The 142,269-nt window shown below is 32.7% G+C and overlaps 12 protein-coding genes across 24 annotated transcripts; 8 read left to right on the top strand and 4 right to left on the bottom strand.

Annotated features, from left to right (window-relative positions):
- LOC18612195 (transcription factor PIF4) lies at window positions 10,666–14,709 on the top strand. Of its 3 annotated transcripts, none has more exons than XM_007048847.2 (9): window positions 10,666–10,805; window positions 11,366–11,416; window positions 11,548–12,424; window positions 12,530–12,628; window positions 12,730–12,795; window positions 13,053–13,118; window positions 13,196–13,504; window positions 13,608–13,737; window positions 14,227–14,709. In XM_007048847.2, the coding sequence occupies exons 2-9, from the start codon at window positions 11,385–11,387 to the stop codon at window positions 14,229–14,231; spliced, it is 1,584 nt and encodes a 527-aa protein (XP_007048909.1). In that variant the 5' UTR covers window positions 10,666–10,805; window positions 11,366–11,384; the 3' UTR covers window positions 14,232–14,709. The 3 variants fall into 3 exon arrangements, with proteins under 3 accessions (XP_007048909.1, XP_017971808.1, XP_017971849.1); XM_018116319.1 differs by having other exon boundaries at window positions 11,366–11,455; XM_018116360.1 differs by having other exon boundaries at window positions 10,667–10,805; window positions 11,366–11,455; window positions 13,205–13,504.
- Window positions 41,544–46,766, top strand: LOC18612191 (probable polyamine oxidase 2). The gene is made up of 10 exons (XM_007048840.2): window positions 41,544–42,087; window positions 42,745–42,860; window positions 43,060–43,148; window positions 43,252–43,365; window positions 43,620–43,707; window positions 43,854–43,939; window positions 44,044–44,146; window positions 45,035–45,132; window positions 45,231–45,660; window positions 46,059–46,766. The coding sequence occupies exons 1-10, from the start codon at window positions 42,048–42,050 to the stop codon at window positions 46,365–46,367; spliced, it is 1,473 nt and encodes a 490-aa protein (XP_007048902.2). The 5' UTR covers window positions 41,544–42,047; the 3' UTR covers window positions 46,368–46,766.
- LOC18612190 (N-acetyl-D-glucosamine kinase) lies at window positions 48,117–55,879 on the top strand. The gene is made up of 7 exons (XM_018114029.1): window positions 48,117–48,792; window positions 49,410–49,557; window positions 49,996–50,187; window positions 51,706–51,834; window positions 53,554–53,723; window positions 54,556–54,686; window positions 55,391–55,879. The coding sequence occupies exons 1-7, from the start codon at window positions 48,582–48,584 to the stop codon at window positions 55,469–55,471; spliced, it is 1,062 nt and encodes a 353-aa protein (XP_017969518.1). The 5' UTR covers window positions 48,117–48,581; the 3' UTR covers window positions 55,472–55,879.
- Window positions 57,867–67,846, top strand: LOC18612189 (auxin response factor 6). Of its 2 annotated transcripts, none has more exons than XM_007048836.2 (14): window positions 57,867–58,450; window positions 58,562–58,674; window positions 59,012–59,110; window positions 59,195–59,251; window positions 59,334–59,492; window positions 59,608–59,692; window positions 61,082–61,172; window positions 61,581–61,745; window positions 61,828–61,950; window positions 62,119–62,194; window positions 62,327–62,474; window positions 62,589–63,775; window positions 64,171–64,361; window positions 67,263–67,846. In XM_007048836.2, exons 1-14 carry the CDS (start codon window positions 58,408–58,410, stop codon window positions 67,465–67,467), a joined length of 2,742 nt encoding a protein of 913 aa, XP_007048898.2. In that variant the 5' UTR covers window positions 57,867–58,407; the 3' UTR covers window positions 67,468–67,846. The 2 variants fall into 2 exon arrangements, with proteins under 2 accessions (XP_007048898.2, XP_017982694.1); XM_018127205.1 differs by having other exon boundaries at window positions 58,550–58,674.
- LOC18612188 (protein DETOXIFICATION 41) lies at window positions 69,033–71,594 on the top strand. The gene is made up of 8 exons (XM_007048834.2): window positions 69,033–69,496; window positions 69,602–70,146; window positions 70,271–70,357; window positions 70,437–70,493; window positions 70,585–70,823; window positions 70,919–71,037; window positions 71,128–71,214; window positions 71,282–71,594. The coding sequence occupies exons 1-8, from the start codon at window positions 69,050–69,052 to the stop codon at window positions 71,360–71,362; spliced, it is 1,662 nt and encodes a 553-aa protein (XP_007048896.2). The 5' UTR covers window positions 69,033–69,049; the 3' UTR covers window positions 71,363–71,594.
- Window positions 78,306–82,344, top strand: LOC18612186 (protein DETOXIFICATION 41). The gene is made up of 8 exons (XM_007048832.2): window positions 78,306–78,736; window positions 80,364–80,908; window positions 80,992–81,078; window positions 81,166–81,222; window positions 81,338–81,576; window positions 81,660–81,778; window positions 81,881–81,967; window positions 82,051–82,344. The coding sequence occupies exons 1-8, from the start codon at window positions 78,422–78,424 to the stop codon at window positions 82,120–82,122; spliced, it is 1,521 nt and encodes a 506-aa protein (XP_007048894.2). The 5' UTR covers window positions 78,306–78,421; the 3' UTR covers window positions 82,123–82,344.
- LOC18612185 (pentatricopeptide repeat-containing protein At3g59040) lies at window positions 82,469–89,303 on the bottom strand. The gene is made up of 7 exons (XM_007048831.2): window positions 89,054–89,303; window positions 88,648–88,936; window positions 87,591–87,881; window positions 87,087–87,335; window positions 85,461–85,585; window positions 84,312–84,410; window positions 82,469–83,328 (listed from the first exon to the last, which is right to left on the bottom strand). The coding sequence occupies exons 1-7, from the start codon at window positions 89,242–89,244 to the stop codon at window positions 82,824–82,826; spliced, it is 1,749 nt and encodes a 582-aa protein (XP_007048893.2). The 5' UTR covers window positions 89,245–89,303; the 3' UTR covers window positions 82,469–82,823.
- LOC18612184 (tetratricopeptide repeat protein 7A) lies at window positions 89,885–97,079 on the bottom strand. 3 transcript variants are annotated; one of them, XM_018114229.1, is made up of 7 exons: window positions 96,690–97,078; window positions 96,483–96,596; window positions 96,305–96,392; window positions 94,910–96,120; window positions 93,668–93,815; window positions 90,371–90,710; window positions 89,885–90,286 (listed from the first exon to the last, which is right to left on the bottom strand). In XM_018114229.1, exons 1-6 carry the CDS (start codon window positions 96,849–96,851, stop codon window positions 90,391–90,393), a joined length of 2,043 nt encoding a protein of 680 aa, XP_017969718.1. In that variant the 5' UTR covers window positions 96,852–97,078; the 3' UTR covers window positions 89,885–90,286; window positions 90,371–90,390. The 3 variants fall into 3 exon arrangements, with proteins under 3 accessions (XP_017969718.1, XP_017969717.1, XP_007048890.2); XM_018114228.1 differs by having other exon boundaries at window positions 89,885–90,239; window positions 96,305–96,596; window positions 96,690–97,079; XM_007048828.2 differs by having other exon boundaries at window positions 96,305–96,596.
- On the bottom strand, window positions 97,641–104,156 carry LOC18612183 (endoplasmic reticulum-Golgi intermediate compartment protein 3). Its single transcript, XM_007048826.2, has 12 exons — window positions 103,972–104,156; window positions 103,601–103,709; window positions 103,413–103,495; window positions 102,277–102,352; window positions 102,099–102,166; window positions 101,843–101,927; window positions 100,428–100,549; window positions 100,197–100,280; window positions 99,656–99,802; window positions 98,671–98,779; window positions 98,470–98,589; window positions 97,641–98,103 (listed from the first exon to the last, which is right to left on the bottom strand). Exons 2-12 carry the CDS (start codon window positions 103,686–103,688, stop codon window positions 98,030–98,032), a joined length of 1,056 nt encoding a protein of 351 aa, XP_007048888.1. The 5' UTR covers window positions 103,689–103,709; window positions 103,972–104,156; the 3' UTR covers window positions 97,641–98,029.
- LOC18612182 (membrane-associated progesterone-binding protein 4) lies at window positions 108,533–114,143 on the top strand. Its single transcript, XM_018115545.1, has 8 exons — window positions 108,533–108,722; window positions 108,848–108,924; window positions 109,026–109,097; window positions 109,978–110,015; window positions 111,002–111,045; window positions 111,529–111,575; window positions 112,579–112,753; window positions 113,749–114,143. Exons 1-8 carry the CDS (start codon window positions 108,630–108,632, stop codon window positions 113,914–113,916), a joined length of 714 nt encoding a protein of 237 aa, XP_017971034.1. The 5' UTR covers window positions 108,533–108,629; the 3' UTR covers window positions 113,917–114,143.
- LOC18612181 lies at window positions 115,951–127,069 on the top strand. Of its 5 annotated transcripts, XR_001929081.1 has the most exons (9): window positions 115,958–116,261; window positions 117,163–117,639; window positions 117,793–117,967; window positions 118,615–118,912; window positions 119,951–120,023; window positions 123,632–123,722; window positions 126,017–126,096; window positions 126,215–126,548; window positions 126,640–127,069. XR_001929081.1 is itself a non-coding variant. In XM_007048824.2 (8 exons), the coding sequence occupies exons 1-8, from the start codon at window positions 116,193–116,195 to the stop codon at window positions 126,217–126,219; spliced, it is 1,284 nt and encodes a 427-aa protein (XP_007048886.2). In that variant the 5' UTR covers window positions 115,953–116,192; the 3' UTR covers window positions 126,220–126,627. The 5 variants fall into 5 exon arrangements, 4 of the variants coding, with proteins under 4 accessions (XP_017981438.1, XP_007048886.2, XP_017981431.1 ...); XM_007048824.2 differs by lacking the exon at window positions 126,640–127,069 and having other exon boundaries at window positions 115,953–116,261; window positions 126,001–126,096; window positions 126,215–126,627; XM_018125942.1 differs by lacking the exon at window positions 126,640–127,069 and having other exon boundaries at window positions 115,957–116,261; window positions 117,796–117,967; window positions 126,215–126,627.
- Window positions 125,208–134,764, bottom strand: LOC18612180 (DEAD-box ATP-dependent RNA helicase 53). 4 transcript variants are annotated; one of them, XM_018125934.1, is made up of 8 exons: window positions 134,254–134,764; window positions 134,007–134,134; window positions 133,190–133,601; window positions 132,717–132,815; window positions 132,329–132,553; window positions 131,078–131,239; window positions 129,105–129,601; window positions 125,208–125,464 (listed from the first exon to the last, which is right to left on the bottom strand). In XM_018125934.1, exons 1-7 carry the CDS (start codon window positions 134,629–134,631, stop codon window positions 129,116–129,118), a joined length of 1,890 nt encoding a protein of 629 aa, XP_017981423.1. In that variant the 5' UTR covers window positions 134,632–134,764; the 3' UTR covers window positions 125,208–125,464; window positions 129,105–129,115. The 4 variants fall into 4 exon arrangements, with proteins under 4 accessions (XP_017981423.1, XP_007048883.2, XP_017981414.1 ...); XM_007048821.2 differs by lacking the exon at window positions 125,208–125,464 and adding an exon at window positions 127,193–127,532; XM_018125925.1 differs by lacking the exon at window positions 125,208–125,464 and adding an exon at window positions 128,446–128,792.

Raw genomic sequence — 142,269 nt, 5'->3', positions numbered from 1 at the left:
CATCAATGTATTATAGAATAATTTATTCTTATGAAGTTTGATAGTCAAATTTTTATAATTTCTTTTTGTTTTGTCATATATAAATTAAATTTTTTATCATAAAAAAAAAAAATAAAAATATATGAGATTATAAATTTATTTAAGAGATGATATCATATAAAAATTTACAATAAAAAAAACATAGAAGCATATTAAACTTATATTTTGATACATAAGAATAATTCTGAACATTAACATTACATTTCCAATAAAATACTTGTAAACTAAATATTACAATGTTATTTTTTTGACATTTTAATTAATACTTTCGTAATATATTAAATGCTACAACGTTGTTTTTTCAGCAATTACATTTTTTATAATCACATTTCTTATTATATGAATACATTATAAGACATCAAACGAGACCTTAACTTGAGGAGGAGATAATGGCATTGGAGAGAGAGGTAATACCTCGGAGTAGAACTAATATTGGGAAAGAAAGCGGAAGAGATAACACTTATATTAGACATGCAATTGATGAGAGCAATAGATGGTAATTTTATAAGCAATTAGACAATCAAACTGTGGAACATTTTAATATTTTTTATTTTATAATAAAAAGAAGTGATTATATTAAGTGTAATTGACGTGGCTAATAAGGACTGATGACAAGGCCATCCTATAGTAAATTGGTAATTCAATACTGTCAAAGGGAGTCGAGGCACCAAGGTGTTCAAACATTGGAAGGAAAGTTAAATTAAACAGACTAGTCAACCCCATACGAAGGCAAAATTCTTTACGACAGATGTTGATTTCATATAGCCCCACAGTTCTGTCGGCTGGTATCGTACCTTTCTGTAACAAACAGCAAGACATTAAGAAATGAAAAGTTCATATAATTATCTTAATAAATATAAAAAATCAATTTTAATTACTTTCAAACTCAATTCATTTATTTATTAAATTTTATAAATTAATCTAAACGGACTTTTAATCGAATTTTTTTACACTGTGTGAACGGCTTTATATAAAGTTTTGAGTGGCTTGTGAAATTAATTTAAATAAATTATATATATATATATATATCTAGTTTTTGCATATTCATATTAGATATTGGTTTTTATTATGTGATTGGAAGGAATCATTATAAATTTTTTTAGGATTCCAACAATGATCACACACCTTTATTCTGCATCCAACTTTATTCAATTTTAAGAAATGAAAGTTTTGGATGAACAATAAATCAATTGTCATGCAAAGAGGAATGAAAAGGAAAAGATATATATATATAAAAAAAAAAAAGGAAGAGTAAAATCGAAAGTCCACGTGATGAAATGGACAACACATGAGGAATGGCCCATATCCATCTCATCTATCCACTTATCACTTCGGCCTCATCTCCAATTAATTTCCATCGATTCTTGTTCGGAAATTGGAGCTTATTTGTTGTATACAGAGGATTAAATATGAAAACTATCCAGTAATTAAAGAGATTTAGATGGATCATAATTGAATTGAGGAATGGGGTGAATTTAATCCAAAATAACTTATCCCATGCAATTCAAGATATAAAAATTATATCAAATTCCATACATGGTGAGATTTCTAGGTAAAAATTAAAGATTTCAAAGAGATTTTTTTCTTTATCATTAAGATAAATAAACATTAACATATTGAAATGGTAACTATTGACATTTTTAATAGAATATTAATAAAAACAAAACTTTTGTTGTCTTTATTGAATTGGATTACAAATATGTTATTGCCTGCTAAATTAATTAAACATTAGCCTAAAACTAGAATTGTTAAAATGTTCTTTGAGTTCCATTGGAACTTAGTTCAAGTAGTAATGATGATGTGGAATTCGGATAGAATGTTAGATCGCATCACGTGTTGCTGAAAAAGAAAAGTAGAAAAATAGTTCCTCGATTAGTTATATTCCATGCATCTCTTTTACATGCGCATTTCAATATATATATATGTTTTATATCCAACTTTTATTCTTTGGTGTTATTTATATTTACTTTTTAAAATGTTATTTACTCTTTTTTATATTAAAAATTACTTATCAAACGTTAGCTATATAAAAGTTAACATTTTAAGTCAAGTATAAATATTCAATTTAAATAAAATTAAAACAAAATACATTATGTAATTTGTTCTTTTGGTACTAGTGAGTTAAAAAGGAAGAACTCTATGGAAGAATGAAGAGAATCCCAGAAAAGGAAGCAAAGTGGCAACTAAATTCTTATTCCGTTTAAGAAGCAGTTACACATATTTATACAAGGCTTCAGCTAATTGCCAAGAGAGAAAACAAAATTAAGAGAAAGCTTATTACAACAGAATAAATACTTGCCTATTTACAAACTAAACACAGGTAGATTGATACACTTGTAACTACCATATTCAACACTCCCCCTCAAGATGAGAATGATGAGCATGAACGTTCAAAATACTCATCTTGCTAAGTAAGAATTGAAATTGTCCTGGCAAGAGTGATTTAGTTAACAAGTCTGCCAGCTGATGAGAAGTTTGTATATAGCTTGGTTTGATAAGTCCTGAAATCACATTTTTTCTTACAAAATGGCAATCAACTTTTATATGCTTTGTTCTCTCATGAAAAACAAGATTTCTGCATATACTTAAAGCAGATTGATTATAGTAGTATAATTTCATTGCTTTTGAATGAACAACTCCAAAATCTGTCAACAAGAACAACAACCAAATAATTTCATTGCACGTTACAGACATTGATCTATACTTTGCTTCAGTAGAGCTTTTAGCTACAACACTCTGTTTCTTTAACTTCCAACTAATCAAAGAGTTACCAACGAATATAGCATAACCAGTCACTGATTTTCTTGTAAGTAAACAATCAACTCAATCACTATCATAATAGGCCCTCAATTTAAGTTGTGAAGAAGCAGACATTAGAATTCCCTGACCAGGAGAACCTTTCAAGTATCTAAGAATTCTGAAAGCAGCCTGTAAGTGTACATTCCCTGGTTTATCCATAAACTTTGCTAGAACTTGTACCCCATATACAATATCTGGCTTAGTAAAGGTCAAATATATTAATTTACCAATGAGTTGCCTATACATAGTACCATCAGCCAACAAATCATCTTTATCAGCAGCAGCTATCTTATGATTATATTCCATTAGGGTTGAAGCTAGCTTAGAACCTAACAAACCATGCTCATTAATAAGATCCAGTGCATATTTTCTCTGACACAATAGAATTCCTTTAAAAGATCTAGCTATCTCAATACTTAAGAAATACTTAGGTGAACCAAGAACCTTCAACTTGAATTTTGACTTCAAATATGGTTTCACTTCAGTTTCAACTTGTGCTACAGATCTAGCTACTAAAATATTATCTACATATACAAGCAAAGCTACAAATTCACCAATATCATACTTCTTTGTAAACAAAGAATAATCAGCTTTCGATTGCACAAATCCATACTGAATTAAAGTCTTTGTAAATTTGGTATTCCATTGTCTTGATGCTTGTTTAAGACCATATAATGATTTTTGGAGTTTACAAACAAATTTAGTTCCTGGTGGACACCCCCCCTGAATGACAAATCCCTGAGGCAGCTCCATATACACATTCTCAACAAGATCACCATTAAAAAAGGCATTATTGATATCCAATTGGGATAAAATCCAATTATGAATAGCAGCTAATGCAAGAAAAGCCTTTATGGTTGTTTGCTTAGCAACAGGGCTAAAAATGTCTTGATAATCAAACCTTCCCCTTTGGTTGTAGACTTTGGCTACCAACCTTGTCTTGAATTTGTCTATATTGCCGTCAGCAAGGAATTTTGTTTTGTACACCCACTTGCAACTAATGACTGGAAAATCAGAAGGAACAGCAACCACTTCCCAAGTTTTGTTCTCAACTAAAGCATTCAATTCATCTTGCATAGCATTTCTCCACTGAACATGATGTATAACTTGGGCATATGTAGTAGGCTCAAAAACAGAAGACAAGCTGGCAGTGAAAGCCTTGTCTGAAGGAGAAAGCTGACTAGTGGACAAGTAATTATTAATAGGATATGTTGTAACATTAAACGTCAATGAGGGTAAATCACAATGATAAAACTCTAGGTATTTAGGTAATGATCTAATGCGATTGCTTTTCCTAGGAATGAAAAAAGTTTTTGTTTATGATGGAATAGAATTTGGCTAAACATCAAATAGAGAAGAAGAATCTGAAGGAATAGGAGAAGAAAAATCTGATGGTGAAGTAATATTTGAAGGTGAAACAAGAAAATTTGGTTGAGCATTAGAATGAATAGATGTAGAAGGAAAAATTGAATCATCAAAAATATATGATGAAGGCAAAGGAGTAGAGGATGATGGACCCTTGTTACCTGAATGTTTGAAAGGAAAAATAGACTCATGAAACACAACATTCTTGGAAATTAAACACTCATGAGTTTCTAGATCATATAGCTTGTAACCTTTGACACCAAATGAATAACCAATGAAGATGCATGGTTTAGCTCTAGGATCGAATTTAGTTCTATTTCTTTGTAGAGTACTAGTAAAACATAAAGAACTAAAAACCTTGAAATGAGAATATGATGGAGATTTGTGATATAACATTTCAAAAGGAGTTTTGTTGTGAAGTAGTGGAGAAGGGATACGATTGATAATATGTGTGGCTGTAAGAACAGAGTCCCTCCAAAATTTAATAAGAAGAGAAGCTTGAAAAAGAAGAACCCTAGCAACATTCAATAAATGTTGATGTTTCATTTCAACAATGCCATTTTGCTGTCGAGTTTCCACACAAGACATATGATGCACACTTCCAATTTTTGGATAAAATTTCACTAATCCAAACTCTGGTGCATTATCTGTTCTTAAAACTTGGACTGGTGTATGGAATTGAGTGTTTATCATTAGACAAAATGTAGGGATTATGATACTAACATCAGACTTGACTCTTAATAAGTACAACCAAGTAAATCGAGAATAGTCATCAATAATTGTTAAAACGTAGTGATGTCCTGACAAAGATGGTGTACGATAAGGCCCCAATATATCTGCATGAATTAGTTCAAAGGGTTTTGTAGTAGACTGAGCATGCAAAAGAAAGGGCAATTTGTGTTGCTTAGCTAAAGGACAAATATTGCATTGAAAATCATATTTACATATCACATTTGAGCAGCACTTATGAATCTGTTTTATTCTCTATGGTGACATATGACCTAATCTATAGTGCCACATATCAAAATCTTGACTCAAAGAACTACAAACAAACTTCGAACAATCACCATGTACCAAACCTGACTTTATAGACTCTGTATTAGCAAACTAAACATTATGAATCCTAGATTTAGAAGAAACAGAAACAGAACCATTATGAACAGAAATCAATTTCAGGAACTATGCATTCAACTGTCTTTGTATGATATAAAGTCCAGCAATGACTCTAGCATGCCCAATCTGTCACGACCCGATACTCCCCTCGAGCCTGTGACAATCGCAGCGGTGTCCCGATCGACACTCATTACCAGAAATGTTAACTGAAACCCCGCAAAGCTTTAATATCAGTTTCTCATTTCTCTTGTGAGTAACCGTTGCCAAATATCATGTTCTAAAAGATTTTAAGCTATTTCTAATTTAAATCAATAAAAAAATAATTTTTGTCTCACAGGGGCATTTTGGTCATTTTTTCTCAAAAATTTCGAAACCAGCTTTAAATGTAGTATGCGGGTATAAAACACATAATTCATAATCAAAAATAAGTTTAAACATCTAAAACCTTCATTTAAAATGAAATTATGACTATTTGAATATAATAAAAATATTCAATAAAATATTCTATTTTCTTATAAAATAATATTTATAGAGTTACCGATAAATAATTTTTGTAGCGTAAAAGCTAAATAAATTCATACATATTGTAATACAGATAACTAAAGTATCAAATTTAATTTATAGTGACACGTGGGCCCACGAACGACCAAAAGTATCAAAAATGGTAAACATACAGTTTTTGAGGATGCAAGTCCAATTGTAGCCCTCAACAAAGTGAGCTAGCTACCGACTATCCTGAGCTTGAAATGGGTGGAAAGAAGGGTGGTGAGATTATATAATCCTAGTGAGTGAACAAATACCGTCTAAAATATTTAAAGCTGAGTAAATGGAAACAGATAAAATAGATTACCATAAAAATGGTTCTCAGCATTTCAAACTCATTTTAATAAGATAAAATAGATTCATTTCTCCAAAATAAACAATGAGGCTTATGATTTCCTGAAAAGTTTGGCTCGTGTCAAAATCATTATCATACTCAATTATTAGGGATACCTTGGCCGAGGGCTATCCCAACAGAGTCTGCCAAGGCTGTTAAAAGTCATGTATATATAAATCATGTTTTTATTTTGAAAACATAGTCGTTCCTTGGCGTTGGCTGAGTTCATCCTTACATGGTGGTTTAGCGTGAAGTGAACTCTAAAGTGTTAACCTCAGAAGTTATCCATCCGCGTCTCTCATACTGAGGTAAGAATATAATAGGGTTACCGTGCCCCTCTAATAGGCTGGTCCACGAAACCCGTCCACTGCAGCGATTAATTTATAACCCACTAATTCAATAAAATTCAACAGCATGACATGGCAATTATTTTATTTTACAGCCTCTCAAAGCAAATCAACAGTTCATACTTTTTCAGCACATTTATCAAATCAACCATTCATGCCAATATTATCATAAGCCATTCAATTCAAACCATGATTTATAACACAGCAATTAGTCTCCAATTACTCCATTTTCAAAACCATCATTCAATGTCAAAACAATTTTATAAAATCATTTTATTTAAACACATTTTGTTTATAAAACCTAAAAATTAACCATTTAACTCATTTTCCATGAAATCACAAAATCGGATAAAAATCACTTTAGATAATTAAGATGATAGTAAGGTTACTCACTATTTCGGGAGTCGAATTTTGAGTACTCCGATTCTTGATCCTCGGATACTATCTCTTTACTTTTGCCAGAATGCTCACCACCTAGACATAATGCACAATAAGCCATTTACTACATTTGTGCTAAATTGTTATAAAACCAATTCAGGCTCTATACTAATGCATGAAATGGGATGTAAATTATTCGGATTATTGTCCAAATACGGTGTTCTACACAAATTCAATTGTGTACCTAAATAAAATGGTATTGACCTAATTCGATCTAGCATCCGATTAATTGGCCAATACGTCCAATTCAACTCCAAATAATTCCATTTCTCTCCCAATACTTCAAATCACCAAACACAAGTCAAATAACATAAAATTTGGCAAAACCATCCTCACATTTCTTCTTGAGAATTTCAGCCATGGTGAATGCATTAACACTATGATTTTTCCTACTTGATTCTCACACCATAAATCACTAATTCCTAACCAAATCACTTGAAATAAAATCAAAATCATCATCAATATTCCACATGGAGAATTCGGCCAATGATGGGTGATGGGAGGAAGTAAATTTTTCTTGTTGGCTTTTCATACTACACATCACTAACTAACTAAAAACACTAAAATACATTGAAATCTAACCAAATCAAGCACCAAAACCTCCCTCTAAGTGTTCGGCCAGCATGGGATTCATCATGAAATCATGTGATTCAACCATGAAAAATAAGAAAAAATGCTTAAGAAAGAGAGATCTCAAGCTTAATTGAAAAATCTTATCTTTTTTTTCACTTGTTTCCTTGAATTTTCACACTTTTCCCTTGAATTTTTCCACCTAGGGTTTTGTTCTTCCTTTTCTTCCTTTGTTCTTGCTTTGGCCAGCCATAAGAATGAGAAATAGGCTGGTTTTGTGCTAATTTATGAGGAAAATAATAAAGAAATAAAAACTTGACACTTGTCACCTTACCATTGGGCCATTTTTAAATTCTTAACTATTAAGCTTTCTTTCTCCACCACATAAAATCCTTCAATTATCCATAATAATATTGGATAAAATCCATGTGCTGGACAAGTGTTGGGTGGTGTAAAATTACAATTTTACCCCTGGGTGGTAAAATGACTATTTTGCCCTTATACTCGAAAAAATACCGAAATTAAAATTTTTTACTTCTCAAACTCAAATTATGTTCTAAATAGTCAATCTTGATCAAAAACTTCTTCCAACATTCCAATTTTAACCTTGGGTGGCAAAATGACCATTTTACCCTTGGGTCATGAAAATTCCAATTTGACTCCAAATCGGTCTTTGAACTCCGAATCACCATTTTAAATTATTCTAGGATTTTAAAATTCTCAATTTCATCTTAAAATCTCTATTTGGACTAGTTTGAGACTTAATTCAACTTAATTGTACCATTTGGTACATTACCGTCCTTTAACGATTTTTGAGGTACCCAAGTAAGCAAACATACATTCTTATGTAGGAATGGCATAATAAACATATTGTAGAGTCGAGCTTGACACAATCACTGTCCATATAAGAAGATCCTGAATGAGACAATGATTGTCAGCAAAAAAAAAGCATTTGGTTTTATCTTTAGTAAATTTACTAACTGAAACTAAATTGAATCTGAATGAAGGAACCAGAAAAACACTTTCTGGTGTTAAGTTATGAGAAAGTTTAACTGATCCTAAATGTGTCACAACAGTTTTAGCTTTATTTGGTAGTTCAACAAACATATTATGAACAGGTCTAGAAAAATTGATATGATGTAAAGAACATGCAATGTGATCTGCAGCCCCAGTGTCTAAAATCCAGGTGTTACGATTCAATGCAGGCAATATATGTACAGTAGAATTTACTAAAGGATTAGGTGATGAAATTATACCTGTCAATGTAGAGTTTACAAGAGAAGGCTTATCTGAATGATTTTCCTTAGCACTTACTGTATCATTTTGTTCAGAGATCAATGTCATAAGCTTTTGAATCTGTGCTTTAGTTAAGGACAATTGTGAAATCGAATTGATAGCTATTTCATCATATTCATCTTTCTCAAACCAGTAACAACACTATTAACTGATGGACTTCCCTTCCTTATATTCCCTTTTGACTTTGTGAACTTAAAGTTCTCTGGGAATCTTATAATGCAATAGCATTTTTCTTTTGAATGTCCTTTCTTACCACAATGTGAGCATACCATATTAGTATTTTTCCTTTTTCCCTCCATTACAACAGTTGCCATAATTGAGTTTTCAACAGGGGATTGTAAAATCAAATATCTATGTTACTCTTCCCTGATCACTAAACTATAAGCTTGGTCAATACTAGGGAATGGTTTAAGCATCAAAATAGGTGATCTTAGACCTGAGAATGAGTCATTTAAACCATTCAAGAAATGAAATACCGCATCTTTATTCTGTTGATCTGCATACTTTTGATAGCAATTATTTTTGCAACCCCCTAAATCACATTGAGGCAAAAGCTTGAAGTTCTTTAACTCTTGCCAAACTGAATTCAGTTCCGTAACATAAGCATTCACTGAGCTTGTTCCTTGCAAGATATTTCTTAATTGAAATTGAAGGTTACAGATTCTGGTCTCGTCTGGCTGAGAAAACCTATTCTTCAATGTCTCCCAAATTTCTTTAATTGAGTCCATGTAAAGGACATTTGATACAATCTCAAGTGTCAATGACTCAAGCAACCAGGTAACTATTAAACTGTTGCATCTGGACCAATCTTCAAACAATGAATCTACCTCACTTGGTTCTTTGATCGTTCCATCAATAAATCCCCTCTTATTACGAATTGAGAGTGCAAGCAAGAAAGCTCGACTCCATGACATGTAATTGGCAACAGTAAGTTTAGGGTTTATTACTACTGATCCATGAAGATCAGAGTGATGGATGTAATATGGTGAGAGCGGATTTTCTACAAATGAAATATGAGATTTTGCAAATGAATCTGTCATTCTAAGGTTTGATTGAAAAAGAAAAAAACTAGTAGATGAATTAAAAATTGTGAGATAAAATGAAAGAACAGTAGATGAGCTAATCAAGAAGTTGAAGTATTCGATGATGTGAACCTCGATTCTAGCTTCGATCTGGCTCTGATACCATGTTTGTTTTGTACCAATAAGCTAGAAAGGAAGAACTTTATTGAAGAATGAAGAAAATTTCAAAAAAAGGAAGCAAACTGACAACTGAATTCTTATTCTGTTTAAGAAGCAGTTATACGTATTTATATAAGGTTTCAGCTAACTGTCAAGAAAGAAAAAAAATTAAAAGAAACCTTATGACAACAGAATAAATGCTTGCCTATTTACAAACTAAACACATGTGGATTGACACACGTGTAACTACCATATTCAACATAATTTAAGTTAATTTTTTTATTAAAAATTTATCAAATTAATTTTATTTTCGAAATTCATTATCACTAAACTCCATACGTGGCAGTTGGTGTGTTTCTTCCTGAAAACATCGTCCTTCCATCATTAGCCAATCAAAAACATTTCTTCATTTTCCTACGTGGCATTTCATCTGTGCCCTATCGGATCACGCACTCTACGGGCGTCAAGTTATAGATTTTGATTTTCCTACGAACTTTTCCGCACTAATCTGATCTGGCCCCACTGAAAAACCCAACCCCCTTGATCAGAGCCACGTGGATATTAATCCTGCCCTACTGTAACAAAATAATTGCATGGTGTTACAGCAGAATCTTTTCCCCTCTGAACTCTCTGTCCTTTCACTGTCTATTTCTACCCTTTCTCTTTCTATCTGAATTTTCTCGTTCATTTCCCAAACGAACTCAAACAGCCTCTGCTTTTCTCAGGAATCAGCCCTTTTTTTACCTTTGCTTACTGCTTTTGATTTCATCTCATTTCTGGGTTTGTTCTTTCTTTTCTTGAAGTTTCCTACTTTCTTTCCATTGCTGCTCAATTCTTTTTGCTTGTTAGCTTTTGCTCAAACTGCAAAAAAAAAAAAAAAAGAGAGAGGAATTATAGTTTTGTTTTTGGCTTCTGAGTTTTCTGCAGTTGTTTTCTTTTTTTGCCTAGTTTTTTAACATGGGTTTCTATATAAAGATATGTTCTTTTCTTTTTATATAATAATTGAAGCTCTTTTTCCTTCTCTTCTACTATAACTTTAAGTTGCCCCCCTGAGGAAAAGCATTGCCAACTACATTATGAATTAAATAGAATCTTAGTTGTTAGCTTGGTTAGAGTTTCACTAAAGCTTCATTCCTCTGTTTTTACTATTTTAGGACATGGAATAGAATGTTTCCATATAGTATACAAAATAATCAATTCAATATTGTTTTTTCTTTTTTATTTTTTTTCCATAGTCTATTACTACTTTATTTATTAACTAATAATTTATTTGTTGTCAGCTGGGAATTCATCTGCAGTTAAGTAAAATCTGAGCCTTTTTTTTTTTTATGGGCTTGCAGGGTATCTGTCAGCTTAGCCATGAACCACTGTATTCCTGATTGGAATTTTGAGTATGATCTCCCTATCCCCAATCACAAAAAACTCTTGGGGTCTGCATGAACACTTACTCTTAGTTTTTATTGAATATTTTGGGGTCTGTTGAAATTGTCTAATTTTTTTTATGCTTGGCCACATTTTGCAGCCAAGACAATGAGCTAGTAGAGCTATTATGGCAAAATGGACAGGTAGTTTTGCACAGCCAAACTCAAAGAAAACATGTGCAAGGACAAAAAAGAGAACAACCAACATTAAGAGGGGGTGCTACTTGCTTAACATATGGAAATTCAAGTCATCTAATTAATGATGATGAAACAACCTCATGGATCCAATACCCTCTTGAAGATTCCTTTGAAAAAGAGTTCTGTTCCAACTTTTTCTCTGAACTTCCATCATCTGATCCATTGGAAACTGATGATAGTAAGCCTAACAGACAGTTGGACCAGCATCAACCACAGTTTGTCAAGTCTAGTTCTGCCTCCCCTGCTCTCCATAATATGACTGTAAATTCCCAGCAACTTAATGTCAGTTCTGCAGTGCCAGAATTTCGTGGAAACCCGATGCCTCCTCCGAAATTTCAGTTTGATTCAGCCCAACTGAATAAAAGTTCAGAAGGTTTAAGCAAGGTTTGTAATTTTTCGCCCGGAGCAGAACATACAGGGGTGAATAGTAGTGGTGGCAATTTGATACAAAGAGAAGTTAAAGAGTGTTCGGGAATGACAGTTGGATCAAGCTACTGTGGCAGCAATCAAGTTAGAAACGATATTGACTTTAGCCGAGGATCAAGCAATGGTTTTGGAACTACAACTACTGGTTTATCTGCAGGGACTTCGAAAGATGATGCTCCAAAAGCAATTGTTCAAAATGAAACGGGAAAAACTGAGACTATTGAACCCACTGTTACTTCTTCTTCAGGTGGATCTGGAAGTAGTCTTGATAGAACATGCAAGCAATCAACTGGAGTCATCAGTAGCCATAAAAGGAAGCGCAGAGATGGGGAGGACTATGAGTGCCAAAGTGAGGTGAAACTTGCTTTCGCCATCTTCTACTTTTTTTTTTTTATTATTTTCCTTTTACTTTGAGATATTATTTAAGGTATATGAGCATGAATTGTCTATCTTGATCAGACTGCTGAACTTCAATCAGCTGCTGGAAATAAGCCAACGCAACGATCTGGGTCTTCTCGCCGGAGTCGAGCTGCTGAAGTGCATAATCTATCGGAGAGGGTGGGAATGGCATATACTCTAATAATTTTGAACTCTTTTACGTTTTGTGTTTACTTGCTCGTATCTGTTTGCTCATAAAATTGCTTGTAATATTTATGCAGAGACGGAGGGATAGGATCAATGAGAAGATGCGGGCGTTGCAAGAGCTCATACCTCACTGCAACAAGGTCATATACTGCGTCTAGGATATAGTTCTGTAAACTGTTTTTATTTTTTATCTTTTAAATATTAGTTTATTTATTGAGCTTTTTTTCTTCCCTCTACCTGAATTTTCATTGTTCCTGGAAGAGATACACATAATTTCATGCATTTAAACATAAAAAAGAACTAAAATGAGGATGCAATGAACTGATCAGAGTGAAGCAATGGTATATAACAGAATATATGACCTTTCAAGCTAATTGAATTAGTTTTAATGCTGCAGACCGACAAAGCATCTATGCTAGATGAGGCAATTGAATATATGAAGTCGCTTCAGTTACAGCTTCAGGTATGGATACTGTAGGATTATCACTTGAGTTGATCTTTCCATTTACTATCACCCGTGCCACTGACAATCTTATCTAGGTGTTTCAGGTAATGTGGATGGGAAGTGGGATGGCGCCAATGATGTTTCCAGGAATCCAACATTACATGTCCCGCATGGGAATAGGAATGGGTCCACCTCCATTGCCTTCCATTCACAATCCTTTGCATCTGTCTAGGGTGCCTGTAGTTGATCAGTCCATGTCTATGGCTCCTTCACAAAACCAAGCTGCAACCTGCCAAACCCAACAGTTGAATCAAGTTAATTACCAACATCCTATGCAAAATCCCACCTTTTCAGAGCAATATGCACGGTTTTTGGGCTTTCATCATATGCAAACTGCCTCTCAGGTATGCGCTGCATTGTTTTACATTCCCAACAGGAAAGTTTCTTTTCATGAATCTCATTTCATTGAAAAAATCACCTTAAAAGCATCCTGTTTTTCTCATGCAGCCAATGAATATGTTTGGATATGGTCCACAAACTACAGGGCAAAGTCCAGTGGTATCAGCCCCTAGCGGTAGTGGACCTTTCACCGGAGGAGCAGCTACAACCAATAACACTTCTCCTAGTGGCAAGATGGGTAAGTGTCTCAATTAGCCCTCCTTTAACATTTAGTAAATATGGATCGGATAGCTACCTGGGTTAGAGAAAAATCCTGAGGAATGAATTTTAAGAGAAATGTGGGAATAATTGTTCATGTTTGATGGTATCGTACGTCTTCCCATGTGGCATTTATGTCCTTGAGCTAACGTCAACTTCATCTGCTGCCATATCTAAGTCCCCAAATATTGAATGGTCGATTAAGAACCTTGTCTCGGGCCCAAAATATTGGGGCTTGGCCACACCGTTCTCTTTTATGTCTTTGTGCATGCACCACTTGGAAACATGTTTAAGTAAACACCCAATAAGAGAAAGACTTGTTTTTTTTTTCGAAGATTCAATAAGAGAAAGACTTGGAATGGTTCTTTTCCTGTCATCCACTAATTTCTTTTTCAAAACAATTAATCCCCCCACCAATAGATATATATATATAGCATTATTTTAATTTTCTCTCATTTGATGTTGATAGGTTAATTCATGAAGAGAAGGCAAGGGGGTCCATAACAACTTGATAGAAGCTGATACTGCTTACTATGCACAGCCCTTTCTTTCACAAACGGTTTCTATGCTTAAGGGTCCAGCGTCCATCATCAATACTAGAGGATATTAAGAGTCACATCTCCTATGCATATATCAGTTATAATCACTCGACCAGGCTTTGAATTAATTTGTTGTATGACCATTTCATTGAATGGTCATGAGACTTGATTTCGAGATGGAAAACAAACGCCAGTTGTGCTGCTACTTGCTGGGATTCTGGCAAATAAGACAGCTACCGCCGTTTCCTGATGTATTTATAGATAAATCCATATTCTTATTTGCTCGCTGTTTAGATGACGATGATGTAGCAAATCTTATATAAATTAACATGTTTCTGTGTTTTAAATTATAGCTGTTTGATTGTACGAAGGAATAAGCTCGATCTTGTAATGTTAATGTCTTTTTCGAAGAACTTTCGATCATACTTAAATAATCTTCTCTGTGTATACGAAACAAACCAAATAAATAATTAAGAAATCAACAAAAACTAAAATTAAACTCAAACAAAAAGAGATTCGAAGCTCCACTTTCAAGTTTACATAAAATAAAAGTAAACGCACGCATAACGTATAAATAAAATATTTTTTAGATAAGGTCTCAACGGTAATGTTAACCCTTTTTTATTTTTATAGAAATGTTAAAACATAGGTATCAAGTCATAAAAAAAATAACATATAAATATTAATCCCATGATAAATATATGTATTCCCTGTTTAAAGACTTCAATTCCAATTCCCTTTTTTTAATTATTTTTTTTTAAAAAAAAAAGGCATCAAAATTTAATGGCATCAAAATTGACATAACGAATAACTTGCATAATATTGTCCACTGGCTATGTATCTTGGGGTCGGCTGATGCATCTTTTCTCTCCTTTCGTCTTCCTTCCACCTCTTCTTGTGAAACTCAACATCATCTGGTTATGTACTTTGACATCCAAATGGGGCGGATCGAAAGTGCTCATCTCTTACAATTAATTTTATTTAAAAAATAATTAATTTTTATCCTGAATCGACTCATTAATTCGATTTATAACTTTATATGATTACCCTTTCATCAATTTTCATGCAAAATCTTAAATCGGTCATTGCTTTTTCTATTCGCTCTCAATTTACTTATTATTTAATTTTTAAAAAATTTTGAAACTCATTCTGATAATTAAAAAAGTTTCAAGCTCTTGCGGTTTATTCCATATACAAGAGAAAGTAAATGTGTTATCTTTGGTCCTTATCCATTACCTCCCCATTGTTAGGTTGACATGCTAGTTTTCTAGATTTCAATAGATATATATATGCCAATTCCATTTGCTTGTCTAAGTTTCTGACAACGTAGGGATTTCTGTGTTGCTTTATCTTTTTCTTTGGTCAATGCTGCAATAAGTTGAATGGTAAAGGTATCAACATCCCCATTATAACCTATACCCCAAAAAGAACAAAAAATAATAATAACAATAATAATAATTCCCCATTAAATCTACCCAACTGCTCAGGGATGCACCAAACTTACATATGGAGATGGCAAAACCCCAGCTGCTCCCATTCTACACCGATCCGCCCCCAACCCGGGGGAGTTGCGTTTTATGGTTGCCCCATCTCACTTATGCTACTATTTATTTTTTTATACTTATATATATATATATATATAGAGAGTTAAGTTTTTACTTNAAAGGTATCAACATCCCCATTATAACCTATACCCCAAAAAGAACAAAAAATAATAATAACAATAATAATAATTCCCCATTAAATCTACCCAACTGCTCAGGGATGCACCAAACTTACATATGGAGATGGCAAAACCCCAGCTGCTCCCATTCTACACCGATCCGCCCCCAACCCGGGGGAGTTGCGTTTTATGGTTGCCCCATCTCACTTATGCTACTATTTAATTTTTTTATATTATATATATATATATATATATAGAGAGAAGTTTTTTACTAATTAAATTTTAAATATTTATATTGAACTTGAAAAATTGAAACTTATAATTATGATTAGGATTACTGTTTTATTTTATAAATCTTTTCAAAATTATATTAAGTTTGGTGTATCAAAATTTGTGTTAGATACTTTTATTCCATTTAAGATTAATGATAGTTATATTATATTATATAAATTAATATGAAGGATTTGCAAAAAAAAATTATTAGTATTAATAATTAATAACATGAAAGCATATTAATTACATGATTTCTTTTGTTAACAATTTAATTGAAATGATTTTTATGAGAAAAAAAAGAATAATATTGACTATGCAAGTGAGGCTGATATGGATGTTAGAAATCTCGCTTATCCATGCTAAGGGTAACTCGAAGGCCCTCATTTATAAACCAACACTTTTGTTACATGGCAACTTGATTCAAGTTTATCTCAATTTAGTATCAGTCATGAAGATTTGAAATTAATAAAGATTTGAGTCTATTTTGATATTACAAAAATTTAGATCTGATCTAATGCCACTTATCACAAATTCATATTTCTAATATAAAAAATATGATTGATAAGTGGAAGAAGGTTGTTATTTATAAATTCAAGACATACTCTTTCTCTTATTGATATGAGATTCATGATGGACACGAGATCCTAATTATCTAAATAAAGTGAGGGCAAATGAGGCAATGCTCGCCCCATTATCATTCCTATTTATACATGCAATCCGTAAAATCAATGCTTTTTATATTAGGTGAGAAATTGTTGAGCTAGGAAGAATAACATTTTGCTTAAATTTTGTTGACCAGTGCCCTTAAGATGCTTTTGAATATTATTATAATATGTAATAATTTTTTTAATTCACTGAAATTCAAAATATTAACGGTCAACCATTGCATTTATTGAAAATATATAATAAATAATATTTTAATTAACTTTTACGAGGGACGATTCCTTGATCACCCTAACTATTTTGCTAAGCAAGAGAGGAGAGATGGAAATATATTAGTGGAAATTAATTTTTTTTATTAGTTGGAATAAAATAATTTATTACATCATTCTAGGTCAAGTAATGAAAATTAATTTGGAAGTATTGGATTGAATAATTGTAATTTTGTAATTAAAGGGATACCGTTTTCTCTCAAAAGAAATGGCTAATCTAAGGATAAAATATCTTAACCCCTTAAGTTTTAATTCAAATCACACAAAAGTTTATTAGTTTTCGAAATAAACATTAGTCCCAAGACTACAAACACCGTTAATAAAAATAATGAAAAATTAAAAATATTTTTTTTATTTTTTATTAATTTAAAAATTATTATTATATTTTTAAAAAATAAAAAAATAAAGAGCACAAATCAACTCTCCAAGAAAAAAGAGCATCAGCTGGTGCTCCCAAGGGAAGGGAGCACCAGATCGATGCTCTCCTTGGGGAACCCGATGCTCCCTTAGGGAGGCCTGATCGAGCTCCCTAAGTGGAGCTTTTTTTTTAATTAATAAAAAATAATAAAATTATATAATTATAATTATAAAAATTAATTAAAAATAAATTATCTTTTTATTTTTGTTACGTCAATAAATAGATAAAAATATTAATAATTGATGAACGGTTGGATCTACTTGTCCAACAAAAAAATATTATTTTGAGATAAAATATTTATTTTAAAAATTAATAAATTTATCTGTAATTTTGATCAAAACGTAAAAAAATTAAAATATTTTATCCTTAACCTAATTATTGTTAAAATTCTTTAGATAAAATTTAAAATTCAAATTTCCCATGAGCTGGGCTTTGGATAAAATGTTTTAAGTTTGTGATATTATTATATTGATAAAGAATTAATTTTATGTAATTTTAATTATAAAATATATTTAAAAATGATTAAAGTATAAATATAAAATATTTTTAATACATGTTAAGGTAAGTCGACGTTGAAGTTGAGCACTTAAAAGTGATGGCGATGTTTTTTGGAGTACAGCTGGCGTATGCTGTTCTGAGAGGACAAAGGGAGAAGGCGATTCTTTGCTATCAAGTTGGAAAGTGATGAAAGTAGACTACACCTTCCTTTCCTCGTTTTAAATGAGATCCCATCCCTTACAGGTAGGCAAACTAAACTTGTTTCTTACTTACTATTTATAAATATATATATATATATATATATATATATATATATACACATAAATATATTATTAAAATATGTAATTTATTAATTAATATATAATTTTTATATTTAAATAGTGAAATTCAAAATAAAAGAGATTTAAATCAAATTAATTTACCATTTTATTATAAGTTAGGTTCAAGTTTTATCATTATACTTTATTAATAGAATTTTCTCATTACATTTTTAATTTTCCATAATTTTTAATGTAAAATAACGAAATAATACATTATTGTGTAAACTATGTCTATGGACTTGACAATAAAAATTTTGATAAAGAAACGAAGTGCCAATGAAAAATTAATATAAAAAACAACATGCCCCATTATGTATATATATATATATTTTCAACATGAAATTCCATTTGTTTTTTCCAATCACAATCTTATACCCTAAAACACAATCTTCCTTTAACACAAAAAGATATTAAAAAAAACAAATTTTTTATTCAAATCAATATTTGAATGCAAACATACAAAACATAATCCTACTTTAATTGGCATAGAGTCTATTAGGCAGGGGTGCATGCATGGGGTTCCAACTAGGGGTGCATCATGCATACGAAAGGAGCATATTCCAAAGTTTGACAACATTAATTCATTATGACCAGCAAATATAAGGAGCAATCCAACAAGAATACAACCTATAAGCTGCAGTACAGACAAGGTAGGTGCATGATTCAACAAAAATATAATGTATTTTATAATCATTCTTTTTTCAAGTTGCCTTGATATATATATATATATTATAGACTGTCATGTTTCCAACTAGCCAGGAATAAACTAAACACCACGTAATCAACTAGCTCTCATCTCTGTGATCTCACTAGATTTTATTCCCCCTATACTCCATCTACTTGGACTGCAAAATGGTGTCACACCCTTATCTTCGTCACCATCAAAAACCACCAATCTCCTTGCTATTGCATTCTTCCTTAGCATCATCATCTCTTTCTTTTTCTTTTTTTACTTTTTTTTTGTGTGTACCTTTTTTAAATTTAGAAAAGAGAAGAATTAAATCTCATTCTTTTAAGTAAAGAAGACAAATGTCATTACAAAGATATAAAATTTCGAGTCATATACAGTACTTTTTTTTAATAAAAAAAAAAAGACATTCGTTAGATATATATCATTGAATTAAATATTCAAATAATATTTTTATTTTTAATTTTAATATTGGTCCGTATTGCTATGTAATGACTCAAACATGTTCAAGTCTCAAAAAGACTTTTATCCATGCTAGGTGGTATGGAAAGAGAGAGGAGTACTAAAGGTGGGGCATTGTGCATAAAGATCATCTAGGCATGTAAAGAGATAATTCATACAAAATAATTGTAGCCACCCAAAGATGGTGCATGGGGACGGCTTTCAATCGTCTCTGGTGTTGGGAGGTTAGGGAAAAGATTGATGCTAACGTGTCGGTCTCCAATTGCAAAGAAATTTCCTCTAATAATATCCACTGGCCAGGCATTTCTTGTGTCCACAAGTTGGCTACCCTTTATACCCCATTTGGAGTTACCCAAAAATATTACTTCGAGTTTGGTTATGAAACAAGGCTTTTTCTTCAATCATTGGCCTTGTTTCTTTCCCTAATCACGTGCATTGATTGATCGATCAGGCTGATATGATTCTCTATGTACTAAGTTTGATAGATAATATTTAATTATATTCACAGAGTTTCACTCCTTGTTTGTCTCTTCCATGTCCCAAAATCACACGATAAACTATAAGTAAATTACATAGTTGATCACTGATCGAGTATATGTGATATAAACAATTTTCTTTCATTTACATGGAAGTCGACCTGGCTAAAAACAAAATAACTTATAGATCAAGCCCAATGGGCCATAATATGCAAAACAAATAAAAAAAAAGGTTAAATCTATTTTTAGGGTGAGGGGGTTGGGGCCAGAGAGAAGGGGGCTCAAGTCTGTTTTGCAAATGATTATGGGCTTCGAGGTAAGGGAGAACACCCTCCTTGACTTGACTATCTGGAATTCAACAATAGTATTAGTAGATATTTCAGTACCAGCATCTGGTCGAAAGTCACCTCCACAACCAGACCAACTAGGATTACCAAAGGAAGCTCTATCAGTATTCAGTTTCACTCATGGTGTGTGAAGCAGCGGCTGCCATTTTAATAGCACAAGATGCAAGGAGATGGGAATATTTTTTTTCTTGAAGATTTCATTGGAACCTAAGGACATGGCAACAGCTTGAACATAAATGGGATTTGTATTAGCAGTTTTAGACTGAAACAATACTTGATTTCTACTCTTTCGTTGGGCTTGAAAAGAGTTGGTTTCCAGTTGTTAAGGAAAAGGGCAAGTTATCAAGTCAAGGGATTCCAACCAATATAAAGATTAAACCAGCAAGGCTTGAAAATAGAACAGATGGAATGTACAACAGCAGTATTTTCATGCTGCTGCTACATACAAAGGTTTGCACACGTCTAATTGAATAATCTTTCTATTGAAATGAAGAGTAGAGGTAGGTAATCTATCATGTGCTAATTTCATTTCAAGGTAGAAAAGGACTTTTGAGATTATGAGTTTGAAAATAAACCGAGGGTAGGTAGGTTTAACAGAGACATCTCTACTGTTACTAGGCCCCCAATCCCAAACATCTTTATCTATCACTGGTTAACTGAAGAGGAGCTGTCCTGATTTGGTCACACGTACAATCTGGAAATAAATAACTGGCGGGGGCAAGGTCCCATTTCATCAATTGGGGATCAATATGAATATAAGATCCTTTTAACTGTCGAATGTAACAGATGATGAGGAATATAGTCAGTATAAGCAGTAATAATTACTTCTAGGATATAAGATTCAAGCCACACCTTGTAACAGAATGAAGGTCCATGATGTATTTGAACCCCATAGACGGATGAGGTTCTTCAAGAATATGCAAACAGAGTTTCGAAAGCAAAGAATGATTAAAACAATGAAAGATCTTTTATCCCCTAACACACAAGCAAATTTTGGAATGATGCCAAAGGAAATCAGCCAGCCATTTCTTAACATTATCAACTGGCATTTTAAAAGTGAACATGTAATAAACTAGTATTATTGATTGCCAGACTGAATAGATGAGAGTGACTTTGGCTGCGTAAGTGAAAAGGGTGATCATGCCAATAATCTACTATCAATGACATCAAAAAAGATCTGTTTAGGGATTCTACCTAAAAGCTAAATATTTATCTTTAGCCCTACATGTGAACACTCATATGGCAAAGAGTCAATAAAAGCACGCTTCCTTTGTACGGGAGTAGTAGGAGAAAAAATAATAGAATAAAGGACCAATTCAAGTTAATCATCTCCCCTGATGCATGGTACGTGGTGATTAACTTTGAGAAATATAAAACTATCATCTGCAAAACGTAAGCAAGGAACAGATAGACCAGATTTAGAATCCCCAAAAGGTCAGAGTGAGCCACAAGCTATCCGAAAAGGTATAGAGCTTCAGAGCATAATATGAATAGGAATAGGGATAAAGGATCTCTCTGCCCAAATTCCTCTTAAGGCCATAAGAAAATATTAAAACCATTGTGTAGTCTCAATTACATCTATATTGTTAAGATAATAATACAAATCATTTAGTTAAAATTACTATACAATACTATTTTCTAGATAAATTATAATATTTAAATAAAAGAGATGACTTCTAGTTTTGATTAGTGTGTGCTCAAAGGAGACCAAAATCCAAAAGTGTACTGAAGCGAGGTAAGTTAAATTCAAGAGATATGATGTCCACTTTTAATGATCCAGTATCCAAGGTAGAGGTGATTGTTAGAGACATAAAGATATATTCAAAGAAGTCGATGTCAACATGAAAGAGTTGGAGTTCCTAGACGATGAGCTTCGTGAGGAGTTGCAGTCAACTCTCAATGAGATAGTGAATATGCTAAATCAACAAGATGGGACACTAGAAAAACTGATCAAGGTACCTTAGCAAGAGGTAATGAGACTCAGGGACGAACTCGTCGCACTGAAAACAATCATGGAGCAATCTATCAACTACTCAAATTCTAATTAAATAATAATATTATATAATAATTCTAATTCAATAATTGTATAATTATCTTTAACAAATGCCATGAGTCCATCTTAAACTCATGTAACATTCAACATTTTGATATTATTTTTACCTGCAATAGCTTTAACTTTGTCATAAAAAACAAACACATTGACATCACCCATTTTGAAAGCATTCAAAGTTCAGTCACGTGTCGTTGCATTCTTTAAACATGTCATTTGCACATATGCTTTCACTTTCGCACGTACAAGTAAAATCAGTATGAATTTTGGATCGGAATCGAACGGCCTACAACACGCAGTCGGTGACAGCTCACAAAAGGAAAACCTTTGGCTAAGGGACTGGTAAACTTTTTTTTACCAAAAAGATTTAAAAAAAAAAAAACATGTTGTCGTGGCATATTTTTCATTATGGGCAAAAAGGTAACTTTAGTTAAATCTATATATGCACACGTGGTAACTGACTTATTGACTTCCATAATGAAGGACGGTGATTGGATACATACAAATTAAAATTGCTTAGTTATAAAATGTCGCAATCAATTTCTCTTTTTTATCTCTTATATGTCCATGCGCTTTATTCCAATTTCAGTCCCGTTTACCCAACACACTAAACATATCATACATGTGCAGGTTTAGTTTAATTTTTTTTGTTTAGTTGGTCTCAACCAAACTTGATAATTTTGTATACAACATGTTAATACGATATGGATTTAAGTAGATTTAGATTTTATATTAATTGTATTTCATGTATATTAATTATGTCAACACAATTGATATACAAATAAAGTATGCCTTAATCGTGTCAAATTCGCTTAAACTGATTAGACTCCATTTAAGATACAAATTAGTTAATCGTGTCATCATATACCCACATAACTCGTGACTTGTTTATTTCTCATTTATTTAGTTGTGTTTCCGTGTTGTGTGGACAGGTTTAGTCCACTATTAAAACTTATTTATTTATTTATAGAAATATTAATATTTTTATGATAATTAAGATTTATAGATATTGAATTTTATTATATTTTATAAATAGTATAATACTTATAATTTTTAGTCATAAATTTAAAGATAGAATTATATTTTAATTATACATATTTTAGTTTAATTGTTTTAATCATATTAATCGTATCAATCATATTAATCGTGTAAATAAGTTATAAATCGTAAAAATTTGAATCACGTTAATCATGTAATATAAAATTTAACCTAACACATGTAATAAACGTGTTAGTTATGTAGTATTGTATTACACGTTTATTAAATGTATTCATATACAAATTTAAGATTCTGACACAATTAATTAATCGTGTCATGTTCGTGTTTATCCATATAATTGTTAATATTTTATATTTACATGACACGATTAAAATACGAAAACACGAATTACCAATCTAATCTCAATGAATATACTATGTAATATATATTGAAAGATTGTAACTTTTACTTCTAAAAGTAAGACATAATATCTAAAAAAAACTCTTAAATTATTCAAAAACTTCAAATAAGCCCTTATACATTTATTACGTTCAATCAAGTATATATACTTTTATTTTGAGCTAAATAAAATTTTATAATTTTATCTTAAGTCAAATAAGTATTTATGACTAATGATTGATTTAGTTAAAATATCATTTATTATTTTATGTCATGTGGTATTAATGTGGTATGTTAATATATAACAACTGATAATAATGTGACATGTTTTTTTTTTATACTTGGGAGAAGGGGGATTCGAACCATACTCTTTAAACAGAGAGATTATACACCAACTAATGAGACAAATGCTCGGGTGTAATGATATGACATGTTGATATGTCATAATTGATAATAACGTAACACGCTAATTTGGTATAATAACATAATCATACGGTATTTTTCAACCTTCACACCAACGTCATATACATATATGACAAGTGGTATTTTAAATAATGACAATTAGTCAATTATTAATTATAAGAACTTATTTGACTTTAAATAAAAATATAAAAACTTAATTAAACGTAATAAAATAATAAAATTTTACTTAAATTTTTTAAATAATTTAAAGATTTATTTGAATATTTTACTTAAAACTGACATCAAACAAATTCCATAAAAATTGACTACTAGTGCAACTATAATTTTACACGTATAGAGAAAATTACTGACTCTTAACTGTGGCACCATTTAGACCACTTTTTTAAAGTGAAAATGCCACACCTTAAAGTAAATTAACTTTTATGTAATACAAAAATGCCAAATCTTATAGGGTCTCATAAAATACTATATATTATTATTATAAGAGTTAAATTAAGGTCTTGTTTGAAATATTTTGGGGTTTTTTAATTAAAAAGTAAAACGATAAGTAATTGAAAGCTACTAGCACCACTATGAAAAGATAAAATGAAATTTTTACACATGAAAATTGAAGTCAGTTGGCCCATTTATTGATGATAAATAGGTAGAAGCACCGTGCGCATGTTATAAATTGATGGCTTGTCCACTTGTGGAGGTTGATGAACTATTTTCTCCCTTAGTTTTTAATGCCTCAAATTTTAATGGGAAAGTTTGGTGCATGACCACTCAACTGATAATTTATGTTGCACCAAACTTGCAAAGGCTTTAAGTGATATGGGCTCTTTGCTTTTTCCTTTTAATTTGTGATTTAGGCAAGACCCAAGTCATTGTTATATACCCTTTGAGCACATATTTTGCCTTAAAGCCACAAAAAATACGGCTTTATTATCCTTCTAGAAGTCGAACCAAAGGTTCATTCGGTGGGTTTGTAGTGTATCTCCTAATGAACGAGTAAGAAAAAGGGTACAGGAAATAAAGAAACCAAATGTTAGGTTTCGTTTATCGATAGTTATGGGTATACGAACACAGAATCACCTGAATTTGATCTCTCTCCACGCACCTTGTACAAACAGCTTGAAGGCCAAATCTTGTGTACACACCATAAATTAGTCAGCAGGAACAACAAAACCACATGTTCCACTGCCATGTACAGTTCATAACTCTTTGCCCATGGCAGCTCACAGGACCTGGATGGGCTCCTGCCGATAACAGCTACACTTCATTATCTCCAGTGAAAACCAGAAACATTTCCAGGGGAGGAACATAACGGTTCATGACCACCAGAACATCTGAGTGAATCACTTCTAATCACAAGAGAATGAGTATGGCAAAGAGTTATTTCAAGAACGGCTCATAACTGTTCCACTCGAAATAATCTCCCCCTGCGGAGAAATGAAAACAAAACCAAACCCAACCCCATTGAATTGATTCATCGCTGAAAAAAAGAAATAGATCATCCTTGAAGAAACATGCTAAAAAAAATGGCTTCTTGTAATTCTGAGACTGGAAGGTTTCTTCTCTGCTGCTTTCAGATCATCAAATGCCCCACCCATCCCTTCTCCTTTTTCTTCTTCTTCTCATCTCTATACCCATCGCCTCCGTCTCAAAAAGAATTCTCTTTCTGTATCACACTCGCCTCGTTTCTCCATCAAAGCTCATTCTTCTTCTTCCTCCACCACCATTCCTGAGCCTGGAGACATCAAGGTTGCATTTTTGTTGTCTTTTTCTTTTGTACTTTCTAATTTTTTTTTTGTTAAACAACTCAAATAGTCTTGTAATAATGCATTTTCGTCAATTTAACCTCTATATTTAAAATCTAATAATTTAATCCTCAATTTTGAGAATTAAAACAATATAATCTCATTTCTAATGCCGTCTAATTTTTTCGTTAAACGTGATGATGTTAATGTTGACCACGTCAACAAATTTATCATGTCTAAGATGACAAAATTAGATGATATTAAAAGAGGAATTAAATTATTATAATTTCAAAATTAAGAAATTAAATTGACTAAATTTTGAATATAGAGATTAAATTAACGAAAATGCATGTGTATAAAGACTATTTAAGTACTTTTGATCATTTTTTTGGTAGTTTAAATAAAGTTTTTTGGGTTTTTTTTCAAGTGCAACTAAATAGGATGAGATCTTATCAAAATTATTGAGCATTTTAGATTTTTACAAAAGATATTGTTTCTAAATAATAATTAATTTTTTTAAAAAAATGGTAGAAATATTTTTTTAAAAATAATTATTTCTTTTTATATTATAATGTAATTTTCTTATATGTTCATTTAAATCGATTACATATTTTTTAAAAATTATTTTATGGCACACTATTATTTTTATAATTATAAAAAATAAATAAAAGTGAAAAATGTGTAGCATAAAAATAATATACTTGATTAAACAATACATTAAAAATATTTACATTTAATACATGATGTACTTTAGATACGACACATGAAAATCATATTCATATTTAATTTAATTTTTATTTATAATTTTAAAGGATGATTTCCAAAAAAAAATTTAAAGGATGGGGATTTGAAACCATTCATGATAAGGAAGTATTTAAAAGCTGATTTCATCTTTTACTCTACATTTCATTCTATTAACCTTATATAAAAGTAAACTCTTGAAAGACTAAATTTGTTATATCAACAACAATATAAAAAACTTTATATTTTATTAACATTAATTACTAATTAATATATGAATGTTGTAAATGATTTTTATGGTATATTCATATATTAATGTAAAAATCAAAAGACAGAAAATAATGATAATAAGGTTTTGTAAGTAAATAATACAAACTTAGAGGGTCAAGGTTTAATGCCTCTTAGTTAGTACTTCCCTAATTGTAATCAACAAGATATGGAATCAACATCCTAAGTTTGTGGTGATTAAAAACTAAACGCACACATGAGACTTGCACACAGCTACTTTGTTATTGGAAATGGTTGCAAAGCATTGTTAATGGAGGATTATGATGAGATCAACATAATGGGAATGGAAGTCTTATGTGGACTCACTATATCGAATTATATTTTATTAAATAAATTGATTATCAAAGCTGATACAGATAAAAGGCATGGTTTTTTATGGAACGGAAGTTCTCATCACACCACTCTTTTGACTAAAAAATTAACATAAAGTTTATTTACTATTCCGCATAAACTCAACGTTATTCAAACATTACTCAACATGACTAAATGCATCTGTCACTTTTGTTGTGATAAATATTGTAAAAAGCTTTCAATGGCGTGTCATTTTCAAATTGTATAACGCTTTAAAAAAAAATTACTTAATATGGCTAAATGCGTCTGTCACTTTGGCTTTTATAAATACCGTAAAAAGTTTCAATGGTGTGTCATTTTAAAATGGTATAATATTTTAAAAATAAATTTTGAACTTTTTAGGAAAATTTAAATAAATTTTTATTTTTTTATTATGTTTTATCAAGTCTTTGCATTTTTTATTTTAAATCAAATAAGTTTTTATTAACTAAGGTTAACTAATTATCATTAATCAAAAGTTAGTTGTCTTTTTATGTTTATGTGACGTTGACATGGTATTGACGTGAAAGATAAAAAAATATCATGTGATCATGTCACATCATCATCCAATATAACATGTTAGCATATCGCGTCAATGTTACGTGATATAAAATGACAAATGACATGTTGATTAATAACAGTTAGTTAACTATTAATTACAAATGTTTATTTGACTAAAAATAAAAATGTAAAATGTTTGGTTGACTGCAACACAAAAATAAAAATTTATTTAAATTTTTCTAGATAGTTCAAGTTTAGGAGTATTATAACTTTTCTTTATTATTAGGATGGTGCCCGTAGCTACACTACAAAAAAGCTTATGGGAAATATAGATTATATTAGAATGAACTTCAATTTAGTATCTTCAAAAGAGTTTGTAGAGAAAGCTATATTATATTAGTTAACTACATAAATGTATGGTTTTTGCTGGTAGAAGAAAAGATAAACTGATATTAATTAAAGATAATTATTTACTTTAGTTTCAATCACTAAAAGTTGCTCCTAAATATATGGTTTTAAAACAATACTTAACCAACAAAAGATAATAATTCTATCAAACATCTAATATTTTTTTCCATTAAAAATATATTGTTTAAACAAAATGAATAACATTTGTGATTTGAAGGTTTTCATTTTTGTTAGATGATATATATCAACTTTCTAGATATAGGACTTGCACTTTGTTACATGTTAAGGGAATATAAACTATTACACAATTATCAGATATGTCTAACGATAGTGACAATTTGCTCTTCCTTTTACCATATACATTTGTTTCCATTTCTTTGGTTTTTGTTGTTTTACTATATTGTATTACTGAATTGCATGGTAGAGAAAAATATAAATTAGTATTAATTGAAGATAGTTATTTGCTCTGGTTTCAATTACCGGAAACTTGCACTCACATATATAGTTATAAAATAGTACTTATCCAAAGAAGACAATAATCCTATCAAAGATTATTAAATGTATAATTAAATATTAAGAAATGAGAGAATACATAACCTGTACTATTAGCAAATTAAGATAAATAGTTATAGAATATATGACAACACTATAATATAAAAATCTTATCAATATAAAATAGTTACTAATTTTTAGTAGTATCTGTTCTAAGCATTAAAAGTTAAAAATTATTGTTTTCAATTATTTTTTACTGAAATAAATAAAAGTAAAAAAAACCTTTTAAATGTAAAAAACAATGCAGTTTTGACATAAAGTGTATAAAAAAATTAATTCAATTGAGAATAACAGGTGTCAACCAATTGACCCAATCAGTTATCATACTTAAAACAGGACTATTTAAAGAAGATAATAATCCTATCAAAGATTGTTAGATGTATAATAAAATATTAAAAAATGAAAGAGTATATAATATATATTATTAGTAGATTAAGATAAACCATTGTAGAATATAGAACAACAATATAATGTAAAAATCCTATCAATATAAAATAGTTACTAATTTCTAGTAGTATCTATCATTTTTATATAAAATCAATGGCTAAAGGTTATTAGATTCAATTGATTTGTTTATTAAATGATGACTATGTGCTATGTATATTTAGAAAATGAGTAGACCTTGACTTTTTTATTTTGTTCGATGGATTGAATGGATATTTAGTGGAATTTAAACATTCATGTATAAAAGAGATATGTAAATACTATGGGTTCGGGCTCATGCATAATAAGATAATATAGATAAAAAATAACATTAAATTGTAATTGATAAATAATAAATGAATCTATCTACTAAACATTAGAAGTTAAAAATTATTATTTTCTAGTATTTTTTTCTGAATTAAATAAAAAAAAAACTCTTTAGATGTCAAACACAGAGTAGTTTTGACATAAGATATACAAAAAAAAAAATTAATTCAACTAAAAATGATAGATGTCAACTAATTGATCCAATCAGTTATCTTATTTTTATATATACTAGGATCATGCCCTTAGCTATACTACGAAAAAGATCACATGAAACATTGATTATGTTAGAGTTTATTTCAATTTGGTACCTTTAAAAGAGTTTGTAGAAAAAGTAAAATTGTATTTGTCAACTACATGAATGTCCGATTTTTACTGATAGAGGAAAAAATAAACTGATATTAATTGAAAATAATTATTTGCTCTAGTTTCAATTACCGGAAACTTGCACCTACATATATGATTATAAAACAGTAGAATATTAAGAAATGAGAGAGTATATAACATGTACTATTGACAGATTAAAATAAACAGTTGTACGATATAAGGCAATCGTATAATATAAAGATCCTATAAATATAAAATAGTTACTAATTTATAATAATATATGTTTTATATATAAAATGAATGGGTAAAGATTGTCAAATTTAGTTGATTTATTTGTTCAATGATGACTATGTGCTATGTATATTAAGAAATGAATAAACCTTCTTGACTTTTTTATTTTGTTCAATGAATTGGATGAATATTTATTGAAATTTAAACATTCATGTATAAAAGAGATGTTTAAATATTATGGATTCAGGTTCATGTAGAATAATAGGATATAAACAAAAAATAATATTAAATTACAATTGATAAATATTAAATGAATCTATATTCTAAATATTAAAAATTAAAAATCATTGTTTTCAAGTTTTTTTTTTACTGAAATAAATAAAAATAAAAAACCTTTCAAATGTAAAAAAACAACGCAACTTTGACATAAGGTGTAAAAAAAAATTAATTCAATTGAGAGTGACAATAAATTGACCCAATTAGTTATTCTATTTAAAATATAATTTATCTAAAAAAGACGATAATCCTATCAAAGATTATTAGATGTATAATAAACTATTAAGAAATGAGAAAGTATATAACTTATACTATTAACAGATTAAAATAAACAGTTATAGAATATAAGGTAATAGTATAATGTAAGGATCCTATCAATATAAAATAGTTAATAATTTCTAATATTAAATGAATGGCTAAAAGTTATCAAATTCAATTGATTTATTTATTCAATGATGACTGTGTGCAATGTATATTGAGAAATGAGTAGACCTTTTTGACTTTTTTATTTTGTTTAATGAATTGGATGGATGTTTATTAGAATTTAAACATTCATGTACAAAAAAGATGTTTATATACTATAGATTCAGGTTGATGCAGAATAAGAGAATATAGACAAAAAATAATATTAAATTGTAATTGATAAATATTAAATGAATCTATCTTATAAGCATTAAAAGTTAGAAATTATTGTTTTAAATATTTTTTACTAAAATAAATAAAAGTAAAAAACAATAAAAAAACCCTTCAAATGTCAAAAGCAATGTAGTTTTGACATAAGGTGTAAAAAAAATTAATTTAATTAAAAATGACAAATGTCAATTAATTGACCCAATCAATTATCCTACTTTTATATAATGAATTGGATGGATATTTATTGAAATTTAAACATTTAAGTATAAAAGAGATATCTATATACTATAGATTTAAGTTCATGCAGAATAAGAGAATATAGATAAAAAATAATATTAAATTATAATTGATAAATATTAAATGAATCTATCTTCTAAGTATTAAAAGTTAGAAATGATTAAGTTTGATAATTAAAAGAAGAAAAAAAGAATAAACTCTCTGGTGGCGGAGGACTCTTTGACGAAAAATGCAACGCCGTCCATACTGGATGACAGATCTCGAAAAAAGGTGCATTTGAGGGAGGAGGCTGTGGCGGATCTGGGGACAATGCCAAGAGTGGTTATGCACAATAACCCATCCTTCATGGATGTTTTGTTGAAATCGACGAAAGATACTCTGTTATTAGAGGGTGATCTGTTTTCTGATGAGGATATGGCGTTTGAACATGCCGATACTACCGGTGGTGAGGCTGAAAATGAGGATCAATCGGAGGATGACGGAGAGGATTTCTGGGAAGAAACCGTCGATGGATTCCTTGCGCTAGAGATCTCAGATAAAAAATATGAGAAGCTTATTAAACGCTAGAACAAATCTGTCATTAGACCTGACAATTTTGAACACGACATGTTAACAAGACACGAAAAGACACGGGTTAAACAGGTTTTGGGTTTAGTGTTAACATGTTTAGTGTCTGACACGACAAACACGTTTAAAACACATTTAAACACGTTTACTTAATCGTGTTATCGTGTTTAAACGTGTATACGTGACACATTTATTAACTTATTAAAAATTAAAAATTAAAAACTGTTTTAATCTTATATAAATAATTTTAAATAATTATTTTAATAAGTTTTTTTTAATTTTATAGAAGGTATAATGTAATTATACATGTTCAANATTTTGCATATGTGATTTATATTAAATTTCATTATATTTGATATTATTTTTTTTTGTTTTATTATAATTATTTTTATAATTATAGATTTTAAATTTAAATAATAAAATTATGTTTAATTGTAAATATTTTTATTTAATCGTGTTAAACGTGTTAATCATGTTAAACGTGTTATTAATCGTGTCGTGTCGTGTCGTATATTAACACGTTTAATAAATGTGTTAATCGTGTTGTGTCATGTTACACGTGTATTAAACGTGTACGTATACGTATACATGTTTCAAATTTAAGACACAAATGTTAAACGTGTCGTGTTCGTATTTAGTCTTAACGTGTTTCGTGTCTAATCATGTCTAATCGTGTCTGACACGTTTACGACACGTTAACATGAATTGCCAAGTCTATCTGTCATTGTTAGAATGCTGGAGAGACCAATCTCTTATAGGCTGTTGTGTGACAGGATTGCCTATATGTGGAACCCTAAAGGCAAATACTCGATTGTTGATTTGGATGATGATTGTTTCCTGGTTAAATTTGCAAAGGAAGGGGACTGCCTTAGGGCTCTCTTAGATGGTCCTTAGGTGATATAAGGAAGCTATCTGTTAATGCAACCATGGACACTGAACTATGTAAGAGGCGCATATGATTTCACTACTGTAGCGGCTTGGGTTAGATTCCCAAGGATGCTGCTTCATTTATACCATAAATCAGTGCTAAGAAGATTGGCAGCTCTCTTAGGTCGTCTATTGAAAATTAACTATAACACATGCTTGAAAAAGAGGGAAATTTTGCAAGGATTGTAGTGGAGTTGGATCTAACTAAACCATTGGTCCCATTTGTATACGTGAAAGGAAAAAGGCAGAAGGTGAAGTATGAAGGCCTGCCAAGGATTTGTTATGTTTGTGGACTATATGGGCATGTCTAAGAAGAATGCTTGAACAAAGAAAACTCTCGATCGGATAGTACAAATGAAAAGGAGAAAGGGGATGAACAGCATTAGGAGGATTCACCATATGGCCCTTGGAAGATAGTTAGCAAGAAAAAATGAGAGGATATGAGGGGAGAAGCAGAAAGCAAACAGTTACAGAAGCGAATAGTCAAGCTGGGGACGGGTCCAGGTTTACAATACTGAACCATGCGCCTAACGATGGGTGTTCAATGCAGGTGAATACCAAGGAGACTATGGTGGCTTCAATGCAGGTGAATACCAAGGAGATTGAAGTAATGATTGAAAATGGAAGGAAAATGCAGAATACTGTGAGGGGGGCCGATGCCAATGGAAAAATGGACAAGAGTTTTAGTAAAATTGCACCGATAGGTACTAGGGTGGAACAGCCAAAAAAAGCAACACTGGAGACAGAGGGCAATCAAAAAAGTGCAGTCGAGGCTGATAAATCTTTAATATGCTCTAAGGATACTGAGGGAGAAAATAAACAAACTGACCGAGAGGTTCAAGAGGGGATACTTGACCCACTGAAACACTCAGTAGTCTCACTAGGTGAAAAAACTGCTTTAAGAAATACTACTATAAGACTATCACCAACAAAAGGAGATGGATTGGGTGAAAGAGTCAAAGGAGTACGGATAGCAAAGAAGGAGGGGAAGCCACCTGACAGGACGGGTAGTGTTCGGCCACAGATTGTCTCGCTCAAAAAAAAGCCAAAAGCAAAAGGAGTGACAATCTCAACTCCCACAGCTATGCTAAGTAAATTGGTGACAGAAGAAACTATTGGGTCAACGCTGGGTGACATGACTGGTCAAAAAGAGAATAATAAAAAGATGTGTGGGGGTAACAATGAGAGTTCTTCGAACTCTTGATTCATCTTTTATATTTATTATATAATGGTTATGGGTCTAAAAGTCTTTATGTGGAATTGTCAAGGTGTAGGTAATAATGACTTTATGGCAGTAATGAAAGAATTGATGGTGTAATATAAGTTTTCAATCCTAGTGTTAGTGGAACCTCGTGTAAGTGGAGGTGTGGCAGATAGAATAATCAAGGGTCTAAGATTTGCTAGATCTCACAAGGTGGAAGCACTTAGTTTTGCTCGAGGGATTTAGGTTCTTTGGCATGAAGACATCCGAGTCTCAATGATTCGCAGCCATTTTCAATGTATCCATATGTCGATTGAGTACCTGGTTGGATCTATTTGGTTTCTGTCAACAGTGTATGGCAGTCCTAACAGAACAACTAGACGAGATCTATGGGAGGAACTATCTACTTTTACTAGTGGAGTTCAAAGACCGTGGATGATAATAGGTGATTTCAACACTTTTCTTTTTAGACATGAGAAGGCAGGAGGACCTCAGACAGGGAGTCACCCGTGTACCCAGTTTTAACGTTTCATCGATAACTTTGAGTTGTTGGATCTGGGTTATAAGGGATCAAAATTTACTTGGCAACGGGGATTGGTTGCAGAACGGATTGATAGGGCTGTTTGTAGTGTCAGATTGAGGCTACTGTTTCAGGAGGCAGTAGTGCATCATTTGCTTAGGGTGCAGTCTGACCATAGACCACTACTTGTAGTATTAGATGACCACCAAAATGGCCAATCACCATCTGTTTGCCACTTTTAATCAGCATGGTTAACTCATGAGGACTTTGGTAACTTTGTTCAGCAGGCATGGAATAATTCAAATAATTTAGCTGCAGATATCGTGAACTTTACTACAAAGGCTTGTTAGTGGAATAGGAAAGTGTTTAAGAATATTTTTCATAAAAAGAGAAGGTTATTGGCGCGACTGGGAGGAGTTGAAAAAGCTTTGGAACATCGGCAATCTTCATATCTTAGAAATCTGGAAAATAGTTTGTGAACAGAATACGTGAAGATTCTTAAAAAGGATATGGCATTTTGGATGTAGAAAGCAAAAACTGATTGGATTAAATTTGGGGATGCAAATACCAAGTATTTTCATGTTAGGGTAGCTCGTTGAAAAAATAAGCTTAAGATTGTAAGGTTGAAAGATGAACATGGGAATTGGTGCGATGATCAATCAACACTTAAACTACAAGCGGTTGCATTCTTTCAAAAATTATATTCAAAAGATAATGGGACATTGCCATCCTACTCCATCAGAGGTACCTTTCCTACAATTAGTGATGAGGATAAATTAAGACTAACGCAGCCAGTAGAAAGTAAAGAGGTTTATGATGCACTATTTGAAATGAAACCATTGAAAGCCCCCGGGTTAGATGGACTACCTGCTTTATTTTTTCAGTCTCAGTGGGGAACAATTGGTCAGAGCTTAGTCAAATATGTGTTAAATGTTATGGAGGGTGGGGATTTTGGTGACAACATGTTAGTTCACTTATTGTGTTAATTCCTAAAGTGTCTATTTCGGAGACTATTTCTCAGTTTAGTCCTATTAGTCTACTTCCGGTTGCTCTTAAAGTATTAATGAAAGTTATTGCTAACAGACTCAAACCTACGATGAATTATTTAGTGGCAGAACCACAGGCAAGTTTTATACCTGGGCGACAAATTACAGATAATATAATTGTAGCGCAAGAGGCTATGCATTCTTTTGAGAAAAAATAAGGACGTACTGGATGGATGATGGTGAAAATAGATTTGGAGAAAGCATATGATAGGCTTGACTGGGCTTTCATCCACGACACACTAATGGAGGCTAGAATTTCGGATAAAATTGTGAATCTTTTGACTCAAAATTGGCACTGGAGCAACACAAGGATTTTATGGACTGGGTCTTACTCGACAGCATTTCACCAACCGAGAGGGGTTAAACAGGGTGACCCGTTATCCCCTTACTTGTTTGTACTATGCATTGAAAGGCTGGCTTATGGGATCAATGCAACTATTGAAAATGGTTCATGAAAACCAGTGAAATTAAGTCCTAGGTGCCCACCACTTACTCATTTATTTTTTGCTGATGATCTAGTACTTTTTGCAAAGGCTTCGATTGAACAAATATAAGTGATAATTGAAGTTCTTGAGGAGTTTCGTGCATGCTCAAGACAAAAGGTGAATGTGGATAAGTTTTTATTTTATTGCTCAAAGAATGTGAGTCGAGACACTATCAACAATTTAATAAGTTGTTCTGGATTCCACTATTCCGATGACCTTGGCAAATATCTTGGAGTCCCACTATCGCCAGCTCGCAGAAGGACAAGCTTGTACAATTATTTGGTGGATAAAGTGCGTATGCGACTTAGTTCCTAGATAGCATCAACACTCTCACTTACAGGACGTCTCACACTCGTAAAGTCCGTATTTATGACTATTCCGAATTATATAATGCAAACAACGCCGTTACCTTTTAGCATTTGCCAGACAATTGAGCACTTGTGTAAAAACTTCTTATGGGGAAGTGATGAACACAGTCGAAAGGTGCATCTTATTAAGTGGGAAAAATTGTGTCGACCCAAAAATGAAGGTGACATGGGAATAAGAAGACTTAAACTTATGAATGAAGCTTTCCTCATGAAATTATTATGGCAACTTAGAAACAAACAAGAGGCACTTTGAGTTAGAATATTGACTGGTAAGTATGATATTCATATTGATCGAAAGCCAGAAAGTATTCAAAAAAGTGGAGCTTCTAGTCTATGGACTGCATTAAGTCGATTGTGGTTAGTATTTATGTCTGCTACTAGATGGGTAATTGGAGATGGTATGTCTGTAAATTTTTGGAAAGATAAATAGCTTAGTGATAAGACATTAGCTGATATAACTTGTAAAGTGGCAAATCCGGCATTAGACATGGTGGTGGTGAGGGATTTCTTGAATCCAAATGGCCATTAGGATTATGATAAACTGTCTTATTGCCTTCCGAATGAAGTGGTGCTTCAGGTGGTACAAACAATGCCTCCCACTATCACTATTGCTCAGGATATATCTTATTGGGGAGAGTCTGCATCGAGTCAATTTATGGTAGCTTCAACATATGATTACTTAAGGAAATTATCATCATCGGCAAAAGCCAAGCCAAGTGGAATATGGCAAGGAGCTTGGAAATGGCAAAGGTCACAAAGGGTTAGAACATTCCTTTTCCAATGTCTACATGGGAGACTCTTGACTAACAGAGAAAGACTGTGTCGACAGTTCACCACAGATTCGTTATGCCCACAGTGCAGGATGGAAGATGAAACTGTGACACATGTACTGCGAGACTGCACAGTGGTGATGTCTTTATGGGTAAGGATAATCCCACAACACGAGCAGAATGATTTTTTCACATTCCCTCTACGAGAATGATTGGTAAGCAATTTACAGAAACAACAGCTGATACTAAGTAACCCATGGTCCGTTGTATTCGGGTTGGCTTGTTGGTATCTGTGGAAATGGCGTAACAGTGTGGTTTTTGATGCTGCCTCTAATCCAACTAGAAAATGGATAAGTATGATCAAGAGTATGGCAACTACTACAATAGCAACAATAGCAGACTTTGATGGCATTCAGGTCGAGAGAAGAAAGAAGGAAGAAGTTCTAATTGGATGGAGAGCTCCACAAGTTGGTTGGGTGTGTCTAAATACTGATGGAGCATACAAGAGGTCAATAGAGGAAGCCTTTGCAGGGGGAGTTATACGTAATGCAGAAGGGGATTGGCAAGCTAGACTCGTGGCAAAGCTAGGTAAATGTTCTGCTTATAGAGCTAAATTATAGGGAGTACTTCATGGTCTCTGACTAGCGTGGGATTCTGGGTTCAAAAAAGTGCAAGTACAAGTTGACAACAAGATGGTTGTTCAGGCGGTATCAACTGATAAACTGCTACCTTGCGCTAATATTGATTTAATACGTGCGATCAAAGATGTTTTGTAAAAAGAGTGGGAGGTCAGTTTTATGAATACCTACCGTGAAGGGAATATGGTAGCAGATTACTTGGCTGGTTATGCTTTTGTTTTAGAAGAATCTTACGTTGTACTTGAACAAGCTCCCACTGGGGCAAGAAAACTCCTAATGTATGATATGTTGGGGGTTTGTCTTCCATGAATGATCCCAGTTCAATAAAAGAAAATAATTTTTTTCCTTAAAAAAAAGTTAAAAATTATTGTTTTTAAGTATTTTTTATTAAAATAAATAAAAGTAAAAAAAAATCCTTCAAATGTTAAAAATAACTTATTTTTGACATAAGGTGTAAAAAAAATAATTCAATAGAAAACGAAAAGTCAAAAAATAAAAAATAGTTCTAATTGAATGACACTTGTCATTAAATTGAAGACTCAATTGAAAAAAATTGAAAGAAATTAAAATATCTTATTTTTATATATATTATAAATTATAGATATGGCTAATGAAGAGACTTCTAGGTCTGGGTTTAACCTTATTCGATATTGTTTTTCCATTTTAAACTTAATTGATAAAATAATGTCTAATTGTCAGTATTAAGTCAAGCAAGTTGATGAACTAAGTTTTTGGTTAACATTATAGTTTTTATTCACTAATCAAATATTTCAATTTAAGTTTTTAATCAAATTCAATATTTACAATTGATTAATGATATTGAAAATATCCTTAATTCCAATTTGAATAACCATATCTTTTCAAATTTCAATTTTTTTTTGAAAATAATATCTTCTTTTCAGATGTTCCAATATTATATCATCTTTCTTTTTTTATTCAACATCTACAACGCTTAATTTTTCATAATCCATATTAATTAGTTTATCTTGAAACAAAAAATTAATATTGCTTGCTTAAATTAGCTTACCTTGAAAATCCAAATAACCAAAAACGCCGGAGGATATTATAGAACTATCTCAAGTTAAAATCTCACCGTGTCTGGGTAAAGGCCAACTTTACGCTAATTTTATTTGGTTTGTTTGTTTTTATTATTTTCTTACGTTAAAATATCACCCAAAGTTAAGTTGATTCTATCACCTTAGGTAAAAGTAATAAATTGGATTTTATCAAAAAAAAAAAAGGAAAATCAAAGAAAACAACCCAAAGTTTTTATGTCTTGAAATTTAATCACACCTAAAGCAATTTTAACTCAAAAGAACTCAACTTGAAAATCTTATAAAAAAAATTACTGAATAAATAAGTCAAATAAGAAATTAGTATATAATTAAACAAATTAAATATCAAATTGAACCAAACTCACATATAATAAAATTTAAATCTACAATTTGAAGATTTGGAGATTTTCTCTTTGCCATTAAGACAAAAGACTTATCAACTTGACAAGTGCTTCTTAATCAAACACACTTTTATCACAAGTAACGTGATGTAAGTGATGACTTTATCATTAACATATATTTTAATGACCTTTTGTTCAACACATGATACTTATGGTGGCATAACAAAGAATAAGTTGCTATATTATTGAACATATCGAGTTGAAGGTAATGATGAATTCAGAATTTTATATGACGGATAGTTAAAAAATAATTATAAAAATAATAATTATTATATAAATATATAATAATAATAAAATAACTAAAATTTAATGAGTGACGGTCATTATCGTGCCTTATTGGGCTCTGCCGTGATTGAAGGTATTGATTTTTGTAACATTTCTCATTTCCATTAATTTACATAGCTTTTACGCTCACCAATCTAATAGTTTTTATTGAAACAAAAAAGGTTTTTGCTAATGAATATTTTAATTTTCTGTTTAAGGTGAATATTAGGTAATATTTTCTCTCACTATATAAAACTTATCACATTAGTCTAAATATTATTTTAACGGTATAATATCTAAATATTTTTTTGAATTATTCAAGAAAATTTAAATAAGTAGTTATTTTTTTATTATATTCAATTAAACTCTTATACTTTTATTTAAGTCAAATAAACCCCCATAAGTGATAAGACTATGTCTAATGATTGATTATACGTTATTAGTCAAAATGTCATGTGATGATAATATGATATATTGATATAATCTGATGATACGATTATATGGTATTTTTCACCTTCTATGTCAATGTTATGTGGATATAAAATAATAAATGATATTTTGACTAATGTTAATTAGTCAATTATTAGGCATAAGGGGCTTATTTGACTTAAAATACAAAGACTTAATTGAATACAATAAAAAATAAAAAATTATTTAAATTTTTTGATAATTTAAAAGTTTTTTCAATTAATTTTAAAAATTATTTTTAAGGCATTGTGTCCTAATTTATGTTGCACCTAATATCACAAAAATTTATTGGATAAATTTAAGGATAAATGGGTGGCCTATTAATGTTTCTTATTATTTTCGAATTCATTTTTAAAAAATAGTATAATACTTTAAAAAGTTCTCAAATTATTTAAGAAAATTAAAATAAATTTTTATTTTTTATTATATTAAATCAAACTCTTTTATTTTTATTTTTAGTTAAATAAACTTTTATGATAAATAGTTAACTAAAAGTTATTAATTAAAATACTATTTATAATTTTTTTATATTATATAATATTAACATATCACATCATTATCATATAAAATAAAATAACAAATGATGTTTTAATCGATAATAATTAGTCAATAATTTTGTTCTTAAAAAAAATAATTAATCAATAAAAACTTATTTGATTTAAAATAAAAATATAAAAATATATCTAAATGTAATAAAAAAATAAAATTTTATTTTAAATTTTTTAATATTATATTTTAAATAATTAATAATTGCTCTGCAAAATACTTTTACGTCTCCATCTTGATGCAATGGTAACGTGGCTGAATGGGATTGCATGTCAGAAATTTTTGGGGAGAAATAGTGAGACCTAAACATAAGCCACCCAAAATTGAAAACGTAAACAACATGGGATGAGGCGATTCAATTTTTAAAAATTTTTGGGCCATTCCGTCATGTCGTCCTCAAGTCAAGATTTGATTCCCTTGATAAGCTATCCGTCATCCATCGTCATAATTAAAAATCAAAACGGTTAGGCGTTACCTGTCCTTTTTAATCGTACACGCCAGAGACAATATAGGTAAGTTTTTTAAGTTAAATTTTGTGAATTTTATTTTTATTAAAAATGATTAAATAGAAATCATAAAATATGATAAATTAATAACAATTTTTATTATATTTTAAATAAAATATCAAAATATATTTTTTATTAATTTTAAATATATTATATAATCTTTCCATTGATTAAATTTTTATTTGCTCGACTTTAATAAGAAAAATCTCGTGACTGAGTATGATGTAGTGAACTGTCCTTCAGTCTTAGCTCACACGTATAAATTCAGTTTCCTTTGTTCTTTTGTTCTCTTCCTTTTACCTTTGCCAGCAATAATATATCAGCATATGCTTATCCAATGCCAAAAACGCTCGTATCCCTCACCGCGGTTTAACTAACCCTCGCCTATTTGGTTCAACTAATTCCAACTTGGTAAAAAATATCCCCACGTGGCATCAAGATTGAGCGAGTACATCTTTATCTTTACCTTCAAGGGTGGAAACTCATAAACCTCTCGACCTCCTTGGCTGGCACGAGCAGCTCTATAAAGGTAGCCAACCCAGAAAGCCAGGACTCCGCAAAAGCCCAAAAAGCCCCTTCTCTCTCTAGAATTTTCTCTCACTTTCACCTCCAACAGAAAATCCTCAGATATTTTTTCTGATTTCCAATCGTACCCCACCTCAAAATCTCAATACTCCGGCGATTAAAGCCTTGGATCGATATCTCGATCTCGATCTCTTCAGTTCCGGTTCCTGGCCATTCGAGGATTAATAGAAAAAAAAAACACGAAGAAGAAGAGGGATAGAATCGGAAAAAGAAAGGAATTCGCATGAGCTGGTTGGGAAACCTGGGTTTTTCTTCTTTGTGTTCTCTGAATTCTTCCAACCATTTCATAACGTGCCTTTTAATTTTTATTCTTCATTACTCTCCTCAATTACCTCCTTCACTGTTTAAATTCGAGAAAAAACCCACTGAACCTTTATTATTGTTTAATAGTAATTCTAATCATAATCCTCTCTTCAATCTTAATCCCAATTCCAATCCTGATCTTAGTTCCGAATTATCGTTAACCCATGGAGCCTACAGACAAGAGTAGTCGCCAATTGCGCAGAGGTTGGTTTATTCTTCTTTCTCGTCGTTTCTATTGTCGGTGTTTTTTTTTTTTAATTTTTAATTCTTTTTTTTGTTTAATTTTACTAAGATGCAGCGTATCTGACACCGCAACTCAGTGTGACAACATGCAATTATTTTAATATATATAAAATGACTGATTGTTTAAATTTATATGAAATTATTTAATTTGGTGTCATAAGCTGGAGCTCTAAAATATTAACATACGAAAGGATGATCCAAATTAGTGAGAAAAGTTCATGCATCGTTTGTTTTTTAATAAATATTTTTACTATTTGGAGTGTTTGACCACTGTGTTTGTGGTATAAACTGTTGTAAAGTGGAAATGAATAAGAATGACTTGGGAGAATTAAAAGGTGGCGTTAGTGAGCCACGTAAGCAAGGCGTGGAACAGAAAAGAACAAAAGGATGATGTGTTGTGGGTATGCGCTCACGCTGATGAAATAAAGGATTTCATTCTTTTATTTGTTTTTTATTTTGTGTACTTAATTTTCATGATATTGGCAGTTTCAATTGAGTTAGCAAGTTAAAAAGCTGTAGACTGACATTCCTCTTAATTCTTATTATAATATAATAGTAGTAATGTTTTAGTATTTCTTTTTGTTTTTTGCTTAAATTTTTTGGTTACTGTTTTCCAAGGTCTTTGCTACTCAAATGGGGCGAGGAGGCAAGCAAGGTCACCATCTGTGATCGTGATTGGTGCTGGAATGGCGGGAATTGCGGCTGCACATGCTCTCCGTGAGGCCTCAATTCAGGTAACAAAAACCTTTAACTTAGTTAACTTTCTTTCGTCCAATAAATCATGTTGGTCCTCTCGTCAAGATTCAAACCCGATACTTCTGACTTGACAAAATATCATGTTCTAAGCATTAGCTGTCCCTTTGGAGATGGAAGCTTTTGTCTTTTAACATTTTATCTTAAAATTTAATAGAGTTTGTTTGTTTGTGTTTTTAGGTTATGGTGTTAGAATCCCGGGATAGAATTGGTGGTCGAGTTCACACCGATTACTCCTTTGGTTTTCCAGTTGACCTTGGTGCATCATGGTACAGTTTCTGCCTTTTTCATTCTTTTTATATATATTTAAGTCCTGTTCAGTTGTGTAAGTTAATTTTGCCTCTAACACTTTCCCAAAAATATATGCTTCAGGTTGCATGGAGTTTCCAAAGAAAATCCTTTGGCACCATTGATCAGTAGGCTTGGACTCCCCCTTTACCGGACTAGTGGTGATAACTCTGTGTTGTATGACCATGACTTGGAGAGGTGAGCAGCAGTTATTCAAACACCTAGACTTTGATTTTATATGTTTGTCAGAGCATGTTGAATGCTGCTTTTTCCCTTTTTTGTTCTATATGTTGGAACTTTTCATCTGTGATATAGGAAAAAATGGTTTCGCCTTATATGGCACAAAAAAATTTATTTCCTAAAAGGATGGTCTTGTTTCCTTTATGACATTGTATATTTCCTCACACTGTAAATGTTTGTTTTGGTGATAATGTGTTTTATTTTCTTTGCAGCTATGCACTCTTTGATATGGATGGACGCCAAGTTCCACAGGAGTTGGTCACCAAGGTTGGAGAAGCATTTGAGTGCATTTTGAAAGAGGCAAGTGTTGTCTATTTATTGGTTAATGTCTCTCTGGTGCTAACATTATTGTGCATTAGACCTCAGAACTAGAATGCTTTTTTTCTTTGAACTGTTTTCTGTCCCAATCTGATTTGCTGTGTCTTTTTCTGTTGCGTGATTTGCAGACAGATAAAGTGAGACTAGAGCACAGTGACGACATGTCTATAAGTCGTGCTTTCTCAATTGTTTTTGAAAGAAGACCAGAATTAAGGTCTAATCAAATGTGACTCTGTTATTCCATGCATCTTTTTCTTCATCTTCCATTTTATGACTTTGAAAATGTGACTTTTCAAAATTTGCTTTGTTAATCTACAGGTTGGATGGGATTGCACATAAGGTACTCCAGTGGTACTTATGCCGAATGGAAGGTTGGTTTGCTGCAGATGCTGATACTATCTCACTTAAAAGCTGGGATCAGGCAGGTTTTCATATATAGAAATTTGAGGTTTTATTTGAATTGTTTGAGTTTTGTGGTTCATTAACTTAGTCTTCTTAATAAATTCATTCAATATAAGCACCAAAAATTATATATATTGGGGATGTGTTTTCTTGGGCAGACAATAGAAACTGAAATGTGGAATGGAGGTCTAGAATGTTATTGGACTGTTGAACATTTTAAGGGTTTGATATCTTCGTACTCTATGAATAAAAATCTTTCAATTAAAATTAGAGCTTGGTCCTAGTTCCTAAGCTGCTGGTTCGACCAACACGAAATTTTCTCAGACTCTCTATCAAATGAGTTGGACTTTTATCCAACACAGTAACATACCTTCTTCACTCTTTAAAAATTTGTGTAAAATCCATTTTTCTCTCTTCTCCTAAATCTTTTGCATTTAATATAAAAATAAAGAAATAAACTACCAAACAAATATTTGTATATCCTGTCTATACAAATTGTCCCATTTGGGCTACTGAAAGTCCAATGTGACTGTCCCTGCTAGATGATGTTGGGAAGGCATATAGGAATATAGGATCTTTTGGTCTTGTTTTTTTTCAGGCATCATTTGTAAAATTATGTAGCAAATGGTCTTCAAAAATTCAGGTCCTAGTAGGATACAAAAAAAAAATAGTACAAATTAATTTAAGAATGGCTATTTGAGGCATTCAACTTATGATTTCATTTTGCCAAATTATCATATCATGTTCTAACCTTTGCTTAGAATCTCCTTTAAAGTTGCTTGATTGTGATGCTTCTCAGCTACTTTCTTTGGCTTCTTTTTGTTGTTTCGCTTCACTTAACGTATGCACTCACACTTTTCTTCTTCTTGTCTTACAATTTTCTGTTTCTATTGTCTTCTATATACAGGAAGAGCTGTTACCTGGCGGTCACGGGCTAATGGTCAGGGGCTATCTTCCTGTCATTAACACTCTTGCCAAAGGTCTTGACATCCGTTTGAGTCACAGGTAATTTCGTTTGAAAATTAGTTCACCAATTTGTATGTCCTGTAGCATGGATTTGACTTTATCAGCTAATGTCTATTGTTGTAATTTTTTGCCCTTAGGGTTACAAAAATAGTGAGGCGTTACAATGGAGTGAAGGTTACTGTGGAAGATGGAACTACATTTGCAGCTGATGCTGTTATTGTTGCTGTTCCTCTAGGGGTACTAAAATCCAAGATAATCAATTTTGAACCAAAGCTTCCAGAGTGGAAGGAAGCAGCTATTGATGACCTCGGAGTGGGGATTGAGAACAAAATAATATTGCACTTTGACAAGGTCTTTTGGCCAAATGTGGAGTTTTTGGGAGTTGTTGCTGAGACAACTTATGATTGCAGCTACTTTCTAAACCTTCACAAGGCCACAGGTCATTCTGTCCTCGTGTATATGCCTGCTGGGCAGCTGGCCAGAGACATTGAGAAAATGTCTGATGAAGCTGCTGCGAATTTTGCATTTATGCAACTGAGGAAGATCCTTCCAGAGGCTTCTGCCCCGGTAAGCCAAAATTTTCAAGATATGTTTTGTTCTATATTTTGGAGGATGCTCCTGCCTAAAAACTGACATATGGGACTCTTGAGCATTTATAAACCGTGTTTGTCTGTGTCAGTTCCCTGCACCAACAGTTATAGATGTTTTATTAAGTTGAAGAACTTTTACATCATGATAAGACTAAGTTTTGTTATAAACTTTCACAAATAGTCTGTTGGTTTTTTCTCTTAAGCATATATTCATGTGGAATTATAATCAAATATCTAATAAATTCAAGTATGATATAGTCAAATTTCAATTTTGTGTTTAACGCTAATGTCTGTATCTAAAGCTACAGATCATGTTATTCAGATTCTGCACTTCACCCAGTCCTAAGTAAATTTGCTTGTTTCTTGAACCCACAGATTCAGTATCTTGTTTCTCGATGGGGCACAGACATCGATACACTTGGCTCCTATAGCTATGATGCAGTAGGCAAGGCCCATGATCTGTATGAGAGGTTAAGGATTCCAGTGGATAACCTATTCTTTGCAGGGGAGGCAACAAGTATGAGCTACCCAGGGTCTATTCACGGTGCATTTTCAACCGGATTGAAGGCTGCTGAGGACTGTAGGATGCGTGTACTGGAGCGATATGGAGAGTTGGACTTGTTCCAGCCAGTCATGGGCGAGGAAGCATCATTGTCTGTCCCGCTTTTAATCTCCCGTATGTAACTTTCTTGCTCCCCGTGCCTTGGTGTATTCCCAAAGTATGTATTTGTAGATATGTTGACATGGGATTTGACTAGCGCATTATTCCCAATTTCATTGACGTAGCTGGGGAACTTGTGGAAACACCACTTTTTCTCTTGTGAATATCAAGAGCATTGGTTGATGTGTATAGTCAGACACCGTGTGGCATAGCTAGACGTATTTGTATCCAGACAAGGAATAGTATGGTAATGTAGTCAGTCTAGTGTTGAATGAAGAATGTGTAGTAGAGGCGCACGGGGGTGCCTTTTGTGAGAGTGAAGTATGTGTTCAGAATGCATGTTATTAGTTGAGGTGCATCCACTACATCAGACAAACTGGTGACATAATAAGTCTGGTAAATAAAGAAACAATTTCTACCTATGCTTCTTTCTGTGTGCGTCTCTTATGGGTGTGTATGACACCTCGGCTGTGAAGTTGGGTAATTAGGAGAAGGTGAGAAATCCTAACTGAAGCATTCATTATCCATTTTATCACGTGTAGCAATAGTTCAAAACAAACAGCAGATAAGATTGGATGATATTCATCTAGTCTTGTATAAAATCTTTATCTTTTGGATAAGTACCTTGTTTTGTATTTGAAGCAAAACAAGATTTGGAGCAAGTGCCGTGCAACAAGACAAAAGGTGCCCATAAAGACGGACACTTCTTTTCTTATTTTCCTCAAAGAATGTTTTATTTCCTTTCTTTTGGGCTTTCACTTATATTGTGTCACTAATGTTTAGTATTCATGTCTTATATATATACACATGCCTTTCATTCTTTTGATTAGTTTAGATTTTAGAGTGACAAAAAATAGTATGTGTCGTCTAGAGTTGTATAAATTTAGGGTATTAATAATTATACGGATAAACATAATAAGAATAAAAATGAACGCAATATGATTAGTTGAATACGTTCACTAATCTCGTACTAGGACACAACATGGTTAAAACTTATACTACATATGTTGAGATAAATTTTATATGATACAGTGTGATTAACACAATTCAATTTAATACACGATTAAATTAAAATATTTATAATTAAAATATAATTTTATTAATTCCAAATTAAAATAAATAAATATAAACAAATAAATATATCACCTAATATAATAGAGTTCAATATAAATAACATCTATAAAATCTATTATTATAATGATAAAATAGTTAAACTTAAACAACAAATTAATAAACATGTCCACTTATATGGATTTACAAGATTAATTATATTATTTTAAACGTGTTTAAGATATTGATATGAATTGATTGTGTTTTAATTTTGTAATAAAAAAAGAGATTCATTCATTCGGCTCTATTCATGTGATTTAACAATTAAAAAAAGATGATGATAAGTCAATCTCAATACAACGACAAGTTAAAGATTAGATAATTCAAACAAAAGGGTTGGATCGAGTGCAAGCAAAGAAAAAGCGGGCTTATCATGAAAGGATGGCTTTTTAAAGAGTCATGTGTTATAATTATAAATAGAGTGAATAGGTATGTCTAACGGGTAATTTAATTATTATAGGTGTAAGCATAATTTTGTAGTTTAATTATGTTAAAATTTTTTACCTTAATTATTCTTAACACGTCAGAAAATATATACGAAAAATAATTCATTAAAAAAATTTGAAGTAAAAGATTTTTATTTTGGGTCCTTGAAAGCTGGGACCCGTTTAGGATCCGACCTACGAGGAGTAGAGATAAATATATACGGTACACTCGATCAGGTTTGATGGAACCGTCCTAGTCCTACCCTCGGTCCTGCCCAGTCCACCAAGGCAAAGCAGGCGGGCAGGCGATCCAAGGCCAAGCCTCCATTTTTGTTGGTCAACCAGTCCCCGAGTTTGAAAAATGACAGATGGAGGCACGGAGCCGAAGTTTAGGAATCCAATGATCGAATCATCGAACTACTAGCGTTTGGCATATTAGCCGTCCGAATCAAGTCGGACATTATTCTTCTCTCACTTCTATTTATTTTTATTTTTATTTCCCTATTTTTCAAATCTTGGCCAAACCCAACCCCCGTTTATTAGTTTGATCAAATAAATCGTCACTCTTCGCTCTCCATTTGGCTCTTCCACTAGTGTCTAAACCCCTTTCTTTCTCCTCCTTCCGTCTTCTCGCTTGTTTGAAAATCCCACCAATTTTTTTTTTGACTATTACCGATAAGAATCGTCAAAAGTTTTTCTGCAATGAAGAGATATAGGAACGGGGAAATCTGGGACTTCGAGCACGAGGTGGCGGTGGCGAGTAACAGGCAGGTGATTTTGGGATTGGACGGCGGAACCACTTCCACTGTCTGCATTTGTATGCCAATTATGCCTTTCTCCGACACCCTTCCCGACCCTCTTCCCGTTCTCGCACGTGCCGTCGCCGGCTGCTCCAACCATAACAGTGTCGGCGGTAATTTCTCTCACTCGCATTTTTCTTTTACCGTGGGGCCCCGTTCTTTCATTTGTTATTGCAAATTAGCATTTGGGAGGGTTTAATTCAGTAGTTTTAGGAGGCACTAGAGTGATCAGAAGGGAGTGTGGACAGCCGAAGTAATGTGGAAGACAGGCTTGATTTTGGTTGTTGCTTTCGCTACTTGCATTTTGACTTTTGGAAAGCAAAAGGCAAAACATGTTAATGGATATTAAAGTTTTGTGAGAAAAGAAATGCATGGTTTTGCTTTTATACGAAATACTTGTGTGTGAATATGTGTAACATTCCAGCTATCTATTCATTCTCAATCATATGTGATTTTGCGTTTTACTATTAGCTTTTGCTCTCTTTTAGCAATTTGGCAAAAGCAACAATTTGACACAATTAGAAGAGCCTGAATTGGCAAGCCTATTTTTTTGTAATATTTTATTGCAATTACACATTTTGTACATGATATACTGGATAAGATACAAACAGCTCAAACTGCCTTGTTTTTGTTATTTGTTTGTTCTTTCCTTCTAATTTTTTGGCCAGAAAATATCACATACTGTTAGTTTTTTCCAATGTTGTGGTTATCAATTTTCTGTATTTTGCAGAAACTGCTGCCAGAGAAACATTGGAGCAAGTTATGGCAGATGCTCTTTCAAAGTCTGGTTCAAATCGATCTGCAGTTCGAGCTGTTTGTTTAGCTGTATCTGGTGTTAACCATCCGACAGACGAGCAAAGAATATTAACCTGGCTTAGGTTTGCTCTACATCTTGCAGTTTGATTATATCAGTTGATTTAAGACTGCCATCGTGTTTGAAGCTGCTAGAATTAATGTGAAACCTGTTATCGCTAACTTGGAATATATAAACTAAAATTGTCTTTATATTCTGGGAGAATCAGAGTGCATTTTGAATGAAATGGAAATTCTGATGTTTTATAAGAATCAACAGATGTTTAGGAAAATCCATGTAATTCACCTTGCATGTGCAATATGTGACATTTTTTGTTAATAAAGAAAAAATTTCTTGCATGAGTGTTTGACAAATGCATTGTGTGTATCAATGTTCTCCTGAAATAGTCAAATTTTGTTATGACAATTCATATAACCCTTTGCTTCTCTTTTTACCTGAAGTTAGTTCATTATACAAATATGTAATTAATAGTCATCTATGAATCTGCCTATGAATTGTATAGAGACATATTTCCCAGCCATGTAAAGCTATATGTACGAAATGATGCTGTGGCAGCTTTGGCTAGTGGGACAATGGGTAAGCTCCATGGTTGTGTACTAATTGCTGGTACAGGAACCATTGCATATGGATTCACAGAAGATGGCAGAGAAGCTCGAGCAGCTGGCGCAGGACCTGTCCTAGGTGATTGGGGAAGGTGCATGATTGTGACTTTGTTTTTATTTTTAGCTTCCTTTTTTTGTTGTTTAATTTTGCTCTAATATTCAATTTCAGACATAAGAGTTTCTACACTGTTGGACTTATTAATTCTAATGATGTTTAGTGGACACAAAGCTTAAGGGTTAAGGAATTTCTGGGAACTTAAATTTGGAGCTCAAAATTTTGAGTCTAAACTTCTTTTCTAGGATATCTCTAGGATTTGAATACAAAATTCTAAATGGGTTCAAGTTCATTATTTTGATGCCTTACAATTTGTATTTAAATTGAGATCGGCACTTTAACTTTATTGAAATCAACATAATTATTTTAGACTTTTGATCAAAAGAAAATTCTGTTCTTTCAAAACAATTCTGCACTATCATTTCCTACAAAAATTTGAAAAGCATTTATCCTAAGTGAATCAATTTTACTTAGAACCAAATGATACTAACCCAAAAACAAACTTGGCTTATCAGACACCACACTTCATCAAACACCACAAAAAATTCTGATGCAATACGTACTTGACTTTTATATACCAATTTTCAAAGTGAATTTTGCTTGGGGTTTTGACAACCAACTTGGCCCATATTCACGGTTAAACATCACATATACAAGACCTGACAATTGCGTTCAATCTTTTTGAGTTTTCATAAAGATTCTGTGGTTCTGCTCTTCTGAAATCCTACAGACAGCTGCTACAAATACAGTTTTCGTGACACTAGTAATTACACAGTCATGGCAGCAATTATGACATTATACTAGCTATGCTTCAATTGGATTGTTGAATTTGTTTAGAACAACAAATTGAATTGTTTGGATAATTTGGGAAGGCAACAAAACTTTTCTGGAAATTTATCTTGAACTATAGACTGGATAGAACCCCTTTATGGTTTGTAACTTTCTTTTCTCTTTGCTGCAAGCTTGCATTCTTTTATTCAGTTTTGGTGGCATCTACTTTTACAGGAGAGCAGTTGTACCTTACAAGGATTAGATTAGCATTATCTTTTTTTGCTTAAATTGGCTATTATTTTTAGAGCTGTCTAGGTCTGGTGCAACCTTTTTTTAACTCATTTACAGCAGACTTCAAGGATTCTATAGGGATATTAGTATCTCCTTTATTGTCTGCCATAGCTCTATGAAGCTATCAGTTCTTTGAGATGTTAATAAAGTTAGAAATAAGTGTAGAAATTGAAAACTTACGGGTGTAGAATGGTGAAGATAAGTGTATAAAGACATAAAGAAGCAAAAGTGCTAGCTAATACAAGTTATCTCTAGAAAGTTTGTTTTGACACTTAATTAGTAAAGCCTCTTTTAGTCTTTTTTTCTTTTTATTAACTTCTATAATTCTAATAGCTTGAAGGGATGATGAGCTGCATCGTTAATTACATGAACTTTTACTGGTCCTATTTATTATCAATTGATGGATACTTTTGCTATTTGCTTTTTCTTTTTGCCTCTGCGATGACCTGTTATAAGTGTAGTTTTCTTGATGTTCTGATTTATTTATATGCAGTGGATATGGAATAGCCGCACTGGCACTAACTGCTGTAATTAGGGCTCATGATGGTCGAGGTCCACATACCATGCTTGAATCTACCATTTTGCAGACACTTGGTCTTTCTTCTGCAGATGAACTAATTGGGTATTTATCTAATTTTGGTCTTGATATCTCTTTATTGCAACTATTTTTAAAAAGATAAATCAAATCGTTGATCAATCAAATATGGCGGAAAAATGTGAATGAATGTGCAATTAAGAAAGTTTTCATATTTGTGGTCCTTTGTCATCTATGGATTGATGCTTTAATTTATGGCTTATAATTGCCTCCTAGAATTCTTTGCAGTTTGTGTTGTCAATTAAAGGATATGAATAAATCACAAAATTAGTCCACTGAGAACTCATATTCATTTGCACAAATTGCACTAGTCATTTTGTGCCCTTTTAGGGTAGGTTGAATTTTCATCCATAACCTTTTAACTTTTACATTATACTTCATGACCTTTCATAAGTGTGTCACTATAATCCATTCATTAGTCAAGCAATAAGAAGTCAACAAATCATGTAAGCAAAATGAGGCATGCCATATACCAAATGTGGGGCTGGAAAAAACAAGGTAAATTGCACTTATCATCTGTAACCTTTCTATAGAATTTCACTTTCATCTAAAACAATTTAATTAAGCCTGACCTTTTAAAATGGTTCAATGTGATTAATCTTTTGTATTGCCATAAAAAAATGGACAGAACCTCTCATGCAAATGTATAAATAAGTATTAATGAAGCAACCACATTATAACTCTTTTTGTTTTTCCTTTTCTTTTCTTTTTTTCCCTTTTTCTTATTGCCCCTTATTCTCTTTTCTTGCTCCTTTCTCACATGTCTCGTATATTCCTTTCCAGTATCAGAAACCTGAACTGCAAACCCCTCTCTACTTTTCCTTATATTCACACCAGTTACCATGTTGCCCAACTAGGCTTTCTGCTGGCACCAGCACAATTCTTGATTTTCCTTTGTATATCCTCTTTTCCTCTTTTCTATTTCCACCAAATTTATTTTCTTGCTTTATCTCTCTAAGCTCAAATAGCTTTTAACATAAATCTCAAAATTTTTTTCCAGAATTTATCAATTCATTTGTCTTATAAACTCATATTTTTTTTCATGATAGACTAGTTATAGACTTTATTGGGCACATGAGTTAAATTCTGGATTTACTATTTTTTTGAACCTTTGTTTTCTAGATTACCTGCCACAGGTGTAATCTTAGCTGTTGCTTCCATAGCCACTTCCATACAATTTCTAATGGCAGTCAGTCAGATGGATGATACTGAACCACGCACAAGTGGTTACAGTGTTATGTTGCAATTGAAAAACTGATGGATGATTATGAAACTGCAAGAAAAGTCATGGATGACGAGTGGTATTTGCCTTATATGTCTATCCTCTCTTGCTGCATGGCATGCCACTTGTTGCTTATAGGGTCATTTTCGTCAACTTTTTAGTTGCTAATAATAGAAGGATGATATGAACAAGATTATAAAAGGTCATGAGATACTACATTTCAATTAAATGGTCATGGATGAAATGAAACTAAATTTAAAAGGTCTCAGATGATGGATGCAATATGTCCTATTAATTTTTGTACACAGGTGTTTGTTTTAATTTTTTTTTTGAACTAAATTATCATGTAGGAAGTTTATTTTCTCTTCTCTCACTGTTTCTGAAACTTCTCAGAAGTGGTTTGGTAGTGTCACTAAGTTGGTAACATCAACTAAAGTATGTGGGATAGATTGATATAATCATAGTTTCATGGTTTAGTTATAATAAAATGTTGAACTCCATTTGTTTTTCTCTTATTGATTTAGGTGGACCTATGCAGATCCATCATGGGCTCGCATTGCAGCACTGGTTCCGGTTGTTGTCTCTTGTGCAGAGGCTGGTGATGAAGTTGCGAATAAGATCTTGAAAGAGGCAGTTCAAGAGTTGGCTTTGAGTGTAAAAGCTGTTGTTCAGAGACTTGGCTTGTGTGGTGAAGGTAGGGCGTATCAAGCCAAATCTGAAATAAAAGGAGAATTCTTTTGTTTGGTTGAATTATTCCTATATACAAAAGCAAAACATTCTTTGTAGTGTCAGATAGTGCAGTATTGACTAAATTTAACACAAAGATATTTGATTCTTGTAGAAATTCTGAATATATGGAGAACATAGGTTTTATTTGTTATATCTTTCAGACATAATAAGTTTAGAATTGACTTTGTAGGCCTAGATGGATATCATGCTGGTGATTTTGAACATAAACGAGGGTCTATTTACCCCCGCCCTCCCCCCCCCAGCGCATGGGTCTTTAAATATATTATTTTTTAGGTTGTAAGGGCAATTCTCCTGTGCACATCTTGTGTTTACAAGTGCTGCATTTGGTTAGTATTTGCTTTATTTGGATTATAAGCTTGTAATGACCATTTCCCTTATTGTTAGGTCCTAATCTTTTGCATGCTCATTTTAACACTGCTAAGCATTTTCTTATTACCATGGGTCATTCATGTAGCTGTTGAATCTTAATGTTTTTTGCTAAACTCATGTGATCCCAAGTCATAACAAGTAATTTTCTATAGTATTATTTTCTCCCTTCATTTCTCTGCCATAAATTATTTGATTATTTGAAAGCTTTATACAACTGTGCAGTCTTCTTATTGTTACTAGTATTGTGATCATCAGTTCGGTAACGACTATGTGTTCTTTCAAAATAGCATATTATGTACTTTTGAAGTAATAATGTATAACTTGGAAATCTGTCCCTTGATAGCTCTGCCATCGGTTGATTAGAATATGCCAGCTAAGTTTCCATTTTTATGCATCAATCCTTGCAGATGAAAAAAATTCATTTCCTCTTGTTATGGTTGGCGGTGTTCTTGAAGCGAACCAGAGGTGGGACATAGGAAGAGAAGTTATGGACTTTATCTCCAAGGACTACCCCGGGGCCCTTCCAATTAGGCCAAAGGTAATAATAGTTAAGTCTAGTCCAAGTGGCCGGTACAAGTATTATCCACATTATTGTGTTTGATGTGCAGTCATCATTTTTTTGGCTGCTCTACTGACAAAAGTTGTCACATGTTCTTGCTATGAACATTAGCAGAGTGGAAATTAAATGGAGATGCAAAATGCCAAAACTGCTGTTTAGGAATAAATAACAGAGTTAATATCAGACCTGCAAAACATACAAGAAGATGAGATAAATGAATGGCAATATGTTCCTGCTCAAGTGGGCCTGTTGGCTGGCCTGCACCATCAGACTAGTACTTTTGTCTGATAATTAATTGTCATGGCAAGTACAGAATCATTTGTTATGCCTTGACATGGTTTTGGGATGGGGCAGGTTTAAGCTGAGCCTGCCTGCATGTAGCTTTTCATCCTGCAGATATGGATTATACACTATTACTCTGCCAATTAAATATCTCACAAGACAGTTAAATTCTTTCTTCGAGTCATTGCTCTATCCAAATTAAATGTCTTAGAAGAATGACTGTGAAACTTGTAGGTGACAGACTGGCAGATGGTAGTTCTTTAGTGCAAGGGATGGGTAGGATGGAGGTCCTCCTGGCCTAACACTGTCCAGTTGCCATCACTAGCATGCTTTATGCAAATGCTAAATGTGTTGTTTTACGTATATCACTACTTTTGGCTGTTTTCTTGCATGAATTTCAGGTGGAGCCTGCGGTTGGAGCAGCATTGCTAGCTTGGAACGATCTCATGAAAGAATGTCTTCAGGAAGCGTATCGAAGCTGATCATTCATAAATCATGATTCAGAATTCAATTGTACAGCAGAAGGATAAACTAAAAGGGAAAGAAGCAGCTTGAAATGAAAACTATAAGGCGGTATAGTATTAGGCATTGTACGATTCCAGTATCTGTGAGCCTATGTCTTACAGTAGATTTCGTTGTTGATTTCAGAATTCTGATAGCTACCTGTGGAACAGCTGTTGCATGTCAAGGTGTAAACAATTTAAATAGAAAATTATGAAGGAGCAGTGGCATTCCTGTACTGCAATGGCTAATATACAGCCAATAATTTATCTTCTTAGGTATTTCTTTTAGGGGGTGATGCTTTTAGAGGTGGTCTTTTGAATAGCAAAACAAGAGCAATAACCAAAAATGGGAATCTCAATTGGATGCAATGCAACTGCTATTTGTCAGTCTCATCTCTAACCTCATTTAAAATATGTGATTTGCAGCTGCAAAGTACTCAGTACCTGAATGAGCTGCAGCAGGAACAGATTAATCATGCATTTCCCTCAGCAAGGATATCAATGTGCCTTTACCAACTATGTTCTGCTTTTCATTAACTGCTTTGCTGTGTACTACAATCCTCATTGAGTTTCTATACTAGCCCACCATCACTTCACTTCTGAAGCTGCTAGGTTAACTTAGATATCCTACTGTTTCTTAGTTAATGCATGTTCCTTTTGAAAAAGACAAATGCTTCACCATAGTATCTAACTCTATATGTTTTAACCACCGGCAGTTGAACCGGTAAAGGGACAGTATTGGTCTTTTCGGATTTAATTGGTTGATCCAACCTGTAAAAAACGGTGCGACAATTTTTTTTTCCCCCCTGTTTGACCTTACTTTTCAGGACACCCGGTTCAGAACATACTTCGAATCTGATTGGTGAAATGACCGGTTCACAGACAGAGTCAAACCAATCGGTTTAGTAGGATTGCGAAGCTTTAATCAAAGCTAGCGTGGATGCATCCTGCATGACTTTTGAACTAAAGGACCGTGGACCATGGACCATGCCATTTGGTCTGAAAAAGTGTGGACAGATACAAATGCATAATAGGTAATTTTGATCAACTTCAAGGGCTAAATTTTTTTGTACCTATTGGAACTCCATTTGGCCTCCGTCTCATCTGACCATTTTAGCATTTCCAATTCCATTGAAGATAAAGTAGGAACGAAAGGGTCAAGCCAATGGGTAACAATGCTGCCTAAAGAAAAAGGAAAAAAAAAAAAGGGAAAAACATATAAAATCCCCTAAGATTAAATTAAAAAGTATACTCTTCCCGTTGCATTTCAACTCTTTTTATTAGGTTATATTTAATTAAATATTTTATATTTATATTTTTAATTTAATAAATTTTTATAATTAATTATCATTACTTATATATTTTTTTCAAATGTAATTTTTATTGAATAAGCAAGGAATTGGAAGTTCCCTAAAGAGCTATACAAAACAAGGGCCTAACTTTTGGGGTGCCAGGACAAGAACCAACCATCATAATATATCAAAACCAGAACAACCTCCGCACACATAAAAAGCAAAGGCCAAATCATAAACCTTAAAATAAATTATTACTCATCATTTTGTGTCCCGTCATGATCATGTGGTATGTTAATTTGTCATGATAAGTAATGACATAACATGTTTTAGATGATATGATAACATGATTATGTGATATTTTTATTTTTTACATTAAAATCACGTTAACGTTACGTAAATTAAATTAAATTAAAGATAAATTTGATTAAAAATGTAATAAAAAATAAAATAAATATTACAATTAAAATAAAAATAATAATGATCAATTTGTTTCTTCAACCACTAAATCTCGTACGGACATCTGATTGTGATTACAAAACACGATGAGATGTAATTTAGAATTTGCCCTAATTAAATTGGGTTAGAAGTAAAAATAAAAGAGGAGAGTAGTGTAAAGTGGTTGGGTCGGGTCGGACTCATGTTTTGTTTTTCGGTCAGAAGAGAAGGGGCCCCATTTAGCGTTGGGCTGGTGTCCCAAACGGGCGCCCAACAACCAGAGAGAGTGCTTGAAGATACGAAAATGGAGATTTATTTTTCTTTTTCTTTTTTTTTTTAGGGGGGAGGGGGGGTTGCATGGGACTGTAGGGCCCACGTTGATTGATGAGGTCAAGATAAACATCAAAGGGCCAAGGGTAATAGTGAGGTAAGAGTTTAAAAACGTCAAAGTCCTTCGTTCGCATCCCCAAATTTCTCTTCTTTTATTTTTTCATTCTTACAGTAGTAATAATAATGATGAGTAAGAATAAGACTGACTTTCACCCTGGATAACAAAATAAAAAATAAAAAATAAAAAAAATAAATGACAATTGTATTAATTGATTGCGGATTTCATTGCTCTCTCTCTCTCTCTCTCTTTCCAGCTGCTCTCAAGTCCTTGATTTCTCTCTCTCTCTCTCAAAAAAAAAAAAGAAAAAAGAAAACTCCTAAAACCAATAAAAAGTGTCATTTTCTAGCTTTCTAACTCAACTGAGCAGCTCCAGTAATCAGACGAAAGGGACACTTGCGGGGGCTGAGTTAGAGTTGGGGAAAGCTTTGAAATTTGGAGATCTGGTGAAGAAGATATCTAGGGTTTAGCTTGGGGGAGTTTGGATTTTTTTTAAATGTGAACAGAAGCTAGGAGCAAGAAGCATGATCTGAGCTTCATGAGGCCCTGCTGAGTAAGGGTAGTTAGCTTTTTTGGATGTTGATTTTAACTTAAGTTGAGAAGCTTCTGGTGGAGAAAGGGGGGGTGGGGGGTGGGTTTTTCTCTTCTTTTTCTTTTAGCTATGGCTTTTGTAGGAAACCTGAATGTGCTTCTATAAGAGGGGTACTTGTAATTGCTATTTCAACCACTACTTCTTTTTTTTGTTTGGTTTTCTATTGAGAAAAAATACCCTCTTTTTTTTTTTTGAGATTTGAAGAATGAGACTCTCTTCATCAGGGTTTAATCAGCAAACTCAGGAAGGTAAGTATTTTTGGCTTTCTTTTTATTTTTTTTAAGTATTTCCTTTAAGTATACAATTGCATAATCTTGTAAATTTGTGAAATTATGAAGTTGTGAAAGATTTTTGTACAGGGGAGAAGAAATGTTTGAATTCTGAACTTTGGCATGCATGTGCGGGTCCTCTGGTGTCCCTGCCGCCTGTTGGAAGCCGGGTTGTTTACTTTCCCCAAGGTCACAGTGAACAGGTAAGTATGCCTGCATCGTTTCTCATGCTTTCTTTCGAATTTGATTCTATTTTTTAATTTGTGCTCACGAAAATAGTTCACCAGCAGAAGTTTCAAGGATGATATAGTATTTTAAGATGCTATGTAAGGATGTACATTAGTTGTTCATTGATATGTAAGAATGGAACCTAAACCAGCCATTTCGGTTTTGCTGAATTTCATTCTTCAAGTCTAGTTGTTAACGCAGGATTTGCTGATTGCTCATCTGAACTAACAAACAAGAGCACTCTATAAGGGACTGTGTATTTTGTTTCTAATGTTTCAGCATGCTGTCCGTGGTTTATGATTCAATTTGCAGGTTGCTGCTTCGACCAACAAGGAAGTAGATGCTCACATACCAAACTATCCGAGCTTACCCCCACAGCTTCTCTGTCAGCTTCACAATGTTACTATGCATGTAAGTTGAATGCTGCATACGTTACTTTCTGCTTATGGAACTTTAGTTGGTTGCTTATCAAGGTGTTTGTTCTTTCACGTACAGGCAGATGTAGAAACAGATGAAGTGTATGCTCAAATGACCTTGCAGCCACTGAGTCCGGTATGGGAACTTGCCCTTGTATGAAGATTAGTGCTTGCTAGACATGTCATTTTTACTTCTTGACTTGAAAGCATTCTTGTAGCAAGAGCAAAAGGACGTGTACCTACTGCCTGCAGAACTGGGTAATCCCAGCAAACAGCCAACCAACTATTTTTGTAAAACACTGACAGCAAGTGACACAAGCACTCATGGAGGATTTTCTGTTCCTCGCCGCGCCGCTGAAAAAGTCTTTCCTCCTCTTGTATGTTTTTAGTCAATTACAAGCAATTCAATTTACTAGCTTCTGGTTTTAATTGAATTAGTCTCACTCATTATCTCTTTTATTAATTCTTTTAAGATTTTTATTGTATCTTCAGGATTTCTCCCAGCAGCCTCCAGCTCAAGAGTTGATTGCGAGGGATCTTCATGACAATGAGTGGAAATTTAGACATATCTTTCGAGGTGAGTGATTAAACTAACTTTGTCCAAAATTGTTTTCCAGCTTAATCTTTTAAAGAATTTTCAAATTATCATGATTTCATTGTTTTATTTGTCATCACACTTTATTTATTTTTGTACTCAGTTTATATCCAGTTTATTAACTTTTTGAAGAAATTGTTGGTTTAGTTTTAACGGTACTGTAACGTTTCTTAAACCCTTGGGTGTTTCGTATGGTTATTTCTAAAAGTTTGTAAATCCAATTTACAAAGCATAATTGAGATGATGACCCAGGAAATATCTTTGTTATATTGTTTTTCTGCATCAGTTATTACTCTAGTTAAATTGTGGCTGAGGATCTCTGGGACTGAGATCTAAATTCATTTTTTTAGATTGATTAATATGCGAATCTTTCAAAGTGAAGTTAGTTATTTGTGATAATTAGAAAAAGTACCGGAACAGGAAATGTCTAATAAGATATTAAGATTAATGTGTTCTTGTTGTTTACTCCCTGTGTTGGATGTATGCTATTTTTTGAATTTTGCCTCAACAGCATATCCATTTGATTAGTAAGTGTTTGTTGTTTCTCACCTTGGAATGTTCAGAGTTTCTAGGTTATCTCGTGCAGTACTGAACTTTTGGTTGATGTTGGTGTTATTTCATTGTGAAATGTGATGACCTTCTCAAGAGCTTTTGTCATTTTGTGAAATATATGCTTCAGATTGTAGACGTGTTATGTCTGATAAACTTGAAAATAACAAATGTTTCTGGCAATTTGCAAAAGTTGATTTGGCTTTAAGCCCTTCATGTTGTGGCTTTTGAGTGCTTAAGTCCTTTTCCTTTCTCAAGAAATGTAAGGGCATTGTGAAGATTAATCAGCTGTCTATGATTGTTGAAAACAGTTAATGAAATGGTTAAGTCTTGGCTAATGATGGTCATCTAGTAGTAATTCTGTAAGATTAAGGTTTGAAGACTTCCTGGGAATATTTTCGGTATGCATGATTTATTTGAGGGGATCAAATGTTGTATGGAACAAGAATGATGCATTAATGGAGTAATTTGTCCCCTTCACCTCTTAATTTTGGACAAATCATTTTCAGATGGATATTACTGTCATTCTGCTATTTCATTAGGCTATTTGGGTGTTGGATTCAACTGAAGCTTTACCTCATTTTTTATCATGCATTGCCAGTTAAAGAATCAGCACATTTTTTAGTAGTTCCTGTAGGAATATGTTCAGATTTACTCTTGTGCGTGAAGGGTAGCATTTACTGTGGGACATTGGGAGCTGTTTTTGGTGAATCAATTTACATTTTGAGGGAGATATATGCTTTTTTATTCGATGAAAAGGCTTTGAATTACAATGGGTGAAATTCCAACTTCCACTCAATTTGTCTCTGTTCTCATATGCAGGCCAGCCAAAGAGGCATCTTCTTACAACTGGATGGAGTGTTTTTGTTAGCGCAAAGAGACTTGTTGCTGGTGATTCAGTCCTTTTTATTTGGTAAATAACTTTTCCTGTCATCCAAATATATAATTTATAAATATTTCATTTTACAAGTACCTTTGCTGAGTGATTGGCAGGAGAAGTAGTAATAGCTGACATATCCCTGACAGGACTTGAAACAATCTAGTGCAATAATTCTGCTAAGATAGTTTGGCAGCAAAAAATTTTCTGAATGCATCTTCTATAATAAAGTATTATTTTCTATTTCTCATCTCTAAAGTGACATGCCTAGTGGTATGTATCCTCTTTTGTGCACCATTTACACGGTGCACGGTTATTAGTGCAGCTTACTGCTTTTTCTCTCCATACTACTAATCAATAAGCTTGCTTTCAGCTATAATCTTTCTGGGTTTTTTTTTTTTTTAAATTTAAATTTTTATTTTCTTATCTGCTATCTTCTACCAGGAATGAAAAGAATCAATTGTTGTTGGGTATCCGGAGAGCAAGTCGCCCTCAGACTGTTATGCCATCTTCTGTTTTATCAAGTGATAGCATGCACATTGGTCTTCTTGCTGCAGCAGCTCATGCGGCTGCAACAAATAGCCGTTTTACTATATTTTATAACCCAAGGTTAACTACCTAATCTAATAGTGGAAAAGACTGATGCTGTTACAACATAAGATCTTGTTCATTTAAAGTAGCTTGATTGCAGGGCTAGTCCTTCAGAGTTTGTCATTCCTCTTGCCAAATATGTTAAAGCTGTCTACCACACTCGGGTTTCTGTTGGCATGCGGTTTCGAATGCTGTTTGAGACAGAAGAGTCAAGTGTCCGCCGGTGGGTCTTCATACTCTTAAATATTTTGCAATTCTGTGGTGTTTTCTTGCACAACAATTATTTGTTATTTTCCTCAAGTTAATTCTTCTATCTTTATCAGTCAATGTGACTGTAGTATCATTGGCAAATGTAAGTGGCTGATTAGTAACTTGAGTGTCTTTGTATCAGATATATGGGTACAATAACTGGCATTAGTGACTTAGATCCTGTTCGCTGGCCAAATTCACATTGGCGCTCTGTTAAGGTTTGTTTGAAGTTTCCATGTATGAGTGTGAATTGAGTTGCCAAAGCTATATTCTTTTTTATTTGTGTTTTTGGCTTAAATATACAATGTGTTCGTTATTATCTGACATAAATCTTACCTTATTAATCTCAGGTTGGCTGGGATGAATCCACTGCAGGGGAGAGGCAGCCAAGAGTGTCCTTGTGGGAAATTGAACCATTAACAACCTTCCCTATGTATCCATCAGCCTTCCCCTTGCGACTGAAGCGACCATGGCCATCTGCACTACCCTCCTTCCATGGTATGCTAGAATCTTCGCTAAGAATGGTTGAAATTACGCATATATCTTCTCGACTACACCTAAAGTTAGGGGTTTTCCTTATCTATACTGAATCAATTTATTTTGCATTACCAGCTTTCAAAGATGGTGATATGAGCATCAATTCCCAATTGATGTGGCTCCAAGGTGGGGTTGGAGATCAAGGAATTCAGTCTTTAAACTTCCAAGGATTTGGAGTTGCACCCTGGATACAGCCAAGGCATGATACTTCTTCACTACCGGGTGTACAACCTTATCTTTACCAAGCAATGGGAGCTGCAGCATTTCAGGACATGAGGACAGTTGATTCATCCAAAATAGGTTCTCAGTCTCTCTTGCAATTCCAGCAACCCCAGAACACATCCAATGGGACTCCTGCTCTTATTCAGAGGCAGATGTTACAGCAGTCACAAACACAAAATGCCTTCCTTCAGAGTTTCCAGGAGAATCAGACCGCTGCACAAGTTCAGCTTCTGCAGCAGCTGCAGCGTCCCCATTTGTACAATGATCAGCGACAACAGCAACAGCAGCAGCATCAGCATCAGCCGCAACATCACCAACAGCAACAGTCTCAACAAACACAGCAACTGCCGCAGTTGTCTGTTCCACAGCAGATTTCTAATGTGGTATCTGCTTTTCCTTCTACATCAGCCAGCCAGGCCCAGTCCTCATCTTTGCCAGTTGTTGCTTCACAATGCCAGCAGCAGACGTTTCCGGACTCCATTGGCAATTCTATAGCCACATCTGATGTTTCTTCTATGCAAAGCATCTTAGGTTCATTATCCCAGAATGGAGCTTCCCATTTACTCAATTTGAATGGTTCAAACCCTGTTATCTCTTCTTCTACTTTGTTGTCCAAGCCAGTAGCTGTTGAACCGCAGCTTTCATCTGGAGCAGCTAACTGTGTACTGCCCCAGGTTGAACAGTTGGGAACTGCACGGTCAAATGTATCTGAACTTTCTAACTTATTACCTCCGTTTCCTGGAAGGGAGTATTCTGCTTACCATGGTTCAACTGATCCACAAAACAATCTTCTGTTTGGGGTTAGCATTGATTCCTCATCTCTTATGCTGCAGCATGGGATGACAAACCTGAAAAATATTGGGAATGAAAATGATTCATTGTCTCTGCCATATGCTGCTTCAAATTTCACTAGTGCTTCGGGCACAGATTTTCCACTTAATTCAGACATGACTACCTCAAGTTGTGTGGATGAATCAGGTTACTTGCAGTCTTCTGAAAATGTGGACCAAGTAAACCCTACAACCGGAACCTTTGTGAAGGTAATCTTTGCAAATGTATCTTTGCTTTTCTTTAAATGGGTGAATATATGGGATTTGTCTTGTTGCGAGCAAAGCTTGATCATGTGGATCACTGCTAATGGATCTCTGATATAATGCCCAACAGACAACAGTGGGTATGAGTTTTTCAATTGTAGCTCTTTCTTCAGTGATACAAGCTTCTTGGAGAATGCCATTGCTAATCAAGAAACAACCAGTCCTTTTTTGTATTTTGGCTGACAAAGTCAATTCGTTAATTTTTAGTCTCTTAAACTCTCATACTGTTGTGTTTAGATGTGGTACCTTTGTATTTATTTCAAAAACTAATTACAGGATTATGCCTAGTTTCTCATGTGGCTTGCAATTGACATGGTTTTTGACCTTCTGCTTGTTGACAGGTTCACAAGTCGGGGTCTTTTGGGCGCTCATTGGATATTTCCAAGTTCAGCAGCTATGATGAGCTGCGCTGTGAGCTCGCTCGAATGTTTGGCCTTGAAGGCCAATTAGAGGACCCTCAGAGATCAGGCTGGCAGCTTGTATTTGTTGACAGGGAGAATGATATTCTTCTCCTTGGTGATGACCCTTGGCAGTAAGTTCCAAACCGTGCTTTATTTATTTTATAAATGATCTATGACTGTCTAAATGGTATTTACTTTCAAATCTTTCGGTTGTTACACAATTTTATAAGTTTTGCACCAAATTTACTTATCCATCCACTGATTCATAAATTTTGTTATTAGTCATCCTGGAATCTTTTGAATCTATCCTTCAAGATGGTATTCCAAGCTTTAGAACCTTTCATGCATTTAAATTTTAAAGTATGTTTCCTCAAACATTCTTTTCCTTGATGTTAGCTCTCATTTATTTGCTTATTGTCTTTTAATTTCATTTTTTTAGTGCTGATTCTCCCTACATACTTGTGTTGAAAATTTGCGCATATCAAGCTACTGTAATACTGATTAGGTTTCCTGCGCTGTAGGATCTTTAAAATTATCCAAATCTCAGATAGTTGGAGATTTAGTGTTCTGAGATTGAACTAAGGAATAGGATTCTAGCAAATGATTGAATTTTGGGGCTTTGAAGTTTCTGTTACTAAAGGTGCAGTCATAAGTGTCAGAATTGATACATACCAAAAATAGTGAGAAAAAAATCATTAAAGAAATAAAATGAAAAAAAAAAAAAACCCTAAGCAGTCATGAGGTAAGCAACCAGTTGTGCAAGCTTAAAACTGCTGTGAAAGGCTGTAACAGTATTTATTTTATTGACAGAGATGATGAGGATGTATAGATTTTCATTACTATCAGCTGCTTAAGTTAGGTTTTTGATACCAAGCCAAACTTTTTAACTTGGGCTATTGAAACCAATATTTAAGCCCTTGCAAATCACATCCTACTGAAAATAAAATTTGCTATTTCCTTAAATATACAGAAAATCAAAACTTGATTCTACCCTCTTTATAAGCTCCAATCAGTAAATTTAATGAAGATCATAATATTCACATATTTTGGTATTTAATCTTCTCTTGACATATGCTTGCTGTCTGCATCATGAGACTATGCTGAGAATTAAGGAGTTGGTTTGGATCGAATTCTTGTTGTGGTTTGGGAGTATCTAGGTGATGTAGCAATGGTTGCTAGACTAATTTGTCTCAAAAGATTTAAAGATCCAATACTTGGTGAAAGTCTTCTAGATTTCATTTCTAAGAATGGAAAACATTTAAATTGCATTTTTACCATGGTATTAATCTACAAGTGACTGACATTTTAGAAGAGAGGGACTTAGCTTACCACGAGAAGGGTTGGGACCATAATTCTAAAACAATGCAGTTTTATGTCCAGAAAGTTGAGTATTTACAAGAAGAGTAGAAGTATTGGAAGTGATACTGGAATGTGGTTTTTACTATGGTTTAGAAGTAATTGTGTGGAGGCATCAATCAAAGGTAAATTAAAAAAGGATTTTGATTCTTTGGTTGTGTGATTCAGGGTTAAGGATGCTCCAATGCAAAAAAGTGATATAAATTGAGGATCAAACAGTCCGTCAGGGAAAAAAATGATCAAAAAGGGTAGAGGACCATAGAGTGCTGTAGGAATATTACATATCATATTGGCTTAAGTGGAATTGAATAGAAAGAGATTTGTTGGTAATGTGCGGTTTAGAATTGAAGTATTTGTTGATGCAAAACAGTATCAAACATTTGCAAGGATTAAAGAGGGGTAAAGGTTGATTTAACGGCATGTTTGGTTTGTGGAATGGAATAGAGGGAGAATGGATAACCATTTTTTGGGAATAGAATAAGGTAAGAAAAGACTAGAATGGTTATTATGTAGTTTGGTTTATGGTATGGAATTGTCATTCTGATATTATCCCAATATTTGGTTGGCAAGAATGGCTTTGAAATAGCATAGGAATAAGTGATAAGAGGACAAAAACACCTTTTATTATAATTTAATAGTATTTTGCCAAAATACAAAAAAGGAATGGAAAAGAAAAGGTTTTAGAAAAAATAAATCGATCAAGTGAGAAGGGGTGACAGGAAGAGAGAAAGGGGGTTTCGACGGTGTCAGTCGGTGTAGGACAACAGTATTGGTAGCTAGGGTTTGCTTAGAGAGGAGTGAGGCAGGTGAGAGAGAGAGAGAGAGGAGGAGGAGGAAAAATAAGGGGTTTTAAGGTTAGGGTTAGAGTTTAGTATTGATATGCTAGAAATTTTGCAAATTGGTCAAGGTTATTTTTGTCCAAAAAGATTTATTGAGCTATTCATTAATGCATTAAATAGCTTATACCAAGGGGGTCGGGAATGATGATTCATGGACTTTAACAGATAGTGGGTCTCATGGAATGGCCATTCTTTAGTGCAAAAATGAACCAAACATTGGAATGACCATCTCATCAAAAATAGCACTGGAATGGAATTGGCCATTCCAGTGAACTAAACATGACGTAAGAGGTTAAAGTTATGATTGAATTCATACAATTTTATAGTCTTGATTGAAATAAAGAAATGAGGTATATAACCAAGCTAAAATGCTTTGGATTTATGATTTAGTTGATTGTGGGTTCCATCACTAGAATAGTGTGACATTATAGTTTAATTTATGTTTCAGGCATTATTAGCATTGAGGAACCTGGATTTTCAGTTTCTTTATGATGCTGACCACATCTATAGATCTTCTAAATTTTTTCTTTTCCCATTTAATTATTTCCCTGGTAGCACATGGTATGTTAATCCGTCCAACTTCGCATAGCTTAGCTCTTGAGTTAAAGTAGAAAGATAAGTTCAGCGATGATTGTAATAGATGTCTCTTTATGCAAATTTATGTTTATGTAGTTTACTCCTGCCGTGATGTTTGCCAAAGCATCAGAAGAAAAATTAAAATCTTCAACACTCTCTCATCAGAGTTGTGCAATGGCAGTGAACTGATGGACTGCTCAAGAGTTGGTTTTAGTGGATTAATTTTTTTTTCTTTGTTGTTGCATGTTTTTTGATTATCAGGGAATTTGTGAACAATGTATGGTATATCAAGATACTATCTCCACATGAAGTGCAACAAATGGGGAAAGAAGGCCTGACTCCTGCCACTTCTGTCCCAAGCCAAAGGCTTACCCATAGCAGCAACCACTGTGATGACTACATGAGCAGACAGGACTTGAGGAGTTCTGGTAATGGACTTGCCTCTATGGGGTCTCTTGAATACTAAAGGAAAATGCTCCTGAAGTTGGGGAATTGAAATGGAAGTTGCACTGATGAATGTTGTAGCTGTTTTATGGCACTGTTTATGTACGCATGGATTGTTAGAATTCTTTGGAACTTTTACCTTTTTTTTTTTTTGTTTGTGGTAATTGAAATGTATCGCCTGGTTAAGTTGATATTAAAGCTTGTGTGTCGGAATACTGCTGTAAATTATAATAGGAAATATTTCTAACTCTTACGTTATAGTCCTTTAGAGCACAAGGATCTATTAGGATAATCCCATTACGTTATCAGCAATTTGTTGGCTGCCCTGTAATTTATATCATCTACTGTTTTTAAAACGTTAGTTCATAAATGAACGACTTATCTGAACGTAGACTTATCTATATTTTACACGTCCTAACTATATTTTTGGATAGATAATAATCTGACTCTCCAATTATTCACAGGAAATAAAGCTCAGTGAACTTGCTTTGTACTATTTTCTTATCATTTGTGTGCAGTCATTCTGTCCTAATGCTTTTGAACAAAATAGCATGTTACCATTTTGGGTATTTTGAGCATAACTCTTTCTAGACTCCCCAAACCTCCATTTTTATAGACTCAAGCCATGATGTATTCACATTTTTATGAACAATGAAATGATCTCTAACATGAATTTCGATCAACATAAGAATGAAGTGCCTTCACTCACACCTAATGGATCCCTAAATTCAAGTGAAGTTTGGAGTAGACAGATGAAATTACAAGGACCAAAAATGGACACCAATAGAAGTAATGGCCGGCTCAACATGAACTTCACTTTTGATTTCTGACAGCCTTTTCTCCAATTTTTCCTTATTGGGTGTTTAATTAAAGAAAGAAAGCTAATTTAGATCACTTTACACTGTCACGTGGCAAACATCTTTGCAAAATGAATTAGAAGAGTAGGTCAATAGCTCATTAGCTAAGGTTGAAGTGTAATTTACGCTATGATTCAATTCCAAATTTTCTTCCAAGGTTTATTTTAGTACAATATTACTTGACGATATATTATTTAGCATTTTGTTGGAGAAATGACATGATAGTGGGTTATTGGGTCAACCATCACAGACTTTTCTTGCCGAGAAAAACATGACATACGGCTCATCAGCAATATTTCCCGAAAATGAAAGCAAAGGCTCAGACTAGGGTTGTCAAATGTACAGAACGATCCCAATGTTAGGCAAATGCATTCATCCTATAAATATAGTTACAGACCAAAAACAGCTTAACCCTTTTCCTTTTTGTCTTTTTCTCTGCTACCCATTCAACGGTATTGAAATTTGGTGGGCATACATCACCTAACTAGGCATTTAATGTAGCAACAGTCAACTTGGATAATCTCCAAAACCCACAACAAAGAATTGAAAACTGTATTGAAAGTTTTATACTTTAAATGTTTAATTTACTAGTTCATACTTGACAGTTTTAGTTTATAACTAAAGAGTCTTTGACCATACCTGCCCTTCCACCGCAACTAAATTAGGTGACACTTTTGTTAGTTTCATCTGCTATTCTCTTCCAAACGATCCAAAAGAATAGTAGTTAACTACTTCAATTTCAATGCCATGATTCTCATCTTCTTCTCCCACACCATACAACTAGTTAAATATGTTGGCTTTTACTGGCATGATTTCATAGCGTCAAACCTAAAATACCATCTCTTACTAGATTCTTCACTTAATTGCTGTGGCCTGACAATGGGTTCCGCTGCTCCTGAGTATCAGCCATTGCTACTGGGTCTCGACTCCCATGCTCGGATACCCGATTTGTCATCCGTTGCAATCGAAGAGTTTTTGCAACACAGGCCGGTAGCTCTGCGATGGTGGCCAAGGCTTGTGGCATGGGAGTCCAGGCTTCTTTGGCTTCTATCTGGGGCTTCTATAGTTGTTTCCATATTCAATTACATGCTCAGCTTTGTTACCTTGATGTTCACTGGACATCTGGGTGCTTTAGAGCTTGCTGGTGCTTCTATTGCTAGTGTTGGTATTCAAGGTCTTGCCTATGGGATCATGGTATTCTCTTCTTAACCCTGTTTTTTTCTTTGTTCTGTTCAGTTAGTTGCATGAGTACCTGGTTAATGTTTTTTTCCTTTTCCTTTTGGGTCCCCCAAAATACAGTTGGGTATGGCCAGTGCAGTGCAAACTGTATGTGGACAGGCCTATGGGGCTAAGCAATACTCAGCAATGGGAATCATTTGCCAAAGAGCAATAATCTTGCACTTGGGAGCGGCGGTCCTTCTAACATTTCTGTATTGGTTCTCTGGTGATGTACTCCGGGCAATAGGCCAAACTGAAAGCATAGCTCAGCAAGGCCAAGTGTTTGCTCGAGGTTTGATCCCTCAAATTTATGCATTTGCCATTAGTTGCCCAATTCAGAGGTACTTGCAAGCACAGAATATTGTGAACCCCTTGGCATATATGTCCGTTGGGGTATTCCTGGTCCACATTCTTCTGACGTGGGTTGTTGTCTATGTCTTGGGGTATGGCCTATTGGGAGCCGCTCTGACTCTCAGCCTCTCTTGGTGGTTTCTTGTTATTGTAAATGGGCTTTACATTGTTCTGAGCCCGTCTTGCAAGGAAACTTGGACTGGCTTATCCTTGAGAGCCTTCACAGGAATTTGGCCTTATTTCAAGCTCACTGTTGCTTCTGCTGTTATGCTCTGGTATGCGTCTGATTATTGTAGCTTACAACTACAATACACATTGTACTTTTTCTTTTGTCACTGCTCACTAGTTTGGGAATATCCTACATTTTTCTTTGTCTGATGTTGGCTTATAATAATGTAGTTTGGAGATATGGTACAACCAAGGGTTGGTGCTTATATCGGGGCTCCTTACTAATCCAACAATCTCACTTGACTCCATTTCAATTTGGTAAGTGAATGCCCCTCTTCTCTCACTTGCAATTTTGCTTCCTTTATGTGAGCAAATCCTAATTTGGTTCAATCTTCAGCATGAATTACTTGAACTGGGACATGCAATTTATGCTCGGCCTCAGCGCAGCTGCCAGGTTAGCAAACCAATCGAAGCTCTGAATTAGATAATTCAATACTTTGTTTTTTTTCTGTCACTGAATATCGTTGTAAATTGGCCTTTGGCAGTGTTCGAGTCAGTAATGAGCTAGGGGCAGGTCATCCAAGGGTAGCAAAATTTTCAGTTTTTGTGGTGAATGGCACAAGCATCCTTATCAGCATAGTTTTCAGTGCAATTGTTTTGATATTCCGGGTTGGATTGAGCAAAGCATTTACAAGTGACTCTGAGGTTATAGAGGCAGTTTCAGACTTGACTCCACTGCTTGCCATCTCTGTTTTCCTAAATGGCATTCAGCCAATCCTCTCAGGTAATCATTCCAGAACGAAACCAACAAATTATGTATGACCCAAAGTTTTGGTCATCTTCTTGTTTATAATGTTCTACTCTGTTTTGGAATTTCAGGGGTGGCAATAGGGAGTGGATGGCAAGCAATTGTGGCTTATGTAAACCTGGCCACTTACTACATAATTGGTCTCCCCATCGGATGTGTCCTCGGCTTCAAAACAAGTTTAGGAGTAGCAGTAAGTTTATTCACTGCCCATTTCTCCCCAAGTCTCTTATCAATTTTCCCTGCTAATGGTATATTGAATGTGCACTTTGACACTGTTCAGGGAATCTGGTGGGGGATGATTATTGGAGTTCTTTTACAAACAGCAACTCTCATTATTCTCACTGCCAGAACCAATTGGAGCCAGGAGGTAATAATCTAATCTATGATGTATTTCATTTTTAAGTGCCCAAATAATAACTTTAATGGTTTTGCAGGTTGAAAAGGCTGCTGACCGCTTGAAGACTTCTGCTAGGGAGGATACGGAAGACTCGGTGACAGGGGTACCAGGAGTATGAGCCCACATTAATATATTTCTCTGTTTTCCAAACACCCTCTTCTTACAATTTTGAATATGTATTCTTGTAATTTTGGGTTAAGTCAATACCTTGAGCAGGTTCTCTTTCTCTTTTTCTTTCTATTTTCCCCTTTGATTTACCTAAGATCACCTCATCTGAATCAAATGTTATATCAATCATAAGATCCCAATAAATTGAAAAACCAAGGCAGGCTTTCTTAGGTTGTCGCCAATTTGATGGTAATTCTTTTCGTTGGATGATTCATTAAAAGTGCAAAATGAGCAACAATTTGCCCTCTCTAACACTGGCTTTTGTTTAAAGCTTAAGTCCATATTATACCCACTAAATTTGTTTCTGCCCCAATATGATAATATGACAATAGGATATTTGTCAAACTAAAATATCTTTCTTGGGCTTCGAAAGCCAGAGGCTTGCTATCATTGGGTAGATATGTCAAAATGGGCCTGGCTTATTGGCCTGGCTCATTTGTTATTAAAAATGGGGTAGATTGGGTTTAAAAATTTAGGTCATATTAGAATCGGACATAAACAGGTCAGCCTATTTGATTAGTGGGCTGTCCTGAGTTGAGGCGGGTCAACCTTGTGGAACCAAAAAAAATAATTTTAGTTAATTTAATAATTATATATATTTAGCTATATAAAATTAATAATTTAGTTACCAATGGTATTGCTGATTTTATATATTTTAATATCTTTAATATTTACTTATCAAATTAATAATTTTAGTTAAGATTGAAACTCACTATCTCTTTTTCTTTTATGGCAATGAAGATTAAATGATAAATTAATAATGATTCAAATCTTGAGACATCATTGTTGTCCAAATAAGATTCAAATGTTTTGTTTGAGGATGAAGATTGAGGAGGACATAAATGGTTCTTGAAGTTTCTATTTATTTGATTATATATTTATGTTTATGAGATAGTAGTTTGAGTTAAAGATTGAAACTTCGTTTATGTTTGAGGTAATTTATTTGCTTATTTATATTTGGTGTAATTTATTTGTTTGTAACATGTTTTTATTATTCAATTTATGGATTAAATTATTGAACAATTTTATTGAAATGAAGCTTGTTAGGTAGAATAGTAAAAATGAATTTTTTTTTTGTAAAAAAAGAAGCGGGTTGGCCCAACCTGACCCATGGGTTGGCAAGAGATGGGCCAGGTTGGAGTTTTTATAGCCTATGTAAAAAATGAGTTGGTCCAACCCAACTCATATTTTTCAAGGCAAAAAGACATGTCCAGTCCCTATATTCTTCAATTTTATTCAATTTAATATCTATACTCAAAATCGAAACAATTTAGTCTCTTGATTTTGAAAATTTCGTCAATTTAGTCCCTCCCTCTAAGGACATCCAATTTTTTCGTTAAAAGACGACGTCAGTTATGATGTCAGAGCTGACGTATCACATTTTGATGATGTGGCAATGTCATGTGGCACTTACATGTTGATGTGTCAGTGATGACATGGCACTGACATGCTGACGTGTTAGTACCACGTGGCAGATAAAAAAATTTCAAAAAAAAAATTATGCCATGTCATAGGGACTAAATTGAACAAAAATATATAGTATATAGACTAAATTGAACAAAATTGAGATGTTGAGAGACTAAATTGAAAAAAATATTTGAAAAATGATATATAGATTTAGCAAATATTAGTACAAATATTTACAGTTATATTTAACTTCATCAACTATAACTTGTATCATCGTTAACTCTATATATCAGTTCTTCATTTTTTTAAAAGAAAAAACTAAATTAACACATTTTGCTAATTTGACTCTAACTCAAGTTAAAAACCAAGTTAAATAAATTTCAAATTTTTATACTATTATAATAGAAGAAAAAATAATTTATTTAGTCATTTTGTATTATTTTATTTTAACATAATACAAGTTATTCATTTAAATTTGACTTCAGGTATGAAATTTTTTCAAAATTTTTTTTATAAAAAGAGAATTCACTCTTAATTTTTGTAAAAAAGATAAATTAATTTAGATGTTCTAAAATCAAATAATCAAGTAAGAAAATATTTATTTATATTTTTTAACACCATAAATCTTTTACACTTAAATATTTGGCTTATTAATAAGTATAGAAATAATCTACTTAAAGATTTGTATTTTTCAAATATGTTTTTCAATTTAGTCTCTTAACATCTTAATTTTGTTCAATTTAGTCCCTATGCTATATATTTTTGTTCAATTTAGTCCTTATGACGTAGTAAAATTTTTTTTTATTTACCACGTGGCACTGACATGTCAACGTGTCACTGCCATGTCAACATGTCATTGCCACATCATCACTGACACGTCAGCATGTAAGTGCCACACGGCATCACCACGTCATCACCCAATGCCACATGGCATTGCCACATCATCATTCGATGCCACGTGGCATTGCCACATCATCAAAATGTAATACATCAACGCTGACATCATCCTTTAACGGAAAAATTGGATGCCGTTGGGGAGATGGACTAAATTGATAAAATTTTCAAAATCAAGGGACTAAATTGTTTCGATTTTGAGTACAAGGACTAAATTGAACAAAATTAAAGAGTACTATGACTAGATAGGTCTTTTTAGAATTTTATTTTATTAATAAAATTTTTGTAGATCCAAAATATTAATTTAAATTTAAATTTATATTAAAATTATTGTGGTATTTGAATTTAAATAAAATCGTTTTATAAGAAATTTTAAGTAAATTTAAATGAATGATAAGTTTGGGTTAGAGTTGAATAATTTCAGAAGAAAGTGTATTTGTAAATTGTGAAAGTTGTAATTAAATCAGTATATTTTGCTAATTTGAGTAAATTTAAATAAAAAGTAAATTGGGTAAGAGTTGAATAACTTCAAAAGAATGTATATTTGTAAATTGTGAAAGTTGTAACTAAATCAACATATTTAGTCATTTTATATTATTCGATTTTAACATAATGTAAGTTATTCATCTAAATTTGACTGTAGGTATGAAATTTTTTCAAAATTTTTTTTATAGAAGGAGAATTTAAACTTAATTTTTGTAAAAAAGATAAATTAATTTACATATTTTAGAATCAAATAATCAAGTAAGAAAATATTTTTATATATTTTTTAACACTTAAATATTTAGCTTATTAATAAGCATATCAATAATCTACTTAAAGATTTTGTACTTTTTAAATATTTTTCTCAATTTAGTCCCTCAACATCTCAATTTTGTTTAATTTAGTCCTTACGACGTGACAGAATTTTTTTAATCTGTTATGTAGCATTGACATGTCAGCATGTCAGTGCCATGTTAGCATGGGAATGTCACGTCAACACTAACATGTCAGCATGTAAGTGCCACATCAGCATTGAAACATCATCGTTTAGTGCCACGTGACATTATCAAGTCATCACCCAATGCCACGTGACATTGCTATGTCATCAAAATGTGACACGTCATCGCTGATGTCATCTTTTAACGAAAAAATTGAATATTGTTAAGGAAATGGACTAAATTGATGAAATTCTCAAAATAAAAAGACTAAATTGCTTCGATTTTGAGTATAGAGACTAAATTGAATAAAATTGAAAAGTACAAGAATTGGACAAGTCTTTTTACCATTTTTGCAGCCCACGAGGGTTTGGGCCAAGCTAGGCAAAGTCAACCCATATTGACACATCTATCAATGGGTAAAGAGTTTACTGGGTTTTAAAGTTTTGTTTCAAAAAGAAATACTAACTTAAATGAAATCTAGATATTCTTCCGGCCAATGAAGATGTTCAAAATTAAAATGATCAAAATATCCAATAAGTCTTTGTATTCATGCATTTTATTCAATTTAGTTTTTATAATCAAAATCGAAGTAATCTAGTCTTTTAATTTTAGAAATTGCTTTAATTTAGTCATTTTCCCTAATAACATCCTATTTTGCTATTAAAGGAGATGGCATCAACGTTGACATAACATTAATACGATGACGTGTCAATACCATTTGACATCGACATGATGACATGATAGTGCTACGTGGTACTAGTATGATTTCATGACAATGTTGACGTGGAACTGACATGTGGCCAATGTTGACATGTCAGTGCCACGTGACAATGCTAACGAGATAGATCAAGAAAAAAGATTTTTCCAAAAAAAAATATGTGTCATATTATAGGGAATAAATTGAATAAAATTAAGGTGCTAAGGGATTAAATTAAAAAAATATTTAAAAAATATAAATATTTAAGTAGATGATATATAAACTTATTAATAAGCTAAATGTTTAAGTGTAAACGATTTATGATGTTAAAAAACATATATAAATATTCTTTTACTTCATTATTTGATTCCAGAATATGTACATTAATTTATCTTTTTTGCAAAAATTAAGTTTGAATTCATCTTCTATAAAAAAAATTTCGAAAAAAATTTTTCATATATAAAGCCAGATTTTGATGAATAACTTACATTATGTTAGAATAAAATAATATAAAAAGGTTAAATAAATTATTTTTTTCTTCTATAAATAATAGTATAAAAATGTGAAATTTATATTCTAAATTTGACTTCGTTTTTAATTTGAGTTGAACGCAAATTAAAAAAATGTTGATTTAGTTACAATTTTTACAATTTACAAATACCCATTCTTTTGGAATTATTCAACCCTTACCCAATTTACCTTTTATTTAAATTTATTTAAAATTTCTTATGTAATGATTTTATTTAAATTCAAAAATTACATTTAAATTATGCTAAATTTAAATTTAAATTATTAATTTGAATCTACAAATAAATTGTAAATACAAAATGAAATAGTACAAATATTTACAATTATATTTAACTCGATCAGCCATCTTTAATCCAGAACATTCCAGCCTAAAAAATATGACCTGAAATATTAAACAAAATAAAAACATAAAAAACAAACCAAAATTGAAGGGGTGGAGTAGTTCAGATTTGATGGGTGTAATAAAAGGTTTGTTATACCCAAATTAAGAAAGTCAGAATAAGAAATTATTTTTATAATCATTGTTAACTCCATATCTCCCTTTTTCATTTAAAAAAAAAACCAAAAACAATGAGACTCAAATACTCACAAACGTTCTCATCAAAGAGCTGTTTAGCCCTTAAATTAAAGAATTTAAGAAAAAAAATCCAAATCAAAATCCAAAAACGTAAATCTGTTGTTATTACCCGAATTTCGTAACAAGTAATTGATGAATTAAATTTTTAACGAGAAAAACAAAGAACGAAGAAGAAAATTGAGAAATGGTCAAGGAGAAGAGTGGCTATTACTATTTATAATTGTGAAAACAAAACCTTAATTCTAAACATTTTTAGGATTTGTGTAAATTCCGATACTGTCACTAAGTATATATCCAAGAGGATCAAGATAAAATATTGGAATTTTTTTTATAAAAAGGGAATTCAATATTAATTTTTGAAAAATAGATAAATTAATGTACTTATTATAGAATAAAATGATCGAGCCAAAAAAAATATATATTTCTTAACACCATAAATCTTTTACATTTAAACATTTGATTTATTAATAAATATATGTATCATCTACTTAAATATTTATATTTTTATTTCTTTTATTTATTTCCTCAACACTTTAATTTTGTTCAATTTAATCTTTATGACTTGACAAAGATTTTTTTTGAAAAGTTTTTTTCTTGATCTACCACGTCAGCATTGTCATGTCATCATATTAGTGTCACGTGATACTACCATGTCAAATGTCATTAAAAAAATGATTAAATTGAAAAATTTTTAAAATTAAGAGATTAAATTATTTTGATTTTGAATATAGGGATTAATTTGAACAAAATGCATGAATATAGAGATTTGATGAATATTTTGACCGTATTAAAATAAGCCATCGATAATATCAGCAACTTGTTCACGTTATCTCCTAAAGCATCTTGATCTCCCGTGAAGCATCTCCTTCAGTTCGATTAAATATTGTGGGAGTAAAATCTATATCGGTACATACAATTCTAGCTAAACTTTGAAGCCTTGTTGGCTGCAGCAACTTTTCTCCTAGAACAAATTGTAAAAACCAGAGGAGAAAGGAAGGGAGAGGGAGATGTCCCTGTTCACTTTCCAGGTAGGCTCAAAAAATTTAATGTAATCCTTCACGCCAACAATATTAATGGACTATGTGGCCAAACCAATGAAGAACACCCTTGTGAAAAAGAAGTGCATATGTTATATATATATATATATTACAGGTTAGATGACGCTATGCGGCTATGCTGGTGTATTGTTTGGTGTTGGGGGACAATGTTTTCAAGTCAAGTACGTTTAATAATCTTTTTCTGCCCTTCGTTGTTTGCCCCAGTTGTTTGGTTTGCTTTTCTGGTTCTGTTTCACGTCTTTTTCTGTCCTTTTGCTTCTGTTGTTGTGTCGCATTGTTCTTTGATGGAACCCTCCACTTTTTTTATCTCAATAAAGCTGCTATCAAAAACAAATGGTTGGGCAGCTAAGATTGTAGATTTCATTTTGTAAGATTGTGGACCAAAACATAACTTTTAGAACATGGGCGACTAAAAATCAAAATAAAAAAAATTTTGATGACCCATTTTGGCAATTTACCTATATATGGGACACACTTCTCCTCCTACACACTATTGGAACAGAAAGCTGGCGGCCATGGGTACTCTTCAGGCTCTAAACTAGCCCTTGAAAACTCCAAAGTCAGTAAGTCACTCTACCATAAGCAATTGGCATTACGTAAAAGCCTAATTACATGCAATAATAGTTTTCTTTTGTTGACAAGATAATAAATGGAAGGTCAATAAATTTCAACATTATTTTTCCGGATACGTTTCGTAATATCTACCCCTCTTAAAAATCAACGGGTAGTTGAACACGGGGACCAATTTCATGGTTGCACCCAATTATTTTTTCCGGATTATTAACACCGCAAATATAAGTTAAGAAATGTTCCTCAAGGAAACCATAAGTACTGGATACGATGACATTCTAGATATCAGCTTCTACCATCGGAAAAAGAAAATTAATCGTACCAGACAGACTGACTGTACATATCATAAGCGGAAAACATGAGCACAGGGGAGCAGCAACCCCTGCTAGTATGGAGGAATAATGTTTATGATTTGCCTTCGGATGCAATCGAAGAGGTTTTGGAGAAAAGAGAAGCAGTGGGAGTGGGAGTGGGAGTGGGATGGTGGGCGAGGCTGGTTGCATGGGAGTCAAGGCTCCTTTGGGTGCTGTCTGGCGCATCCATAATTGTCTCAGTATTCAATTACTTGTTGAGCTTCGTCACCTTGATGGTCACCGGTCATCTTGGCGCATTGGAGCTGGCGGGAGCCTCCATAGCCAGCGTGGGAATTCAGGGTCTTGCTTATGGGATTATGGTATGTTTTTTTTTTTTTATTAACTTTATTGAGGGATAATATAGTATAAACTTTTCAAGCACTAGGGATAATATACATAATTTAGGTCAAATTCTTTTGTCTCACCTGATTTCACATCAATTGGTTTATGTAGTGATGAATATTAAATTTTATCTTTGGATTTGTTCAATAAATTTGTCACTATGGTAGGATAAATAATTTATGGTAAAATGCCTTGACTCTATTTAAGTTTTAATAATAATTTTAAGCGAGTCTATTAGTATTAATACATGACGTTAACGAGCAAACCTGAAATGTTTTAAATACCTTTCTTCTTTCTCTACTCTTTTCTTTTCTTTTAGTTCAGTCGACAACGTTCCCTTACGTCGGCTAGCTACTCCGCGATCTAGCATTCTTGTGACGTCGACAAGTGCCAGTTTGGGTTGGAAGGGCGTGATCTGGCATTCCCATGACTAGATCTGGCTAGTTAGCACCTGCTAGATCTAATGTTCCTGCGATCGGATTTAGCCAGAGAACATTCGTTCAATGCTTGCCGTGTTATCCTCTGTCGTCGCTACTGGATTTAGCTAGGGAAAGCCAAATTCGACATTCTTGCGATCGGATTTAGCCTAGGAACGTCTGATCGACGCTTGCCATGTCATCCTTCGTTGTTGCTATGTGGAAAAATTTAGTGAGAGAAGAGAGAGAATGCTTGGTTAGAGAGAGAAAAAAAATTGTAAAAATAAAAAAATTATATTTTATATATTAATAATTTTTAAAATTAATAAAAATAAAATTATTTTAAAAATATTATCACGTCATTAATAAAAATATTAACAGTTGATTAATGATACAATTTATGTGTTTAATAAAAGATATTTTTTTAAATAAATTATCGAAATTTATGTAAAATTACGATCAAAACTAAAAAAAGTGAAGATATTTTACCCAATAATTTAAGATAAAAGTGAAAAGACGTTGGGAAAGTTTGAAATACTTTTGCTCCCTCTGGTCCTACCGTAACTAACCTAACCTCTCAAAGGGGAAAGTGATCATTGCAACCAAAAGCCAACATACTTGAAATAAGAATTTAGAATCCTCATCTCGTTTCAAATGAACGGAATTTCGTCCTATTAGTTTTTTAAAGATTTCTTTAAAATAATAAATATTACTTTAATATTACATTTATTGAAATATTAAATATATATATATATATATGTTATTTTAATTTTTACAACTTTTAGTTTTAAGGATGCAATAATTGCAAAATAGAAAACAAAAGATATGCTTGTGTGCACTATGTTACGAGGTTAATTATATATCAATTATAAATGTTTTCTTATATTATGAATTATAACGATGAATTAAAGAATTTAGTTAGAGTGGCTGATAATTAAATGGTGTGAACCCAAAACTCTGATTGTTTATGTGAATATAGATACTAAAATATAGTTTATAAAATTATGATTAGTAAATTATTTGAGTGATCAAATTAAATTTATATTTTTTTAATTTCATTAATGTAAAATATTGTACTAAAAAACCTTTTTTTTAGTGACTTAATTAGACATAAAAGTCAACTAAATTTTTCTTGTTTGCATTTAATTTCATTAATATTTTTAACTTTTTTATATTATCTTAAAAACAGTTGGGCATGGCCAGCGCGGTGCAAACTGTGTGCGGCCAAGCTTACGGGGCTAAGAAATACGCAGCCATGGGCATCATTTGCCAAAGAGCAATCGTTTTGCACATAGGAGCCGCAGTCCTCCTCACATTTCTGTACTGGTATTCCGGTGCAGTCCTTAAAGCAATAGGCCAATCTGAAAGCATAGCCGAGCAGGGCCAAGTCTTTGCCCGTGGTTTGATCCCTCAACTTTACGCATTTGCTTTAAGCTGCCCCATGCAGAGGTTCCTGCAAGCTCAGAACATAGTTAATCCCCTTGCATTTATGTCTGTCGGGGTATTGCTCTTGCACATTCTTCTTACATGGCTTGCGATCGATGTATTGGAGTACGGCATTATTGCAGCAGCTCTGACTCTCAGTCTCTCCTGGTGGTTTCTTGTCATTGCCACCGGGCTCTACATTGTTCTAAGTCCTTCTTGCAAAGAGACTTGGACCGGTTTATCCATGAAGGCTTTTAAAGGAGTTTGGCCTTATTGCAAGCTCACCGCTGCTTCTGCTGTTATGCTTTGGTATGTCTTCAGAACCCGAATGGTCATAATCTAGCTTCATTTATCAATCATTAGTGTCAACCTTGTAGCAATTGGCAATGCAGTTTGGAGATATGGTACAACCAAGGACTGGTGCTCATATCTGGTCTTCTCCCTAACCCTACAATCTCACTAGACGCCATTTCCATTTGGTATGTTAACGCCTGCTGCCTCTTCCCATAAATACCTGGTCGACTTTCATGTACAAGTCCTAATAGTTAAAGCCATGCGTTTTTCAGCATGAATTACTGGAACTGCGACATCAACTTCGTCTTAGGCCTTAGTGCAGCAGCCAGGTTAGTTAAGCAAGTTGTGGATAAAATGTTCATTTTGGCATTGCAGATATAGCTGCATATTTGATCTGCCATTTGTGATTAATTAATGGTTATTGGGCAATACTGGACTTGACAGTGTTCGTGTGAGCAATGAGCTAGGAGCAGGTCATCCAAGGCTCACCAAATTTTCAGTTATAGTGGTGAATGCAACCAGCATTTCCATCAGTGTGGTTTTCACTGCAATTATTTTGATATTTCGAGTTGGTTTAAGTCGAGCTTTCACAAGCGATGCTGAGGTCATAAAAGCAGTGTCCAATTTGACTCCACTGCTTGCCATCTCCGTTTTCTTGAATGGCGTTCAGCCTATACTCTCAGGTATGTTTCTCCGAAAAAACTAGCAAGAGACCAACCACAACCAGCCACCAGGCTGAACCCCTCCTTTGTCTTGGGAATTTCAGGAGTGGCCATTGGGAGTGGATGGCAACATATTGTGGCTTATGTCAACCTGACCACATACTACATTATTGGTCTTCCAATTGGATGCATTCTTGGCTTCAAAACTAGTTTAGGAGTGGCAGTAAGTGGTTCTTCAATCTCTGTTCTCAGATTATTACTTGATTTTTTTTAACAAAAAAAATTGAAATAAATATTTGAGTTGTCTTTTAACACTGTTGTTTAGGGTATATGGTGGGGGATGATTATTGGGGTTCTTCTACAAACATCAACTCTAATCATTCTCACAGCCAGAACAAACTGGAACACAGAGGTAATTAATTTCATTTTTAATCAATAGTGGATTTAGGGATCTTATGAGTTAGTTAGGTGTTTCTATACCTAATTATTTTGTAGGTTGAAAAAGCTGCCGACCGCTTGGAGAAATCTGCCAATGAGGAGACATTACAATTGGTAACAGCTGTATAAGAACATGAACAACCCTTGAAGCATCTTATCGAGATAGGCTTGTAAGGGCAGGAGTGAAGCGTCTTCAGAATTTGGTGGCTTGGGTTTGAGTCTAAATCGGTTTTGGATTTAACAATCCTTCGATCAAGTTGCCAACTTAGGAGTTCTTAGGTTTATGTTGGGCTATCATTTTGTTGAAGTTCGTACTTAAACTTTTCATTAATAAAGCATCTTTTCCCTAAACTCTGGCCCTCTTTCCCTTTCAACTTTTGCATTTATTTAGAGAAAGCTCGTTTACTAGGGAATGTAAAAGTTGGTGGATTGGCTCCAGTTTGAAGACTCAAAAGCTCGTAACATTTATAAAAAATAAGCACAAAACCATCAATTTACTATCTTCTATATCAAGTAGAGATCAAGAAGTACCGGTGTAAGTTCACCGCGGTCGATCACAAGATGATCCAGCCTTTTTTCTACAAAGACCTGGTCTTACATATAACAAGAAAAGAGTTAGCTTGAAAGCCATTAATACTAGAGATGCAATCAAATAATTATAACATGGCAAGTAACTATGTGTAACAGCTCTAGCGTCCAGCGAAGCTCAACCTAATTTAACTCAGTGATATATTTTCATGGCTGAGGAAAACCCAGCCAGGAGACAAAATTCCAGGCTTTACAAATCAACTGAGTATGCAAGTATGTACAAATTGCTTTTCTCGTGATAACTATAGCTGACCCAGTTTTTCACAAGATTTGGCCTCTTCTATATCACCGTAATCTTCTTCATTGAGAAACCTAGAAAATCCATTAACCTTTGCCTCCATACACCCTACAAGTTGGTTGGCCTCTTTCTGTTCATCTGCAGTTTTGGCTAAAGATAAAAGAATGTTTTTTGCTTTCCTGTCAGGTGGAACACCAGAAGATGCCATTTCTTTATACCAAATAACAGCACTACCAAAGTCCCTGTTCTTCCCATACGCATCCATGAGAGTCGTGAAGATGGTTTGATTTGCTATGATACCATTTAACTGCATTTCTTCGTATGTCTCCATCATCTTTTCAAGATTATTTACCTTGGCATATCCTTTCATCAACGTCCCATATGTGACAACATTTGGTTGAAGCCCATCTTGTTTCAGTCTTTTGAAGAAATTTTCAGCACCCTCCAAATTGGAAGCATTGACATAAGCCAATAACATAGTTGTATAAGAGCAGATATCAGGGGTGTATCTGCAAAGAAGTACAAAGTAAAAGTTAATGTAGCTGTTTGGATGTTGCATCAATTGTACATGTTAGTGCTTGATAAGGATAAAAGGCTAACCACCTTAAAACTCAGTGGTCCTAATAGACAATCAGGAGGAGTAAAATTACATCCATTAAAAGTTTTATTGGATATTATTCTACTTTTGTAGAAAATAAAAGTTTCAAATGTGATGGGTATTGCTTTGCTAAAAATTGGGTGAGAAAAATACAGTGAACATCAATAGCAAGACAAACTAAAAGCAAAGAAAATTAGAAAAGGATAGCAGATATGGTGGCTTCCATGGACAGCAGAAATCAAAGAAATATGGCTTAATCTGATTGAAGGTGAATACAAGCCAAATCTTTTTCCACTCAATTTTAAAGAAAAATAATATTTACAAAAACCATGGATTTTGAGGAACAACATTTAAGGCAGAATCACATGAGAAAAACATATGAATAACCAGATACCAATTATAATCTTTCTTTACAACATATTAGGGCTTAGATAGACTTCGAAGACTTGGATGGCAGAGGTGATTTGCACTTAGAAGAATAATAATGTAATTGAAATCAAATTGAGTTGTAGCAACTCTTTCATACATACAATAGAGAACAATAGAAATTATGTGGGCCCGGTTCCAACCATTACTTTTTAGTGTATTACTTTCCAATACGCCTTCAAGAACTACATAATCAGAAGAAAGTTACAAATACCCCCATCCCCACGCCCTGTGACCCAAAAAAAAAAAGAACAATGGGTTGAGTATGTGGCTGCCAATTATGTCAATTTTGAAATATAATCAAATTTCATTCCTAAAGATAGGTGCACAGCTAAAACTAACTTTTTTAAGTACAAGATAGAGCTTCAATGGAATGAACTAAAATAAGAACACCAAACATAGGAAACAGAAACCATGCATTTGGAAATGTCCTTATAGCAGCTTGACTTTCAGATTAGAATACTTTACCCGTCTCTTCTCATGCTTTTGAACACAGTCCGAGCTTGCTCCACCATTCCCGAAATTGCAAATGCATCAAGCAAAATATTATAAGATTTATGGGTAGGCCTGGAAAAGAGACAGAATGGGATAGCACTGAGACCTCCAAAAAAATGGTTGGGTATCAACTTTGACAGAAAGAATATATAGCTGTTAAATGGCTAGCCACAAACTTGAAAGTCAATTAGTAAATGAAAATGCAACTCTAAATTAAACCCCAAAAATGAAGTTGATGGTTAGAAAGAATATATAGCTGTTAAATGGCTAGCCACAAACTTAACAGTCAATTAGTGAATGAAAACCAGAAAACTGAAATCCCTAAATTAAACCAGAAAAAGAAGTTAATGGTTAGTCACATGCTAATCGCATGATGAAGTTGGCATTATTCACCGCTACATCAACTATATCTTGTCCACTCTCCTCGTATTGGTATTGCATCTATATTCATGAAGATGCACAGGAAATAACATTGGATATGAATCGGTATTATTCTTCATGCATACGAAGAATGATCACACATTCTTCTATTCTGGCTAAAGCTGGTATAAGAAAGAATACAAGATCACCTGGGCACACTGGTAAGACATTGCCCTAGATTTAAGTCACTAAATAAGACATGTTCGTTTGCCTCACTTCTAATTATGACTTCAATCATCAAAGTCAATTTAACCAGTCCTATGAACTATTCCTAACGCCAAAAACCATTATTACTTGAATAAATCTAAGATACAAACCACTACTTTGCATCAACCTTTTAGGGTATTAAAATGTTTTTTTGTGCAAATTGACATGGCCAGGTGTAAGGGGGAGTTGCACCATAGACCTTTAACCTTCTAATGGAGTGTTAACAACCAAATTAATGAAGGTCATCTATTAAGAGGCCAAACTGTTCTGACTGGACTTATAATTTTAAATATAGAAATATGAGGTGCCAAATATGAAAATTAGTGAATGTCTTTGCTGAATTCAGCTCCTGTTCTATTTTTCAAGTGAGCATGGCTGTTGAGAACCATCAACTCTACATTAGAAGCAAGCAAAAAACTCAACCTACTGACTACATCAGTTTAATATCAAAGCACAGTGGGATCTAACTTGGTTATACAAGTTGAACTTGCACACCTGATTCCAGCATCCAGCATCTCCTCGAAAACAGCCAAAGCTTCCTCTTCCCTCCTAGCTTTTCCATAAGCATTAATGAGCAAGGCATAACTCACGACATCAGGCCGAAGACCAGCTCTTTGCATCTAAAATACCATTTTTATTTTGCAGTGTTACAAATTTATCATCAACGAGAAAGAACAAAAAACTCAAAAGATCAGACACTGGTATAAGGACATGAAGCACTTTGTGTCTATTTTCTTGCAGCAAAATTATGGTATCCACCATTTCAAACTTTTGTTGGATTTTGGTATTACCTAAGTACAATAAACCATACGATACAGGATAACTGAGGTGTTTTCAAATTAAGATGCATGGGACTATTTCAGCACACATACATAACAGATATGCCCATACTTACATATAGTAAAAAAAATGTGATTACCTACACGGGCATTTTGCAAGTGCTACACATTTTTGAAAGGTCAACATGAATATCCATGGATGTCAAAACCAACAAATTGATAAAGCTATCAGAAATATGGATATATACAATAGATGTATAAATGAAGGAAAAAGAACATTAATATCACTCTGAAAATCAAACGGTTTATGCTGCATCTTCTAGTACTAAAACATAACATAAAATTATAAGTTTAGCTGTTGACAACATTTTTGCAGCGGATATTGCAACAACTCCAAAAAGTTTAAAAAAGACTAACGCAAAATTTACCCACTTCACCGGTTAAGTCCATTTTTGAAGCAGACATTTCAAGATCATAACATGCTGATTAAGAACTTTACCAACTAGACCTTTATAATCTAAAAGAAAATTGCAGTTACAACCTCAGAATTTGGAAATCCAGCGAAGACCCACAAGATCACATATGTGTCGGATTTTCCTTCCCTCAAATAAATAGAACCACCAGAACACCAATTTCCAACAATCTTTTCAACAGAAACATACCCAGAAGGAGGTCTTGATTAAGGATTTCACACTCAATATAGAGAGCTAAGGATGACTCCAACACAGATTTTGCTTTAAATAATTTTTTATTGCAAAATTTGCTTAATTTGTGTGATGGCTTTCATTTGTTTATGTGCAATTCAGTCTTTAGTTTCTTAAGCTACAAATTTTAACTAAAGTACAAGGAAGTATTACCATAGGACCACTGATTAAACATAATTTATCAACCAAGATGATCAAAATAAGATCTATATGCTATCCTCAATTGAGACCACTACTAAATACATCATCCTCATGCTGTTATAAATGGAATATCAAGGATATGGTGCCCAAAGCAGGATGATATTAAAATTTGAGAATATACAGGATCATATAGTAAAATGAATGGAACTTTATGATATTAGCATCAGCTAAATGATAGAAAACAACATTATCTCTCGGTATGTTAAAAAAATTTACATGAGCAGAATAACGTATCAAAACGAAATACTGGACATCATATAACCTTAGACAATTCAACAATCATTCCAAAGTTCCTCTTTGAATGGTGGGCTGAAGAAAAATTGGTGCAACTCATGATTTCCATAAAATATTCTTGAAAAAAGAAAAGTATAACCACATCCACATGCTATAATACATAGAGACATGAAATGTAGTCAGATAAGGCACAAAAATTCTACCTGATCATATATCTTTGAAACTTCCTTGTAATTAGTTTCAAATGTCATAAGACTATTGTAAGTGACTGTGGATTGCTTAACTCCTCGTTCAGCCATCAGGGCAAATAGTTTACGCGCCTTCTCGTAACTCCCAGCCTTCTTATACATATAAATCATCATGTGGAACATTTTTTGGTCCGGCTTCAAAGGTGATTTTTCCTTATCCAAAACTGTCTCAAAAACTTCTTCGGCTTCCTTAAATTTCTTTCCCTAACAAGATATTGAAAGATGGGTGCTCAGATAAAAGCAGGAAAGACAAAAAAAATAATGAAAACAAGAAGGCCAACAGCAACCAAACAATTTGAAATATGCCTTAGTTAACATAGTCTACTTTTCTGGAAACCAAAAAAGGATGCTCTGCCTATAGCATATTGTGGATAATTATTTAATAGATCTATATAAATTAATTTCGTAAAGCAAGAAAAAGTTTTAAAGAAGATAGGAAAGGGTTTTTGAGGAAACTACCTCAACTAGTATTTTAAGTATTATTTGATATGTCAGAGCAGAAGGTTCAGGGCCTGAAGACTGCATCCTTCTAAAGATAGCTTCAGCATTATTGTATCGACCTCCTCTTCCATATGCTTCCATAAGAGCAGTATGTGAGACAACACTTGGTGCATAACCCTTTTTATTCATAAAACTCATAATTCTCTCAGCCTTGTTGAAGTCCCCTTGCTTTCCATATGCTGTTATAAGCATTATGAAATCCATTTCACTGAAGTCCCACCAGCTCTGTGCTCGAAGCCACTCAAGAATCTATAGGATAAAAAAGATTAGCACATAATGAGCAATTAGAACATAAAAATCACACAGTTTCACATTTACGTAATTTATAATTCAAAAGATCTGGTCTACTTCAAAATAAAATGAACAAAAAAAAAGTCCTTTTTTTTTACAAACTAGGAACATATAATTGCCCGCAAGAAACTCAAAGCTCAAGTCATTTTCCAAAGTAGGCGGTTGCATTTCCGTCTGATAGTAAGTCTATCTGTATTTTATCCCTGCTCTTTTCCCCCTTCACTCTTTGTGTGTTTGTTTCTAAATTGATCAAAAGAACGGCAAGAACAAAGTAACTGGTACCAAGGGCAAAGCCGTGAAGTTTTGCCAAAAATAAACTGAGACACTGTTGCACCAAATTCATTCCTGGATGCATTTAATTATGCCTTCTATTTTGGCTATAGTACTTTTTACCTTTTCACGAAATAAAATAGTTTGCTTTTGCACTATAATGACAACACCATCATACTGGCGCCTAGTTAGATTTCTTAGATTTAGGGGGAGTTATGCGTTGAAATTTTATCAGCAATCAACAAAAAACCCAATTAAGTCTCCTGAAATTCAAAAGTTCTTCTTTTATGTTGTATTTGATCAATATCAGTCAGAAGCATATGTTGGGCAGATTGTTAAAACTCACTCAAGACCTAGAGCATATTTATTGGCAAAGGAAACATTGTACATAGGTAAAGTTAAAAAAGTTAAATCATATAAGGCTCATAACATACACATATTTAATGAAAGATACCTCACTAACATATTGCCATTTTTTCATCTGCTTAAATCTAACCAAGGTGCCTAAAACCAAGTCTCTAGGAAGAGATTGTTCATTAGTCCGTTGGCGTCTAAGTACTGTAGAAGCAGAACCTGTGTCCTCGATATCCTTCATCAGTCTCCTCCAGCTCTTCTGATTAGCTTCATCAGCTGCATCTTTGAAATGTTCCACTTTCTTCCTCTTCCTCAAAAATTTTCTTGGAGCCAACATTCCCATTGAGATTACCCCAACTAAAGGATTATTACCGTCTGCTTTCAGTAACCTGAAAAAAAAAATATACAAACCACCAAAATTCAACCCAATGAAAAAAGGCATTCAAAATATAGAATCTTGAGTAAAAGAAAAGAAATGGGTAGTGATAAAAAGGAGAGAAAAGGACCTTGGGGATTGTCCAACTTTGAGAATTGCATGTTTAGTTGAGAAGTAAAGCTTTGGGGGAAGTGGGTTTCCCACAAGAGTTGTAGAAAAGGTAAGGCGAGAATTGTTGGCCTTCACAGAGGGCAGTGGCGACCGTCTGGATATGTTTTGGTGAAGCCCGTAGCCAATCGAAGCAGAAGGAGATGTCTCCATTTCTCCTTCTCAGTTCTAAGTTCTAAACGAGGATAGAAATAGATACGTTCTTAGCACAGTAAACGAATATAAACATGGTTAGATATTTTATGTAAGGAAACATGAAAAATATCCACGCCCCTTTTTAAAAATATTTTTTAATTACTATTAATTTATTTCTTTTAGTACTTAAAATGGGGAAAATCCAAATTAAGAAATCCAAGTGCAGGATTATTACTATAAAAAATTCATTTTTTAGTATTCACAAAATAAAATAATTTTTTTAATGCATAGAGAGATTGAAGACCTTAATTTAATATAAAATTAAAATTTGATTGATTAAGTATGATAATGTTACCGTTTTTAATGTATTCATATGAACTATATAAAAAACTCAACAATTTATATATCCAAACATTTGATTTAATTAACTTTTAATTTAAATTTTTTATCTTAAAAAAATAAAACAATTTATCACTCAATCATTTAACTCAATAAAAATATATATTTATCTTATTCAAAAAAATTAAGTTTAAATTCCCTTTTTTCTGAAAACATGAAAACTAAAATTACTATTTTGCCATCATAGAGAGCTTGCCGCTTTGGTAACCATTGTATCTTATATGTAATGATTAGTTTTACAATGAACAAAAAAAAAAGGATAGACAAATGAAACAATCAGTTTTTTTTCTCCTCTTTATCTTTAATTACAGCAAATCTGTAAAATAAAGATCAAAGCAATATGCAGTTGATACAGAAGCAAGATTAAGCAAAAGAATAAAATTTACTTGTAAAACAGCAAGAGGCAGGCTAAGCAAGAAACACATAAGAGACCTTAGGAGAGCCCCTTTACTACTTTTCCTACAAATGAACCAAATTATCAGGAGTTTGCTCTCTTTTTTGATCTTATTTTCCTTCCCAATATTCCAGTCCCATTTCACTTGATCCTTTCTTTATGGTAGCAAGGAAGCAACAGAATGCAAAAGTGCCAAAGGCACATATTCCCAGAGCCATCCCTGTACTCAGGGTAAGGTGATGATTAAAGTTACATTTACAGATTTGGCTGCAAAAAAGTTTGAGAAAATGAACACCAAAATAAATAAGAAACGATGAATATTATGAAATAGAGAATTTTATAACCTAATACCTGAAATACTTGGGTGCCTGTTAAAGGAGAGATCTAAAGCTTTCAACAGGATCCGACTCTTCAAGTATATAGGCGGCCTGGAGGGATTCTATGGCTTCAGTAAGGCGCCCATCATCCTTCTGTATCATACCTAAGTAATACCAAGCCTTATGGTTGGTAGGTTCAATCCTCAATGCATCTGAGAGTAAGGTTCTTGCCACAGGCACTGAGTTCGAGCCCATCTTGGACAACATTGCACTAATCAGTACTTTGCAAGGTGCATAAGATGGTTCTAGCAAAATAGCATTAATATAAGCAGACATTGCTTCTTGGATTTCTCCACGTTCTTGACACATAACGCCTGGAATATTCATTAAAGAAACAATTATTACCAAGATAATTATCTGGAATGAACCCCATTTTGCTCTCCATAACTATCACCACAAAAACATTAATGCTCCTTTTTTTTAGAAGAAACCAATTCATAAACTACATATGCACCAATTCTGTTCTGAAAGACACTGGCATTGCGTCTCGCCTGGGTAAGCCACTCAAAATTGTAATTCTTCATAATAATTCAAGAAATTTGCAACCAAGTAGACAATTTCAATCAATGCTATTCCAATAATGAATCTCTGAAATGTTTTCTAAATGGACTTTCACCATTCAATGTTATGTGCTTAATCAGATCTCTGCAAAAACCTTTAAGAACTATCTGAGTGACAATACTATGTAGCCCCAGGAAAAAATCTTATTTACAAGAGTTGATAGATTGAAAGAATGATCAGATCAGAGTAAAACTAAGTTTCAAATATGATTTCTGCAATTTTCGACAAGATGGCTTGAGAGTTAAACTACCATAACAAAGAAAGAAACAATGAGAAAAAAAAAAAAGAAATAAAGATATCTAAGATTTTATTTTGTAAAAAAAATAAATAAATAATCCCTTCTACTTTGATCACAGCACAAATGCTAAGGCTCTATTACACTCGGTCTCTAAGCAACTAAATTGATTGACTTCTAACAAACCACAAACTATGACACTTAACCTGATCCAGCTATATACCAAATAAATTCTAAAACATTATAAAATGTTATTATAGAAAATCAAATCAAGGGCCATAAAACAAATAATTACCCAAACATAATGCAAAAGCAAACTAAACAGTCCTAATCTCTTTCTTAAATTCTTTAGTTAGTCAACAAAGTTTTGTCAATCCCAAAGATAATTAGACTGAAACTAAGTAGGAGAAGAATACATTCCATTGATGGGATAATCATGATAATGTGAATATTTTGAGACTCAAAGTTAGAAAACCCATTATATTGTTTTGCAAAACAACAAAATAGAACAAGTTGCTGGAATGTTAGCCTAACTCCTTGCTTAAAATCAAAAAATCTTCAAAATGGAAACATAATCTCCTCCTCCAATGCAGCAAAAGAAGAAAAGGGAGGAAAACAAAAGAATACCATATCAGTGACAACTATATGAGATGGTTCTTGAGAAGGTGAAAGTCCAGAGTTTGCAAGAGCATAAAACTGGTTGATCCAAGAATTACAGTTTTTAGTCAAAAACCATTCAAGATCCAGTTCAGTTCATCAGATACCATAGTTTGCAAGCATATAAAACTGGTTGATCCAAGAATTACAGTTTTTAGTCAAAAACCGTTCAAGATGCAGTTCAGTTCATCAGATATAAAAAGCAAATAGTCCATCTAAACATGTGATGTATTTTTTCTTCATCTGAAAGGATTTCTGTGTAAGACAGCTCATTCTATCTTGATATAAAAACCTAATCACATGCCTTTTCAGAACAAATGCCTTAGGAAGGTTGCCTTGCATAAGAGGTGCTAGAACTAGCATGTAGTTTAAGTTTGTTCTCAGGTTTCCTTTAAGCAAGGAGGAGCATCAAAATGGACAGTTTTCAACGGCAATATTTTCTTCTTTAATTTATTGGCGGAGATGAGAATGTTAAATTGGGTATGTAAGCATACAAGGAAGATAGGATCAACAATGAATGCATAAGGAAAAGGTGGAGATCACAAACATTGAGGACAAATCAAAAAGCCTTTGGACATTAAAAAAAAAAGACCAGCAAATGCCCCCATGAGAAGATGTGATTTAATGAAGGATATTCATGTCAAGAGAAGGAGAGGAGAACCAAAGAGAACATGGATGAAAGCCATAAAACAAGTATCTCATGTTTAATGGGTTTACTGAGGATAACATCTTAGCCTAAGCCCAGCTCATGGACAGGTCTAGTAATGTGACAAGCATAACATAGCCAAACAAGCAGAATAGGTATTGGATTTATTGAAAAGTTCATCTGCATAGACTGGACTTCTAGTACTTGCAATCCAATTAGGACTTACCCAAAGGCTCAGACTCCAAACAAACAACTAAAAGGATTAAATGCTAAACAGTTTTTAGACCTAAAATAAAGGCTCACAACAATAAAAGACTCGAAATAAGGCCAAAGATTATTGTTCCACCATTCTAGAAAAGCTGGAGAGCTACTGAAAGTTCTATTGGGTTGTTACTTTTACTACTTACATTTTGCTTTTATATGCAAAAAGGCAAATATGCTCTTTACAAAAACAAATTCATACTTTTGAAGAATTAAAAATATTGTTTTCATGGATACCAAAACCCATGATTCAAAGAGGAGCAATTATGTTTGAATTTCTTTTGTTTTTAGTCATTTGCTCATTTTAAATCATAAATGTAGTTTTCCTTTTCTTATTTGCTCATAGCAACTTCTTAGGAAGCAAAGAGCATATAGAAGAAAACAATCAAATGGAACTTAAAACATAGATCAAATGCTTAGGATTTAATAGGGTTATTTTAGCTGGTCTATGTTCTAAACAAGACCAACATTAGGTAAAGACATCAGTTTCCAATATTCTAGGATCTAAATCTGGATTTTTTTTTTNTTTTTTTTTTTTTTTTTTTTGTTACATCTCTGTCATCTTGTCAAGTGAAGTTTTCTCCCTACCAGATCACAAGGAAAATGTTTTAAATGTTTGGTGAACATGTCCAATTAAAGTCTTGAAAGTGGCTGTAGGTTTTATGCTCTTTATATCTTAAGTATTCTGAACCTTTTGGTCTATGCATCAGAGTTGAAGGTGTTATGCAATTTACCTAATCTATTAGTCCTTCAGCTCATAAGCTAGTCCATGAGAACTGCTAATTTGATTCAAATATACAGTTGTTCCCATAAATAGACAACCAACTTCATTAAAAGATTATAAGCTTTTCAAGTAGAAAGTAGAAAGGTAAAAAGTAGGATCGTTCAGTAAATAAGGTTTCAAATCTTGCCTTCTGTCTGAAGTAGTTTGGCGGAATACTGCTTCATCTCTCTGGCTTTTCTCAGACATATTTCTACATCCTTCCAGTGTGAAAGACTAGAGTACAGATTTGCGAGACCATGCCAAACTTCAAATTCATTTACTTTATCATCCCCAATCTATCAGTAAAAACAAAAACCTAAAGATTAGTGCAGAAACAATAACAACCAGAACACTGAACATTTACCATACTCAACCCAGCTCAACTAAGCCTTAATCCTGGGCTTGGCCTAACCCAAAATTTCGTTATAAAGGAGGGAAAAGAAAAAGAAAAGACAAGTCAAAGAAACAAATAATAGCAAGACAACACAAACAGTAAAAAGTTAGGAGTACAACAAAGATGGCAAAACAGCAATGTCATCAAAATTCCAATATGAAGCATTTTAAACAACAACAAACTAAGTCTTTTCCCACTACATGGGTTGGCCAGATGGATCCTACTATGCAATTGTCTCTGTTTGGATCTATATCCTTCACAAGATCTGTAAAAGCAAGGGACTTTCTGGTAGTTTCCAGCAATGTCTTCTTTGGTCTTCACTCCCTCTTTTGGCAGGCATCGTTAATTAAGTCAGAACTCACAACTTCTGCATGAGTATTTGTAGGCCTCTGTCTCAAATAGCCAAACCATACTAAATCATCCTCATTTGCAGGCTTGCTATACATACAATGCATTATAATTTTAAAATTTAAGAACCCCATCATCATCCCTCATATACCACACATAATTGCCTGATTTATATAAAAGAGGCAATGAAATTATAGCATCTGCTCTAGAAAAAGCCTCTTCAAAGGGCATTTTTCTCATGAGGAAATTATGTAAACTCAATTTCACTATTATTTGAAGAGTGAACTTTACAATGAACAACTTGATACAAACTCCTAATGTTTGAAACTCAAAACCAACTACAGTTTTAATTGGTGACACAATCAAAGTACATTGATGTCAGACCCAGCATATTTTTTATTCAATAAGCATAGTGTTTCACCAGTTTAAGCAACCAAAAGTGATTTACTGAGCTAAATTTCTATGTAAAATAGTGCAATGTAACAACCTATGCCTATTGTATTCTACTTGTGCTAATTAATTTGGTAAAATATTGCATTAGGGACAATTAAAAGTGGCAAGAAACAACCTTAACAACATTCATAAGAAATATTATTATGAAAAACCTTTTTATTTGTTAAAACAAATAAAGAAGATTCTGAATTGAACCTGAGAATCAATTCTCATAGGACCAAATGATTTTCTTTGGGCCTGAACCAATGCAAGGAGGTAACGATAAGTTTCAATAGCATCCATGGGTCGTGATTGGGAGATCTCCAGTTTTGCTTTCAGCCTGAGCAGTGGTCCTTGCTCCCATTTAGCAGTCTCATCCAAAGCAGCATCAGTGACTACCGCAGCCTCTGAGAATCGATGTTGAGCAGACAAAACTAGAGCAAGCAATCTCCAACCTTTTAATACGGAGCCACCTGTTACATCAATGTACTTCTTTGCATAATGCAAAGCAGCATTCAAATTCCGCTGCTCTGCATGTTGAACTCCCAGCTCAAATATTATATCAGCATTGTCCTGCTCAAAAAAAATTGCTGCATCTAAAAATAGTAGTGCTTCAGACTGAAGATGAGACCTTTCAGTGTCTTTGAAAGCAATTTTAGCTAGCTGTCTCAAACAAAGACCTAACATACGAAAACCAACACCCTTCAGATGTCCATCCACCCCTTGGGCATTATTGATTGCCCTCTGTGCATATCCTACTCCGTCAGCTGCAAGATGGGAATCCTCACTACAGATCTTGGCAGCCAACAACAATGCTGTGAGATCATCAGGTCGCTCATGTTTATGCAGAGACTTTCTTAGTAGATTCAAGGCATACTTATTCTGTCCTGCAGCACTGCAACAAAGAGCTAAGGTATTCCAACGGTCAATACGCTGAACTACTCCAGGCTTGAGCTCTTCTAGCTGCTTAGATAAAACAGGAGTTTGGCTGCATAGAGAGAGTGCATATGTTAAGTGATCCATAACAGATGGATCCCACTGTATTATACCCTGATGAATTTTTTGCACAAGAACCATCAAAAGCAGAATAGCCTCTTCCAAATTATTTTTTGGTACATAAGCACCATCAACTTGAGCACCTAAACTAGGAGGACCAGCCTCCAACCCACTATACAAGAGAAAAACTGCAAATGCTTTCTGAATCCGTGCACAACAATCATTTTCTAAGTTCCATAGATGGAGAAGTCCACGCCTATAAGCAGACATTGCTTCTTGATAATTACCAGCCTGCTTCCAAAGCTCTGGAAGCAGCTCAACGGCTTGACTAACTGTCTCCTGCAATCGATTCTCAACTTGCACACCAGGTATGCCTTGAGGAAATATCCTTCCCACGGCATCAAGCACATTTGTACAATCCTGAGCAGCCTCTACAAAACCAGTAAAAACAACCTTCAACTTTCTTTTTCTGGTATAAAAGGGAAGACAGGTAGCTCTCTTCTCGTCTAAGATTCAAACAGAACTCCAAAATTAAAACTTCAACGCAACAGAATGCAAAAAAAAAAAAAAAAAAACCCGATAAAAAGAAGGTGAAATGTGAATCTTTCTCAATACCAGTAAATCTTCCAAGCTTTTGAAGGGACTTGGCCTTCAAGTAAACACCTTCAAGAACGAGGCTGGCAGCGTGTTGCGAAACGGCAGTCTGCGAATCACGATTAGCACGGCCTTTTTTATGAGAGGAGATGGAAGAAGAATAAGAAGAAAAAGAAGAGGAATTAGAATTCTCATTAACAGAAGGTTGCAGCCGTTGGATTGCAGCTTGCAGATCAATCCCATCAAAAACCCGAAGTGCCCCTTCTACATTTCCTCTTTGATACTCTAATCTTCCCAAAAGAGCCCTCGCTTCCTTCAAGAAAATCAAATTCTTCCAATTTCAGATCACCGGAAAAAAAAAAAGGAGGAAAAAGATATATTGGCAGCTTGGAAAAACACAACAAACCTCAAAGTTAAGGGACAAGCCTTCGCGTAAAGAAGATTCAGCTTCATGGATATTGCCTTCGTCCAGTTTGGCTTCAACGTCTGTTGTTCTCATGCAAACCCCATTGGCACAAAGCTCTCGGACCGTTGCAAGTTCTTGGCTTTGGCTATCGTCCTCAGCCATTGTAAGATTTTAGATTCTGTATATGGATCGGCGGCCTTTTAGCTTAGTTTTTTTTGTTCGTACATTTGTTTAAACAATGCTGTTTAAGGATCTGCAGAAGAAGGAAAGTCAAATGTTTTTGGATTGGAGGGGACGAAGGATTCGGATCCGTTTGCGGTCCAAGGCCAGTCAGTCCCACTGCCTCTGCCTGCCTGCGTGCCCCTTTCTTTTTTAAATCACGCCTGTAAGTCCGCCGAGGAACCAAAAATTATGTCAGAAACTAAGTTAAGTAATGAGATTCTTATTTCAAAAAATAAATATTTTGATTTTACTCTTATTACAAATATATTAGAGATGAATTTTTTTTTTTTCTCTTTGAAAAGATAAATGATATGATTTTAAACTATTTAACGTGTTATTTATTTTCTTTTTAAAGAAACACGTTTAAAATAAATTCAGAATTTTCAAATATTTAATTTAATGATAAATATATATTTTTTATTTAAATCTTATTTAAATTTTGTAAAAACTTTCGGATGAATTTCTTTTCTCTTTTGAACTATTTAAATCGTTATTTATTTATTTTTTTAACAGAAAGACTGTTTAAATTATGTTCAAAATATCTTAAAAAACAAGTGTAAATTACGTTCATAATATCAAATTATTTAATCTAATAATAAATATATGTATTTTTTATTTAAAAAGTGGTTTATGAGAGTGAATTATATCCTTTTTTTTTTTTCCATGTGTGAGAAAATAATAAATTTTATGCATAAATATCAGACCATAACACGCAGGGCAAACAACGGCTTTGAAAAACTCTCAGAAGGGAGTGTTTTGGTAGAGACTAAAAAAGAGTTAATCCAACAGAAATAATCAATATTCTGGCTCCCATAACTATCATATTCTATATCTATTCCAAGCCCTAAGTTGCCCAGAGCACCAATAAAACTAGCCTTACAAAAAATGAAACAACTTAGGACATCCGAAAAGACCAAGGAACAACAAAAGATGACTGCATGGAATAATTTTAGGATGCCACAGAATATGGGGTTTGTATTATATATTCTTTTAATCCTCACTTTCTGCATTCTAAGGTCAGGCTATGCTTCTGAAGCCAAGTGATTTTCACAATTTCAGAATCCCATTGAGATGCACGCGTGAGTCGATGCGGTTCTTCTACTTGCACTCCAAAAGCTCTACCGTAATACACCTTTATGGCTTGGTTTAGTCAGCCCTTCAATAAGCCTAAACATCCAACGATCTAGCATTCCTGTTTTAATATGACACAAAAATACCGTTTATTAACCATAATAACATCAAGGAGAAAGCATATGCAAATGGCAAAAATGTTCTAAGTTTTAACCGCTAAAGGTGTCAATAGTTTTCCACATAAAGTTCTAAGCCTTTCAAATAAAGCAACCTAAAAATGTGGCAAAAAAGAGAGGTTTTAACCTGTTGTTAAAGGTACTCAAAGGTCCAAATCACAGCCAAACCCATATTTGAACTTATATAAAGTACTAAATAACAGCCAAACACCACATGATAATCAATTTTGACCACCTAGATTCTGCAATTGTCCTAATTTGCAAACTTTAAATAACTTGGATCATTTACAGAGTGAGTATAGATCACAAACCTGTTAAGGCAAATGTTCCACCCAATACTGCACAAAGTCGAGTGATGAAATGGAGAAAGCTTCGGCGCTCTTCTTTTATTGTCACAGTGATTGGTGACAGATCATACAAAAAGTAAACAGCTGAATGGAGGGGTAAAATATTTAGTAACCACTAACCAAAGAAAAGAGAGATATGTTTACAAAGTCACACTTCCAACCAACCTGGCCATGTCCTATCAAATTCATGCATAGGGGAAAAATATTCTGAGACGGAGAATTGATTTGTTGGCAAAACTTCCTTTGAGATATATCTGTACTCAGTAGGGACAATCTGCAACACAGTAAAAAGAACACTTGGATGAGAGATTTCAAGTTTAAAACAACTATTTTCTCAAGGAATGGAAGAAGAGAAAGATAAAAGGGCAAACTGATGTTCCATCTCTACTATAGAAGTACTATCAGTGAATGTGCTGAAATGCAACATGAAACAGCTTGTTACTATTTTATGGAACTCCATGCAGTTCTAAAACTAACAACATATTTAATAGGGGAGAACAATTGTAAACATATTCTGTGAAACTACACTGTTAAAAGGGTCAAGAGTGGAGCATAGAGGTAGAGAAGCAGAATGTACCTAGAGAGGAGGACCTGGCAATGCTTATAGGATGTTGCAAAAGAATAGAAAGGATAGGTATGAAAAAATGTAGAAGCGTCACCTTTTACGTGAAGGATAAAAACAACCACAACGCAACAAGGTATTCTTAGTGCTCAGGAGAAATATTTTGGACCAATCAAAAAGCTTTATATTGTGTCTCTTCTCAACCAATCATGGAACATTGTCACCCCATAATAGATGATACACAGTTCAGATGATTACGCACAAGATAACCACTACAATTTTGCGCTCAAGCATTAAAAGAGAGAGAGATCACTAAGGGAGGTTTTAACTCTACTTTATAAACCTAGTGAGCAATAGCTACTATGCACAATTTGACCACTTACTAGATCCTGAAGTTCATCAACCAAAAGACAATTACCCGATCAATTAATGCAGAAAACAAGGATCATCAATTTGCACACTATAGTTGTAGAATTGTTGCAAAATGGACAGTTCTATGAGATATTTGCAAAATGTCTGTTCTTTAAAGAGGCTGAGGGATAGTGCCATAAATCTTTGGCCAATCAAGGGTATGATCGAAATTCAAACCTTTATGTAATACTTGAATGTTCCACTTGTGTCATGCAGAATCCGCACTGTACCATCAAGTGGGTTGTGAAGTCCTGGATACTTTGGCCCAAATGATAAATCATGAATCATATGACTTACATTGACATGTGTTGCTCCTCCAAAGATCTGTCAGCAAAGAAAAAAGGACTTCCACTTAATTAGCACATGACAAAGAGAAAGCCCTGTGAAAAAGAAACTAAATATGGCAGTATTCTAGAAATCCTCATCACTCTTAAGTGCCAAGAAACTAATAGAGAAAACTTTGTAGATAAATCTAGCACACTCTTTCAAACTAGATTCAGAAGTTTAAATCCCTCACTCTAATATAATGCTTCAAAACATTCAGTTAAGAGCGAATTGGCAAAAATGACCAGTCATGCACTTCACTAATCAATCAAACCCGAAAAACAAGAACCTTTACAACGAGCTAGCATTACTCACACGAAAACATAAACAAGACAAAGGTGAATACATGCATAATTTAGGATATGACATGAAACTAGATTGCTAAGTTACTAACCATTTGAGCAACATAAATGTTTAACCCATGAACTGAAATGTGGAAGTTTCCAGCCACCCTTTGAACATCTAATACCCCATAAACCTGCAGAAAATGTTACATTAATAGATTAATTGTCCTTTATATTCTTTCCATTATAATCCTTTGATGGCCCAAAAAAAAGAAACTAATCAATTAGATAAAAAAGGTTTTTAAAGTTAATAATTAAGGAAATCTCTAGAGGACAAATACCCGGCATCCTTCTCCGTTAGCCAATGCTTGCTTCACCTTCTTGATCATATTTTCAGCTTCTTGATCAAAGCCGAGTGCATGAAGCTTTTTATCAGAATCATCATGATGTTCCTTCTCATCATCTGGTCATATTCATTACAAAAAATTAGTTATTTGAATAACTAACTTATGCCTTGGAGAAACATCACATGAACAACATTTCTGTCTTTCTTTTTATATATATAACACATGAACTATCAATGAACTAAACGGAGTTATGACAAATCAATATCCATAAATATACGCTGTAATGTATCCTAACAGAAAACGAGAAAAATCCCTAATATAACTAAATAAAATCTGCTGAGCAATTAGGTCATTTCTACAAAAGGTAATGATAAAAAAATCTAAACCTTGAAAAAGTGGCTTAAGCACAAAGTCACAAATATTGCTTAATAATTCAACAAACATGCTTTTACTTTATTTTTAAAGTGACTTGCATCATTTAGGAGTTCAGCATGGTTCTTTTAGCATTTAATGCCATCTTTACATGGTGGTTTTTAATTTATAGATTCAAATCTTCCATGTTTGACCACAAGGGCTTCTCAATAACAGCAAAAACAAGAGAAGAAACAAAGTGACATGTGGGTGAAAATGAGAAGAGTGACAGCTGAAACATTAGATCTTTTGCACCACTCAAATTTTAGCTAATTAATAAGCCTAGGGACCTATACATTGAACCCAACCCAATCACCAGAAGGAAACATCCCCCTTGTCAGCTAAAGAAATTAGACTCTATCAAAAACTAGCCCAACTCCTCTCTCCATCTTAAATTCTCAATGCAGGATACCATGACCTATATGCTTATTACAGATACTTTACTACTTAAGCATGTATCATTACTTCCCCCTTTTTCCATCTTTTACGATTCCCAACTTCTTGGACTTACTCTAAGACGTGTGATATTAGTAGAGGGCAGCACTAGATGGAGACTTGGTAAAGACGGATTTTTTTTTTTAGGAAAAAACTTTTTATATGTATTTAATGAAGAACAATATTCAAGAGAAGGAGAGTTCTTGGTACAACAGTTTGGAGATGAAAGCCCAAGTTCCAAGGTAGCTTTTTTTTGCATGAAACATCTTGAAGATGAGATCTGACCATTTCTAATCTCCAATGAAGAGAAAAATTCATACGAATCTAACCCCTTGGTGCATTTATTGTTTTGTCTCCACTTATCTCCCCCAACCCCCCCAAAAAAGGGAAAAAGGAAAAGCAAAGTATCGACTATCATCAACATGACGCAAATGATGTTGCCTCCTCGATAAATATAACAATGTCCTGATAACTTAACCATATATTGTTAAAATGGATGGAGCTCCCAAAAGGATAAATTAAATTAAAACCATGAGGTATATGTCAAACACCAAAGATAATACCGTGCTTGTGAGCTGCATGCTCCTTTTCCACAAGGTCAGACAAATATTCAGTGCCAACGATTTGACCAAGACTGTTCAGGCGAAGCTGCAAGAAGTCTAACATGGTTAGCCAGATAACAAATAAGAAAATCTAACCATAAATCCCACATTCATCTCTAAAGGAAAGAAGGGGCTTCATAAGAAGAATATTGCATTCATTAGTACACAACGATGATTAAGATAATAAAGGCTTGCTGAGAAGACAAAATTGTCTTACTTTCCATATGTTAGTATCAAGATCCACTTCATGCTTGCCTGACATGTCAATGGCATCTACACTTAAGACTGCAAAAATAATATGATAGATCAAAGACCAACAGTTAATATTCCAAAAAAGAGATAAAATCAGAATCTACAAATAAAAAGAATAGTTTCATAAAAAAAGCAGTACCAACCATCACAAGGTAATGAAGGAAATGTCATATTAATGTGAATTGGAAGTGTTTCTCCACGTTTCAAGTCTACAGACATCTGCAAATACCTATCCAGTTAGATCATCTCAACTACGACTTAATCTCAAACTACTAATGACACCACATCACTCGTTACAGAATTCCCTAATAGCATTAATTCAGATAGAAAAGTTGGACTCGAAACCACTTTGTTTTGAGAACATATGTTGCTTGGGTGCTCTTATTAATAGAGAAGAGGTTTTAGAAAGCTGTCTTTGCCCTTGAGGTGAGCTAGGCTTGTGAAAATATGGGATTTTGAAGTTGAAAGTTGCAGAACAGCAGAAGAATTCAAGGTTTATATTTAAAAAAACATCTTTGAATAAATGGTGGTTGAATGACAAGGATTAGCTAAAATATTATTAAACAATATTCGTATGCAAAAGATGTTGGGATGGTTGTAAAGTAACTTTAGTCTGACTAGCATTTGGCAGATCAGTAGTTTAAGTAGTTTAACGGAAGATACAAATGTAATTGCAGAGATATGAGAAGACAGCAGTCAAAGCATTTAGAATATTATTAAATAAAAAAGAAAGCAAAGCATTAAAACATTCATTATCTTGAAGAACACTGGAACTCCTACACAAAAGATTACCCAACAAACTAGCAGATAACTAAGATGCCAATAAGTAGATAAGGAGAAAGCAGGAAGTGCCAAAGAGAGGAGAAACAAAATTCCATCCATATACACAATGCGCACACAACTCATATATTAGAAACCACCAAATCACTAGAGCTAAAATTACACAAGAGCAAGGTGTGTTCTGTGGTTGCATCATTTATGTCCCCCAAAGCTTTGCTTATCATTCTATTTTCCAGCTGGCATATGAGCACATTTAGGCCAGTGGATAAGTTTGTTTAAAACTTGTCTCTTGCACAAGAAGCCTCTATGGAAGCCTCCGGAAAGAAACATAATCTTAGGAGACAAAACCTAAAGATTTTAATTCGAGTTTGTTCTATAAAATGTTAAGAAATTCCATAACAAGAAGCAGCAACACAATGACAATGCCATCAGTCCAACCCAATAATTCAGACAAAAAAATAGGTAACAGTGATATCAAAAGCTACAAAAAAATGCAAACCTGATGAACAGTATATGTAGTAAGATAATACGTAAGCTCATGAAAGAACAGCGCAGCCATTATCACTAAACCAACGATCGAGACTACAAAACAGAGTTTTGCAAAAAAAAAAGAGAATCAGTAATGATTAAAATCAACATGTGGCATCATTTATAGTTAAACAGAAATTAAAAATGGCAGTAATTCACCTAATGCCCCTGATTGCGTCTTCTGCAACAAATGTTCCTCCGCACGAGGAAAGGCATCCAGGCTTTTTAATGCTTGCTTCACGCCCATCTTCCTTTCTATCTAACCTCTCTGCCGAAACAAAAAAAAAAGTAAATGAATAATCAGAAACCCTAAATACTAACTTAATTGGTTTTAAATCAATTTTGGCTAATCTAACCTAACAGAGATCAAACCGAAAAATGAAAAATTAGGCTCTGTTAAGACATAAAATCAATTCAGGAACGAGGGAAATTGAATTTGTTGTTAAAGATCAATGAAGTAAGAGTAAGGTCTCGTTCGTAGCAATAAGAATTCAAATAGAAGAAATATAGGAATAGGAAAAGGCATGTACCTGATCAGGAGATTGTGAAGGAGAGGGGTTTTCTGTTCGCCGTTTCTGGTAGCAGCTTTGATATGTTCGTTTGGAGATGAGATGGATTTCCGTTTGCAGTCAACACCGACGGCACCAGCCACCTGGCTCTTTTTTCTATTATTCTTCCTTCTACACTCTGGTAATAACCGGTCTCTTTCTCTTGTTTCTTTTCACACGTCAACATTATCAAAACTTGCTAGTGTAACTATTTTATATTATTATTATTATTATTATTATTATTTATATTAGTACACTTGCTTTACATGAGTATTATTTTTTATTTATTTATTTTTAAATATAATTATATATAGATATAAGTATTTTAAATTGTAAATTTTGAAACATAAATAATTTACATTTTATAATAATTACATTATAAGTTATTTAACAATATTAAGATAATTACTTTTTAATAAAAGTCGTTCAATGCAATTAGAATTCTTATTTCTTGGTAAGATAAATTTTATTAATATTTATAATAAAAAATAATTTTAATGAAAGTCATTCAATACAATTAGAGTTTTTATTTACAATTTAATAAAATTTATGATATAAGATATTTACAATGGCAATTAAAAATATTATGATTAAGAATATCTATTTTCATTAATCATAAAATTTTTCAGTGTTCGTAGTTTTGTATATATTTTAGATTATACATAACCTTCATACGTTAAAAATCTTTAAACAACCAAAGAAAATTTAAATATATTAATTATTTTTAATATATTTGATTAAATTTTTATATTTTTATTTTAGAAGTTAATTTATGTAATTGATCCTTATATTTTACAAAAGTATAGATTTAATCCATATATAATAATTTATATAAATCGAGTCATTGTACTTTATCTATTTGATAATTTTAGTATTTAACTCTAATATTGTTAAATTTAACTATTAAATATACTGGTGTGGTAATTTAACTAAATTGATATGACATTGTCAATTGACGTGATGTTAATTTTGTGTTGACGTGGATGATTACGCTGATGTGACAAAATGCTTACCTGGCCTATCCTTTTGGCCTTTCCCCTTTCTTTTCAACTTTGCATTTGTGTTCTGGGGCTTCAGGTAATGCAGACGCCATTTTGGCTAAGCTAGAGGACAATTCAAAGGATCCACACTCTCACAAAAACTCCATGTCTCAAAAACTTCTTTCTTAAAAGCACCCAAAAAGCTTCTCTTTTTCTTTTTTTAGGTTTTTTTCAAACGAAAGAGATTTTCTCCTTATTTGAGTAAAAATTGTTCTCATTTAATTACTCCTACTCGAAAGGCAGCTATGAAAATCCCTTGTTAATGACACCCATTGAGGGAAAGATGGGTTAGCCCCAAAAAACTAGTAATTAGACCTGTTAACACTGCTAAGGTTCAGAGTTCAACTTCATCTTTTGAAAGGTGGGCTAGGGAGTATTCATTTATCAAATATGGGCTTCCAATGATTTCATTAACTGTGTTTGGGGCAATCGGTTAGTTTTGGTCCTTGGATTTATATTAATTGCCTAATTGTAAATAGATTTTGGGAACTACTTCTGATTTGGGAGTTAATATATCAATAATGAAAACAAAAAATGATACTTTTTTTGTTGTTGATTAGATCTGAAAGCTTTATTAGTATTTGTTGTATAACAATATTAAACTCTATTATAAGATGATTGATAGGGAAATATGCTTCCTTTTGCACCTTTTGTTTTCAGATCAGTTTTGGATGGCTAGGAAGGTTTTCACATTTAAGCAATGGTGTTCGTTCCAAAGGTAGCATTTGTTCTTAACTTGTAAAGTTAGTTAAAAATTTCAGAGTCATCATATGGTTGGAATTATAACATGTTTCATTTTAGGAACGGAGATGGAGACTTCTCAAAAAAACCCTACATTTGCACCTAGCATAAGACAAATATTATTCGATTTTACATTCTGTTTAGAATATTGGCTCAATGTAAAAGTAGGAATATCTGTTTTACTTGTACACGTAAAATGGATCTCTTTACTTTAAATATTTTTTTGAAACTTTCTTATGCTCATGTAATTTGAAGACACGATTTAGGGCTCCCTCCTTTGTACTTTACATTTCATAATTAATAAAATTTTAGCATAGTAGTTGGCCCTGCGTGATTTTCCAACAAAAAAAAAAAAGATATCTATCTTGGAAAGGTTTTAAGGCATGACAAAATTTAAATTTATCACTCTAGTTAAGATGATGGATAAAATTTACTATCCATCATAATTTTATTATTTTATTTTTTAATTTGATTCAACAATGGTCCGGGCATTGTATAGAAACTAGACTCCTAAAATTAAATGCTCTGACTTGGAGAACTGTGAATATGACATAACGTAAATTATGGAGGAAAATGATAAGTGCATAAAGGTTCTAGTTTTTAGAGCATGTGGATGGCTTTAATCTGTTTTCAAGGATAGTGTAAAGGGACAATCTAATGTTACAGTGGAAATCCCTCGAGTGAATCAGCTTAACTTCTCACATCAAATTCTTTTTTTCTAGCTAACCGACGAGAAAGATGGTAGCCTGAAAGGCTTTTGGGAACTTGATCATGCAGCATTGCCAGTAAAATTAGTCATTGTATTTTATTGGCATTGACATCAAATTGAGTTTTGCCTTTGCTGGGCATCAAATTGAGTTTTATAACAGTAAATAATAGACAATTAGGATTTCAACCCAAAAACAAGAAGTTGTCAAAAAAAAAAAAAAAAGCCCAAAAGCAAGAGCCAAAGATAGTAAACCTTAAATAAAAATATACCAATGGCAAACAAAATAGATCCCAAAGTGGTCACAAACACCAATTTTTATATTGAATAAGTCAAATTGCACCATATTTCTTGGACTAACCTGTTGAAATTTAATCTGACCCTCTCTTGATTCTTTCCCCTTTATTTCACTCCCTCTCCTTTCAAATATTCAATCTTTTTCCTGCAAAAAGAGAACCTATTAACCTTAAAATGTAATATTTTGCCCAAAGAAACGAATTAAATGAAATTGCAACAAAATATTTTTATTTACCAGACTAATCTTCAATAGAAAAATATTCATTCACAATAAGTTGAATCTTCAAAAATAAAACCCATTAACCCTTAAAACATATTATTTTCCCTATCTTTAATCCTGCATTCAAAACCAAACACTACTATCCCTCTCTTGATTCTCCCTCTTGGATTTTTTTCTTGTTTGTTCGTTCTCAATTTTTTTGTTAATTTCATTCTATTTAAGGTTAAAGTATTTTTATCTCGTCAGCATTTGTCATGTAAGCATTTTTACCACGTTAGTAAGTGCCATGTCAACACAAAGTCAACACTAAGTCTTATGTCAATTTAGTCAAATTGCCACATCAACATACTTAACAGTTAAATTTAACGGTGTTAGAGTCAATGACTGAAATTAACAAATTGACAAAATACAATGACTCGATTTATATAAATTATTATATAGGAACTAAATCTATCATTTTTGTAAAGTATCGGGACCAATTACATAATTTAACCTATTTTAGATAAACTATTTATAATTAATGATTGATTAATTATTATTAATTAATATAAATTTATCATTTTTATGTTCGTGATGTTAACTTATCATAATGAAAGGTGAGACCGTCACATGATTATATAAACATACCGTGTCACTATCTATTATGATAAATTAAATATATATTTTAGTTTTTTTAATATTATAATATTTCTATCTATTTAATTAATTTTTTTAACTCATGACACCAACTTAATTATATCCATCACATATTTAATTAGTGATAAGTTCACCATATGTGGGTGAAAACTAAATAATTGTTAAGAAAATAAAAGATTACATATGTCATTGTTGTGCTTTATTATTCATGTATGGAAATCGAAGAAGACATAAAAGCGAGAAAAGGTATTTGGAAAAATAATAAAAAGTTGCATTAGAACAAATATAAAAAAAGAAATAAGAGTAATAAAAACAAGTTAGGCCTTGATTGACATAGTGATGAGATTGACTCTAAAATAATAAAACAAAGTGAGAGAAAACTAACCATTAAAAACATTATATTAAACTTGATAAATTATGTAGTTTTAAAAATATATTCAATAATTACAAAACTAATAAAATCAATGAAAATTAATAAAAAACATTGTTGAAAATAAAAAATATATATATCAATAATAATTATGACAATTTAAGACAAAAAATTATCAAAAATATTTCAACAAAGATTAAAGTCCCTCCTTTGCCATAGACATCTTTAAAATGTGAAAAAAAAAATGCACAAATAAAGACAAAACATAAAAAGAAGAAGTCCATAAAATTTGAAAATATTGATTAAAATGATGATATTTTATTTATTAAAAAAAAGAGGGCATGTTAGCATATTAATGATAGTTTTTTTTTTCAAAATTGACTTAATTAAACAAATAAATTATAATATGGAAATTTTGAGTATCCAAAGTCCAAACCCAAGAAGAAGGACTGAAGTGAACATTTCATTAAAGCAGGGGACCGAATTTGAAATTTGACTAACTTGAAGTAAAAGGACTCAAGTGAACATAAACGATTGTAAACGACAATCGTTTTCTGCCGTTTACTTCCGCCCGCGTACCGAAACCGAGTCAGTGATGTTGAAAAAATTCGAAGCTCAGCCCTGAAAGCAATGCCGGCAAAGAAACTTATAACCTCTTCTTGCTTTGGAATCGCAGTTCTGGTGGCCCTCATCGCCTTTCTCCTCAAATTTCACACTCGACAGGTCTCCCCTTACCTCCTTTTTTTCTCCTTTTGGGCTGCCCTTTCTTTTTTTTTTTTCCTTTCTGTGCGTGAAAACTGGAAATGTTTTCTTCTTGTAATTCTTGTTTTGATCTGCTGCTTTTGCAGAAATTATTCACTGCTGAAGAACTGGCATTTTACAATGGAACCGATGAATCATTACCCATACTCTTAGGAATTTTGGGGTACTCCCTTTGCCTCGTTCTTCATGCTTAGATAGTATTGATAATAATTATTATTGCATATTGTTTATAAATGCTAATCCAGATAAAATACTTTGTGACAGTTCTGTGTTTGATGTAACAAAAGGAAAATCTCACTACGGTGCTGGAGGAGGTTACAATCACTTTGCTGGAAGGTTTTCTTTTTCTTTTTCTTTTTTAACTTGGATGTTTCTGTATTGTTCTTTAAATGAAGTTACATTTATTCACATGCTTGGTGCTTTTGTTAAAATTTTAGCTTGCTTTGCTAGTTCTCAGAAAGATTTATGTCCTTTAATCACTAATAGTACATTTCTCGTATTTATATTGGATTTTAATGGCATTGATGTAGCATGGGAGCTTTCTTGTTACATGCAATTGGTTAGCTTTATCAAAGCCTTATTTAACCAGTTCTTATGTGGAGAGTTTATTAAAGCTTTTTTGAATGTGTGATCAATTGTTTTTGGTACGAGTGGTTCCATATAAGCCTTTGAGTATTAAGATTTAGTTTATCGAAGAAGAAAAAAGCACTGTTTCCTGTCCTGACTACTGCTTCCTTTAATTTCGTTTCACGATGGAATCTTATGTACATTACACGTTCTAGAAAGTAAGTTCTTTGTTTCTCTTTTTCCTTCTCCTCATTCTTCCCCTTCTAGTTCTGATGCCAATTTGTGTTAAAGTAGGAACATAAGCTTGACATATTTTGCATTGATGGCAAATTACACCTTTTATTCTGACTTATTTAATTAATTGGTTTAAACTGTGTGATCCTTTCGGGATACAGGTCTGCACATATTATTTGCTGATTGTATTTATACATTAGTTGCTATCACTTGTTATAATTTGTGATGTTGTAGTTGCAAACTTTCTGATATGTGGTTACCAAATCATTTTCAAGTATTGAGACATATATTCGCAGTGGCTAAAGTTTATTGGGCTATCTTCATAGGCCAATTACATCTTTTTCCATCTGCTTTCACTATATTTCTGGACTTGCAAACTGATAGCTCTTTTGCTGTATTCTTCCTGATGATTCAGAGATGCCTCCCGTGCTTTTGTTTCTGGAAACTTTACAGGTGAATGTTGTGATTTTATTTCTTACTTATCAGGATGATAACTTTGAGAGTTTTATATTTCATAGAAAATGACTTAAAGCTGCTCACTGAATCAAAGGATGGTGCAAAGGAAGACAATTGATCTAGTACACTGAGTTATGAGATATTCTGAACCAATTATGATTTCTCATTGACTGAGTCAAATGACTGCATCATTTATTTTGATTGCTTGCTTCACCATGAAATGCAATGTAAACCCATTTGAGGGGGTTTGTGTTCACATGTTCTTGCTAGGAAGTCATATCAAGCTTGCCCAGTTGGTAAGCTTCACATTCTAACATGACATTGTTCAACTGAGCAGGAGAAATCCTCAATGATGAACTTTATCGCCACCTTCAGAAGATTTTCAAGATAGTGAAGATCGTTTTCATAATGCTTGTGCTAATCACCATTTGCACTTAGGATCATGAAAAATTTGGGAGGATTATAGTCCCTTTGAGTCAACAGCCTTGATGCAAACAACAAAGATGTCAAGAAAAGTTAGGACTAAATTCTAAGGAATCCATAATTGGACTGATTCATGACTTTATTAATGCTACAATGGATATGAGCTATTGTGCCCATTTGATTGCATGCTATAGTTGTATAAACCTTTTATTTTTATTTCTTGTTAAGTTTTTTTTGCTGGACAAAAATGTTTCATTTTACCACATAGAAAGAACTTCACTTCTTGGTGTAACCTTAGGTTATTATGTTAAATACAAACACAACAGTGAGCATTTGAAAACTGAAATTTAGATGGCCTTTGATATCTCCTGTCTATCTTAATGAAGGAATGCACATTCATTGTGCCTCCCTTTAGTACCTTAAATTAACAAAACGTCAGCCTCTGTATGTGGAAGTAATATATTTGTAGGAAATATTACATATCCAAGAGCCACTATAGTTCTTTTCCTTTTGTTAGATTTCTTAATATTTTATCTCTTGTTTCTTCGTTTTTCATACAGGAGATGGACTCACAGACTCATTGCGAGGTTTATCCAGCACTGAGGTAATGATGTTATTTGCGCTTCCCTTTCAGGGATATGCTGTTATATATGCGACCTTTCCTTTAGCCTACCTTTGATCTGTTCAAAGAGCAAAGTTGAGCTTAAACTTTAATCAGAAGCAAAAAAGAAAAGTTTACCTCATATTAGCTCAAATTACACTTTAATTGAAAAGAGTGCTTAAATTTTTTTTAGGCATCTTTGTCTGCTGTTTAGGGCTTGGTATATCCTATCTCTTTTTCTTAGAAATGCTTTTTTGCTGGCAGTCACACTTTTTATTTATTTATATATTAATGCATGTTTCTTCACTGTTTAGTATGCTAGTTTTTTACTTGTTTTCATATTTATAATAATAATACTAATTACGTATTTACAAAAAAAAAATAACTTTGGGTTTTACCCTTTTTTTCTTTTACATATTCCATGTCTAATGCCATATTATTAATATTAAAAGTTCATTTCTCTCACTCAGTTATTCATGTTTGTAGGTCCACAGTGTAGTTGGATGGCGGGACTTCTACTTCAAAAGCTACAAGTGAGTCCTTCTCCCTCACTGTTCAGTAATTCTTTACATGAAGACCTTTTTTGTTTTTTTTGGTTCAGATTTCTTCGTAGACTCTAGAACATTGATAATTTACTTCAAACTTATCAGGAAGAAAACAGGTGTCCCATGGATGTTTGAGTGCCAAAACCACTAAAAGACTGGAGTTCTCTGCTTCATTTTTCAATATCTAATGAAAGGCTTTAGGTTTAACTGAATTTATTTCCTATATGTTTGGCAATACGAGAAGCAATATATAAAACATCTTAGGAACTATGTTATATTAATTTGTTTTGCAATAACATTTTGTGAGTCATTTGCATAAGGTTCGATAATATCATAGATGAACTGCGATGTAGGAGAGGACAGTGACAGTGAGGAGGAGGGGGAAATGCTTGATTAGTACATTTGTTCATGAAATATTTTGTGGTTTTTAGGGTCATAAAGAGCAAGGACCAAGGAGGCATGCTTTAGGGAACAAAGTGTAAATTTAGGAGTGACTCTGGGCAATGTAAACTGTGAATGCTGCCCAAAAAGAGTCAAAGGAGTTGTATTAAGGTTTTTGGGCGCAGTATTTCAATTCAGAGTATTCTAGCAGTACCTGAATCATGTTATTGTTTCCTAGTATGTCTAGTTCTGAAATTCATTTGCTCTATCCTGTATGTCTACCTGTACCTGAACCATGGTATTGTATCTTGATATTTTCAGAAGATACAAGAAATTATTATGTCAATTTGATTTTGCTTGGTGCTGATCTTTCCGCAAATCAGCTTATTATGTCCATTTTGACAAAAGTCTAGTTGGTTCGACAACTTCAGTGTAGACTCATTTTCTTTTTTTTCTTTTTCCCTCCATATACGATTGTACCATGTTAGTGATTTTGGTCTAATGGTTGCCTTTTGTTTTCTAAAATATTAAAAATGAAGAATATACTGACAATCAACATCAGCATAACAAAATGCCTTGGAATGTGCTTAATTCTTGATTTTTATTGCAGATTTGTTGGAAGGCTTGTAGGTCGCTACTATGATAGCCAAGGAAATCCCACAAAATATCTGAAGGGAGTAGAAGCAAAGGCTGCTAGAGGAGCACAACTTATGGAGAAACAAAAAAATATGGAAGCTAAACAACCCAGTTGCAATTCAAGATGGAGTCAAGATGATGGTGGAGAGGTATACGCTTTCACGCTTTGAAAATATGCTGTGAAATATTCTAATATAACTTTAGCAAAGTAACACTGCTGAAATTTGCACCCTGCTCTTACCTGCCAACAAAAAAAAAAAAAAGATTATCTCCAGAAAAGCCATTTTTGTGCTGAATTTCATCTGTAAAGTGCAAAGCTTAGCTAAAAGAACCTCCTAACTTCTGTCAAGCTAATATCCCCTAAAGCTCCAGTGGCTTCCATGTCCTTGCAAACACGTAATGATTTCCTGGGTTTCGTAAATATAGTAAATGAGCTAAAACTACGATGAGATATAGGACAGATGTAAGCAGATGATGGAGCCTACTAACAAATGTCTAAATCACCCTTGATGCTTATCACTTTTGGTACGAGGATAGGCCAGTGGCATTAGTACCATTATTATAAGCTATTGTTGCGCAGCCAGAAATGGAATGAGAAAAGTTTAGAGCATACTTATGTGCACATTTGCTCATGCTCCTACACACACACAAGGGAGAAAGCTTTGACCTAGTTTTTAAATTTCAGCATAAAGACTGGTAAGGGGCCTCATTTCACAACTCTAGATGATCTATTCACATACCTTGATGTGTATGATAGACTTTTATATGTCTTCATATTCTCTTTTGTTTTTTAATATATATGGGGGAAGGGGGATTTCGAATGACCTTTTTGAGCAAGGAATACATACACCAATAATTGAACCAAATACTTGAGGTGTTATATGTCCTCATATTCAGATTTTTTTTTTTGATGCAATTATTATTGCCCTCCTTATTCCGTCCCCTAATGAGTAACTGTAAATTTGTTTAATTTCTTTTTCTTTTCTTTCAAACAAAAGTTTTGATAGTGGCATTTGCTAATAAGGAGTGGGTCTTTGAGATGTTACATAAATGATTAAACATGAGAGATGACTACACCTCACTGTGATTTCACAGGCATCACTAATTGTCACCCTGCTCTATCTCTGCTTATTATCTTGTTCAGGTTTGGTGCGATGATGGCTTCCCAAGGTTGGTCCAGAGACCTTTAGAAATTGCTCTGACGGGAAAGATGAGCAAGAGATGTGCCTGCTTTAACGAAAGTCAACTTGGGCAGCCAGGGCTGGAGGTGTATAACGGATGTGATTATCTGGCCAAGAGATGCCGAGTATAGACAATAATAGAATTCACTTGTATATTTAAGTTTTGGAAGATCTGATGAACAGTTCCAAGATAGATTGCAGAACAGGGAAGTATACCCATGTTTCCTGCTTGCTCCATTTCACCAATCCATAGTGGATACAGTTTGGTAAGTTAGGCTAAAATCAGAGATAGTGATAACATAGATGTCTCGTACCCAAGTGCAGTTGTGAAATTTATTCTTGGTTGATATTGTGATTATTTGTTTATGTTTTGTGAAAAATAAATCAAAAGTAAAATGTAAACAATTAAAAATAAATAAAAAAACAAATAGTAAATAGTAAAAACATCAACTAAATGTACATATTAACTGATCTTTAGAAAATTCTTAAAAAATGAAAAAAAAATGGCTTATCTTGATTAATTGAAGATTTCATCATATCAATCTCAATCAAATAAGAAAAATTGATAACTAAATACCAATAATAACTATTTTTTTAATCTATGTATTAATTGAACAAAACATTAAAATTTCGCCAACAGTTGGAAGCAGAATAAAGAAAAATAATGGGTAGGCCAGGGAAATTATGACAAATAAGTTTAATGGGTGCCTTCTTAGGGTGTGAAAAATAAATCAAATTAGCGAGAAAACCCTTCAAGAAAAATAAGTACAAGTCTTTATAATGTATTGTACACATTGATATAATTAAATGATTATTGTAGAACATACATGTTATATAATTGTTATGTACAATTTTGTATATATATATATAAATTATTATAAACTTATGTACATGTTATTATGATAAGATGTATATAATATCATAATAAAATGTACATATCATTTAATTACAGGGTAAAATATCATATATTTTTAAATTTTAATAAAAATTACACGAAAATCTATTAATTATCAAAATATACACTTCGTCTTCAACGTTAATGTTAAATATGAATTTTTTTTTTTCATTGTTTTCTTTCTCTCAGGCTGATAGACGATGTCCCTTTGCACTGATCGATCACGCATCTCCACTCTACGCTCCTCTGGAGGGTACTAAATCAGTGCTCCCTTATAAGCCTTGATCGGGCTCTCCAAGGAAGCCTTAAATCAGGCTCCCCAAAAGAGCACTGGAGCTCTCCAGGGAGCACCGGATCTAGTGCTCCCTTACGGAGGCCCGATTGATTGTGCTCCCCTGAGGAGCTCGATCTCTGACCGCAGGCGGCTGAATTTTTTTAAAATAAAAATTATAATTTATTTAATGATATTTTTTAAAATTAATAAATAATTTTAAAAATATTATTATATCATCAAATTAATAAAAATATTAACAATTAAGTAACAATAGAATTATGTGTCTAGCGAAAATATTTTTTAAAATAAAGTGTCTATTTTGAAAATTAATGAATCTTTATATAATTTTGATCAAAATTTAAAAATATTTAAATATTTTATCCTTAATTATAATATACAAGATAATTTCATAGATATTTTAACATTTATTGTCTGTATATTATTATAAAAAGATATGCATATTATTATAATAAAATATGCATGTCATTAGCAATGATGTAAAAAATGTGTGAAATTCTTTTGGATGTTTTAATCTTGATAAGATGCATATTCCTATAATATGATGTATATAGTATTTTAATTAAATATATGTTTAATTTAGCTATTATGTACAAGATGCGTGAAACAATTACGTGATTTAAATATTAAAAGTTCAGAATGATTATTAAAATTTTATGTATATTTTTTTTATTTTTTATTATAAAATGACGTACATGTTTAATCTCAATGTAATTTTGATTTCTTTAGTATGTTAAAATCAATAGCAAAAAGGGCATTTTCGTCTTCACAATAAATATTTCATTACACGTACCTTGCATTGCACCAAACGGTACTTGTGAAGTTCGGTCAAACATCCGGCGGTTAATTTTCTTGCATTCCACTACACTCGAGAGTAATTTGTCGCAAAAGAATCCAATTGGCTTCACGTGATGACGTCACGGTCTGTTATCCTCAGAAGTACAGCCGCGCTTTCGGGGGGGAAAAAAAAAACGAAGTACAGTAGCGTGGAAAAGGACTGACCGAGTTGGACTTGGAGGCAGCAACTTGCGACTGGAAAAAGGAGGAGGAAACAAATTTAAAATTATAAAATAAAAAAAAATTATCTGAGGGGCCCCCAAACAGTGCACTCGTTCTTGTTCGCATAATTGCTGTTTCTTTTTTGTATTTCCAAAATTGAATTCAAACTAAATTTTTTTGCTTATTAGTTTTTATTTTATTTCGTTTCGTTGGAGGAGGTGATGGAGAATTCAGTTGCTGAACATCAACGCAGTGAAGCATCTTCTTCGGATCCTCCGAATCATGCTCAGGTGATTTTACTAGAATTTCACAAATCCATTATCCAGCCAATTTTTATTAGTACTAAATCGAAGTAAAGCTTTGTTTGATCTGGTCTCAGTGAAATTCTGCTGGGTTTTGCTCTCACTTGCTTTGCTTCCTTGTTCTGTTAGTCGGTTGATGTTGATTAAATTTGTCATGGCCTCTAATGGGCTAAACAATTTCATATCTTAGTTCATCTGTGACATTCTTAGATTAGGCATGATCCCAAGGAGCTTTTTAATTTGAAGAGTTATGTTATTTTGTCCCACGGTCTGCATCTCCAACCATTCACAAATGGCATGGATAATAAGTAACAAATTTATGGGTTATCTTTTTCAAATTAAAATGACTTGTTGCCTGCTCGGAATTTCCTAAATCCTAACGTTTACATCAAGAAAAAAAATATATGAATACAAGTTTACTTGGAAAGCTTGCCATTTATCCCAGCACCCAACTTGTTCGTAGTTATCTGTATGAACTTAATCTTAAGTCTCTATGTGCCTTTAGAAGCGACGGTTATCAGTGTTGTGTCCTCGAGAGTAGATGTTTGAAAGAATAAATCTAAAGAATAACTCACATACCAACCGCAAAACTTGTAGTCTGGTGTATGACATCCAAGCGCAACGTTCTGATCAAGGTTTATTTGTATTCTGCTTTTATGACTGATAGCTGAATATCAATTATCCTGTCATTATCATAGCTATTTGTTAAGCTTCTTGGATGTGTTTTACAAGCAGTTTAAAAGTGTTGGGACAATCCTAAGCTTCAAGTGTGGTTAGTGTGGCTCCATATAACATATGCACTTTTGTTGAAGTGGTGTTTGTAGCTTTTGCTTTCTCTTATTTTCTTTCCAACTCATTGTTGCTTTCTACATTTTGATGTTAATGAAAGGGTGGTGATGGTTTTGAGGTATGCATTGAAATGGAGAAAAGCATAGAAGCCTCTCATCAGACTAAACGGCCGAATCTCTCCTCTTTGCAAATACCTTTAAGGTCTTTGGAAAGTTCTTTCTATGATTTTACGAGTGTAGATATTCCTTCTGACCCAAGTCCTAGTTCTACTAAAGTAGGGCTGCCTCCTAGACCACATTCGGCTAAAATCAGATCCTCTGTTAGAAGTATCCTTCCCCAGAGGAGCTTTAGGGCAAACAATTTGTGCCAAAAAGGTGAGAAGATGGTTCTAATTGTTCCAGACACACCTCCATCTGATGGTTCTTTGGAGAAGCCTTCTACGTCAAGGTCATTTTCTCTCAACAAAGTTTTGTTCCCTTCAACAAAGGCAGCACATTCTTTACCAGTTACACCAATTGCGTATTCAGGTCCAAAGTCTATACCAGAAAGACATATAGATGCTCAATCTCATGTTTCTGTAAGTTTCTTTTGTCCCATCCTTAACTTAGTTCCAGTATCTGTTGATACTTTATGTTCATTTTAAGGTGCAACTAGGAGTTCGTGCATTAAACATTTACAACTTTAAATAATTTTCTTTATACTATTTAAAAAGGATGCTTTTTGCCTACAGAAGTCAGTAGCTCAACAGCATATGACACGCTCATTGTCTGTACCAGTTCATGCTAAACCTAGAAGTTTAAGGCGAGCAGACTCTGGGCGAGGTCTGGTCCGCGTAATTTCAGCAACATTTCATCCTGTGCAAGTTGAGGGTGCCTTGCCAAATGATGTTCCTTCAACAGAAATCAGTAGGTGCTAATTTTCTTATCTTGGAATTTCAAGTCAGTAGCCTCAATTTGTATATTAAATGCTACTTATGTTTTTCTTTCTTTCTCTTTGTTTCCCCTTGTATGCAAGCTATTTTAATTACAATTGGCTTTATTCTTCCTTTATGTCAAATTTAATGTTTTGGCATGGACTTCAATTGATTGTATTCCAACAATGGGAGCTGTGCCATGTTTTCTCTTAGAATTCCTGATAATTTTTTTTTACCTTCTTTGTGCCTGCATTGTCCTAGGTCTTGTTAGTTGGCCATCTGGTTGGATTGACACAAGGATGTTGTATAAATTTGTTGGTGCTTATGACATGATTAAAAGTAACTCCATTGACATATGATAAAATGTTTAAGGATTTGATATGAACTATTTCTTCAGAGCTTTATTCAAGCTTAATATGATCTTGTGGTGATCACATTTGAGGTGCTTTGTTCTATGACTTGCGTCGTTAGTCATTAAATTTTAAAGTTTTTGCAGCCTAATAAGTCAAGGTGACGTATGGCCATACGAGGCTCTGGCCATCTTGTCTACAATGTTTTATTCTTTCTGATTACCACTTTTGTCATAGGACTGTCCCCATAGATATAGATATAACTTACAATCTTGTGACATTATCTCAGCTAGTGAAGATGTAGGTGAAGACATTCCTGAAGAAGAAGCAGTATGCAGGATTTGCTTGGTTGAGCTTTGCGAAGGAGGTGAGACTCTGAAGATGGAGTGTAGCTGTAAAGGAGAGCTTGCACTTGCTCACAAAGAGTGTGCAGTGAAGTGGTTTAGCATCAAAGGAAACAAGACATGTGATGTCTGCAAGCAAGATGTTCAGAATCTGCCAGTAACATTGTTAAAAATGAATGATCCACGGATTGTTACCAGACGACCTCCTACTGTGCCACAACAGGCTCAGGTTGCTCGTTACAGGCAAGTTCTCCTTTTCAACATTTTAGCTAACATTGTTTCATAATTACTTATTCCATTGGTGTGAAGTATAAGTTATTTGACTCTTTTTTCATTGTAAACCTTGATAATTTCCTTCTTCCAGATTTATCTTTTGTTTAGACAGCAAGGATATTGTGGTGATTTTATGTTTCATTTAGTCGGGGCTTTTACCTCTTAACTTAGTATGTATTTTCTGGATAGGCTTGTTTTCTTTTCTTGAATTTGTGACATCCACTACATGAGTGAAAGAGGGAGGAAGTGGAAGGTAGTATTTTTCTCTAAGTAAAACGGGAATTTTTTTCCTTTTAAGTGCACTTGAAAAAAAAAATTGAGAAAATCAAGTCAGAAATGGATGCCATTTCTGATATTTAGAAAATCGAATAACTTATATATAACCATATTTCTATATGTTTTTTTATTATTTTGTTAGATTGTTTTGTAATATTTACAACTGAGTTGGTGTCACTTAACTCATGACACCACACTCAGCCACTCACTTTATATAATAGTATAGATAGTATAGATTTTGGAGGAGTTTTTTTTCGGTTTAATGACACACTAGAGTTTAGGGTAGTTGGACATTTATGTTTATGACTTACATATGCTGTTACAAAAGTATGTGATTTTGTGGAGGATGCCCATGTTAAAAGGGAAGGGGAAGACCATAGAATAAGTATCAAATTGGACCCTGTGTTTAGTGAGATGACTCATAATCTGGTCCAAAATGTTGCATGATGGTCTAATAAGGTCCATGTAGCCAATTCCATATGTTGTGAAAAAGCTTATTTCTTCTTTTTGCAATTACAATGTGTTAACTGCATCCTTCATTTAGTTGGATAATCATTCAATTTTAAGGAGAGATGTTAAAGTAAAGATGGGAAAACCAAAAAAAGATAATGTTATAAGAAGTTTTGGGTCATCATGAGTAATCTAGATCTGTATTATGTATGTGTTCTATTTTTGCACACATGAGTTAATTTTGAAGTTTTATCAATGTTCCACTTGTTGCATGATCAATAGGGTCTGGCAGGATGTACCAGTTCTGGTCATGGTTAGCATACTGGCTTACTTCTGTTTTCTGGAACAACTTCTTGTAAGCATCTTTTACTTATATATTCTGTGCCATTTGATTGCAGTCCTTTCATATTTTGGTTTCTCTTTTGATGGAAGCCATTAAATCACATGCTTATTACTATTTTCCTGCATGGGCATCTAGTTGTAGTATAAACCAAGTATGTTTCACAGCTAGCAAAAGCTGTTGTTGCTTTCAATAGAATCAAAGTCGGCTTAATAGTGCTGATTGCCTGCACTGTTTACTAAATTTATTGCTCTCTCAATGTATGTGTTGGTAGTATTTTATATGCACATGAACCCTTAATGCTCCTACATGGGGAAGAATATCACTATGTCTTTCTGTGGTTGAGATAATGTCACATTTGGCCCCTATAGATTAGGAAAATGTCTAATATGGTACCTGTACTAATAAAATGTTCAATGTGGTACCCGAACTTTCATTCTATGTTTTAAGTTAGTCCAACAGCTAAGATCATAAACCCAATTTGCTTATGTAGCATTTGACCAATAGGAGTATGCCATGTGTGAAAATGAAAATTATTGATTTTTTTAATTTTCCACATGGGAACATGTGGCAAGCCTCCATTGGAAGGTTAAAAAAATGTAGATTTTTTACAACATTACCTTTTTAATTAAAAAATAAGTCAACTACCCGAAAAAAAAAGTCCAATTTTTTTAAAATTCTTTTTCCCAGTTTATTTTCTTTCAATCTTTCCGTTCTTCTTCAACCATTTATTTTCCTTAAAGTATCTGTGTTCGATACATATCTGATGAATATGTGTCTGGAGGTCCAACTTTCCAAATATATGAAAAAACTTAGAAAAAATTAAATGTACCCATGTTGGACGCATACTTGTATGAAACACTCACCTCCGAGTTCAAGTAATGTGGTTCTTACTCCCCTCTGCCTGCCATACCCACCATTGATTTAACAGCCAAAGACTTGATCTGGCAGCAGGTACTCCACTGTCCATTCCTCCCTGTCCTTCTTCCCTCATTTCTCTATTGGCCTCTTACTTTCTCATTCTCATCGTCTCACTCCTTTTTGATCTCCCTTTCCCTTGGCTTGTCGACACAAACAGCCACCTTCCCCTCTTAGCTGGACTCTCCTTCACCCATCTATCTATCTCACCTCTCATAACCCTTCAGATTCTCCAATACCATTCACATAACAAAAAGAAAGCAACAAAAAGAATGGCAGAGATAGATCAATGGGCTTTGAATTTTGCAAGTGTGAGGTGTTAAAAAGAGTTTTGCACATATGATGGACCAACTAATTAATGATTTTTTAGGCTGTTTTTTTGTCCAAATTGAATTAATTTGACATTGTAAGATGGGTTTTGGGAATTTGAAGTTTATTAGGATCAGGTTGGAATTGCTCTTGAAGGGGATAAGTGAGGATGGTGATGACAATGATGATGATTAGCCAACTGGAGTGCAGTTTAGAAAAATCAGAGATGGAGGGTTTTGTTGAGGAGTGGATAATCAATCAAGATTAGCTATGGTTCAATCTTTAGGGAAGGTTTTGGTTGCTTCGGTTCACTAAAATGGGTTTTTAAAAGGGTGAAAGTCATAATAAATTAAAGTATTTTGGTGTTAAAATTTTTTTGGTTAGTGAGAAAGTGAGAGAAAGTGTAAGAAAATCTGAATTTGAAAGAAAATTTGGGTTCTATCTCTTTGTGTGGAATTCTGTGTTCATGTTAAGAAATTTCAAAGATTGGGATTTAGAGTTTGTTTGGCCTAGCTTTTTTTTAGCTTAAAAGCTCTTATGAAGCTCTTATGAATAATAATAGCTTTTAAAATTAAGCTGAAACGTTTTGTTAAGCGCTTTGGCAGAATAAATTATATAAGTTCTAATTTTTGTTAAAATTACCATAAAGGGTATTCATGTCATCTTCAATCACCTAAGCGGAATAAGTCTGCTTTGAACTTATATATGATTGTAGATGTTAAAATCAAAAAAATCTATACAGAAATAGAACAACATTCAAAGTTTGTAGAGTAGTAATAGTATTAGATTTTTATTGATGTAGCAAACAATCAGACCATGCTTCAATTCCCAAGAAAGAAGAGAAAAGAGTAAATGATGAATTTGACATTAAAATCTTTTTTGGTGAAGAAGAGAGAAAACATTTAAATAACACTTGAATGCAACTTTGAATTTTGGGTTTTTTTTCTCTTAATTTTTGTAAGAACAAAAAACTCGCAAATTTTACTATTCTATTGTTAGGTCTTTCTGTTTTTTTTTTTTCTAATAGTCTTTGTAGAGATAGAGGTAGAGGAGAAGGAGATCGTGATTTGCGTTGGAGAAGGGTGATTTGCAGAGGGATGGAGAAGAGAGGGAGATCGATTAAGAGAGAGGAGTATTTCTTGAAAAATTGGCATGTTTTTAAAAGAAGAAAAAAAAAGCTCATATCTGGAGTTTTTTTTAAGCTTTTTTTTTTAATTTTGTTCTTTAAAAAAAAGCTACTTAATTTTTTTTAAGAGCTTTTCAAAATCTTGTTTGACTTGGCTCATACTTTTAAGAAGTAGATAAGCTGAAAAAAAAAAAAAAACCAGGCCAAACAAGTACTTAATAGAATAATTAAAGTGAATTTGTTAGTAATTTGTGAAGAAAAAGAAAAGTTAATTTTCTTTGTAATTTTAAATTTTCAAAACTTTACAAAAATGACAGGACGAAAATGAAAAAAAAAATAGAAAAGTAAAATATAAGAAAAAAAAGAAAGTGAAAGGGAAAATAGTTGAATTTTTTTAAAATGAATTATTTTTTGAATTTTTTTAAAGAGAATGATAATGTCATGAAATTTTTTTAAAAAATATATGTATCTTTTTCACTTACCAATGGAAGCTTGCTATGTGTCATCCATGTGGAAATTCAAAAAAAAGATTGATAATTTTTATTTCACACGTGGCATACACATGGCATATTCTTATTGGTCATGACACATAAGCAAATTGGGTTAACGGTGCTAGCTATTGGACTAATACACGGCATGAAAGTTCAGGCAACATATTGAACATTTTATTATATGTATCACATTAGACATTTTCCTAAACTATGGGAGCCAAATATGACATTTTCCTTTCTATAAACCTTTGACTAATAACACCTAAATAACTGGTCAAAGATCTGCTTTAGATGCTAGAACTTTCTTAATAATAATGCTGTTATTGCCCAAGGTAATTTTAACCTCAATTATCACTATGTATCTCGCTAGAATTCTTTCTTCTGTCTTGTTTCCTTTTCCAATAACAGAGTTTGGTTCTTTGCCACCAAAGTTTGCCCCTAGTTACTTTCCACCAAATAAAATATTATTTGAAGCATAATAATGTTTCTTGTTGCTTCCATAAGTCAGTCTTTCATATGAAACTATTTTTTTGAGGCTATAGACTTTGATTTGAAAGGCTACTGAAGAAGTCTCAACATGCATGCTTCATTTTATAGGTTCTATAAACTTTGATTTCCGAAGGCTACTGCAAGAAATCTCAATGTGCATGCTTCATTTTGTAAGCTTTTATATGTGCATATTTTGAGCATTTTCTTCCATTCTAACATATTAGTTTTCAACAATTTTCTTTTCCAGTACAAGTTGATTTAAAGATTTCACAATTTTTCAATCTACACAGGTGTCTAACTTGGGTCCGCGTGCTCTAGCCATCTCATTACCATTTTCCTGTGCTTTAGGTCTTCTTTCCTCTACAATTGCTTCAACAATGGGTGAGTATATCATTTATTGATTGACAAAACACTAAGGGCATTTAAATTGGGAACAAAAACTTAATTTTATAGCAGTGCTTTCTTATTACCTCTGTGTTCCTGGTTGCATAATACCTAGTTCCTACTAAAAAAACTGGTGTATCAAATAGGTAGTCCAACTGACTGTGCTTCATTAACTTTCGCCAATTTGTTTCCAGTTCCCAAATAACATGCTGGATATTGATACAAATGAAAGTTTGAAAATAGAGATCAAATGTTGCTTAAAGCTTTCGCCTTTTGCATGTCATTTATGGACATGCAGTTTTTTTTTTTTTTATCTATTTTTGTTACCCCCATAAGATCCCTAGCTTTGTTAATATAATTTGTCTGAACTAGTGAACTTTTTTTTTTATCATTATTATTATTATTATTGGATAACTCTGAACTAGTCAACTTAATGCTGCATACAGAAGTGAGTCATACCATTGTCAATCTCAAATTTTACTGTAAATAGTCAATGCGCTTTTTAGCACAAGTTCATCAGGAATAAGAATGCAATAAGCTTGCTATAAATAAATCAAACAGTTACTTTATATGATTGAAGAAGGGAAGCTTTCCCTTCTAAGCCACATAATGTATGCATAAACTCTAGGTCCAATGACTAATTTAACAACTCGTTAAGGATGTCAAAGTTGAAAATTTGAACTGCATAACATCAGAATGTTGGATAGGTAGCTCTTCTGACGGTGGATAGTTAGTTCACAAACAGTGATACAATACATGGGATAAAGGCGGAAGAGTGGCATCTGTATTCAGATTTCTGATTTTCATTGGAATAGGCAGAAGAATGGCCTGGATGCTGAGAAATAACAAAAATGAAAAAGGTGACTCAGGTTCTGGTAGATAATGGTGAAGAAAAAATGTCAGATAGCAATCTGAATTCTGAACTGTGTGCAGGAGAAAAAAAAAATAGAGATGATAACATATCAAGGGAAGAAGAAACATAGGTTATCTGATGTAAAATTTCCTAAATGTACAAAGATGGCAAACGCTACCACTTTGGCTTAGCTCAAATGGTAGGGTGGGCTGGGATATGGATAGAGATCCTAGCTTTAAGGTGATGTGCTTCCTCTTGTACCAAAAACAAAAAGGCAAACACTCCTTGACAGCAAGCAAATCACCTCACTATTTGTCATTGTCAATTTTGACAGTTTTTTCTAGGCGCATGGTAGCACCTTACTCCACTAGGAAGTAAACTCCTAACTAGAGAAGAAATTTAGAGACTTTGACTAGCATGCATAGTCCTAAAATATTTAAAATTCCATATACAGACTTTAATGACTCGAAACCTTCTCAGGAAGAAAATATTTTCTCCTTTTCTGAGATATATTGATTATTTTTATTTGATAAAACTAGGAATTCTACATAAACCTACAATCATTCTGCAATCCAATGAACTAGCATTTTTTGTCACAGTTAAGAAATATCTACATTACAAAAAAGAGAAAAAATAAAAGATATCTGCTGAATTTCAAATATATCTATTTCCATTTAGCTTTCCTCAGAAACCCAACAAAAATATAAAACTAGTCAGCGGAATTATTTGTTATATAGACATGAATTGACCCTTGTTAAATTGAAAATAAAACTACAAGAAATCTTGAAAAAACTCCAATTTTGCAATTTTTTATTTCCCATGAGCTTCCTGTAGTTTCTGCCATCTGTTCATTTGCCTTCTGTTGCTAGAGCTGTTTTGTCCGTATCTGCAGAACCATAAGAGCAAGAATTAGCCATGAAATATGTCAAAAGCTCAAGTGACTGCACATAGGAAATAGGAGACAAAGGAGCTGGAAAGATTTTGTTTTTCTTCCTTCTTGGCGAGGAGGCTATCATTCTTATGGAACAACTGGAATACATACACAACTTTCAGAAGAAAAAAGAAAAAAAAACTAGAATACATACACTATGTTTGGTAGGAGGGAAAGAGGAAGGGAGGAAAATAGTGTTTCTTTCTTTCCTTTTCTTCGTTTGTTAAGAGGGAAAGGAAATGGATGGATTTGCACATTCCCCATCCTTCCAAATCTAATCCTTTCAACTATTTTTCATCTTTCATACAATACCAAAAGACCCTTTCATTTTTTCTTTCCTCATCTTTTTCCTTCCTTCCTAACAAACATAGTGCTAGTGTTAGACCGTATCTACTAAATTTTTTGTTTTTTATTTTAATTTTTTTTCTTTGGGTTATTTCTCATATTTGATGGCAGCTTGATATTGTTTCATTAGTTCTCGTGACTTTCAGTCTCTGATGATGGCAGTGAGCAGGAGTTACATATGGGCCTATTCTTCCTTCCAGTTTGCAATGGTTATCCTGTTCGCTCACATCTTCTATACAGTCGTAAGTAGAACAAATGTCTTCAGCAACTGTGTATTTTGTTTTCGCTCACACCAGCAACATTTGTTCCAAGGGTGGGAATTGGAGTTAAGCTCCTAAATATTCTTCCTTAAACTTGCAGCTTGATGTGAACGCAATTCTTTCTGTCCTCCTTTCGTCATTCACTGGGTTTGGTATTGCAATTAGTACAAATTCTCTTCTGGTGGAATACCTTAGATGGAGAAGAAGAGGACATACACAATCTCCCCAACAGCGTATAAATGGAACCCGGCAGCAGCGAGTACAACAGCCAGAAAACCAACAGGACAGTAACCAGCAAAGGCAACCGTGAGACCAACATCAGTCAATTGACAGTCACAATGTTAGACCCACTGGTAATTCAAGGCAGTAACAAACCATTATGTTAAACCTCTTTAGTCTGCAAAGATGTCTTAAAATTTTGTTTTTCCTTTAAGGTAAGATATTTTGACTAACTTTGCCTGTTTACATTCTGGCATTATACAATGAGAATTAATGACAAAAATGTTTATCCCACTGCGAGTATAGGTCCTCGAGCTTGTACCTTAATCAGATGTGGAGACTTGAGAACCACTTCGGTGTTAGAAGACGCATTATTTTTGACATTTCCTTGAGTTGTATGCTGTATGATCCAACAAATTAGACCTCATGAACGGATGGGTAAAGTTGAGTTCAGCCCATCTGATCATGGCCGAAGATGCTCTTACCTCGATAGTGTTAAAGCTCAAAATTAGATAGGAAAGATGTACACCTTTGTGTCAAGGGGCATAACTTAGCAATTACCAGGATCGAATGCAAAGAATTTTGTGGAGAAAAAAAGATGAAGATTCGAGAGGCAGGGGCCGAGCATCTTGATAGAAAACTATGAACAACTGGTCCAAAAAGCTTAATGGAGCAAAACTATATTAACATGCGTCTGTTCTTTGAGGTAGTTTCAGTCTAATCAAGTCACAACTTCCAGCACTTTGATAAGGAATCCATATCCTTGCATTACATCACATATATTATTTCAATTTATACAAGTGTAAAAGTCATACTTTGTAATGTGGATAGAAATGAGGTTTTCTGCACTGAAACATCATAATTATCAAATCTCTGTTAGTTTTAAGAGGTAAGGCACAACACGACCAGTCGGAATGGATTGGGAAAAAGAAGACAATGGATGGGGCCACTTTCCCAGAATGAATAATATAATGAAACCCTAATCAAATACATGATCGGACAGGTAATTAATTTGAATATCAACAGCCAGCATCTGAAACATTCCCATGCGAATAACTAGCAAATATTAGTTGAGTTATGCCCTAATGGGAGAGGGGAGAAGAAGGGGGAGTGGGGATTCTCCCTCTTTCTCTCTTCCCTTCCAATAAACTTCACGTACCCAAAGAATCCTTGTTTCTCACTGGAATGGCGCCTTCTTCCTGCCATTCCAAAATAAATGCACATGAAAACCAAAGCTATCATAGGCCACAAAAGCCTGTTGATAACATCCTAGCCGATGGGCAAGGGGATAAACTAAGCACCTGTTAGCAGCCTAGCATGTATCGGTGAACTTAAATTATCAAATAGACATAACACCAATAAAAAATCATGTTTATGCACAGAATGCGTATTTTGTCATCAAAATAATGCGATAAAGGAAAATGAAGATAGAGCCTCAAAAAGCCAAACTACAACATCCAAAATTTATAAGCTCCATTCATGAAAATTACTTTTGGGTAGTCATTTTCTGCATTTTCCAAAGCTTGGCTTTTGGAATGTTCCCAAAAAAAAGGCCAATTTAAAATAAGAGAGCAGAAAACAACCTCTGGTCCCACGCCCCTCTCTAAAGTGCAAAAAACAAGAAAAATTCATTGTTTTAGGACACTGGTCTCAGACCTTCCCCTCTTCCCCATGGCACCTTTCTTTTACATCACTAACTCTACCTGTCACTGAAGCTCACCACCTTCTGCCACTGGCGCCAACCATCTTCCTCCAACAACCACACTCAAAGAAAGAGAACACATTACCCAAGAGAGAGAGAGAGAGAGAGAGAGAGAGAGCCAAAGGAGAGAAAACAGAAAAATAACAGAATGAGAGTTGGTGAGCCTTGAGCAGAGGTGGACTTCAACTAGAAGTGAAGGAGAGAGGGGAGCAGCCAACCACAAGTTAGAAAGAGGCAAAGCAGAGTGGGAGGTTTTGGTGCAGTCTCTTGCTAAATTAAACAGAAAAGAAAAAGTTGAGTATTTCCTTTTGATGCCAAACACATGAAAATGCTTTATATAGCGTTGTCCAAACAATGGAAGATATTTCTCTTCCAAAAAAATGTTTTTAACAAACCAAACAAAGACTTAGTTATTTCAATATTATCAGCTAGGAATATTCATTTAATGTGTATTCATCACAAGCTCTTCCACGAGCTACAAGTTTGGATGAGCACTGTTGAACCCAGTTTATCGAAACTCTCCAAAAGATTACAACATGATATCTCCAAAACTTCTATATGATTGACCAAAACAAAAGGAATATTTAAGGAAATGAAGAATAACCATTGCTGCTCAAGTGAGTAGATACATCTAAAAGTATTACTCGATTCCCATTACACTTTCCCTTTCGGATCCAAGAAAATCCAAAACAAATATACTCAGTTGAATACACTAGCCCATTAACTTAACATTCTATGCAGCAGCAGTTTTCCACTTCTACAAGACAAGAAACCAAGAACAGAAAAGAAAAAAAAAATTATATTTCTAGTGATCATACACTCACTAAATGTAATCCACTATAACTTTGAAGGTTTTACCAGAGAAAACCAATGAACACAAACCTAAGGACAGATGATTAGCGTTAAGAAAACATAGAAAATTAGGTGGCATCAGGCAATTTTGCAAAGATGTATGTAATTCATGATTTATGAGTTAATAGAAGTTCATATCGAATTAAAAGCAAAAGGTGCAAGAGATAGCAAGAACAGAGAGGGAGTTCCTATGTGTGTTCACCTATGTCACACTTACCTCAAAAGAATTTAAAAGGTTCTTCTTCCAGTGCTCTGATCATTGTTACCATAGCTCCCACTGCTTTGGCCTGAACGATTGTCATCAAATCCACCTGTATTGCTTGAACCAAAATCTCCAAATCCACTAGTACGTCTAGGACCAAAGCTACCAAAGCTGCTAGAACGATCTGCTTTGCCAAACTCCCCAAATCCACCTGGACGGCTGAATGCAGGACCACTAAAGTTTCCAGACCGGTTATTAGAACCAAAGCGACTAGAGCTAGAACCTCCATAGCTCCCCATCTCACCAGCAAACTGACCACCACTACGACCAAATCCAGGACTCCTATTGCCTCCAAGACGGCCAAATCCATATTCCTCTTGCCTACCAGAACGACCAAAACCCATATCACCATATCTACGATCTCGCGTACCTCCAAATGACCCAAAGCGACTACCAGCACCCATCTCATTGAACGTGTCAGTGCTCCCGCCCTCAACCTCAATCTTAGGAAGCTACAACAAATTAACAAGTGATCAGTCTATAAGTTTAATCTACGAAAATATACAGTAACATAGTAATTAATGTTAAACTTATGTAAATTTTTCCACCTATGATGCTCATGAGCACTACAGCCAAAATCATGGGAATTTGATTATTTGTATACATATCCATCTATGAATATGGCTACAATTGACATCATTTACAACTTTTAAACCAGTATACTTCAACTTAAATAGAGGCATATGCGACTCAGCAAGAATAGAACAGATACTAATAGTATACTGCTGAACAACAAGATATCTTGTCCCTGTAACATGGGAACTGGCATTTCCACTAGACCCAAGCAACAATTCATCTCTAATCATTAATTTACAGTCATAGAGTGATTCATTTCAAAACGACATAAATGTCAGTGGCAAGAGGCTCGAGTGCCAGACTAAGAACAGAGTCAAACATTATCACCGCTCCCCACAAAATAATTGTCAACCTTTTGATCATTCCCTCTAGTATATTAGATGATGCATAAAGTTAAGTTAAATCTTATGATTGTTTTCGAAAAAAAATTCTGTAACTATACAGTCTCAAATCCAAAACAATTTATAGTAAATATTAATGTGAGTTTTGAGAGTCTTCCATGTTGGGATTGCTCCAAGAATGCTTCCTCTTAAAAAGAGGTCCTTAATTTATAAAACTCACAATATCTTATGTTAGACTTCTCTTTTTAGAATAATTTGTTAGTTAATAATAATTGTCACAAGCAAACTTTTTTTCTTTTGTAATCTTTATTTTATTCTTAACATGGGCTTAATGATTTAAGGAGTAAAGATTGAATCAAAAACTCTCTCATGCTAGAGGTTTCTTACAAATCAGTAGTTTATATACAATTAGATGTTTTTGTGAGTTATAGTAGTTCTTGTCTCTTTCCCAAGAAATAAAGGCTGAAAATCTCACACCTTCCATGCTTTAATTACTTTGGAATTTGAGATTTGAATGAAAAATTGATAGTGTAAAGCATTAATTGAAGCTTAACTACTTGAGACCGAAAATTTAGGGCAAAATTAAAAGAGAAGTGCTTTAAAATCAATCAAACTGGCCAGTTCAACCGGAAAAGTGAGGTCTTCGGTTTAGAAGATATTATTAACCGTGAACAAGTCAAAACTGACAAAATAAATATATAAAAACCGGTTTTGATTACGTAAGAAGACAAAAGGCTGACATAGCTTCAAAGTTCTAGCTAGCTCCACTTCCAAAAGGCTAAAAATGTCTCAAACTTAAACTCTTTGACTTTTGCCCCACTTCAAATACTTCACTTTGGCATAGGCTTTTAAAAGTTTTTTGACTTTCCTAATGTTCAAGGTCCCCAAAATATGGATATATCAACGTTGCAGAAATATTAATAAAACATGGTTTTAATCCCCCAAAAGAAAAAAAAAGGAAAACGAAAAAGGAGTACAAAAAGGAAGATCAAGAGGGATATAGGATATAACCTCAGAAAATCTGCATCCTACTTCTCGCTCAATAACCCTAACAGCCCTACTCTGCTCTCGAGTGTAAATAAGAATTGCACTTCCTTTCCTTCCAGCACGACCAGTTCGGCCAGTTCGATGAACAAAAGTTTCAGATGTGTTTGGAAGCTCATAATGTATTACCTATTAAGAATATAAGATTAATTAGAAAACATTTAAAAGTATAATAAGGAGAAAAAGTTGGCAGCTTTAAAAGGAGCCCAGACTATAGAAAATTATTGAACGCATCAAATATCAAACACTATAAGCTTATGAGAGAATATCGCCTCACATGCTAATTATTTACAACTTCAGCCAAGCACGAACTGAAGCAAACAAAAGGGGAAGCAAAGTAACAATTTATTGCAATTTCAGAATCAACAATACTAATGCATGCAGAAGCCTTACATAAAAATAGTGCTAGAATCTACGAACACTTACAATCTAGGAAGTGTCATGGATTCCAAAAAAAATAATAGTGAGAAAATTCATCACTAGTAATTAGCAGTCTGCATTCCTTCATAACTTCCTATTTCAACATATAGACTTTTCTATAGCATGTCTGCAGAATTTACATTAATTTTAACAATTAAGAATCAAGGCCCAATACTCTAAAAATGGCCACCCCAACAAATAGTCTTTAACTGAATATCAATCCCAAAGAAGTAGGATCCTTGAGGGTAAGCGTAAAACAATGTTAACATATATACTCTAATCCAAACTAGCCACTCCAAAGACTTCAGCCCAAACTTATTTTTTACATAAGCCCAAGACTTTTTTCCATTTTACACAAACGATGGTCCCTAAGCATTAAGCAAGGCTAAACACAATAATATTAATTCCTCTCTTTTTTTTCTCTTGAAATACTAATTTTTTATGAAACAAATATTGCATCACCAAGTACCCAACCCAGTAATAGGCTAAGAAGCAATTGCAAACCAAAAAGGGCAGAAAATTGAAATCAATCACAATAAACCATAAGATTAAAAGAAAATCCATGCATCATGCATAGTTTAGAGCAGATAAATTCTTCTAGGATGTCAAATTGTACAGACCCATAAGAAGTAGATTAACCTGAAAGTGGTACCATTACTAACAAAACAACAAGCCAGACACACATCTGGCATCAATATTAAATTATCATCTCAAATTAACTGTAAGAACAATAGTTTCTAGCAAAACCATCTAAAAAATGGCTAAAAGCAATGAAGGAGAATGATATGTGAAACTCACCAGATCAACACTAGGTATATCAAGGCCACGAGCAGCAACATCAGTTGCAACTAAAATATTAAAATGCCCATCTCGGAAGCCTGAGAGAGTTCTCTCCCTCTGACTTTGTGAGATATCACCATGCAAAGCCTCACATCTAAAGTTCCTTGCCATGGCATATGCCAGCCGATCAGCATCACGCTTTGTTTGAGTGAAAACAATACACTTTCCTCCTTTTGCATGTTCCTAACAAGTGGATTCTATGATGAGAGAAGAAGCAATAATAATTGAGTAAAAACTATAATGTGTTTGAGATTGGTCGAAAACTGGAATTTAAAAAAAAGAAAAGAAAACCAAAAAAGATAATCTGCCAACTGGGAAAAAAAAACCCTGATGTCATGATTCATACTGTTATTAGAGGACCAAGGATTGATGCTTTTCCATGCATATCTGCTGCAATTGAATACAAGGAAATTCCTTCTGCCAACTTCTGATCAGACTCACCAACCTGCAGGGGCACATAAGCCACAAGAAATAAGTGGTGCTATGTGTATGTATTTTTTCCTCTACCAAAGCTTATCTCCATTATTCAAGAAAAAGAGAGATAAAAACAGAATTCATCCTTAATTATATGTTAAAATAATTTTGATAATAACCAAAATTTCAGCAGCGGTACATAAATTATGACTTCACAACTTTCAACATGCTACAATACACATTGAAAATTTTAGATCCCTATATTTCCATATATAAACAGCACACCAAAGGCATCCATATAATAGGAAAAGGTATGCTGCAAACAAATAGAGGGGGTGAAACTCGAAGCAAGAAATAATAACCGTGAACATAGGAGATTGGTGAAAAGTAGATATGCACACCAACCAGATCAATTGTTAATGGATTTTTTAAGTGCTTCTGGGTAAGTCTTTTGATCCAATTAGGCATTGTAGCTGAAAACATCATGCTTTGACGATTCTCAGGCAACCTCTCCAGTATGGTTTCAACTTCCTCAACAAATCCAACATGAAGCATCTGATCAGCTTCATCAAGAACAAGAAATTGGACCTCACTTAAATTAAGAGCACCTCTCTTGAGCAGATCAATAATGCGGCCAGGTGTACCAACAGCTATATCAACACCAAAGTCAAGTTGCCTCATTTGGCGAGAAATGGGTGTACCCCCATAAACACATATTGTATCCAAGTTAGGGGCAGACTCGTGAAATTCCTTCTCAACTTGTTTAGCAAGTTCTCTTGTTGGTGCCAAAACCAAGCACAAGGGGTTTCTACCACGTCTGCAATGACATGTATAATTAATTTGAGAACAAAAATTGTCCAAAATCAATCTTCCATATGGGTAAAAGAATTAAAAGAAAAACCAATAAGTCTGTTTGGTTGTTGGCTTGCTATTTACTCTCTGCTTCCTCAATAGTTGCTGAAAGCTAGAAATTGATATTAAAAAGATAATTTATATCATATATTACAATTTAATTAAAAATGAGTAAATGGCTAAAACGTAGAACAAATTCAAACATAATTCATTTATTCATAAATAAAATCAAAACTATGAAATTCGCTGTGCAAAAAGCTTTTGTAACCAAAAGCACTTTTTTTTCTCTTTTCCTTACGAAAATAAAGAAAGCAACTAGCAAAAGTAACAGCAACCTTAAGAGTAGAAAGAAAAGAAAAAGAGGACAAACCCATGTTGAGCATTGTATCGAATGATTTTGTCCATGATAGGCATCCCAAAGGCAAGTGTTTTGCCTGTCCCTGTCTTAGCCCGTCCAATCATATCCCTTCCTTGCATTGCCGGTTCCAACACCGCTCTCTATAGTGAAAAAGCAAGAAAGAACAAAAACCCCATCAGAAGAAATTCTTTCTTTTTCTTTTATTTTTTTAATTTTCATTAAAAGCTAAAACAAAGTAATAATATTTTCTTCTTTTTACCTGGATAGGAAATAATTTGGTAATACCCTTATTTTTCAAAGCAGAAACAATCTCCGGAGCAATCCCTAGGTTAGAGATGTCAAGCCCATCACCTCCCTTATCATCCTCATAATCCTCGACGGCATACTCCGCCTGCCAGCTCGGCGATGCCCTGAAATTCAACGGCCCTGACTTGGCGTGGAAGTTCCTCGCGGTGGGCCCAGGAAAGCTGGAAAAGGGTTTGAATCGGTTAATGGAAAGAGTCTCAGAATTTCTGGTGCTGGCTGCTGCTGCTGCTGCTGCTGTTGAGTGGAAGTGGTGAAGAAGAGTTTGAACGGACGCCGTGAGGATCCGCCTGGAGGCTAAGGAAGCTGTACGCTTTAAGACGGTGTTCATCATTTTCTCTAAACACTTGTTTCTGTATAACAGTAAAGATACGAGTTCGGGAGAAGGGAAGGAGGTTAGGGTTTTAGAAATGAAGAGAGACAGGCAAAGGGTTTATGACTTTGTAACACTTGCTGAGCGCTACAAGTCTAATCTTGCCGTAAGCCTACCCTTATTTGAAGATCAATTAATGTAATTTAAAAAAATAATTAAAACCTATTTAACAGGTTAAGAGTTAAATAATATAGTTAATTTTTAAACTTTTTCATTTTATTTTAACAATATAGATAAATTTTAAGATTATTTATTTTATTTTAAAAAATTATTTTATTTTTATTTTAAAATATACAAATATTATTCTTTTTAATACCAACATTATAACTAACTAATTTAATTTCATCAAACTTGACCTTTACCGTAACTCTTACATTTACATTAATAGTTGAATGATGTTTTTTAATTACTTTTATAATTTTTTACAATAATTTTTATAAATTTACAATCAAATTTTTTTAATTATTAATTATCATTATAATTATTTTTATATTTATTATTATGCATTTATATATTAAATATTGTAAACTATTCAAAACTTTTAACTTTATAATATAACTATAAATATTTAATATTCACAAAAAATATATTTATTTTGACTTAACTTATTTATTAGTTTAAATCTGACAAATTTACATCAATACTTTAATAATACTTCTTCCACTTTTATAATTTTTTAAGTTAATTCTTATAGGATTTTTCAGTTTTTAATTTTTACTATAATTATTTTTATTTTTATAATTTATTTATAAATTAAAATCTGTAAATCATTTAATACTTTTAACTCAATAATATAAATTTAAATATTAGATTTTCACAAAAATTATATTTATTTTGACTTAATTGATTTTTTTCGTTAAATGTCAAACATTTAAGTTAATATTTTAACAATGTTTATTTCACCTTTATAATTTTTTACTTTAATCCTGGTTTAATCAAAGCTTTTCAATTATTAATTTTTATTATAATTATTTTTAACTTTATTATTATTCCTTTATAAATTAAAATTTATAAATTGTTATATACTTTTAGCCCAATAATATAAATTTAAATATTTAATTTTTACAAAAATTATATTTATTTTTATTTAATTGACATGTTATGTTAAATTTAACACATTACGTTAATATTTTAATGATATTTGTTCCATCTTTATAATTTTTTATATTAATTCTTTCAGCTTTAGATTAAAGTTTTTCAATTGTTACTTTTAAAAAAAGTTTTTCCATTATTAATTGTCATTATAATTATTTTTCTTTTTATTATTATTCATTTATAAATTAAAATTTATAAACCTTTAAATACTTTTAACTCGATAATATAAATTTAAATGTTTAATTTTTATAAAAGTTATATTTATTTTGATTTGTTACGTTAAATCTCCTATTTACATCACTATTTTAACAATACTTGTTCCATTTTTATAAATTTTACATTAATTTTACTACTTATGTTAAGGTTTTCAATGTTAATTTTTACTATAATTATCTTATCTTTATTATTATACATTTATAAATTAAAATTTGTAACTTGTTAAATAATTTTGACTCAAGAATATAAATTTAAATATTTATTTTTTACACAAATTAAATTTATTTTGACTTAATTAACTTGTTATGTTAAATCTCAAACATTTATATTAATATTTTAATAATACTTATTTGGCCTTTATAATTCTTTTACATTAATTTTTATAAGTTTTTTGTAAGGTCTTACAATTACTAATTTTCATTATAATCATTTTTATCTTAATTATTATTTCTTTATAAATTAAAAATTGTAAATCGTTAAATATTTTTAGCTGTAGCATATAAATTTAAATATTTATTTTTCACAAAATTTAGATTTATTTTAACTATATTGACTTGTTATATTAAATCTTACACATTTGTTTCAATATTTTAACAATACTTGTTTTACTTTTTTGAATTTTTATATTCAGTCTAATAAATTTATGTCAAGATTTTAAATGGTAACTTTTTGCAATAATTATTTTATCCTTACTATTATTTATTTATAAATTAAAATTTAAAAATATTTAAATATTTTTAACTCAAAAATGTAAATGTAAATGATTAGTTTTCACAAAAAATATATTTATTTTGTTTAAATTGACTTTTTATAGTAATTTTCACTCATTTATGTTAATATTTTAATAATATTTATTTTAACTTTATAATTTTCTAAAAATTATTTTTTTTAATTTAGGTCATTATTTTAAAAGATTAATTTTTATTATAAATATTTTTATCCTTATTATTATTTATTTATAAATTATAATTTCTTAATGATTTATATTTTTTACTCAAGAATATAAATGTAAATGATTAATTTTCATTAAAATTATATTATTATTTTTTATTAAAATTTTCCCTTTAATTAATATTTTCAATTTTTTTATTTAATATAATAATATCAATAAAGGAATGGAGAATTGTACAAAAGATTTCTTTTCCAGTTATAACTTTAACAAATATTACAATCAATAATAGATTGTCATTGACTTCTTCATTCGACAGATATTAAGAACAGCTGGTAATTTTTATTTTTTGATTGTTAAGGGTTATTTAACTTTTTTTTTTTTTCAAAGCTATTACAGTAGGTATCATTGCTTGGGTTTTGCATCCTTTGCGTTCGGCTCTAGATTTGGAAGACTAAACTTGCCAGTTTGTCTATGCCACGTCACCAACGTTGAAATGCCATAATGTGCATTGAGTGTTATAATTTAAAAGAAAAAATAATTATTTAATCAAATAGGTATTTTTTCAATTTATTGTAAATTATTATTTCTGTATAAAAATATTTATAACAAAAGAAAGAAAATAGGCTAAAAAAAAAACTTTTGTTAACATTTTTTATAGATAATAACAATATACTTTTTGCCTCTCCATTTTTTTCTCTAATTTTCTCTAAATAATATTTATATTTAAATTCACATTTATCATTATATTTATTTATTATCCATTTACATTTTTATCTTTTTGTTATTACGATTCAAGTTGATTGTCTGAAGAAATTATTTTTTTCTCTTTCCTTTATTTTCTTTAATTCTTTTAGCTTGTCTTTTCTTCTTCTTTTTTTTTTTTTTATCATTGTTTAGCTTAAATTGATAATCTTTTATTCCATGGTAATTTTTTTCTTCCCCATTCTTTTTTCTTTTTCTTTGTCTTAATTACATTTATTATTTAAATTTGTGTTTATCATCATTATATTCTTTCTTCTTTCTTTTTATTATTATTTTATTTAAATTAATTTAATAATAAGAATATTCTTGTCTGAATAATTAGAAATGAACAGAGAACCGGTAGCCCATACAAAAAATACAGAAAAAATCAGCCCAAATAAAACAATCCAAAGCTTTTGCATTTTCCTAACCCAAGCAAAAAGCCCAAAACTCAGAGTCCAATATAAAGCCACTACAATCGAAGCCGAAATTTAGAAACGCTCATGCAACATGTCAACCTTAGTTTTATCTTATGGTATGAGTCGGGCTACTGCTAAGTTAGTGGGCTTGCCCCAACTCGGGGACGAGCTACTAACATGATCGTTTAAGTTTAGGTCCAAGCCTATTTAGATAATATTATTATATTTACAAATAATGAGTGTTAACTAAATTTTATTTTAAAATATATTTAAAATACTAATTTTTTAATATTTTAATTATAAACTTAACTTTAATAGATTGAACGTTCGGAGTTTCCAATTTAAAAACGATAATTATATTTATAATATATATAAAAATAGAATAATTGATTGAATAAATTGGTTGACACTTGTCATTTTTATTGAATTAATTTTTTTTTACACTTTATGTCAAAATTACGTTGTTTTTAACATTTGAAGTTTTTTTTTTACTTTTATTTATTTCAATAAAAATATTTAAAAATAATAATTTTTAATATTTAATACTTAAAAGATAGATTCATTTAATATTTATCAATTTTAATTTAATTTTTTTATCTATATCCTCTTATTCTGCATGAACACAAATTTATGGTATTTGGAAATCTCTTTTATACATGAATGTTTAATTTCAATAAATATCCATTCATTTTATTGAATAAAATAAAAAAGTAAAAAAAGTTTACTCATTTTTCAATATACATAATACACAGTCATCATTGAATAAATAATTAAATCAACTAAATTTGATAACCTTTAACCATTCATTTTATATATAAAAGATGAATACTGTTAGAAATTGGTAACTATTGGGTGGATTTCACTCTTTTCATATAATCAAAACTTTAGCTTTTTTTTTATGTTTATAAAAGTAATTAAAAATCAAACATACAAGTGTCAAAGCAAGACTAATTATATGAAATTCCTTAATCAAGTTTATGAAATTCTTTTTTATTAAAACCCATTAAATAAAACTAAACTTCAAACTAATAAATTGAAAGATATTTTTATATAAATCAAATGTACAAAATTTGAAAATTTTGAAATAAGTTTTGATACTTTTATTAAAAATTATGATAGAGTTTTCATTGTTGGATAAATATTAATCAAAATTTACATAATAGATGATAGTTATAATAAATTTTTTCCACAACACTAATTTTCTCATTGAACTCTATCAATTTATTATTTATTATTTTTAAATTTATTTTGATGAGAAACCTCACAAACTTGATTATATATAAGCTATGCCTTAAGTCTCCAATAGCCCAATTTTTTTTTAAAAAAAATCTTAAATAGTCGTAATTGATTTGGTCAATTGATGACACTTATCATTCTCAATTGAATTAATTTTTTTTGTACACCTTATGTCAAAACTATGTTATTTTTGACATTTTTACTTTTATTTATTTTAATAAAAATACTTGAAAACAATAATTTGTTTTTAATGCTTAAAAGATAAATTCATATTTATCAATTGCGATTTAATATTATTTTTTATCTATATTTTCTTATTCTGCATGAACTTGAATCCATAGTATTTAGATATTTTTTTTATATATGAATGTTTAAATTCCAATAAATATCCATCCAATTCATTGAACAGAATAAAAAATCAAAAAAATCTACTCATTTTTTCAACATATATAACACACAGTCATTATTGAATAAACAATTAAATCAACTGAATTTAATAACTTTTAACTATTCATGTTATATATAAAATACAGATACTACTATAAATTAATAACTATTTTATATTGATATAATTTTTACATTATGCTGTTGTCCTATATTCTACAACTGTTTATTTTAATCTATTAATCGTATAGGTTATATATTCTTTTATTTCTTAATATTTTATTATACATATAATAATTTTTTATATAATTATTGTCTTTTTTGAATAATTATTCTTTTATAACTATATGTAAGTACAAGTTTCGGGTAATTAAAACCAGAGCAAATAACTATCTTCAATTAATATCATTTTTTTTTTACTAATAAAAATCATACATTCATGCAATTCAATAATACAATATAACACAACAACATAAACCAAATAAATGAAAACAAATGTATATAACAAAAAGAATAACAAACTGTTACCATAATTAGACATATATAATAGTTGTATAATAGTTTATATTCTCTTAATATTTAGCTAAGTACAAGTGCTACATCTAGAAAGTTAAGAATATAATGGGCTCAAGGCTTCTAAGTTAAAATAAAAAAGGATAATGTAATGATCAAACTAATATGTTTTGTTGTCTTCTATGTTTCAAGGGTACAACTTACAGTTCAAATGCTCTTTGCCATATATTCTTCACAAGACCAAGTAATTCCTCAAGAAAAAATGGAGAAGGTGAAGCTTGATTAGGGATGTTAACAGATAAGGTACTTGTTAATTTTGAGGTACTCAAACTCGAACTTGATTAATAAATGGGTATCAAAACTTTATAATCATCCAAATATTTTTTTAATTTATTACCCTAACCAAATCTTAATATATACTAATTACTCGATAATTTATCAAATCTGTTTAAGAACCTGATTATGTAAACAAATTATTAAAATATTTTTCATGGGTACTCAATTACCTGAACCTAAATTCATACCCGTATTCATATACAATAATATTTTTATATATATTTCATATAATTTATTAATAATTAAATTTATAAAAACGCACAAACAATAAAATTTAAGATAAAATATCCTTATCCCTTAAATTTTGATCGAAATAATACGAAATCTATTAATTTTCAAAATAGATACTCTATTTAAAAAAAAATATTTTTTACTAGATATATAGGTCCAATCATTAATATTTTCGTCAACTTGATAATATGATAAGAGTAAAAATATAATTTTACCCTCTATTAATTTTTAAAATTACTATTATATAATTTTATTAATAAAAAAAAAACTCCTCATATGGGGAGAACTGGAGCTCCTCTCCCTTAGAAGCATTGGCCGATGCTCCCCTTTCTTGGGAAGTTGGGGAGCACTGTTCCTATTTTTTTTTTTAAATAATATAATAATAAAATTTTAAATTATTATAAGAGGAACAACATTTTAATTTTTTCATAATTTGATGTTTGTGTTTTTGGAACCAAGTGTTCATTTTGAAAATTAATGTACTTTTTGTGTAATTTCGATTAAAACTTAAGATAAGGGTATTTTACCTTAAAATTTAAATTTAAATATTCAAAAATAAATATATCAAATATCAACTTAAATAACTAAAAATAAATATTCAAATAACAACTTAAACATTACAAGTTTAATTAATCATATGGGTTTGTCCATGAAGTTAAAAAAATTAACTATATTCCAAAACTATTATAATCTTACAATTTCTTTTTAAGTATATATTTTATAAATTTATATAAATAAATGTATATATATTATAATGAATAATTTTATAAATTATATTTTTTATAACATTAACATAAAATAAAAAATAAATATGCTAATATTTAAAATATATATACTAAATATATATGCTAAATATATATAATAGTAATTATATTTTTTATAAATTAACACAATATGTAAGATAGATGTATTAAAAGATATTACAAGTTAATTACTAATCATAATTTTATAAATTAATTTAATTAATAATATGAGTTTATCTTTAATTATATATAAAAATATATAATTGAATTCGGATATCGAGTATTAAAGGGTGGTATTTGAATCTTATCTGAACTTGATATGGGTAACAAAATTATTGTACAAACTCGATTATAACATACCTTAATCTTATATAATCAAATTGAATACTCATAAGTACCTTGTAACAAAATATCCATTACAATTCTTAAGCTTGATCTTTTCCCCTTGCCGGATTGGCGACAGCAAAGGCCAATCTGGCCCTGGATGTTGTTGCGACACTGGCTAGGCTAGATTTGGCGCTCTACCATCGTTGATCGCCTTCCAGCTGATAGTAGGGAAAGGGAGAGGAAGATAGAAGAAAGAGATAAAGAAACAAAGAAAAGAAAAGAAAGAAAAACATAAAAAAAAGAAGACAAAGAACAAAGGAAAGAACTTGGATTTTTTTAAATTTTATACAAATATTTTATAATAATTAAAAATAATAAATTTTATATTTAATGTAAATTCTTAAATAAATAATTAATATACATATTTGTATATGAAAAATACACGTCGATATTGAATAGTAAATTT

The sequence above is a fragment of the Theobroma cacao genome, chromosome 1, assembly GCF_000208745.1.
Source record: "Theobroma cacao cultivar B97-61/B2 chromosome 1, Criollo_cocoa_genome_V2, whole genome shotgun sequence".
Classification (NCBI taxonomy): Eukaryota; Viridiplantae; Streptophyta; class Magnoliopsida; order Malvales; family Malvaceae; genus Theobroma; species Theobroma cacao.
This window is presented reverse-complemented; position numbering and strand designations above follow the sequence as displayed.

What these genes read in the sequence shown, in the direction of transcription:
- LOC18612195 (XM_018116319.1), top strand. Translation starts at nt 11,385, where the DNA reads ATGAACCACTGTATTCCTGATTGGAATTTTGAGTATGATCTCCCTATC. An exon ending in CGCTTCAGTTACAGCTTCAG is followed by an intron (nt 13,119 to 13,195) that starts GTATGGATACTG and finishes AATCTTATCTAG; the next exon opens with GTGTTTCAGGTAATGTGGAT. An exon ending in ATATGCAAACTGCCTCTCAG is followed by an intron (nt 13,505 to 13,607) that starts GTATGCGCTGCA and finishes TTTCTCATGCAG; the next exon opens with CCAATGAATATGTTTGGATA.
- LOC18612191 (XM_007048840.2), top strand. Translation starts at nt 42,048, where the DNA reads ATGGAGCCTACAGACAAGAGTAGTCGCCAATTGCGCAGAG. An exon ending in TATGACCATGACTTGGAGAG is followed by an intron (nt 43,366 to 43,619) that starts GTGAGCAGCAGT and finishes TTTTCTTTGCAG; the next exon opens with CTATGCACTCTTTGATATGG. An exon ending in CACTTAAAAGCTGGGATCAG is followed by an intron (nt 44,147 to 45,034) that starts GCAGGTTTTCAT and finishes TTCTATATACAG; the next exon opens with GAAGAGCTGTTACCTGGCGG.
- LOC18612190 (XM_018114029.1), top strand. Translation starts at nt 48,582, where the DNA reads ATGAAGAGATATAGGAACGGGGAAATCTGGGACTTCGAGCACGAGGTG. An exon ending in TCTGCAGATGAACTAATTGG is followed by an intron (nt 51,835 to 53,553) that starts GTATTTATCTAA and finishes TTATTGATTTAG; the next exon opens with GTGGACCTATGCAGATCCAT. An exon ending in ACTTGGCTTGTGTGGTGAAG is followed by an intron (nt 53,724 to 54,555) that starts GTAGGGCGTATC and finishes CAATCCTTGCAG; the next exon opens with ATGAAAAAAATTCATTTCCT.
- LOC18612189 (XM_018127205.1), top strand. Translation starts at nt 58,408, where the DNA reads ATGAGACTCTCTTCATCAGGGTTTAATCAGCAAACTCAGGAAG. An exon ending in ACTATATTTTATAACCCAAG is followed by an intron (nt 61,746 to 61,827) that starts GTTAACTACCTA and finishes GCTTGATTGCAG; the next exon opens with GGCTAGTCCTTCAGAGTTTG. An exon ending in CACATTGGCGCTCTGTTAAG is followed by an intron (nt 62,195 to 62,326) that starts GTTTGTTTGAAG and finishes TATTAATCTCAG; the next exon opens with GTTGGCTGGGATGAATCCAC.
- LOC18612188 (XM_007048834.2), top strand. Translation starts at nt 69,050, where the DNA reads ATGATTCTCATCTTCTTCTCCCACACCATACAACTAGTTAAATATGTT. An exon ending in GGCCTCAGCGCAGCTGCCAG is followed by an intron (nt 70,494 to 70,584) that starts GTTAGCAAACCA and finishes GGCCTTTGGCAG; the next exon opens with TGTTCGAGTCAGTAATGAGC. An exon ending in CATTCAGCCAATCCTCTCAG is followed by an intron (nt 70,824 to 70,918) that starts GTAATCATTCCA and finishes TTGGAATTTCAG; the next exon opens with GGGTGGCAATAGGGAGTGGA.
- LOC18612186 (XM_007048832.2), top strand. Translation starts at nt 78,422, where the DNA reads ATGAGCACAGGGGAGCAGCAACCCCTGCTAGTATGGAGGAATAATGTT. An exon ending in GTCTTGCTTATGGGATTATG is followed by an intron (nt 78,737 to 80,363) that starts GTATGTTTTTTT and finishes TCTTAAAAACAG; the next exon opens with TTGGGCATGGCCAGCGCGGT. An exon ending in AAACTAGTTTAGGAGTGGCA is followed by an intron (nt 81,779 to 81,880) that starts GTAAGTGGTTCT and finishes ACTGTTGTTTAG; the next exon opens with GGTATATGGTGGGGGATGAT.
- LOC18612185 (XM_007048831.2), bottom strand. Translation starts at nt 89,244, where the DNA reads ATGGAGACATCTCCTTCTGCTTCGATTGGCTACGGGCTTCACCAAAAC. An exon ending in AATGGCAATATGTTAGTGAG is followed by an intron (nt 87,882 to 88,647) that starts GTATCTTTCATT and finishes TTTATCCTATAG; the next exon opens with ATTCTTGAGTGGCTTCGAGC. An exon ending in TTTCAAAGATATATGATCAG is followed by an intron (nt 85,586 to 87,086) that starts GTAGAATTTTTG and finishes ATGGTATTTTAG; the next exon opens with ATGCAAAGAGCTGGTCTTCG.
- LOC18612184 (XM_018114228.1), bottom strand. Translation starts at nt 96,851, where the DNA reads ATGGCTGAGGACGATAGCCAAAGCCAAGAACTTGCAACGGTCCGAGAG. An exon ending in GCTTGTCCCTTAACTTTGAG is followed by an intron (nt 96,597 to 96,689) that starts GTTTGTTGTGTT and finishes ATTTTCTTGAAG; the next exon opens with GAAGCGAGGGCTCTTTTGGG. An exon ending in CAAACTACTTCAGACAGAAG is followed by an intron (nt 90,711 to 93,667) that starts GCAAGATTTGAA and finishes TGAATATTCCAG; the next exon opens with GCGTTATGTGTCAAGAACGT.
- LOC18612183 (XM_007048826.2), bottom strand. Translation starts at nt 103,688, where the DNA reads ATGGGCGTGAAGCAAGCATTAAAAAGCCTGGATGCCTTTCCTCGTGCG. An exon ending in CATTCAAGTATTACATAAAG is followed by an intron (nt 98,780 to 99,655) that starts GTTTGAATTTCG and finishes ACTGTGTTGCAG; the next exon opens with ATTGTCCCTACTGAGTACAG. An exon ending in TGGAACATTTGCCTTAACAG is followed by an intron (nt 98,104 to 98,469) that starts GTTTGTGATCTA and finishes ATATTAAAACAG; the next exon opens with GAATGCTAGATCGTTGGATG.
- LOC18612182 (XM_018115545.1), top strand. Translation starts at nt 108,630, where the DNA reads ATGCCGGCAAAGAAACTTATAACCTCTTCTTGCTTTGGAATCGCAGTT. An exon ending in TTCTACTTCAAAAGCTACAA is followed by an intron (nt 111,576 to 112,578) that starts GTGAGTCCTTCT and finishes TTTTTATTGCAG; the next exon opens with ATTTGTTGGAAGGCTTGTAG. An exon ending in GTCAAGATGATGGTGGAGAG is followed by an intron (nt 112,754 to 113,748) that starts GTATACGCTTTC and finishes TATCTTGTTCAG; the next exon opens with GTTTGGTGCGATGATGGCTT.
- LOC18612181 (XM_007048823.2), top strand. Translation starts at nt 116,193, where the DNA reads ATGGAGAATTCAGTTGCTGAACATCAACGCAGTGAAGCATCTTCTTCG. An exon ending in GCTCAGGTTGCTCGTTACAG is followed by an intron (nt 118,913 to 119,950) that starts GCAAGTTCTCCT and finishes CATGATCAATAG; the next exon opens with GGTCTGGCAGGATGTACCAG. An exon ending in GTTTTCTGGAACAACTTCTT is followed by an intron (nt 120,024 to 123,631) that starts GTAAGCATCTTT and finishes CAATCTACACAG; the next exon opens with GTGTCTAACTTGGGTCCGCG.
- LOC18612180 (XM_018125934.1), bottom strand. Translation starts at nt 134,631, where the DNA reads ATGATGAACACCGTCTTAAAGCGTACAGCTTCCTTAGCCTCCAGGCGG. An exon ending in ATCCATTAACAATTGATCTG is followed by an intron (nt 132,816 to 133,189) that starts GTTGGTGTGCAT and finishes GTGCCCCTGCAG; the next exon opens with GTTGGTGAGTCTGATCAGAA. An exon ending in TAGGATGCAGATTTTCTGAG is followed by an intron (nt 129,602 to 131,077) that starts GTTATATCCTAT and finishes AATTTGTTGTAG; the next exon opens with CTTCCTAAGATTGAGGTTGA.